The sequence below is a fragment of the Panthera pardus genome, unplaced genomic scaffold, assembly GCF_024362965.1.
Source record: "Panthera pardus isolate Hobbes unplaced genomic scaffold, ASM2436296v1 HiC_scaffold_6, whole genome shotgun sequence".
NCBI lineage: Eukaryota > Metazoa > Chordata > Mammalia > Carnivora > Felidae > Panthera > Panthera pardus.
Genome location: NW_026526991.1, coordinates 62,257,074 through 62,397,334, shown reverse-complemented (window position 1 = coordinate 62,397,334; position 140,261 = coordinate 62,257,074). Strand labels below are relative to the sequence as shown.

The following is a 140,261-nucleotide window of genomic DNA, read 5'->3' as shown; positions in this document are numbered from 1 at the left end:
GGAAGCAAGATGGTGGCTCAGATGCACTTCTGGTAGCTCCCCGCTCAACCCTAGCACCCACCTTCTGCTCCAGCCAGATTGGTACACGCATTTGCCAGAGCGGCTGCTGGACCCACCCCTGCCATCGCGTTTGTCCCACCGGCGCCAGACCAGAGCTCCTTGCAGACAGCTCGGGGTCCTCTAGTGTCCAAGTCTGGTTCCTATCTCTGTGCCGGCCTCTGCCTGGCAGGGCACTGGCCCGGAGTGGATGTTGCAGAGTGAGTGTGCAGACCCTCCCCTGAACAGTTTACACTTGCCTCCTTCCTTTTGTTCATCACACGTGCACGCGAGTGCATGCCTTCACTCCAGCAACAGCATGATGAGGCCACCATGGAACTTCTGTGGTCCTAGGGTGCCTGGGTGGCTCAGTCGGTTAAGCGTCCAATTTCGGCTCAGGTCATGATCTCACGATTCGTGAGTTCGAGCCCCGCGTCAGGCTCTGTGCTGACGGCTCAGAGCCTGGAGCCTGCTTCAGATTCTGTGTCTCCCTCTCACTCTGCCCCTCCCCTGCTCATGCTCTGTCTCTCTCTGTCTCAAAAATAAATAAAGCATTAAAAAAAATTTTTTTTAAAGAACTGGGATCTGAATCCCGTGGATTCCTCACTGCTGGGATTGTCCCCATGCACATGCTACTGCCCCACAGCCAGGTGTGACGGAAAGCCACAGGATGGTAAATGCAATCAAAAGAATTTTGGAGCCACTTCCTAAGTGTGCGGAGCTGGGCGAGTTACTTAATCTATGTCTCCGACGTTCCTTTTCATCGGCTGAAAATGCAGATACAGACAACTACCCAAGAGGGCTGATGTGAACATGAGATAAAGGAACGTTTCCCTAACAGTTGCAGGTTTCCAGTCAATGTCAGCCTGATTTCCACCGCCTCTCTTTTTCGCGTCCCCCTGCCTTTCCTAAAGCCTCCCTCCATGCAGCTTCCCCACCCCTTCTCCCCCTTCAGCACCACCCCCGTGGAACTTGAGCAGGCACCTGCTTGGACACATTGGCCTTGTAAGAATTAAAGTCCCAAAAATGAACAAATCAGGAAACTATAGATGCTGGTGAGGATGTGGAGAAACGGGAACCCTCTTGCACTGTTGGTGGGAATGCAAATTGGTGCAGCCACTCTGGAAAACAGTGTGGAGGTGCCTCAAAACATTAAAAATAGACCTACCCTATGACCCAGCAGTAACACTGCTAGGAATCTACCCAAGGGATACAGGAGTGCTGATGCATAGGGGCACTTGTACCCCAATGTTTATAGCAGCACTCTCAACAATAGCCAAATTGTGGAAAGAGCCTAAATGTCCATCAACTGATGAATGGATAAAGAAGATGTGGTTTATATACACAGTGGAATACTACTTGGCAATGAGAAAGAATGAAATATGGCCTTTTGCAGCAATGTGGATGGAACTGGAGGGTATTATGCTAAGTGAAATAAGTCAGTCAGAGAAAGACCTATCATATGTTTTCACTCATATGTGGATCTTGGGAAACTTAGCAGAAGACCATGGAGGAGGGGAAGGGGAGGAAAAAAGTTACAGAGAGGGAGGGAGGCAAACCATAAGAGACTCTTAAGGACTGAGAATAAACTGAGGGTAGATGGGGGGTGGGGGAGAGGGGAAAATGGGTGATGGGCAGGGAGGAGGGCACTTGTTGGGATGAGCACTGGGTGTTGTATGGAAACCGATTTGACAATAAATTATATTTTAAAAAAAAATTGAAGTCCCAGTATTCCCTCTTGCAGGGTGGAACAGTATCTCGTGCATCGTTGTGTCCTCCAAAGTGCTTGCCCAGCCCACGGTAAGTGCCCAGGTGGATTCGAGCTAGCTCGCAAGGGCTGAGGGAGGTGGCAATTGGGGCTGTAAGGAGGACTCTAGGGGAGAGTAATAAAGGGATAGCATGCAAAAATCTGCCACCATGCAAAACACAAGCTTGCAAATCCAATTCCTAGGGAGCTGGCCATGCAAACTGAGCCCTGCCACCCTCTTGTCATCCCCAGCTCTCAGCCCAGTGTCCCTTTCCCTGCCAGCAATGGTAGTGGTGGTGGTGGTTGTCGAAACAGTAGGGATAATGGTGGCAGCCCTCATTTATTGGGTTCCCACTAATATCAAAGTGTCAGATCTTGGGGCACCTGGGTGGCTCATCAGTTAAGCCTCTGACTTTGGCTTGGTTCATGATCTTGCAGTTTGTGAGTTCGAGCCTCGCATTGGGCTCTGTGCTGATGGCTTGAAGCCTGGAGCCTGCTTCGGATTCTGTGTCTCCCTCTCTCTCTGCTCCTCCCCTGCTCGTGCTCTCTCTCTCTCTCTCTCTCTCTCTCTCTCAAAGGTAGATAAACATAAAAAAAAATTTTTTTAAGTGTCAGATCTCTTGCATATATTATTTGTATGAGGAAGGTACCATTAACCATATTTTACAGATCAGGAAACTAAAAGCCCTTCAAGACTTGACCTCAAGTCTGGACTAAGTCCAAAGCCTGCACATGCTCTTTCCAGTGATGCTTTCTTACAAAGTCAGTATCCAGGTCTTTCCACCAAGGGAAGCGGTAATGTGGATAATCCAGAAGAAATTGTCCAAAGACGGTTTTCTTATTTTAGTTAGTAACTTGAAAATATATCTATTACATTTATTCAATTAGTATATGGCAAACATCTAAATTAGACCTCCTACTTTAGGGATTCTGACAGACTTAGGGGACCTCTCCCACCAAGAGGAAAAAGCTCCATACAGGCAGGGACCTTGACTGTCTCATTAATGACCATAATGGCAGCATTAGAAATGCCAGGGCACCTGGGTGGCTCAGTAGGTTAAGCATCCAAATCTTTTTAAAAATTTTTTAAAATGTTTTATTTATTCTTGAGAGAGAGAGAGAGAGAGAGAGCATGAATGGGGGAGGGGCAGAGTGAGAAAAGGACACAGAATCCGAAGCAGGCTCCAGGCTCCCAGCTGCCAGCACAGAGGCCGACGCGGGGCTCAAACTCACAAACCGCGAGATCATGACCTGTGCCGAAGTCGGACGCTCAACCGACTGAGCTACCCAGCGCCCCAAGCACCCAGCTTGATCTCAGCTCAGGTCATGATCTCACGGTTTGTGAGTTTGAGCCCATGGGAGCCTGCCCTGACAGCGAGGAACCTGCTTGGAATTCTCTCTCCCTCTCTCTCTGCCCCTACCCTACTCATTCATTCTCTCTCTCTCTCTCTCTCTTCTCTCGAAATAAATAAATAAACTTAAAAAATAATAATAAAATTTTGGGAAATGCCTTGCAGGCATGCCACCAATAATAGGATGAATGAATTTACAAATCAGTAGCTCGGGTCAAGGAAGGGCCTGCTATCTATCACTCAGAAACCAACCTACCTCCCAGATCCCCTGAGATCTAAGGGCTAACCCCAAAGCAGGACACAGTGACTCACTCGTAGGTCTTCTGGTAAGCCTGCTGACCTAAAAGGTAAGAATGGACTCAGAAGGAGGGCCATTGGTGTGGCCAGCCAGTTTAGCCTCAGGGAAGTGTTAGGCAGGCTCCCATGGCAACACAGTTTGGTGTGTGTTTATGTGTTCCCAACAGAATTCCAGGCTAAGGCCATCTATTCCCCAAGGCCAGGGGCTGCCTCATCTCCTTCCTTGACTCCTCAGGTTTCCCAGGTGATCATCTCTGGAAACCAAGAGAAGCCTGAGCAGCAGAAGCAGCCTTCAGAACATAGAAAGCAGAGGAGAGTCTCAAAAAATTAAAAATGGAACTACCCTATGACCCAGCAATTGCACTACTAAGTATTTATCCAAGGGATACAGGTGTGCTGTTTCGAAGGGACACATGCACCCCCATGTTTATAGCAGCACTATCGACAATAGCCAAAGTGTGGAAAGAGCCCAAATGTCCACTGATGGATGAATGGATAAAGAAGATGTGATACAAACACACACACACACACACACACACACACACACACACACACACAATGGAGTATTACTCGGCAATCAAAAAGAATGAAATCTTGCCATTTGCAACTACGTGGATGGAACTGGAGGGTATTATGCTAAGTGGAATTAGTCAGGCAGAGAAAGACAAAAATCAGATGACTTCACTCATATGAGGACTTTAAGAGACAAAACAGATGAACATAAGGGAAGGGAAACAAAAATAATATAAAAACATGGAGGGGGATAAAACATAAGAGATTCTTAAAAATGGAGAACAAACAGAGGGTTACCGGAAGGGTTGTGGGAGGGGGGATGGGCTAAACGTGTAAGGGGCACTAAGGAATCTACTCCTGAAATCACTGTTGCACCATATGCTAACTAATTTGGATGTAAATTAAAAAAGAAATAAATTATTAATAAGAAAAAATAGATAAAATATATACTGTTTGTGCAAGACTTAAAAAAAAAAAAAAGGCAGAGGAGAGAAAGGCCTACCCAAGGAGAGGGTCGTTTCCCCTCCCAGATTTGGGCTTCTGTCTCAGAAGTGTCCAGCTACAGGAGTCAAACTCATGGGTCCATGGCTCCCATGGCTCCCACATCCAGCCACACTGACCCTCCACCTCCAGCCACCCCTTCCCACCCATGACCTGACCCTATTCCACATGGCATCCAGCACCCACACAAACCCCCTCTCTACCTGCACAGGTCACCAGACCAGGGACCCTCCTTCTCTCTCTCTCTGTCCCTCCAGTCTGGTTCTACCCTAAGCACCTCCTTCAGGAAGCCCTCCCAGACATTCCTTTCCAGGCTTCTCCCCACCAGCCCTCCAAGCCTGGACTCTGATTAGACACCCTCAGCTCTGACCTGGTCTCCCAGACTCAGGCGCGGGTTCAGCCACTCCCAATGGCCTAGGAGTTCCCCTAAGACAGTAATGACTACATTTCATCCTTACAGAAACTACGAAACAAGTGCTATCTCCATTTCAGAGCTGAGGAAACAGCCTAGAGGTCAAGAAAAGCTTGTGTTGCACAGTAGCCAATTGGAAAGGCAGAACTGGACCCTCTCTGCCCCCAGAGCCTTGTCTCGCCTTCCTGCCTTACACCTCCCTCTCTCCCTGTCACTCCAAGATAGTGCCAGATGCCAGGGCACTCCCCATACCATAGACCTTTTATAACCCCATTCAAGCCTCACAATTAAGCCTATAGGAAAGTACAAAATAGCCTCATTTTACATCTGAAGATACGGAAGCTCAGAAACTTTCGAAATATTTCCTAAGGTCACAAAGCACTTAAGCGCCAGGCTCAGAATTCCACCCAACCCTTCTGGCTCTAAAACCCAAAGTTAGCTTTCCCAAGCTCTTAGGTCTAGCCAGAGACAGGCGGAGGGAGGCAGGAGATAGCAGCGTCGTCTGCAAGCCAGCAGAGAAAGCCAGCACCTCTGATAAAGGAAGATGCCTTCCAGAAGGCCTCCAGATGCTGCCTTGTTGATCTGGGGAGACCCAGGAATCCCAGAACAGCTGAGCGCCCGCTGGTGTAGCTGGCATAACTGACCTCTGGCTCTCCACCTTCCCTCCTTATCCTGCCAGCTGACATGCCCTCAGGCCCTTTCACATCTGCGAATTCCTACCACCACTAAGTGCTCTTGGATTTGGGATTAAGATGAAATGGAATGAAAATTAATTTCCATTTTGAGAATTGTTTTATTCTTTTAATATTCATGTGTTTTGAGAGAGAGAGAGAACAAGAGAGAACAAGCAGGGAGGGGCAGAGAGAGGGAGAAAGGGAGAGAGAGAATCCCAAGCAGGCTCCACGCCCAGAGCAGAGCCCAAGGCGGGGCTCGATCCCACAAACAGTGAGATCATGACCGGAGCCAAAGTCAAGAGTGGGACACTTAACCAGTTGAGCCACCCAGGCGCCCCTTGAGAATTGTCTTAAACCATTCCTAGAACAAGGTAAAGTAGCTGAAAAAGATAAACTTGGAAATCTAATAACATGTGTTCTGATCTCAACTCAGTCTCTAAATTGCTGTGTGACATTGGACAAGTCACTTCCCCTCTCTGAGTTACAGTGGCATCTGTGTAACGAAGGAGAAGCACCATTTATTTCTGGAATTCCTTCCAGTTCACGTACATCCATGTGGTTTTTAGAAGTTAGAATTTCCCGAAGTTATTGCAGCATAGTGGGGACAGCATTAAACTTGAAATCATACCTGATCTGGGCTCTCAGCTATAATTCTCTCGTATATCAAATGAATTCTATGGTGACAGTATTTGCAAGAGACTTTCTTTGCCCTGTAAAGTCCCTGTATAGGACTCCTACTGTGGTGGGAGAAAACTACAAACTCTTCTCCAAGAATTCACCCTTCCTCCTGTCCTTCATCTCCCACCTTTACTTAAAAGGCCCCTGTGATGAAGCATGCCTTCGACAATACTCTGGAGTCGACCATAGCTCCCTCCTACTGCAGTAATAGCCAGTGAACATGACAGCATCCTCACCTTCACGGAGCATTGAAAGGGGCCAAAGGATAGACTGGACGAAGGACTGGCTCATCCAAGGAGTAATAGGAGTAGCACTGAGTGACTAGGGTCACTAGAAGCTAGGTCCCCACTCGGACCTAGACTGGGTCAGGCCTGCTCAGAAGCCGAAGAACAGAGGACAGTGGGAGCAGCAGGAGCACAGCAAGGGCGGGACAGTGGGGAACTGCCCTCAGGGATGAAAATGATGCTCCCAGATGGTCTGCAATTCTAGAAAAGACTGAGTAAGGCAAAGTCAGGCCCCGGAAGGAATGCAGTTGAAGGTGTGTGTGTATATAACAGACTGCCTCACGGAGAATGGGCCCATCAGAGTCGTAAACCTTATCTCCCACCTTGGGAGAGCAAAAATAGTTATCTCTGAGTTCCCAGGGGCTCAGGCTGAGTCAGAGCTGGGGGCTGAGGGGGTGGTGGACCTGGGCAGCGTGCCTCCAGGGTGTGTGGTCCATGAGGAGATGGGACCAAAGGAGGTGGGAGCAAAGGGGGAGAAGAGTTGGATCAGGATGACTGATCCCAGCAAAAGCTAAGGTCTCAGATTCCTAGTGGCCAGCCCCGAGACGGAAAATTCCCTCCCAGGGAAGTTCAGTCCCAGGGCCGGTCAACACTGTCACCTCAACCTCTGGTTACTGAGCTCTGGGGTTCCCTCACAGCTCTTCCTGGAGCATAATGGAATCTCGCTCTCTCTGCCACCAGTAACTACCTCTCTAGCTTTAAAAACCACATTGAGGGGCGCCTGGGTGGCTCAGTCAGTTAAGCGTCCCACTTTGGCTCAGGTCATGATCTCACCAGTTTGTGAGGTCGAGCCCCGCGTCAGGCTCTTTGCTACTAGCTAGGAGGCTGGAGCCTGCTTCAGATTCTGTGTCTCCCTCTCCCTCTCTACCCCTCCCCCACTCACACTCGGTCTCACTCAAAAATAAATAAAACATCAAAAACTTAAACACACACACACACACACACACACACACACACACACATTGAATCACTCTTCCTCTTAGAGGACAGGAGCAGTACCCAGAAAACCAAAGGACCCGGGTCCCAGCTCCAATCCTGGTCTTCTCCCCCCACCCCCTTACTCTGAGCTGGGCTCTGAGTCCCTAGGAGGGGCGAGGAGAAAGGAGGCAGTGTTCTTTGGCTCTCTGGGTTCCTGAGAAATTCTCCACCTTCTTGTGATGTTCCCTCCTCCTTCTTGCAGGCAGCTGAGATGGGCCCTGGAGACGTGCTGAGGTGAAGGGCCCCCCTGCAGAGTGGAGGGGGAGATGACACTATTACCTGCCCTGAAGCTCTGACACGTACACATTCTCCCTCCACCCCTCTGTCCCTGTGCCCCTCCACCTCCCCAAGTGGCTTTGCTCTGAAACATCCTCTCACCATGCCCAGCCAGATTGATCCTCTATAAACACCACTTATAGTGCCGTCACTCCCCAGCTCAGGGCTTCCCATTGCCTTCGGGAAAGGCCAAACTCCTCCTCTGGTTGAGCTGAGCCTTCCCCGCCTGGCACTAGCTGCCTCCTTGCCCCAGCCCCAGGGCTGTGCCCTTCCCTCCCACAACACCTCCCTACCACTTGCACCTGCTGAAACCTTACCCTTCCTGCAGGCCCTGGCTCCCGCACACCCCATTCATTCTGCAAACATTTACTGAATGAAAACCACACATCAGGCACCTGCCCACACAGCCTGCCCCCGTCACACCACCTCTGGGAGTTGGCACTCCCAGAGAGACCCCCAAAACCAGCCTTTGTTACACCCCTGGGCTGGGTTACCCTTGCCCGAACACCTCCCTGGTTGTAAACCTGATCCGCAGGCATCTAACATGCCTTGAACATCAGCTAAGGAGGCAGTCTTGCATATTTGTCTCGTTTGGTCCTCCCAATGACCTTGGGGGATCAGTGTCATTATCCTTCCTCACAGATGAGGAACCCAAGGCTCAGAGAAGTTACTTGCCCAGCAGCTAGTAATCGGGGCATAAAACAGAATCCCCCAAATGCCAAGTAGAGGGCCCTCACGTCAGCACCGAGTCACTTACCTTAAAAGCAGGGTCGTGTCTTACACGTGTTTCTGTTTCCCTTGGTACTCAGCACAAAAAGCGGTTTGATTCACGACATGAATGAATGAATGAATGGTTCTATGATTCTACTCTACCTGGGTGAGTCTTCTTTACCACTCTGATCCCCATTTCCTCTCTCCCATGTTCCTTTTTTCTATCTTCTCCTCTCCTTCACTTTGGGCCCCAAGGATCCAGAAGATAAGGGAGAAGAGAAGCCATGATTATTCTCACTGATACCAGGGAGTGGATGGGCCTCAGAAAGGCCTCCGTAGCCTGGAAACAGCCTGAAGGAGGGAATCCAGGATAGAAAGGTTCCTCCCTACACCCACCGCCCAGTCCGATAGGCCAAATGAGTCTCAGTCCTTATCTCCATCCCTCCGCAATTCCAGCGGGACACAGGCTGGGCAGGAAGGGAGCAGCAGGGACGGTGAGATAACAGTGAGGGGGCAGAAAGAGGCCTAAATTCTGTGACTCATCACCTTGTGCCTTTCCCAAGTGGGGCGGGGGGGGTGCCTGCACACTTGAAATTCCAGCCCATCCCCGGAGAGACACTCGAGTGTCAGTGAACTGGACAAGAGGAGGAGGAAGAGCTCTGTTTACCCCCAAACCAAGGGGCCGCCATGGCAACGGAGGCCAGGGCCATCAGAGCAGGGAGCAAAGGTCCCAGGCAGAGTAGGGGCCTGGCTGCCAGCCTGCCAACGGGGCGGGCTGCCCAGACCATGCCAGCCCCCTTGTGGCCTGAGCTCATCCTGAGAACTGAGGAGAGGGCAGTCCTGAGAGAGAAGCCACCCATTTTACAGATACACATATGTCCTCATCCCACCCCTCCCCTTTCTGGGTGCTTTCTCTCCAGAGACCAGACACACACAGACAGGTACTGAAGCAGGGGGAGCTCTTTGCCTCTGTGCTGGAGCAAAGAAGGAATGAGGACCTGAGCCAGCCGCTGGGAGAGGCGGAGTGGGGGTGTCGGTCCGGGAAGACTTCCTGGAGGAAGACAAGGCAGAGCAGAAGGAGGAGAGTGTCCCAGACCAAGGAAAACGCCACGAAGTCTTCAGAGCAGAAGAGGGTGTCTCCTTATCTGGAGACATCACGCCTCGCCCTCTGCCAGGCACCAGACTCCTAAAGGGGCTCCCGAAAGGACTTCCATGGCTGGCACCACCTTAATGCCTCCCTTGCCTGTTATCTGTATTCACCCCCAGCCTTCACTCCTTCCTGCAGGTGGCACTTCCTGCACTCAGGGCCAGGCCTTCCACCAGTGGTCTCAACTCTGCCCCCTCTACTTGCTCTGTCAAGTGGCCTCTCTCTCGGTCCTGCTACCCCCACTGCCATGGATTTCTCCCCTCTTCCTGTATCCATGTGCAAGCCCTTTCCTCCTTAAAAAAAGAAAGGAAGGAAGGGGAGAGGGGAGGGAAATTATCCTTGACCCTTGACGCCTCTCTGTCTACACCTAAGTTTCCCAAACGAAGAGGCCATATTCATTCTCAATTCTCACTTTACCCTGCCCACTTCCCCCAGCCACCAGCCATGGAAATCATTAAAAACACTAACGATCAATTAATAGCTGAATTTGGTGGACTCTTTTCAAGTTTCCTCTTATCTGACCTCCCTAGAATTTTGTACTGGACACCACTGACCACTCCATGGTTCTTAAAGGACTACTTTACTTCCTTGGCCTCCTGACATCTCCTTCTAAATTTCTTACTATCTCTCAGGCCATTCCTTTCCAATCTTCATTCTTGAATCCTCTTTATCTGCCCACGACTTGTATCTGGGGTCCTTTATCTCTTTGATGGACCACGTACTCATTTGGCACGATTACAGATTGCCAGCATCTCCAATCTAACTCAAGAGGCCCATGTACTCAGGAAATCTACCCACAGAGGCCAGACCGCGAGCCTTGGCCTCAAGCTCTTTTCCTCTGGCCAATCCCATCCACTCCAGGATGTTGGCTCCCAGACTCCCAAGAGAGCTGCAGAACTGTGTTTCCTTCCAGTCACCATCTGGATGTCTCACCCAAGTCTCAAAATCAGGAGGTTCCAAGCTGAAGTCATTATATAACGCTACCCGCCTAGCCTCACTTCCTCTCATAATTCTCATCTGATGGACAGCATCACCCCTTCCCAAGCAAGAAATCTAGCAGTCACCTGAAGTCCCGGGGATGATACTATCATCTGCCTCATATGGTTGTTATAAAGCTAACTAATGCGATATGTGTAAAGCACATAGAATTGCACCTGGCACATCATAGGTTCTCAATAATTGTTAGTTATTATTGTTGGTATTTGTACTTCTTCCTTCCCCGTACATCCAATAGACACCAAGGCCTGCCAACTCTAACTTCTAAATTTTCCTTGAATCTATTTTCTTCCTTGTGTTTCCACTCATTTTCCCGTAGTTCAGGCATTCATTATCACTTGCCCAGATGACTGTCATAATCCCCAATCTTGACCCTTCATACGTTTCTAAGACATCCAGCTGGAATAGTCTTGCCAAAATGCAAAATGATCACAACACTTACCTGCCTCAAGCTTCAATGTCTTTCCAGATCCTGAAACAGTAGCCCACAGCCTTTGGTGCATCCCTGGGGAACTTGTTATAAATGGAGGCCCAGACCCCAATACCAAAGAGTATTATTCTGCAGGTGTGTGTGGGGGGGTGCAACTTGGACACCTGCATTCATAACATGTTCCCCAGGGACATGGAGGCCCTCTTTGACCTGGCACTCACCAACCATTCCCACTTCATCTTCTGCCTCTTACTTTTCTCTGCTACCTATTGGCTCCCCATATAGTTAACACATATCTATTGCTCACCTAATAAGTGCAGGGACTAAAAACACAATGATGAGCAAAACAGACATGTCCCTTGGAGCTTACTATCTAGTTAGAGAGAAAGATAATAACCGAGTAATCACATTAATGAGGATATAAAATAAACTGCTATAAATTATTTTAATGAAAGAAACATGATCCTATAAGAGTATATTACAAAAGAACATGGCCTAAATTTGAAGAAGTTAAGGAAACTTCCTTGAAGAAGTAATACTTGACCTGAAATATGAAGGATAAGTTAATAGAAAAGGCTGCAGTAAGGGAAGAGAATGATCTAGATATAGGGCATTGCGTGTGCAAAGGCTCTGGGTACGCAGGAGTACATGTTCCAGATATTATCTCTCACCACTTTTATTCAACATTGTACTGGAGATGGTAACAAGTGCAATGAGTCAAGAAAAATAAATAAAAGGCATACAGACCAGAAAAGAAGAAATGAAGGTTTCTTCATCTACAAATGAAATCATATTCTACGTAGTAAATCCCAAAGAATATACAAAAGGCCACCAGAACTAATAAAAGAACTTAGCAAGTTTGCAGGATAAATGACCAAAAGTTTAAAATCAGTTATATTTTTATATACTAGCAATCATCAATCGGAAATTGAAATTGAAAGCACAATGTCATTTATAATTAGATTTAAAACATAAAATGCCTTTCAATCAAAAAAAATGTACAAGATTTTTGTGCTGAAAGCCACAAAACATTAATGAGAGAAATTAAAGAAGACCTATATGAATGGAGAGATATACCAAGTTCATGGACTGAAAGACTCAATATTGTTACGATGCTAATTCTCTCTCTGAATTGATCTATAAGTTTAATGCAGTCCCAATCACAATATCAGTAAACCTTCAGTTAAAAAGTGACAAAACTATTCTAAAAATGTATACAAAAAGGCACAGGGCCTAGAATAGCTAAAACAATTTTGAAAAAGAAAAAGAAAATTGGACTCACACTTCCCAGTCTCAAGATTTGCCATGAAGTTACAGCAGTGACATATCAGCATAGGTATAGATGTATACATTAACAGAACATAAGACAGTCCAGAAAGAGACTCACATAATGGTGCCAAGGTAAGTTATTGGAGAAAGGATCGTCTTTTCAACAAATAGTGCTAGGACAATTGGACATCCTTGTGCAAAGAAAAAAATTAACTTCAACCCATACTTCACACCATAGACAAGAATCAACACAAAACATAAAACCCAAGGGCGCCTCGGTGGCCCAGTCAGTTAAGCGTCTGACTTTGGCTAAGGTCTTGATCTTGCAGTTCGTGAGTTTGAGCCCAGTGTCAGGCTCTGTGCTGACAGCTCAGAGCCTGGAGCCTGCTTCAGATTCTGTGTCTTCTCTCTCTGCCCCTCCCCTGCTCACGCTTTGTCTCTCTCTCTGTCTCAAAAATAAACATTTTTTTTTTAAAAAGAAAACATAAAACTATACAACTTCTAGAAGAAAAAATAAGAAAAAAAATCTTAGAGATCCTGGGTTAGGTAAAGATTTCTTAGATTGAACACAGAAAGCACATACCTTACAAGAAAAACTTGATAATGAAATTTTAGCAAAGTTAAAACTTCAACTGTTCTAATAACATTGTTAAGAAAATACAAAGATAAGCCACAGATTAGGAGAAAATATTTTGCCAAACACATTAACTCAAATGAATCACAGGCCAATATGTGAAACCTAAAACCATAGAACTCTTGGAAAAAAAAGATAAGAAAGATCTTTGTGACTTTCACATAGGCAAATACTTCTCAAATACAGCACCAAACCATGATTCATAAAATAAAAACCTGATAAATTGGACTTTTTCTTTTTTTTTTTTAATTTTTTTTTCAACGTTTTTTATTTTATTTTTGGGACAGAGAGAGACAGAGCGTGAACGGGGGAGGGTCAGAGAGAGAGGGAGACACAGAATCGGAAACAGGCTCCAGGCTCCGAGCCATCAGCCCAGAGCCTGACGCGGGGCTCGAACTCACGGACTGCGAGATCGTGACCTGGCTGAAGTCGGACGCTTAACCGACTGCTCCACCCAGGCACCCCAAATTGGACTTTTTCAAAGTTAACAATTTCTTTTCAAAAGACATGGCCAAGAGAATGGAACGGCAACTGTAGATTGAGAGAAAATCACTGTAAATCACGTAGATGATGAAGGTCGTAAATCCAGATCTATAGAAAAAAAGTCTCACATTTTAAAAATAAAAAAACCCCAGACAACCCAAAATTTTAATGGGGAAAAGACTTGAATAGACACTTAATCAAAGAAGAAATACAGATAGCAACAGAAACCCACAAAAATGCTCAACATCATTGGTCATTAGGAAATATAAATTAAAACCACAACGAAATACCACTATGCACCTAGGAGAAAAGCTATCATTATTAAAAAAAAAAAAAAAAAAAAAAAAGGACAGAAGATACGAAATGTATAAAGGATCCAAAGCAACTGAAACTCTCATGCATTACTGGAAGGAATGCAAAATGATAGAGCTATTTTAGAATACAATTTGGCATTTCCTTACAAAGTTAAACACACACTTATCATACAACCTACCATTCCATTCCTGGGTATTTTACCCAAGAGAAATGAAAACATATCCACACAAAGACCTCTACATCAATGTTTATAACAGCTTTATTCATAATTCACTTTAAAAACTGGAAACAGGTTAAATATCCAAGTGAGTGGTGAATGGATAACCAAATGATAAGATAAGATATCCATGTGGTGGAATACTATACAGCAGTAAAAAGGAGCAAATCAGTGATAGGTGCAATAACATGGATGAGTCACAAAAGCATTGTTTCAAGTGAAGGAAGCCAGAGACAAAAGGCTACATGCTGTATGATTCAATTTATAGGGCATTCTGAGAAAGGAAAAATTATAGGGACAGAGAACAGATCAGTGGTTGCCAGAGCTGCGGGTTGGGTCAGGGACATAAACTATAAATGAACACAGTGGGACATTTTGAAGTGATTAAAATGTTTTATGCCTTGATTTATGGTGGCAGTTTTACCACTGTATCCACTTGTCAAAACCTAAGGAATTCTAAGGGGCGCCTGGGTGGTTCACTTGGTTGAACGTCTGACTTCAGCTCAGGTCATGATCTCACAGTTTGTGGGTTCAAGCCCCGCATTGGGCTCTGTGCTGACAGCTCAGAGCCTGGATCCTCCTTCAGATTCTGTGTCTCCCTCTCTCTCTCTGCTCCTCCCCCACTTGTACTCTGTCTCTCTCTCAAAAATAAATAAAACATTAAAAAAAGAAACTGAGGAATTCTATACCTAAAAAAAGTGAAGGTTACCCTATGCAAATTACACCTAAAAAAAATCTGAATTGTTAAAAATCAGGAAAAAAAAAAAAACAGACGCAGAAAGACTATAGGTTCAGTCTTAGATCTGATAAGTTTGTGGTGTTTTTTGTTTTGTTTTGTTTTGTTTTTAAGCAATCTCCATGCCCACCGTGGGGCTTGAACTCGCAACCCCAAGATCAAGAGTCATATGCTCCACGGACTGAGCCAGCCAGGCACCCCAGATCTGATATGTTTAAGACTACTTTGAAAGCTCCAAAAGGGAGTAATATCCACTGACCAGCAGGAGACACAGACTTGGAACTCAGAAAGAGGGTACTGTGTTAGATGCCGTAACAGGTCACAGTGCCCATTCAATCTGGAAAGCCTTCTTCTTGATCCCCTGGTCTCTCTAGAAAGCTTTTTTTTTTTTTTTTTTTTTTTTTTTTGAGAGAGAGAGAGAGAGAGAGAGAAAGCTTTTTTTTTTTTTTTGAGAGAGAGAACAAGTTGGGGGGGGGGGGGGCAGAGAGAGAATCCCAATCAGGCTCTGCGCTGAGCCCAATGGGGGCTCACTCCCATGACTATATGATCATGACCTGAGCTGCAGTCAAGGGTTGGACGCTTAACCGACTGAGCCACCCAGGAGCTTCTTCCTAGCAAGTTTTTATTCATTTTCTGAAGCCTGTCCAAGCATTCCCTTCTCCATGAGGTTCTCCATGACCCCAATCCTTCAACACCAAGAATATACACTCATGAGAGCAGAAAACTTATCTATCTTTTCTTTACTGTGTCCTCAAAGCCTAGAACATGTCTGGCAGATAGTAGGTGCCTTACAAATAGTTGATGTATTGGGGTACCTGGGTGGTTCAGTCGGTTGTGTGTCTGGCTCTTGATTTTGGCTCAGGTCATGATCCCAGGGTCATGGGATCGAGCCCTGTGTTGGGCTCTGTGATGAGCCTGGAGCCTGTTTAAGATTCTCTCACTCTCCCTCTGCCTTTCTCCCACTCATTCTCTCTCTCTCTCTCTCTCTCTGTCTCTCTCTCTTAAAAAAAAATAGAGTTGATGCATGAGGTACTCTCTCCTCTGATAGTACTTTGGAACTTTTCATAGCACCCATCACACTGTATTTTGTTTCTTCAATGATCTGCTCCCTCTAATAATGGTCTCTCCCCTCTAATAATGATCTCCCTGATTATTATTAGAGGAACTGAATAATAATCAGCTCACTGTGGAAGTGAACCAAACTGGAGGCTTGAAGGTCCATGTTGATGGTTCTTCCAGGAGAAGGAGGCAAGGGAGCACTCTTTTTTCTTTTCTTAATTTTTTTAAGTTTATGTATTTATTTTGAGAGAGAGAGAGAGAGAGAGAATGTGTGCGGTAGGGACAGAGAGAGAAGGGAGAAAGAGAATCCCAAGCAAGTTCTGCACTGTAAGCACAGAGCCTGATGTGGGGCTCAAACTCACGAACTTCGAGATTGTGACCTGAGATAAAATCAAGAGTCAGAGGCTTAACCAACTGAGTCCCCCTGGTGCCCCCACGGGAGCACTCTTGAAAAACACCGGCTGTGCTCCAGACCCTACCAGGCACATTTGATTCCTGCAGCAACAGATGAGGAAACCGAAGCTCAGAGAAGCTTACTAACCCCACGTTATCCCAAGATCGTGATCCCGTGATCCCATGGGGTGATCAAGGTCACTCAGAGGCAAACTAGCAAAGCTAGGGCACAAACTCAGATCTGTCTGATTCCAAAACCTATGCTCTCTCTCCATCCTCTCTCTTCCTTGAGATTCTTGATTTTCAGCCACCCTCCAATGCCATCATCTGCTCTGACCCAAACTCTGAGAACACCTCTCTGACATTCCATGTCTCACGCTCCCTTGTTCCTACATAACTGCTGCCATCGGTCTTGTCAACTCCCAGTCCCTGGACTCCTCCTCCTCCATGGAGGTCTCCTGGATGCCTTTGCTTCCCCACTCAATCCAGCCCAAAGTCTGCCTAGACCCTCTGCCCCTGAGTACCCACCCTTCTTTCCCTCTCATCTCTCAGTGAGCGATCCCCCAGGAGAGAGATCATCACAGAGCTATGCTGTGTCACTTCCGCTGGGACCCCCAACTATTCACACCTGGTGGGGAGGCCTTGAATCCCACTGCATAGGGTGCAGTCTCCTCTCCCTGTGTCCCCACTACTCACTGGTAGAGAGGCAAGAGTATGTAGAGGCGACGCATGGCAAGTCCCAGCTCTGCCACCCACAAGCACTATTCCCTTTCAGCTTCCAGCCTAAATGTCACTTCCCACAGGATCTCAGGCTAGGTTAGCAGCTGCTCCTCCGTGCTTCCATCGTTCCTGGCCTTGCCCTCGCACGGCACCAGCCACACTTTATTGTTACTGCTTGTGTAACCGTTGACCAGCCTTGCTGAACTGCACCTTCCCAGGGAAGGCTTCCAGCAACCTCACTACCTACCATAGCGTGTCCCCCCATTTTCTCCTTTCCCTCCCCAACAAAGTCCTTGAGAGAGAAGTCTAACGCTCCGCCTCCACCATGTCACTAACCACTCACTCCTCAGCCTTTCGCCACCTGCCTTCGGTCTCCACCACTTTCTGGGCGTGCCCTTCTTGTCCTCAGCCTCTGTGATCACTTTTTGTATCTGCCGCGTGGACCGCTTCTCCCTGAAACTCCTCCTCCTTGGCTTTCCTGACCCCTCTCTCATGGTCTTTTCTTGGGAACTGGCAGGAGCCTGGGCCCCCTCCCCTCTCTCTTCTCCTTCCCTCTGTCTCTTCCCCATCTTCTTGCCTTAGGCCTCTGTCCACTTTGGTCCGATCTTTTTCCATAGGCCATCTCATCTGTGCCAGAGTTTTCCCCAAATCCTCCCAGGCGGGTGGCTCCAGACAGAGCCACCACATCTGTGGTGCAGGTCGGTCAGTGCACAGGTCAAGGAGGCAAGGACGAGGCTGCCTTTTTGCAGTTTGTGCAGTGGGGTTGTACCTGAAGAGAGACCAGGAGCAGCAGGGTCAGAAGAGAAAGAGGTCATAAGGTCACTGACTCTGCCAGAAAATGCCGCAGGAGGGCCCAGGGTCTAAGGGGACTCAGAGAAGAGCCAGCTTGCTGGGACTCTTTCCTGAGCTTCCGCACTGGAGGTTCCTGGGCCCACATGCCCCTCCGTGCTGCTCTTTCCTTCCTTTTCCATGGGGAATAACCCCTCGGGTACAAACCCAGCCAAAGCAATGATCTGAAAGTGCCAGGGCATCCTTTGACCCTCCCAGCCTTGGGAAAACGGGCCTGGCCTGAGCCTTCAGAAACCATCCCTGACTCCACACCAGACAGGCAGCGCCAGGGCCGCCAAATGGGACTAGGGACACCTCCAGAAAAGTCTCAAAGTCTCGAGAGAGTCAGATCCAGTCCTGCATCCACCCCGGCTGCAACCCCCCATCCTCCTCCCTGCTTCCGCAGCCTACCCAGACTCTCCCAGCCCCACCCCTGCCCTTTCATTAATTGTTTATATAAAAATCTTCTACAGAGCCCCCCTTACATGCCAGATGCAGGGCGAGGGGTGAGGGAGTCCCACTCTACCCCCACACTTCTTTCCCTGAGGCTCTGCCCTGAGCTCAGCAGCCCTGGGCCCTCGAGGCAGTGAGGAGAGCTGAGGGGAGCCTCCCAGGTCAGGCTGTCACCCACCTTACTGCCTCCAACCTCCCCCACCACAGAGGCCTCTCCTTTCCTCCAACATGCACTCACACCTATGGGAAGTCCTTTCTGAGGTCCTCCTTAATCCTTCCAGAAGATGATGGGCACCATTCCCTCCCTGTCTGGGCTACAGACCCCCACCCTTACACCTCAGTCGGTCTCCTAAACATCTCCCTCCTTGGGGCCCCAAGTAGGAAATTTCCAGCCTAAATGATGAAGCCAAGCCTGAAGGACTGCAGGCCCCCATGACCCTCCCTGCCCCCTACCCCCCACCATCTAGTCGTCCCCCCTCCCCCCACCCCGGGGCTGCCGGCTCCACCCTCCCTCGGACAGAATGTGGGAATGGGGAGGAAAGGGCTGACCTCCTTATCGAAGGTCATCGCTGAGTTTACTCAGGAGTTAAACCTGCTTCTCGGGAAAAGAAAAAAAAAAACACCTGCTTCTTAGGTTCCCCACTCCTCCTCAGCAGGACACCAGAATGTGGGGCCCGATGGAGGGGCAGGAAACCCTTTCTCCTCCCCCCAGGAGCCCCCTCTGCTGGGTCTCTGCACTCTGCAAGCCCTCTGTCTTTGTTCCAGAAACCTCTCACCAGGGCATCTCCTTCTCCTGCATCTCCCAGGACTGGCCTCAGAGACACCTACTCCCCTTTCCATCTTGCCGCTCATGCTACCCCAGACCCGCAGTGCTGGGAATCTGGAGACTGAAACTCTTCCCTCCTGCCCCTTTCCCCCAGCCCTCCCCCCAAGCTCTCTAACTGAGTGAAAAGGCCCTGAATCACAGAGCAAACTGGAAGTGGTGGAAAAGGGCAGGCCGGTGCTAGAAGGCTGAGTTTGGTATTTGCCCGATGCTGCAAGAGGTCAGGAATGTGGCCACTGACATCAGCTATGGGAGATAAGACCCAGCTGGCAGCTCTCCCCTCCTGCACTAGACTGAGCCTCCCCAGGCCCCAAAGGGTCCTGAGCAGTTGGAATGGGTCAGGGATCAGAGAAGCACCTGGGAAGGAGTTTGGATAAGAATCTGGGGATCTGGGCTTGATCCCTGATGGAATTCAAAGTCCCCCAGGGGTCTTAAGTGACTTAGACCTCATAGCATTGAACCATCTTTACATTTAAATTGACCCCCCCCTCCCTCCACCTCTGCCTTCCTGGATGTGTTAAAGACTTACTCTGCAGTAACTAGTATTTGTTCAATGAATGAGTGATAATTGACATTCACATCCACTGCCACCCAAGGGGATAGACTGGACAGACTTTATTATTCTCCATTTACAGGTGAAGAAACTGAAGTTCAGAGTTAACTGACTTCCCCAAGGTCACACAGCTAGCCAGGAGCCCAAATCGGCTGACTTAAAGCTTTGCAAAAACAGCAAAGGCAATACATCGCATGTATAACCTATGTATCTTATTGTGCAATCCTGTGCCACATGACAATTCTGGAACCTAGCGGGGAACACGAAGGTGAAAACAGGAGAAACCCCTTTGTCTGGCTGGCGCCTCTCATCTCCCAGAAACCTGCCATGCAAAAAAACGAGGAGGCACTCCTTTGTCTGCTTTTTGCATCCATTCGCCTTTTGGCCTTCAGCAGGCCCTTATCTGCCCCTGGCCGGCTCCCACCGAGCTCTGTGAGGCTTTCCCCACCAGAAGGCGGCAGGCCTGGGAGAATCCAGGGCCAAGTCCCCCATGTAAGCCGTGTCTCCCCTCTGGCAGGTCCACTGGGCCAGCTATACCTCTTTCTCTCCCAGGCCTACTCTCCGGTCTGCCCCCATCTCAGTTCAGCTGGCAGCTTGATTAAAATCAATAGGCCCACTCCAGACCAAAGAGCACAGACAAGTGTATAATGCCAGGCCCTGCCGGACAAACAAGCTGCTGATGGTGACAGACTCGAAGGCCCTGTACCTCAGGATTCCCCCAGTTCGTTCAGCAGGGGAGTGGCCATCTGCCCCATCCCCCTGGTGCAGGGAGCAGTGCCGACGGAGCAAAGATCCATCCTTTTGACCCAGGTCTTGAGGAGAGCTTCCTGGAGGAGGCAGCCCCCAGGGGACCAGCTTGGGATCCAGAGAGCCTTTTGAAGGGAGGAGGGTGGGAAGGAGGGTACCTGCAGAAAAATCCCAGTAAGGACGGGGAGGGGGCTGGCCAGAATGACCGAGTGTCACTCAGCTGGAATATTTCTAGGCGTGCACATCCGTCCTCTTAGACTCTGCACCATGTGGACACATTACAATCTTCAGGAGGGATTTCAAGTGTCTGTTACACTGCGGTCCTCTCGGCAGCGACTAGAGCAGGCTCTGACACACAATAGGGGCCCAACAAATATTTATTGAACTGTAAAGCGCTCAGGAAGTATTTGTTTACCCAAGGGTGTGGGGAAGGCTGATATACAGATGTTTAGAAGGGAAGAGTGTCCCTTGTTTAAATCACAACGTGTCCCACTGAGGGCAGGCTTCCAAGGCAGTGAGTGGAGGGGAGAGGTGCAAGAGGGAGGGGATTCAGAGAATCAGTTTGTTTCCAGGGGTCTGAATCCACGCAGTGAGTGAATGTGTTTGCGGGTGTTTGACGAGACACGTCTATGTGATGTGAGTGTGAGGGTGTGCTAGTGAACACGGGCAAGTGGGCGTGTTTGGGAACCAAGTGAGGTGGGGGTCGAGTGTGTACAACAGCAGATCTGGGGCTCAGGATTGAGCTTCTCCTCCTCTTCTCCAGCCCCAAACTTTTCTTCCCCAGCATTCCTGAGGCTCAGGGATCCCCCCTAGATCCCCTCTGCAGGTGGGACCTTGGGCTGCAGGCTGAAGGTAGTTACAGAGATTCACACCCGACTTCACTCACTCGTCCCCTAAAAACCTCCAAGTTTGCAACCGGCGAGGACCTCCTCTACCTGGGAAAGGGGGGTTGTGTAATAACGTCATTTCCTGCCCCGAAATTACACCGCCAAAGCCGACTCCACCTGCGGCCCTGGTCGGTCCAGGTTATTCCCCTCCCCCCGGCCCCCCCCCCCGTTCTGGGGGTGGGGGGTGGTCGAGGATGGCGTTGGCGGGAAGGTGCTGAGGAGGCTGGGGGAAGGGAGGCTGGGGTGGGGGGCGGGAACGGAGGGCGTGGAGTCCCGCCGCGATCCACCTGTGGCCCAAGCTTCCAGGCGACTTGGTGGCGGGGGCGGGGCCTGCCCGGGCCGGTCCCCACCCCCTCCCTCGGCGATATAACTTGAGTCGCGGACTTGACCCCCCTCGTGGCCCGAGCCTGAGTCCTGGCCTCTCCTCTTACTCCTAGAACAGCATGAGCTTCACCACCCACTCCATCTTCTCCTCCAACTACCGGTCCGTGGGCTCGGTGCAGGGGTCCAACCACCGGGTCCGGCCGGTCAGCAGTGCAGCCAGCGTCTATGCAGGCGCCGGGGGCTCAGGCTCCCGGATCTCCATATCCCGCTCCTCTAGCTTCCGGAGCGGCTGGGGGTCCGGGGGCATGGCCGCCGTGATGACCGGGGCTCTGGCGGGCATCGGGGGCATCCAGGGCGAGAAGGAGACCATGCAAGACCTGAATGACCGCCTGGCCTCCTACCTGGAGAGGGTGAGGAGCCTGGAGGCTGATAATCAGAGATTGGAGATCAAAATCCGGGAACACCTGGAGAAGAAGGGACCTCAGGTCAGAGACTGGGGGCACTACTTCAAGACCATCGAGGAGCTGAGGGCTCAGGTAAGGGGGCCTCCCCCGACCCCCAGCCATGTTTGACCCTCCAGTTATCCACTCCCTGCTTCTCCCTCGCCTCCCCCAAGGATAGGAATTTTAATAGGGGTGGGGGTGCCTTGACTCCTTCCCGCCTCCCCTCGCCACCCCGCCCATTACTCCGCCCCCTGCTCCCCAGGTAGGGTGTCAGCAAGCCTTGCATTTCCATACATCCCCCTGTCCCCTGGGACCCCAAGGGTGGTGACTGGGCATGGTTAGGCCCTTTCCCAGGAGGTGGTGGGAAGGGGAGAGGGGGGAAGCCTTGCAGAGGAAGTAGACACATGGAAGGAGGTGAGGCAAGGCCCCATAAAAAGGACCCTCTGGCTTCTGGCCAAATGGAGACAGTTGGAGGGTTAAGCGGATGTGGCTAAGGCTGAGTCATCTAGGAGTAAACAGGAGGCCTACCTGTGGGAGGGGCCAATGGGGGGAGCCGGGGAGAGGTGAGCAGGTGCACCTGGGAAAAAATGCCAGGAGAGGGCCAGAGAGAGGACTTGTTACTTTAGGGCGGGAAGGCCAGCAGAGGCCCCAAAAACGGGGCAGTGGGAGACCCGTGGGAGCTCTGGGATTTGGGACTCCATGAAAGGAGGGAACAGTGTGAGGGACACAGGTGGAAGGGGATAGGTGTTCAAGAAGAGCCTCTGGCTATTCCTTGGGACCAGGAAGTGTCACTCAGACACATAACACCTTCCCATACTCAGCCCATCATTGATTTCCCATTTATGGAGCAACCTCTCTACAATCCCCCAGATCTTTGCAAATTCTGTGGACAATGCCCGCATCGTTCTGCAGATTGACAATGCCCGTCTTGCTGCTGATGACTTCAGGGTCAAGTAAGCCTCAGGGTGCTAGGGAGCTGAGGGTGGGGCCAAGAACGGTCTGTTACAGGCTGGGTCAGGTAGGGGCTCACAGTGGGATCTTCAGCTGTGGTCGGAGCTGGGTGGATAAGAGAGAGTTAAGCTCCATCAGTTTATTCGTTCATGTAACGCAGTTAAAGAATACTGTCCCCCAGGTGCCAAGAACACTGCCCAGAGGATTAGCACCTGATCTTGACTCAGGTTGCTGAGTCAAAATCAGGTCACTGCAAACTCCATAGTTTGCAATGGCCATAGGGGCGCTATTAGGTGGCATGGTCCGAGAAGGTTCTGGAACAGAAAAGAGGCCCCTCTGATCGCCTCCACTCCCACAGGTATGAGACGGAGCTGGCCATGCGCCAGTCTGTGGAGAGTGACATCCATGGGCTCCGCAAGGTCATTGATGACACCAATGTCACTCGGCTGCAGCTGGAGACAGAGATCGAGGCTCTCAAGGAAGAGTTGCTCTTCATGAAGAAGAACCATGAGGAGGCAAGCAGGGGGCCAAACAAGTCTGGGTGGGGGAATAGATGGGCCGGGTCACCTGTAAGTAGCTTACAGGGAAGCCTAGAACTCCCAGCCTGGGCTCTCCTGAATCACACGGCTGCCATACTCAGTGGGTCACCTGAATGACAGCGTGAGGGGGTCAAGAGGACATGGGTGAGAGAGCGAGGTGAGGACAAAAGGTAGAAGCAGCTAGCACTAAGGGTGAGGGCTGAGGGGGGAGTGAGAGCAGGTGGAGCCAGCAGGGCTTCCTGGAAGAACGTTCGAGGAGCAGGTTTGTGGAAGGAGGGTGGATGCAGGGACAGAGCAAAGTGAGAAGAGAGAAACCACCTGTGGGTGATAGTGGTGCCGTTTTTTCCATCTGGAGTAGAAAGCCCAGACCTGGCATCGGGCAGAGCACAACACCGAGAGTCTTCTCTGTTCCTGTCTCCAACTGACCCCGCAGGCCTCCTGCAAGAGACAGTTGCAGAGGTGGAGTCTTCCTGGAGTTCTGGACCCGAGTCCCCTCTTTCCTCACTCTGGTCCTCTCTCCTTCAGGAAGTAAAGGGTCTACAAAACCAAATTGCCAACTCGGGGTTGACCGTGGAGTTGGATGCCCCCAAATCTCAGGACCTCAGCAAGATCATGGCGGACATCCGGGCCCAGTATGAAGAGCTGGCTAAGAAGAACCGAGAGGAGCTGGACAAGTACTGGTCCCAGCAGGTGCACAAAGGGAAGGGATGGGTGCCAGGCTAGGACCAGAGGCCTGAGGGTGTGGAAGGGAAGCAGACGGAGGAGGAGGGACCTGAGGACTATCCTGTCCCTGCAGATTGAGGAGAGCACCACAGTGATCACCTCCCAGACTGCTGAGATAGCAGAAGCTGAGAAGACCCTCAAGGAGCTGAGACGCACGGTCCAGTCCTTGGAGATCAACCTGGACTCGATGAGAAACCTGGTGAGAGTCCTCACATCACCTGCCCCAACTACTCTTGGTCCTGCCCTCTGTCAGCCTCAGACCCAGTCCTATCTCAGCCCAAATCCTACCCCCTTCCATTTTAAGTCCCTTATGCTCAGAAAGGGTGGTTTCTCTTTGCATTTTCCCACTGCTCCTACCCACGACCCTAGTATCTGGCACACCCTAAGTTCTCGAAGACGTTTCCGAGAGTGAAGGGATGAACGGTCATGGGATTTGGACTGTTCTCCTGAAAAATTTGCGGAGACACTCCCTCCACCCCATCTCGGGGCTCACCCGCCCCTCCTCTCTGCGCCCCTGCAGAAGGCCAGCTTCGAGAACAGCTTGAGGGAGGTGGAGGCCCGCTACACCTTGCAGATGGAGCAGCTCAACGGGGTCCTGCTGCACCTGGAGTCAGAGCTGTCCCAGACCCGGACAGAGGGGCAGCGGCAGGCCCAGGAGTACGAGGCCTTGCTCAATGTCAAGGTCAAGCTGGAGGCTGAGATCGCCACCTACCGTCGCCTGCTGGAAGACGGGGAGGACTTCAGGTAAATGGGGCTCTCCTCCCACCCTCACAAGCTGGGGTCAGGATACACTTCTCCCCAAAGCCTGAGCTTTTGTAACCCACCCCGCCCCCCTCATCCCTGCGCATCGGTGTCCACTGAGCGCTGGGCCGGTGCTCTGTGCGGGCTCCTGCGTCTCCAAGGGAGTAAGTAAGAGCTTCAGAGGCTCCCTCCCTGGAGAAGAGAACAGACTGAGTATTGCCCCAGCCGTACTTAGAGCACACGTGGAGTTTGGCTTTGGGTTTCCCTTTTCTGGAGGAAGCGGCCAAACGGAGTGTGGAGATAGAGGCAGGGATCAGGAGGCATTTTTCCTCCTCTTCCTTGACTCCCTTCTACTCTGCGAGCTGTTTGTAACTGGGGCTTGGTTTTCTGTGACAGTCTTAGTGACGCCCTGGATACCAGCAACTCCTTTCAAACCATCCAGAAGACCACCACCCGCAGGATCGTGGACGGCAAAGTGGTGTCTGAGACCAACGACACCAAAGTTCTGAGGCGTTGAAGCAGCAGAAGCAGGCTACCCTTTGGGGAACGGGAGGCCAATAAAAAAATTCAGAGGTCACTTTTGTGTCTTCCTTGCTTGTCTTCAGGACACGTGCCAACACCCTGACCCAGTAGTCCTATCTCTGACCAGGCAGAAGTCACTGCTGACCACAGGGGGTTCATATGGGGGGGGTGGGCTCTTCTGAGGACACACCTTCTCCGAATGAGGAGGGAATGGTCGATGAGAATTTGTCTTTTCAAACTGAAAAAGGTATACAAGCAACCTGCGCAGAATCCAAAAGGGAAGAAGGAAATCAAATGAAATACTTCCTACCCCACTCCAGAGGCAACCACTTGTAAAATAGTCCCTTAAACTGGACATATACGAATGTGTTTCCTTTTATTTTATGTATGTGGGACCGTACTATTCTGCAGCCTGGACTCCCAAACTCTGCCTTCTTCATCTCAGTGTGTCTTAGACACCTTTCTAAAGCAGTATGTGTAGACCTACCTTGCTTTTTATGCCCGGTTGAGGGAATTTGGAATCTCTTCTACCTTCATATGGAATCCACATGCATATTCCATTCTCCGAAAGGAAATTGATGATCCGCTATTGAGGGAAAAAGCATGGAATTGCAGTAACTTTGCACTCTATCACCTCTCCTGTTTTGATAACCATTTTGATGATTTTTTTCCTCCCCATCATGCATCTGAATGTCTATATCACATAAATCTTCTCTTAATCTGCAACAAAGAGTAATTACCATGCTCCAAATGCTTCCAAGAATCAGAAGCATGATCTGTATAATGTCCAGTCATGGTCAAGAAACCAATTTGATAGACGATATCTAGGTCTTTCTTGACCTGTTGCTTAGTAATTAGTCCTCCGTCTACTTTGAGCGACGTCGTACAAAATATGACATGTTACATAAAACTTATTGTATCTGTATAGGAATGCCATTGGGATAATTTTTTTTAGAAGGATCCCCAGAATGATTTTCTTTCAGGTCTCAGCAACAAAAAAACTTAGATTTGGTAGCAAAGGACTATTCTATTTAATCTGTACATTGTACACCCTATTCTTAAGAGCTGCCTGGTACTATGGTGTGTAGAGTACAAATGTACCTAACCCAGGTCTTTTCATGATGGACATCTTGATTGCCAGTAGTTCGGTTTTTACAAAAAGTTGCGATTAGGGGCACCTGGGTGGCTCAGTCTCTTAAGCACCTGACTTTGGCTGAGGTCATGATCTCACAGCTTGTGAGTTTGAGCCCCGCATTGGGCTCTGTGCTGACAACTCAGAGCCTGGAGCCTGATTCCGGTTCTGTGTCTCCCTCCCTCTCTGCCCTTCCCCCGCTCACACTCTGTCTCTGTCTGTCTCTCTCTCTCTCTCTCTCTCTCTCCCAAAAATAAACGTTAAAAAAAAAGGTTGCAATTAATGTTAGCTAATATGCTATTAATATCTGTAACTAATATGTACTAATGTGTGAGCAGATCTATAGGACAAATTTCTCGAAATGGTATGCTGGGCTCGAAATGGTATACATTAACGAATATTTAGGAAGTGCCTACTTTATGCCAGGCCCCATGCTAGAGCGCTAACAGCCTAATGGTCAAAAGTTATGTGCAGTTTTGGAGGGCCTGGCTGGCTCAGTCTGTAGAGTATGTAACTCTTGATCTAGGGGTTGTGAGTTCAAGCCCCATGTTGGGTGTAGGGATTACTTTAAAAAATAAAATCTAAGAAAAAAAACGTGCGTTTTTATCCATTCTTTCAAGAAATACTTGCTGAATATCTACTATATACCAGCTACTCCTCCAGGTACTAGAGATACATCAATGAGTGAAAAAGACAAAATTACTATCCTCATGGAACTCTATATCCTAGAGACAAAAGACCAATAATAAACCAGAAACATAACATAGCATGAACATATAGAAGGTAATAAGTGACCTGGGCCTGGGTTGAGCAGGCAAGGAAGATCACAGTGGGGAGAGTCAGGAAAGTGAAAGGGGTATGCCTGAAGATCTTCAATCAAAATGAAAAACGAATGGGGTGCCTGGGTGGCTCAGTCGGGTGAGCGTCTGACTCTTGGTTTTGGCTCAGGTCATGATCTCACAGTTTGTGGGTTCAAACATCGAGCTCTGCAGCTGGCAGCGTGGAGCCTGCTTGGGATTCTCTTTCTCTCTATCCTTCTCTCTCTCTATCCTTCCCCTGCTCAAGCTGTCTCTGTCTCTTTCGAAATAAACATTAAGAAAAAAAAAAAAAAGAAAGGCCGAGGGGGCACCAGGATGGCTCAGTTGGTTAAGCATCTGGCTTCAGCTCAGGTCATGAACTCACGTCTCCTGGGTTCACGCTCCGCACTAGGCTCTGGGTTCAAGGCCTGCATGGGGGCTCTGCTGAAAGTAATGAGCCTGCTTGGGATTTTCTCTCTCCCTCTGCCCTCCACCCCCCACTCTCTCCTCTCAAAATAAAGAAATAAACTTAAAATACAGCATGTACTCTACCTAAAATACAGCATGTTTACTCTGCAACCTCTAAAACTATGGGGTCCTTGGTGGAAAAAAGCTAAAGACAGCACTGTTCGAGACCCTTTGTCTGCGGGAGGCTCAGGGAGACAAAAGCCAGGACAGGCAGCCCTCCAGGCTAGCTGGCATGGGTGTGGGGGGGTGAGGTGTGTCGGGGGGGGGGGGGGGGGAGCTCCCCAGAGGGACAGGGCGGAAGTCTTTATCACTGCAGCGCCCTGAGAAGCTGCAAAGTGAACAGAGCAAGGGCCAGCTTCCTGAGTTACACAAGACGTTACCTGGAGCTTCTGTGAGCTGGGACACTTGCTTTCTCTGGGTTCCTTGGTGCTGCTACCTGGAGGAAAACATCCTAGCTGAAACCAAGGCACCCCGCTGAGGGGTTTCTCACCCTTCCTAAGCCTACCTCCCCAGAATAACCCTAAAAATCCCGTCCCACCTCTCCTCTCCCCATCTTCTCTCCAAGCCCTGCTTTGTCTATATCCTCCTCCCCAGCGTTTACAGGAGTCTACAAGAGACAAAGCCCTGGGGCAGGGAGTTTTACTTTCTGAGATCTGTTTTAGGAAAGCAATCAGAGTGGTTTTCTTGCCCCATCTGCCCTACCATTTTCTAGATATGTAAGTGTAATACTGAATGTGCTCTCTCAGGCCACACGGAAGCCCCAGATCTGATGATGAGCCCCCACCCCCCCCACACACACACACCCGCAAAGGGTTGCACAGCCCTGGCTGGCCCTCAGTGTAATTTAGACACGAGGAATCCGGCCTTCCTTGGGCCCCTAAAAGGGAGAGACTGATGGCCCCGGCCGCCAGATGTGGGACTGCAAGCAAACGTGGGATGCGGACGTGCCTGAAGGGGAAGCAGAAAGCCCCTGGCAGAGTCTGAGCAGTGCTTGCGGCAGAGTCAAGCTGACCCGGGTAACCCAAGACGATGCACCTGATATGACTATCCCTCCCCATCAGACAATGTCTCCCAGTTCCCAGGGCGCTAATGCATTTGATCCCTATTACAATCCTGTGAGCTATGCGAGGCAGAGGGTATTACTGGCTTTAGCTCAGAAAAGTAGGCACTGAGGTTCCCAGAGATCATGTGACTTGTCCGAGGCCACAGAGCTAGAGGCTTAAGGCAGGAAACCACCTATCCAGATCCCCAGTCCCACGCTCTCTCTTCCGTGTATTCTAACTTAGCCCAGGGTTTCTCCAGCCCTGGCTGCAATTCCAGTCACCAGAGGCATTTTACGAACAATACCAACGCCCAGGTCCCATCTGTAAAGATTGTGATTTGGTTGCTCTGGGGTGAGGACCCAGGCCTCCCGGCAAGTGTTAAAATATGAATTTGGTGATTCCAAGCGGCAGGCAAAGTGGAGACTCCCATTCAAGCTGTGCCTAGGGTCAACACCATGGCCTTCCCTCCTGACGCAGGTCGCGGATGTGTGTGTTTTACACTGCACACTCCTGGAAAAGCCCAAGGCCCCTGGGGCAATCCTCCTCATCTCCCACTGGGGAAGATGACCTCTTGAGGGGCAGCCCACTTTGTGGCCAAAAGGGGAATATTAGCAATTCCAAGGTTATATTATGCAGCCGTCTGTTTTCATTTCATCCTTCCTCTGTCTATGCATAATCCAGCCTGGATACTAAATTAATAAATGGTACTGGAAGGTGAAGAACTACGTGGATCACATATCCACTTTGTGGGGTTTTTCAAAGACAAAAACAACTATAGATAGATAAAATGTATATGTACTCATCGGTGTCTATCCTTGTATATGCAAAGATCTCTGGAAGGATACACAAGAAACTTAAATTAATGATTGCCTCTGAGGAGAGAAATTGAAATAGGAAGAAACAAGGGTGCCTGGGTGGCTCAGGTTGAGCGTCCGACTTCAGCTCAGGTCATGATCTCGCAGTTTGTGGGTTCAAGCCCACCTCAGACTCTGTGCTGTCGGTCGGAGCCTGGAGCCTGCTTCAGATTCTGTGTCTCCCTCTCTCTCTGCTCTTCCCCCGCTCATGCTCTGTCTCTCTCTCTCTCCTCCAGAAATAAATGAAAACATTAAAAAAAAAATTTTTTTTTAAGAAATAGGAAGAAACAAAGGTGGGAGGGAGGTTTACTTTCCATCGTGTACCTTTGTACCTTTTGAATCGTATATTACTAATACACACACCAAAAAACTTTTCTTTGTGATCTTTTATAATGATACAGGAACCCACAGCTTTCCGGGGAAGAAAACTGTACGCCCATTTTTGTTGTTTCTGACCCACCCCATCGATTCAATCAGTCATTCCACAAACATTGACTGAGCCCCTGGGGTGTGCCAAGAACTATTCTAGGAGCTGAGGGTTGAGTGTGAAGATACAGACTAATAATCCTTATTCTTGTGGAGCTTACATTTTATTTCATTACATTTTTATAGTTTATTTATTTACTTTGAGAGAGGAAGAGTACCAGTGGGGGAGGGGAGCAGAGAGAGAGAGAGAGAGAGAGAGAATCCCAAGCAGGCTCTGCACTGTCAGCCCAACTCGGGGGCCCAAACTCACAAACCGTGAGATCATGACCTGAGCTGATGTCAGACACTCAACCAACTGAGCCACCCAGGCGCCCCTGGAGCTTATATTTTAGCAAATGGAGACAGACAACAAAAGATAAATGTAATAAGTAAATTATATTGCATATTAGAAGAGGTAAACATTATGGGAAAAAAGTAGAGCATCAGGGAATCAGGAGTTAGAAGGTGTATTTGTTTCCTGTTATTGCTGTAACAAATAATCATAAACTTAGTAGCTTAACACACATTTGTTATCTTGCAGTTTGTCACCAAGAATGACAGTTTGCGAGGTCAGAATATTTACCTCTTCTAATATACAATATAATTTACTTATTACATTTATCCTTCGTTGTCCGTCTCCATTTGCTAAAATGTAAGCTCCAGGGGGCACCCGGGTGGCTCAGTTGGTTGAGCGTCTGACTTCAGCTCAGGTCATGATCTCGCAGTTTGTGAGTTTGAGCCCCGAGTCCTAAAACCAAGGTGTCAGCAGGGCTGTGTGCCTTCCAGAAGCTCTAGGGGAAATTGATTTCCTTGTCTTTTCCACCTTCTAGAGGCCACCTGCACTCCTTGGCTTGTAGCCCCTTCTGCTATCTTCAAAGTCAGCTGTGTATCTTCTTCTCTTTCTTTCTCTGACTTCAACCACAAGCCCGATCTCTTTTTCAATGAGCGTGGCTTTGGTTTTCAGTTTATAAATGGATCACAAAGTATTTGTCTCTCTCCATCTGACTTATTTCAATTAGCACAATGCCTTCAAGTTCCCTCCACGTGGTCGCACATGGTAGGATTTCCTCGATTTTTATGGCTGGGTTATATTCCACCGCATACGTGTGCCACAACTTCTTTAACTCTCCATCCACCGATGGACACAGGTTATTTCCACATCTTGGCTATTGGAAAGAATGCTGCTATGAACGTGGGGTTGCAGGTAGGTCTTTGAGTTAGTGTTTTCATTTCCTTTGGCTGTATTCCCAAAAGCAGAATTGCCAGGTCATACGGTGGTTTTATTTTTAATTTCTTGAGGCTCCTCCATACCGTTTTCCATAGTGGCTGTATTTGACTGGGTTTGAAGGCAGTGAGGTCTCAGTAACCACACGTCATGGAAAAACCGTACCTTACCACTTGGGGCTACCTGGAATGCCTTGGCCTTTTGGAGGTAGTGAGTCTTTGGCAGACTACACAGCTGTTAAGATAGACGAGGATGGTGGGAAAAGAGAAATCAAGGGCTCTCTGGGGTGGTCTGGCTGCTTTGGCCACACTGCTGGGATCAGAGAATGGAAATTGGAAGCGCCAAGTTTTACATTCTTGGCTCAAGAGGACCAGGCTGCTTCTAAGACTTCCTACACGAATCTTTCAACTCCTGCAGCCACAGGCCTGATGCGGCTGAAGCCTGACACTGCATCAGCGGTTGAAATCATAGGATGCCTGGATGGCTCAGTCAGTTGAGCGTCCAACTCTTGATTTCAGCTCAGGTCATGATCCCAGGGTCGTGGGGGTAGAGCCGTGCACTGAGTGTGGAGCCTGCTTAAGATTCTTTCTCTCCCTCTGTCTCTCGCCCCTGCTTGGGCTCTCTCTTTTACTAAAATAAAACAAAAATAAGAATAATTTTTAAAAAAAGAAGTTGAAATCACAGCCAGGTGTTCTATGAAAGCCAAGACATTGAGGAGGAATCCTAAGAATGGGAAAAGGAGCTTTGGGACATATTTGAAGATGCTGCATGCCCAGACCATGCTAAATCTCCCTGACTGGCAGAGATAGCCCCTCCTTCTTTGTCTAATGAGGCTGGCCCTGTCTTGCTTGGACATTCTGTAAGGGCTTCACCTGAGATAGTTAACGTATAAGAAATGACTCAGACACAAAACCAGGGGGAAAGAGTACAAAATCTGACCCTAGGGAAGACTCACAAGACAAAAGAATTGCAACGATTTTGCCAGTTTATATAGACACAAACTGGGGGCATTTGTATGTAGTTGGATTCTAAGGATGCTTAACCAGAAAGGAAGACACAATTTTAGACTGGGCTGAATTTATTTATGTGGGTTTATTTATATGGACTCAGGGAATCCAAACTCAGTGTGCTGGCTCCAGCACCCAGGAATGATTTTATTGCTTTCCTTAGTTGTTTGGCTAAAACCTATCTCAGAAGTAGCATATAATAAGTGAAGCTGAGCTATAAGAAATCCTATTGCATAATTCAGAGGAAGGAATCTAAAGATTTACTGCGAAAGGAATGTCGGAATGATTTATCGTGGACAATCTACACACTCAACAGCTGACCACCAGAAGGGAAGCAAAGTGGGTTTGGTTACCTTAAAAGGCCACAGGGTCAAAGCAATAATCAGAATGGTCTGACGCACAGGATTGTTTGGCAGTAATTACCTGATCATGGGGTTCTAGTTTTAAATTGAGTGGGCAGTCTGGTAAAGTCATCTCTTATTGTTTTATTATACACGGGACTACTGGTGGCTGGCTTAGTCGGTACAGGGTGCAACTCTTGATGTCAGGGTCATAAGTTCCAGACCCACATGGGGAGTACAGCTTACTAAATAAATAAATGTGACTACCAGAAAAACTTTTAACCATTTACAAATCTATACAAAAAGATACACTCAAAAAACACCATCACTAATCAAAATGGAATTCGAAAACGGTTTGAGCAATCCACAGGAAAGCAGGAAAAAAATGAAAAAGAGAGCAAATAGAGAAAAAAAATAAAACAGTAGACCTCAGTCCTAATATAACAATAATTACATGAACTGGTATAAATACCACACACAATGGAGTATTACTCGGCAATCAAAAAGAATGAAATCTTGCCATTTGCAACAACGTGCATAGAACTAGAGGGTATTATGCTAAGCAATATTAGTCAGAGAAAGACAAATATCATATGACTTCACTCATATAAGGAATTTAAGATACAAAACAGATGAACATAAGGGAAGGGAAGCATAAATAATATAAAAACAAGGAGGGGGACAGAGAACAAACTGAGGGTTCTGGAGGGGTTTGTGGGTGGGGGGATGGGCTAAATGGGCAAGGGGCATTAAGGAATCTACTCCTGAATTCATTGTTGCTCTGTATGCTAACTTGGATGCAAATTTAAATAAATAAGTAAATAAATAAATAGGAAAAAAGCAAATCAGCAAAGATATAGAGGAAGTCAAAAACACCATCAATCAGTAGGATCTGATTGACATTTATAAAACATTCCACCAGCAGAGCAGAATACACATTTGTTTTCAAGTGCCCACTGAGCTTACACCAAGATCGACCATATCCTGAAGCACAAAAGCAATTCAATGGAGAAAACAGCCTTTTCTGACACAAGAGTGGTGTCAGAACAACTGGACATCCCGAGACAAAAATAAATAAACAAACAAACAAACAAACAAATACCACAGCAACGATCTTGACCCAAGTCTCACACCTTATATAAAAATTAACTCAATGCTGATGACAAACTTAAGAGTAAACCATAAGACTCTAAAACTTTAAGAGAAAACACTTAAGAAAAAACAAAGAATAAAAACAGAGAAATCTGGAATCTAGGGCTAGGCAGAGTTCTTAGACTTGGGGACATCAACCACAAATCCATAAAGACGGAAAAGCTGTACTTAATCAAAATTAAAAATATTTGTTCTGTGAAAGAAGGTGTTCATAGGATGAAAAGGTAAGCAACAGACTAGGAGAAAATATTTGAATACCACACATCTATGATGACTAATATCTAGAACATATAAAGGATTCTCAAAGCTCAATGGTAAAAAAAAAAAAAAAGAAAGAAAATGGGCAAAAGATATGAGAAGACTTTTCCTGAAGAGGATACACAGGTGGAAAATAAGCTCATGAAAAAATCCTCCACATCATTAGCTGTGAGGGAAATGCAAATTGGAATCACAGTCAGATATCACTATACACCTATCAAAATGACCAAAGTAAACAATAGACAACACCAAATGTTGGAGCGGACCTGGAAAAACTGGATCACTCATACATCGTTGATGGGAATGCAAAATGGCCCAGTCACTCTGAAAACAGTTTAGCTGTTTCTTAAAAATCGAAACATATAACCCAGCAATTGCACTCTGGGGCATTTGTCCTAGAGAAATAAAAACTTATGCTCACACAAGAACCTGTGCAGGAAAAGCAACTCTATTCTTAATAGCTAAAAACTAGAAACAATCCAGATGTCCTTCAACAAGCAAATGAATGGTTAAACAGGGGGCACATCCATGCGGTAGAATACTTCTCAACAATAAAAAGGAATGAACTCTTGATACAGGCCATAGCCAGGATGACTCTCCAGGGAATTATGCTAATTGAGAAAAGCCAGTCCCAAAAGATTGCATACTGTGTGATTCCATGTATAGAACATTCTTGGAATGACAATATTCTAGAAATGGAGAACAGCTTAGTGGTTGGGGTGGGGGGTGCTGATTAAGGAGGAGATGGGGCCATAGGGAAGTGAGTGTGGCCATACAAGGAAAACACCAGGGATCCTGTGGTGATGGACCTGTTTTGTATCTTTCTTCTTATCAATGTCATTATCTTGTCTGTGATGTAATACTGTAGTTTTGCAAGATGATATAAATGGGGAAAACTGGGCAAAGGGTATATGGGATCTCTCTGGAGTATTTCTTACAACTCCATGTGCATCTACAATTATCTCAAAAGTCTTAATTTTTTAAAACCTGGCACATAAAATGTTACGCATTTATTTTCTCAAAAAATAAAAAAAGTTAATGTGCAATTCTTAACCCTAAACATGTGCGCGCGTGTGCACGCCCACACCGAGATTTTTCCTTCTGAAGGTTATGATAGGAAAGAGCTCCCTCTTATTTTAGGAGAATGGAGAGAGGTCTCAGGTGCCCCGGGACTCGCCCGGGGTTTTACCAGGAGTCTCAGGACAAACGGAAACCAGGAGACCCCTCCAGCTAGAGGCGGTGGGAGGCACGGCAGCCCTGCCCTGGGTACCAGACCCAGCCCGAGCGGGGGCCACGCGAAGCGCGGCCAGAGCTGCCCCCTCGCAGCTGGGGACACCCAGGTGCCACCCGCCGGCACCCTGGGGGCGCGCGGAGGGCGGGGGACAGGGGACGGGGTCCGCAGCGCCCTCCTGGGTCCACCGTCGGCCGCTTCCCGAGGGTGTGGGGACGCAGCGAAAAGCAACAAGAGCGCGGGCAGGATCGCGGCTTCCCCACGCCGCTTGCTGGGAAATGAGGCGAGACGGCTGGCGGCTCAGAGCCCGGGACAACACCCCCCAGCTCCAGAGCCAGTTCTAAAGCAGAATTTTTGAGATCCAGGGTTCTGCTTTCCGCCTGTCCCGGCTCTAGCGGAGCCCACCTCGCCGCGCGCTCCCCACTGTCCCGGGCTCTGGCGCCTTCCCTCGGTTCCTCTCCGCACCCCACCCTTCCAACCTTGGCTGTGGCTTTAAGGGGAATCCCACCCCAACACAAAGCCTCTTCGTGTTCTTCCAGTTCGTTTCCGCCCCTCGGACCTGCCCACCGAGGAATGCGGCCGTGGAGGAGGCCTCGGAAATGGCCAGAGGAGAAGGGCGCGGCAGGTGCCAAGAGCGAGGGGGTGACCAGAAGCCCGCTGTGGGAATGGGAAGGAAAATAGGCTCCCCATCTGAGAGTGGCCGAGGCCTGAGCTCGTGAGAGGCAGACCTTGGGCTAGACTGCCTGGGTTCAAATCTCTGGTGAACCACTCACTAGCCGAGTGACTGTGGGCAGGTTCCTTACCTGTCCAGGCTTAGTTTCCTTTGTCCTAAAATAAGGCTAAAATAGTGCAATGCTCCTTGGAGTTGCTGAGAGGATTAAATGAATGAAAATATACAAGGTTTTAGGGCCCTGTCAAACCCACAACAAGTGCTATATGAGGCTTGATGTTATTATAAGTAGTTGAGCACCAGAATTCAGGGGTCCTCTTCCCAGGTTCCATAACTGCCGTTGCCCCTTTCCTCTCTGGAAGGCCTGCCACATAACCTCTGGAGGGTACTATGCATTGGTCACCAAGAATGGTAAGGGTGCTGGGCAGCCCCAGCCACCCACCCAGCCAGTCCCCTCACCCTGGCCCAGGTGCCTTTCCCCTCTCCCAACCCTGGGGAAAGCCTCAGCTCTCCTTGATGAAGGGAAGTAGGGAGAGGGATGTTCTGACCTCACCTGGTCTGGATCACCCATCTGAGTGAGGAAAGCTGGGAAGGTCTAAAATCTGAATCCAGTCCCAGGCCTGTCACTACTTCTGTGACCTCAAGTCAGCCACTCTCTGGGCCTCAGTTTCTTCACGAGTGAAATAAAGACATTCGTGTGTGTGTGTGTGTGTGTGTGTGTGTGTGAGTTCTCTGCCCAATGTGGGGCTTGAACTCGCCACCCTGAGATCAAGAGTCGTATGCTCTACCGACTGAGGCAGCCAGGCACCCCAAGACATGCCTTTCTCGAGCCCACATTTATTAGATGTGAGACACTGGCCTGGCCTGCCCTATCTGAAGAATGGCTATGAAGATCACCCGGAATAATGCAGGTAGAGGTGAGTCATAAAGTTCTATACAGTTCCATACATACTACAATCCTCACATTATAATAGGCCTTCCAGGTCACCCTCTGCTTGTCTTCCCACTCCCCCCACCTTCCACCCATAATTCCCTCCAGGAGATTAGGGATTTCTGTCTGCTTCATCTTCAGTTGTAACCCCAGCACCTAGCACCATGCACATAATAGGTGGTCAATAAATATGTGCTGAATAAATCAATGAATGGTTCAAATTTGGCCTCTCCAAGTAGAAATCCTCTTTCTGGCCTTCCCAAATTTTTCTGTACAGAGATTTTAAACCAGCACAGCCCCCTTGGGTACTCTAGTTGTTAGAACATTATCACTCCTTCTACTAGGCTGAAATCTGCCCCCTAACCTTCCAGACTCAGCCTTGCCGGCTAGAGCTACCCAGAGCTCCCTCTTCCATAAGGGTTCATGTGTGAGTGATTACTATTATCCTAACCTGGGTAGGGGGAGTCCAGAGCACTGTGTAAGGATGAGCCCCGCTGCTGGCCTCGGCCCCACCTGCCCCAGGCATGAGCTGAGGAAGCAATCCTCGGCTTAGGAACATCTCCAGGAGGTTTTTCAGCGATCCTTGGGTCTTGGGAGTCTGTCGCTACCAAAGGCCCTGATCAGAACACGATGAAGTGTCTGGTGCTGCAGCAAGAGGGATTTAGGGTAAACTGGGGATTCGAAGGCATTATCCTGCCCTGGGCCCAAAGCCCACAGAGTTGTCCCCCACCCCTTCCTCAGGCAGCAGGGTTGAGCGGGCCTCTGCCACATTGGCTGAACTTTCTCCATCACGCACCCACTCAGGAGATCTGAAGCCATGCATTTACGCTACTGAGCTTCCCCCCAGGCCCTTCCCACACACGCCTGTGTTTGAGTCCTGCTTTGTGTCCACTGCTAGAGCTGATGATTTACACTCAAGGCCCGATGAAAAGGCTGGGGAGCCAAGGCCAAAAGGGGACAGGAAGGCAGAAGCTTTGAAGCCACCCAAGTTTGAGGAGTGCATTCTAGCCCCTTGGGGCTCATGGCCCCCCACCCAAGGTAGTCACCTTTGCCAGACATACGCTGTCCCTTTCCCTCTACTTCCCTACACCGCAGGGGCCTCTTCCAGGATGCCTTCTCCACCTGCATCAACTCTGCACTGCTCTGCCCCCATCACCCTGCCCCACCCCCACTGACATCAAAGCAGTGTTTTTCAAACTGCAGGGTCTGAGCACAAGAGTTGACTAAGCAGCACAAATTTTTTTTTAATTTTTTAATGTTTGTTTATTTTTGAGAGAGAGAGGCAGAGCACGACCAGGGGAGGGGCAGAGAGAGAGGGAGACACAGAATCTGAAGCAGGCTCCGGGGTCTGAGCTGTCAGCATAGAGCCGGACGTGGGGCTTGAACTTACGGACAGTGAGATCACGACCTGAGCCAAAGTTGGACACTTAACTGACTGAGCCACCCAGGTACCCCGCATAAATGTAGTTTTAATAAAATGAACAGAATAAACTAGATCAGAGCATACTGTGTGGTAAGGTAAGAATGAATACTGTTATACTGTTTCTTGAAACATGTCACACACACACACACACACACACACACACACACACACACACTCCATCTAGAGGACTTAGTTCTGTCATTTTGAAGGTCTAGCCTGGGTCTGGGTATATGACCCATTGACCTCACCCATTCCTCTTCCTCCTTCTGCTTCTAGACAACATCCAATAGAACTTTCTGCAGTAATGGAAATATCTGTGTTGTCTAACATGGTAGCCACTAAGTACATTTGGCTATTGAGCCCCTGAAATATGGCCAGTGTGACCAAAGAAATGATTTTTTTATTATATTCAATTTCAATTAATTTCAATTTAACTCACCACAGTAGAGTCTAGTGGCTAATGGCTGCCATATTGCACCAGTGCCATTCTAGACTGTAAGCTCCCCATGGGCAAAGACAAGGCTGTTTTGTTCACTGTTATACTCCTAGGACTTAGCATGGTTCTAACATAGGCTAAGTCACCAATAAATGGGGGGGGGGGGGGGGAGGAAGAGGAGACACCAAAGAAAAATGTAGCCCAGCCCAGACCTATAGAATTTTCCAATCTCCATAGTGTAAATACTCCGGTGGTGGTCAATTTCATGCTACTAGGAGATTCATTCTGGCAAGCAAAATTTCTGAACTTAGTGATCAGCTCTCGTTAGCCTTGGAATGAATGAACAACAGCAACAACAACAACAACAACAACAACAAAAATGAACAAACAAGCTACCAGGATGGAACTCTGCAAGCAGGACACCCCAGGGAAGGAGACATCAGGAGAGTGTACGGAAGGGATATTTTAAGTGGTCAATAATCATCTTTCTCCCTTTGTGGTTCCTCTCTGTACCAAGAGATAGAACGTGGTGGGGGGATGGCTGACCTTCCTTATTCTGTGGCCCCACTCCACAAACCCCACAACTTTAAGAAACCCCAAGGACTCTCCAGCAGGCCTGTCATTGTCACCAGAGGAAAATCCTATATGCCACAAAAGCTATTGAATGGATATCAAAGCACGTGGAATGAACCCTACGCTTAGTGTGAGGTAGTCGCTACCATTTTTTTAAACATGCCCCAGGTCCAGAAGTTACACAGTCTCCCTTGGTCACTTGGACAGCCTCTGTAATGGGGGGGGGGGGGTGCTAAAACTATAAATCTTGCTGTCATTTAGGAATGCTTAGTGCAAATGTTTATGGGCCCAAGTCACCTTTTTCCACCTCTCTTTTGAAGGGCGTTACAGTCCCCCCCTGGGGTCACGCCTGCATTCCACACATGTTTAAGGAAGGAGGGGCAGGTTGCCTACTTTGGGGATAGCCAGGACCCAGGTGGAGACCCTTGGTCTTAGCGCTAAATGATTCAGAACACAGAGCGTTCAAATAAAAATTCAAGTAACCAAACCAAAGACGAGGATGCAGGAAAGCTCGGGAGATGAATTCAGAGCAAAGGAACGGTGGGGCAGTAAACGCTACAGGCGTTCAGAGGAAGGATGGTGATCATGAGTCACGGCGGAGGCGGAATTCGAGGGAGGCTAGGGTTTGTGCAGTGGGAGAGGTGTGCATTCCAGATGAGAGAATGAGAACATAGCCCCCGAGGCCCAACTATCAGCCTCGCACATAATAGCGACTCCATAAACACGTGTTCATAGGGTCCCAGAAAATCTGAGTCTGCTCTTGGCCGTAGCCGTAGCAAGGGAGCACAGGTGGGCAAGTGCCAGGCCTCAGGCACTACATTACCAGGGAGATAACCTTGAGATGGCAGGAGCAGCAGAGGCACACAGGGAACGGAGCTGAGCCAAAAGCTCGGAACAAAAGGGTCTTGTCCCTGCAGCCACTCTCCAGGATTGCAACCCTCCGGCTGCCCCAAGGCTCCAGGCCTGAATAAGGAAGTAACACCCTGCCTGCAGAACGTTGCTCTGCCCAGCTGGGGTCTCAAAGGCCTGCTGCCCATCTTGGCACTGCCTTGAGCCCTGACTGGCACCAGGCCCAGCCACACTTCGCTCCTCAAAGCTATCAGATTCCTCTGTTGGCAGGGCTGAGGCGGGCTGGACGGTCGCAGCCCCGGTCTAATCAGAGCCTTCCCAGGGTTCCCTGGAGCTCTCTCATGTGCCACCACTTCCAGGCCTCGGTCACCCCACCCAGCCCTTCTCAGCAAGGTCTCTGGCTTATCCAAGCTCCCACCATATAACACAATCATCCTTAAAAGACAGAATCTGGCTATTCAACTCCTATCCCAACAATTCCAAATTCTAGAAGATCTGAAGACCAAAAGTTCTCTGTAATTCACTTACATGTTAAACCTGACATGGAGCTATTTAGTTTAGTTTTTTTTTTTTTTTTTTAATGCTTATTTATTTTTTGAGAAAGAGAGAGACAGAGCATGAGCAGGGGAGGGGCAGAAAGAGAGGGAAACACAGAATCCGACGCAGGCTCCAGGCTCAGAGCCATCAGCACAGAGCCTGATGTGGGGCTCAAACCCACAAACCATAGATCATGACCTGAGCCAAAGCCAGATACTTAACCGTCTGAGCCACCCAGGCACCCCGAGTTTTTATATATCCAATTTAGTGTGACTATTCCTGGATTTCACTGCAGAAATAAATGTTCAGTGTCTGATTCCATAATTCCAGGGGCCACCTCAAAGCCCACTGTGGTTTTCGTTATACATTATACATTTCATTATACATTATACGCACTACATTTCCTTTCTAAACTCTGAAAGTCAGAAAAAGAGTCATCTGGACCCAGGGCTTAGGTTAAGGGATTGTGTACTTGCAGCCTAAGCCCAGGCTTAAGCTCCTACTGAAACGATTTTGAGCCTGGGTGCCTGCTCCTTAGAGCTGATGGTGGGGAGGAATCCCAGGAAGACAAGCCAGGGCAGGGGGCACTTCAACAGCTCAGGCAGTGACAATTTACCAGCAGGGACACCAGTGCAGTGTTTTGATGCTTTAACAACACGCAGCAGCCCAGAGGCGTACTGGGAGCCATGAGACCCGGAGCCATGGCTTCCCCCTTCCGGCCACCAGAGTTTGAGACAAACTCCTATCCTCACCTGGGTTTCTTCCTCATTTGAATGAACCCACCTCGGTGCCCTGGGTGGGGGTGAAAGGAACAGAAGCATGCAGCACACTTAAGGAACTCAGTGGGTATCAGCTACTTTGATTGTTCTTTCATCCAGTATTTCTTGACCTGCTAGGCCCCTCTGGGCAAGACAATGTGTAATTTACAGGGTGAACTCAAGGAGAGAAAGAATGTGCACGTACAAGTAAAAGCAAGATTGGACTGAGCAGATTAAAATCGGATTTCGGACGAGAGTAGAGTCCGAAAAGGAAGTGGGAAAGGTAAGAAACATGTCCTGGGCAGTGGCAGGAGACCCGATCAGGTCAGGCTGATACACTGGACAACTTTCCCATAGTTCTTTCCTTCCTGGGCCCAGTTTCCCCCTACATTTAGCCTTCTATCTCCTCTGAGTTCCTTTTCACTTTCTGTGATGCCAAATACCTGAAGTAAAATTGGACCAAGTCTTTACAACCCCCAGGGGTACAACCAGACCCAAATGTGGAAGCCACGGGAGGCCAATTTCCACTCAAATGAGGTACTTTCCCCAGGCTGTCTCCTGCAGAAAGGAGGTCTGGAAGGCTGGTCACCTCATCCTCATCCCAGCCAGAGGGCCTGGGTTTGGGCCTTGGGCAGAGTCAGAGCAGATGGCCATGCCCACCCAGAGGGGCTGGGGTGCTGTAAGCTGAACCTCAAAAGAGGCCCCATGTTGGGGCCCCTGGGTGGCTCAGTCGGTTAAACGTCCGACTTCAGCTCAGGTCATCAGTTCATAGTTCGTGAGTTCAAGCTCCGTGTCGTGCTCTGTGCTGACAGCTCAGAGCCCGGAGCCTTCTTTGGATTCTGTGTCTCCCTCTCTCTCTCTCTGCCCCTCTTCTGCTCCTGCTCTATCTCTCAAAAAAAAAAAAATAAATAAATGTTAAATTTTTTTTTTTTTTTTTAAAGAGGCCCCATGTTGGCAGAGCCTTGGCCAGCTTACCAAACAGGTCCGTCTAATTCCATGGCTGCGGCAGGTCTGAAGATAGTGGGGGAGGAACTCAAGTCCCAGTCCTTGTGACTGGGGGTCTAGGACCCTGGGTGGAGAGAAGCAACATCCCCTGGGGTGCCCGGATATGATGCACATTGCACTTTAAGGGAGGGGAATCTATCTATGCACATAATATACAAAATGTAAATTATACATCAAAGAGCAGAATATAACTGGTAGGGGCTTAGCTGTGGCAAGGGCTGGCAAGGGTTCAGGGGACAGTCTGTGTCCTCACAGCCTCTCCATTTGGGCATTCCTGCCCCTGCTCTCTTTGTCTTTCTCTGCCTCTCTGTCTCTGTCTCTGTCTCTCTCTCTCTGTCACACACACACACACACACACACACACACACACACACCATACTTCTTTCCTCCCTCTGACCCCTCACCCCATCCTCTCTCCTACCCCATCCCCACCCACCCACCCAGGAGGGGATGAAGCCATTGCTCTTGATGAATGTAAAGTGTGGCCAGACAAAGCAGACAAAGCCATGCTCAGGAAACCACAGGGGACCAAGGTCCAGCAGAGTCTGCCCTGCTTCGTTACTGGAGAGTAGAGGCACACCCAGGACTACAGAAAAGGAGGCAGCCAGGGGGAGGAACTGGGGGAGAGGGGTTTCCTGGAGGTGGTGGGCATCTTGCTGATAGCTAAGGATGAGTGCAATGTAGGTGGAAAGAGGAAGGGGGGCAGGGAGTGGTGATGGGAACACCATAAGTCAGGGCTTGGAGAGTCATTTGCCTTGATCCATGGAAAACTCCCCTTCCGGAAGTAAAGGGGCCATTTTTGGAGAGGACCTAGGGATTGTGGAAGGGGGGACATTGACCTAATAATATGAAAATACCTCTTCCTCCTTGACATTAGGAAGCATGCAAGAGAGAGAGAGAGAGAGAGCTGGAGGCATCTCTGGTTCCAGAGCCATCCCGGGGCCAAATTACACCCCCACCCCAAGACTGAAGCACCTGCAGACAACACCCCGGCACCGAGCTCAGAGCTGAGCTGGTATCCCCCACCCTTCCAGCCCTGACCTGAAGGAGAAACAGATGGGTGGGGGAACCAGGACATGAAGAAAGGCAAGTGGCCTACGTTGGGACAAAGAGAGCCCTTCCTGTGAAAGCAGCCCCAAACAGCACGGTCCCAGATTCCCAGACAGGGAAGCCCAGGCTTCCCAGGCTATTAGCCCAGCCAATGCCCCTACAAGAACAATCCTAGGGAGGTCACTGCCCCCCTCCCCCTGTCTCTGGGACATTCTCCCAGACCCAAGGCTCAGAGTGGCTCTCCATTCCAGTGGATTCTTCCCTAGACCTGACCCCTGAGAGAGGAGGGAAAGCAGTGGGGGGGAGCAAAACTTGGGTCTGGGGATCACAAGGAGAGAGAGGGGACACTCTGGCCCACCTCTGTAGGGGTCCCCAGAGACCCAGCAAGCTTGTTCCAAACCATCCCCCTTTGCTCTTGAGGCCTCGGTGAGAGAGCCCAGTGGCACACGGTCAACTGAACCCTTCCCTGGACAATGCCACGCCCTCAGGCCCAGAACAGTTCATCCTGTCCCATGCTACCCAAGACGCAGGGAAGGCTTTGAGGCCCCGGCTTTATTGTGGACAGAACCCCTGGCCAAGTGTGGACCCCATGTCCGAGAGTCCCCAGACTGAGGCTTCTTCAGTTCCACTGATTCTAGATCTTCGCTCCAGGGAATTCTGGGCTGGCTGAGACAAGGGTCCCAGCTGAGGGGAAGAAGTGGGGGAGATAAGAAAGCATGGGGCCCTTGCCTCTCTTCCCTGAACAACAGTTTGAACTTTGTTTCCAGAATTATCTTTAAATCTGCATCTGTCCCCCTATCACCAATCCCTCCCCCAATAGTAAACACCTTTAATGGCCTCCCATTGTTGAAGGTCTAAAATCCAGTCTCCTTAAGCCTGCATTCCCTCTCTCCCACCACCGCCTCACTCCTTAACTCTTTCTCCAAGCTCCTCCTTCTCTAAACCATCCCCTCCACCTGAGCTGATCCCAAACAATGTCTCCTACGCTGCCTGCTGCCTCCGGCCCAAGCCTTGTCTCCTACATCCCAAGCTTCCCTCCAGGAGGCAAACCACACCTCGTCCCTGAGGCCTTCCTTGTAACTATGGCACCGACTGGCTGCTGAGGCTCTCCTCCTCCTTAGCACCACCTGCCGAGATCATTCTTCCGGTACTTGGGGTGCCTGGCCCCATACGTGGGCTGGCATTGGTTATTTGCATGGACATTGTATCGGTCCAGTGACAGCACCTGCTCCACCATCCCGGAAGAGACAGGGCAGAGAAGCCCACAGCAGGGGTCAAAACCCCACAGCACGAACCCAAGAGATATCCACATACTGATTAAAATCAGAGGGCTCCCAGGGCATCTGGGTGGCTCAGCTGATTGAGCATCTGACTTCGGCTCAGGTCATGATCTCGCCGTTCATGAGGCCGAGCCCCACACGGGGCTCGCTGCTGCCAGCACGGAGCCTGCTTCGGATCCTCTGTCCCCCTCTCTCTGCCCCTCCCATCCCCTCTCTCTCTCAAAAATAAATAAACATTAAAAAAAAAAAATCAGAGGTCTCCCTCCAGTTTCAGAAGGCAGAACCCGGCCTGAGACTGCTAAGCCATTGGGGTTACAAAAAGACCCAAATATGGAGACCAAGCCTAAGGTAGGGGGCATGGAAAGCACTTGGGAGGTAGACTCCTTACCCCCAAGGAAGAAAATGAACAGCAGGAACTAGAGGGGGCAGAAACTAGCTCTTGGGAAAGAATGTTCTTGGGAAAGAACTAGCTCTTGGGAAAGAAGCTAAAAGAAAGAAAATGGAAGCTTTCCAGAGAGGAGGGGGGCCTGGTCTTATCTGATGTTTACATTCCAGAGGGCCCCTGTTGCTTTTCCTCATGTTAATTAGAAAATACCTGAGGATCCATGTGTGCTGGGAGACAGGAATTCAGGCCCCTCCCCTGACCCCCACCCCATCCTGCTCCCCTCACCTCTCACCTCCCAGCTTGCTGTGTGGATGGACTGATGGGGGGGGGGGGCCTTCTCCACTTCTGTTTCTTCTTCTACATTGGGCAGATCCTCTAAGCTAGATTCCTTGGGTCAATTAATGTGAGAGAGTCTGGGAACCATCAGGGCTCCGCTCCTGCAGGGGAAAAAAATTAGAAATAGCTGCTGAAATAGCCAGTTCTCTCAGTCAGCCTACCGTGACCCCCAGCACCCTTACCCACCATCAGGATGTCCCGGGGGGCTGACACTTCATCCATTCATCCATCCAACTGTTCATTCAAGATCACATATAAGGGCCTGCTATATATGTGTCAGATGCTGTGCTTGGGTACAGACACTTCTGTGGGAATCTCTGTGCTCAATAATATATGATAAAAGCTATAATCCAGGGGCGTCTGGGTGGCTTAGTGGGTTAAGCACCCAAATCTTGATTTCGGTTCAGGTCATGACCCCAGGGTTGTGAGATCAAGCCCCCACATCCAGCTCTGCACAGAGCTTAATATTCTCTCTCTCTCTCTCTCTCTCTCTCTCTGTCCCTCTCCCCTGCTCCTGCTCTCTGTCTCTCTCTCTCTCTTAAAGAAAAAAAGCTAGGGGCGCCTGGGTGGCTCAGTCGGTTAAGCGTCCGACTTCGGCTCAGGTCACGATCTCGCAGTCTGTGAGTTCGAGCCCCGCGTCGGGCTCTGGGCTGATGGCTCGGAGCCTGGAGCCTGCTTCTGATTCTGTGTCTCCCTCTCTCTCTGCCAGCCCTCCCCCATTCATGCTTTAAAAAAATTTAAAAAAAAAGAAAAAAAGAAAAAAAGCTATACTCCAGCTATAAACATGCTGTGCAGGGTTGGAGACAAAGTTGTCTGGTAGGACTAGAGAAAGGTCCCAGAAGCAGTGACATCTAAGCTGGTTCTTGAAGGAACATACAAGGTGAGCCTGTGGTAAGGCAGGGAAGGCATCACAGGCAGAGGGAACAGCATGAGCAAAGTCTGGATCCCATCCTCCCTCTCTCCCCCTGACTCGCACCCCTCGGCTGACCTTCTCTCTGCTACATCAGCTTTCTCTCTCACTCTGCTAGATCCTTCCCGTTAACATTCGAACATGTTCTAGTGTTGCCCACTTTAAAACAGGCTCCCCAGATCGCCTTCCCCTGCAGCTCCTCCCCTGGCTCTCCATTCCTCTCTATAGGCTCTCCTCCTCCTCCCCCTCCTTCTCTCCTCAGGCCACACCAGGCTGGCCTGGGCTCCACTGCCCCACGGAAGCACTAGGCAAGGTTCCCAGAGACTCCACATTGTTAAAATCAGTGGACATTTGACATTCCCTATGTTCCTTGACCACTGAGCTCTCAGCAGCTGAATGCTCCTTACTCTTTTTTTTTTTTAAGTTTCTTTATTTTGGGAGAGAGAGAGAGAGAGAGAGAGAGAGAGAGAGGGCTGGGGAGGGGCAGAGAGAGGAGAGAGAATCCCAAGCAGGCCCTGCACTGTCGGCGCAGAACCCGACGCAGGGCTGGAACTCACAAACCATGAGGTCATAACCTGAACCGAAGTCGGACGCTTAAATGACTGAGCCCCCTAGGCGCCCCTACCTCCTTCTTGAAACACTCTCCTTCCCTCCTCTCCTTGACACCTCACTTCAGGCTTTCCTCCGGGTGTAGCTCCTCAGTCGCTGTCTCCGGTGCACCCTCCTTTATCTGATCCATCAATATTAACATTCCCCAGGGCTGGGCCCTGAACGCTCTTCAACTACTACCATGCACTGTCTCTTTGAGTAATCCCATCCATTCCCAGGGCTTCAATAGCACCTTCTGTATGGCAAAGGCTTCCACATTTAGGTGTCCAACCCAGATCTTTCTTCTCAGCTCCTAAACAGCCTACGGAGCTTTTTACCTGCTGCCCGCTTTGGGATGTATCTTTTTTGGCATCTCGGATTTAAACCTGTTCAAAATAGGGGTACCTGGGTGGCTCAATCAGTTCAAGCATCCCACTTTCACTCAGGTCATGATCTCATGGTTCATGAGTTCGAGCCCCGCATCCGGCTCTGTGCTGACAGCGCGAAGCCTGCTTGGGATTCCCTGTCCCTCTCTTTCTGCCCCTCCCCCACTCGGGCTCTCTTGCTCTCTCTCTCTCTCTCTTTCTCAAAGATACATAAACATTTTTGGGCGCCTGGGTGGCTCAGTCGGTTAAGCGGCCGACTTCGGCTCAGGTCATGATCTTATGGTCAGTGAGTTCGAGCCCCGCGTCAGGCTCTGTGCTGACCGCTCAGAGCCTGGAGCCTGTTTCAGATTCTGTGTCTCCCTCTCTCTGACCCTCCCCCGTTCATACTCTGTCTCTCTCTGTCTCAAAAAAATAAATAAATAAATAAATAAATAAATAAATAAATAAATAAATAGTTTAAAAAAAGACAAATAAACATTTTTTAAAAAGATTAAACTGTTCAAAACAGAAAACAAACTTTTGACCTTAGCCCCCCACCAACTCCTTAATCATTGCTCATCTTAGTAAATGACACACCATCTATCTGCTTGCTCATGTCAGAAACCAGGGACTCATATTTGACCCCTTGTTCTCTCTTACCCCACCCCTTCTGCATCTAAGGAATTACTAGGTCTACTTCCAAAATATAGCCAAACCTATCCTCCTCCCCTCGTCTACATGCCGTGCACAGGCTGTGGTCATCCCTCCTCTGTACTCTTAACCCCTCCCCAGCAGAAAGTCCTTCTCTTGGCCACCTTAGCCTTTCTCCACACACCATCCAATGAGGGCTTCTTTAAAAATCAATCTCATCAGTCCGTCACCTACTTAGAATCCTTCCGTGGTCTCGCAAAATGTCCAGGGGCGCCTGGGTGGCGCAGTCGGTTAAGCGTCCGACTTCAGCCAGGTCACGATCTCACGGTCCGTGAGTTCGAGCCCCGCGTCAGGCTCTGGGCTGATGGCTCGGAGCCTGGAGCCTGTTTCCGATTCTGTGTCTCCCTCTCTCTCTGTCCCTCCCCCGTTCATGCTCTGTCTCTCTCTGTCCCACAAATAAATAAAAAAACGTTGAAAAAAAAAAAAATTAAAAAAAAAAAAAAAATGTCCAAACTGCACAGTCAGTCCCCCGACTCTCTCCAGACCTATCTTTGTCAGTCTTCTCCTTGTTGACCAGCCTTCGGCCACACTAGGCTTCACTTGGTTCTTCTAACCAGTCCCATCTCTCCAGCGCAAGGACGTGGAAGCATGGTCCTCTCTGCCAGTCACACATGACGTGTCTACTCCATCCACATACATGGCCCTTTATGTAGCTCCCTCCCACCTCATTCTCACGGGTCTTTCCCTTACCTTCCCAGGATCTGGTTAACTGCTCTGATGTCCAGAAGGTGCTCAGTGAATATGGGAAAGGAAGGGAGGACACAGGGAGGGAAGGAAAAAAGCCTGGTAGGAGGGTGAGGCTCAGAGCAAGGAGGTGTTGGATGAGAGCCGGGGAGGGCTAAGGGAGGAACTTGGAGAGGCGCCCTGAGCTGATCCTTGGAGCGTTTGGTTCCAAGGTCCGTGCCTGTTTGAGTGATTCTGTTTTGTTCCTGGCACTTCATTGTTATAATGATCCATTTTACTGAATGGCAGCTGAGGGCATTGTAGACTGGTGACTCCAGCTGGCCCTGCAGAAGCCGCCCTAACCTTCCTCTGCCCCCTGGTGGCCTCATACAAGCAGATGACTGACTGTTCCAGCCTAACCCAGGACGGCCAAGCTGTGCTCTGATCTCCTGCCTTTTAGCACCACCATTTGGCCAAAACTGCTAATAGCTTCTCCACTGGCACTCCCTAGTTTCTTATCAAACTTCCTGCAGTTAGTTCAGAGTTCATATGGACAAAGTCCATCCAGAAGTTCATCCCGGCTTGCCATTTATTCTGGAGGGCCATCTAGAGGTGAGGGTAGAGTGGCAAATGACCAGCAGTCAAGGAGCCAGCAAGATGAATGTCAGGTGTGGGGCCCCGACACCTGCCATCTCCCCTGTGCCCAAGCTATCCCAGGTTTCCTGCCCTGCCCCTACCTGCCCATCGTCCCCCGACTTACCTCTCTTTCTCCTTCCCCTTGCCAGGAAAGTCTCCGACCTCCTACCAGATGCTTTTCCAGATTAGCTAAGTCCTATTTACACAGTCTTTGATCTCTGCCCATCTAACTGTCACCATGCTTTAAAACTAAATGCCAGTTTTCGGGGTACCTGGGTTGCTCAGTCAGTTAGGCGTCTGACTATGTCTCAGGTCATGATCTCCGGGTTCATGGGTTTGAGCCCCGCGTGGGGCTCGGTGCTGACAGCTCAGAGCCTGGAGCCTGCTTCGGATTCTGTGTCTCCCTCTCTCTCTGCTCCTTCCCCGCTCGGCTCTGTCACTCTCTTGGAAATAAACATTAAAAAAATTTGTTTAATTAAAAAAATAAATGCCATTTTTCCTCATTACAAAAGTGGAACATGTTCACTGTGGACAATCAGAAAACACAGATGAGCAAAAAAGAAAATTTTAAAGCCTCCCAAACACCACCACCTAGAGATAACCATTCCCAATACCTTGAGGTGTACCCTTCAGGATTTTTTTTCTTTTACATTTACTTATTTTTGAGAAACAGAGTGAGACAAAGCGTGGGTGGGGGAGGGGCAGAGAGAGAGGGAGACACAGAATCCGAAGTAGGCTCCAGGTTCTGAGCAAGCGGTCAGCACAGAGCCTGATGAGGGGCTCGAAACCACAAACTGTGAGATCTTGACCTGAGCCGAAGTCGGACACTCAACCGACTGAGCCACCCAGGCGCCCCTTCGGGATCTTTCAACATGTACTTGTTTTCATTTCACAAAAGTGAGATTGCATTGTACCCACTGTTTTGCAGTCTCCTCTTAACACATAACGGGCATTTCTGTCCTTGACAATTAATATCCATCTACATAGATTCTCATAATATTAGTTTTCAGGAGTGAATCGTATTCTTTCAAGGAATGGGTATAGCATGATTTGTTTAACCAGTCCCCTTCTAGTTTTTTTTTTAAGACATTTTTTTTACTTCTTTTTTGTTTATTTATTTATTTTGAGAGAGAGAGAGAGAGAGAGCAGGAGACGGGCAGAGAGAGAGAGGGAGAGAGGGAGAATCTCAAGCAGTCTCCATCCTCAGCATGGAGCCTGACGCAGGGCTTGGTCCCACAGCCCTGGGATCATGACCTGAACCGAAATCAAAAGTTGGATACTGAAAGAAATGAGCCACCCAGGTGCCCCCCTCTGGCTATTTTTAAATTATTATTATTTTTTTAATGTTTATTTATTTTTGAGACAGAGACAGAGCGTGAGTGGGGGAGGGACAGAGAGAGAGGGAGACACAGAAACCGAAGGAAGCTCTAGTCTTTGAGCCGTCAGCAGAGAGCCCGACGTGGGGCTCGAACCCACAAACCGTGAGATCATGACCTGAGCCGAAGTTGGTCACTCAACCGAGTCCCCCAGGCGCCCCAATTATTATTATTTCTTAATGTTTATTTATTTTTTGAGACAGAGAGAGACAGAGCATGAACGGGGGAGGGTCAGAGAGAGAGGGAGACACAGAATCTGAAGCAGGCTCCAGGATATGAGCTGTCAGCACAGAGCCCGACACGGGGCTCGAACCCTCAAACCACAAGACTGTGACCTGAGCCGAAGTCAGATGCTTAACTGACTCAGCCACCCAGGTTCCCCTAAATTATTTTTTTAATTTTTGATTTTTTTTTTAGAGAGAGAGAGCATGAGCAGGGGAGAGGGGCAGAGGGAGAGAGAGAGAGAATCCCAAGCAGGCTCTACACTCAGCTCAGAGCCCAACACGGGACTCAGTCCCCAGACACTGGGATCATGACCAGAGCCAAAATCAAAAGTCGGATGCCCAACACACTGAACCACCTAGGCGCCCCTATTTTTAAAGTAATCTTGCATTGCAAGTGCTCCCGCAGGCAGCACACTTACCCTGTTAAAATGTGAGGACCCTGCCCACCTCTTTCCCTCAAGCAGAGCCACATTGCCAACTCCACAGACTTTCCGTCCCCTTCTCTCCCCCTGCACACAGGGCTACCAGACTCATTTCTTATCTGAACCCACCCGCCTCAGCTCTCAACTTCTCCAGGGCGCCCAGGTACCTTACTCTCTTCTTACCTCGGACATAAATCTGTACCCATCTATGAATGCGTCTAAAAGGTGGTATTTTCACCCTGCTGTTTATGTCCCTTATAATAATACCTACTATTTGTATAATGTTTTGAAGCTTATCAACTATTTTATTCAGAGCTACCACTCCTTGAGTGCTCACTGTGTGCCAGGTCCTGGGCGTGGAATTTGACCTAAACGCTCCCCGAGCTTCTCATGATAGGCAAGTATGAGTGGCCCTTTGTAACCGGAGAGGAGACGGGCTTAGGGCAAAGCCAAATGACATGGTGGAAAGGGGTTTGAAGTCAGCCCTGACCTACGTTTGGATCGTTTGGATTGTTTGTTAGCTGTGAGTGTCACAGGCTGTCAGGAAAATTGCCTGTGAACACCTCTAGGCAGGACATGCACTCTGTAACTTACACCACTTCGCAGGGTTCCTCTCGGAACCCTGACGGCTTTTGAATTTGAGACCCCTGAACATATAATCCCAGGTGATCTTTAACAAGGACCTTGTGAGGGACGCCTGGGTGGCTCAGTCGGGTAAGCGTCTGACTTCGGCTCAGGGCATGATCTCACGGTTTGTGAGATATATATAGTTTTAATCCCATTTTACAAATGAGGAAACTGAGACTCGGCGAGGTTGCATGACTGCCTGAGATCATACAGCTCATGGAGCTGTTACTAGATTTTTTCCCTGATGCCACGCTGCTACCCAGGCATCATCCTGTGCTCGTAGATATGTCCTTAGTGTGTATCCTGGATTGAGGACCCTTGAAGAGAAAGGGCTGCACACGGATGCTGCTCAGGGAAGTACCCAGCCCTGTACCAGTGGGCACTGCAGCAGGAGGCCTGGATTTGGCCCACAATTAGACGGCTGTGTGGTGCCGGGCAAATCTCTTGATTTCCTCACCTGGCCTCCTTACTCACTGCGATATGTTGGGACTGAAACAAGCTAGGTGAAAAGAGGTTTGGGAAGTAAAAGTGTCATAGAGATTCAAGGAAAGGAGGGGCGGATGTTGATGATAGGGTTAACTTTGTACTTTAATTTGGATGTACCTGTCCTTGTTCAGATGTCAAGTCTGTAGAAGAGTGTTCTTTGCTGCCTCTCTTCTTTTGAAGAGTGTTCTTTGCTGCCTCTCTTCTTTGAGTCCCCAGCCCAGTGCAGATAATGAGCCGGTCAAGGGCCCTGCATGGGCACCTAGAAGGTTTGGGGCCACACCACATACCCAGGTAGTGACACTTCCTTCAAGGAGCAGCACAAGCGTCCCAACCAGCTGGGGTGCAGGACAGCTGAGCCAGGAGATTCAACCATGGTGAGCAACCCATATCCCCAAAGAAGAATCATTTGTCCTCTGCCCCTGGCTGACATTCTATGAACACACAGACAGGACTCTGCTAGTTGAGCCATTGCTGCATAACAAAACACACCAAGACTTAGAGGCTTAAGACAGTAACCATTTATACGGGTGTCTGGGTGGCTCAGTCGGCTAAGCATCCAGCTTCGGCTCAGGTCATGATCTCATGGTTCGTGAGTTTGAGCTCTGCATCGGGCTCTGTGCTGACAGCTCAGAGTCTGGAGCCTGCTTTGGATTCTGTGTGTGTGTCTCTCTCTGCCCCGCCCCCGGATGTGTGCCCTCTCTTTCTCTCTGTCTCTCAAAAATAAAACACATTAAACATTAAAACACATGCACACACACACACACACACACACACACACACACGATAACCATTTATTAGCTCACAACTTTCCAATTTTAGCTGGGCTCAGCTGGACAGTCCTTCTGCTGGTCTCACCCGGAGTTGCTCGTTTGTCTGCAGTCACTGGGACCAGGATAGTCCAAGTTGGCCTCATTCACAAATGAGGTGGTTAGCCGGGGTGGTCAGTCAGGTGCCTTGGTTTTCCTCCATGTGGTTCTCCAGTCAAGATAACCTGGGTTTCTTACATGGTAACAGCAAGTCCCAAAAGGGTGAAAGTGGAAGTTTATGGAGGTCTCTGGAAGTCTGGGCTCCAGAAGTCATACGTTGTCATTTCTGACATACTTATCAGCCAAGGCAAGTCACTAGGCAGTTCCAGATTCGAGGAGTAGGAAAGTAGACTCCACCTTTGATGAAAGAGCTAATATTTTGGTCATGCTTTCCCATCTACCACAAGCTTTATATTTCATCATTCAGTAATTCTCATCAGTTCAACCAGCCTGCACTGATCGAACACCTGATATGCACTAGATATGCAGCTAGATGCTGAGGTATAAAAGAACTCTAAGACCAGGCTACGCAGGAAAAGTCGTGAAAGAATTTGAAATGAGCAAAAGTTTACTGGGTGCCTTTCAGTGGAATCCTGGGCTTTGTCTAGGAATCCTTCGGTGTTGTTTGATTCTGTAGGGGTCTGCGCCTTTGTTTATTTTTAATTATAGAATAGTTTATTTTCAAGATTTTTAGAACTTCCACTTCTTTTTTTGATTTTTATATTTTAGAGAGAGAGAGAGCGAGAGCATGTGAGTGGGGGAGAGGGGCAGAGAGAGAGGGAGAGAGAATCTTAAGCAGGCTCCACACTCAGCATGGAGCCCCATGCAGGGCTTAATCCCATGACCCTGGGATCATGACCTGAGCCAAAATCAAGAGTTGGACACTCAACTGACTGAGCCACCTAGACTCCCCTAAAACAGGTCATTGGAGTCTGGAATAATCCAGGAAGGCTTCCCAGAGGAAGAGTGGTTTTAGCTGGCCCTTGAAGGCCAGGATTTGCAGAAGGAAAAAGAAGGGGGAAGAGACCAACCCAGGCAAGGCAAGGTCATGGTGGGAAGAAGATAACTTAGCCAGGCTCTGTGGTGAGGTAATCCCTAGCTCCTTCCCTTCCTTATTGCATTTAGCTTTACCTTTGATTTGTCTATTAGAGAGTACTTCACTATTCATTTCTCATTTATCCACCGACATACAATAAAAACATTAAACGGGGCGCCTGGGTGGCTCAGTCAGTTAAGCGTCCAACTTCAGCTCAGGTCATGATCTCACGGTCTGTGAGCTCGAGCCCCGTGTGGGGCTCTGTGCTGACAGCTCAGAGCCTGGAGCCTGCTTCGGATTCTGTGTCTCCCTCCCTCTCTGCCCTTCCCCCACTTGTGCTCTGTCTCTCTCTTCTCAAAAATAAATAAACGCTGGAAAAAAATTAAAAAAAAAAAAACATTAAACAGGTGAATTATTTCTTCGCTAATACTTGCCAAGAGCACACAATTAACCATAGATTTGTAAACTGCTGAGAGGCAGGGTTCTGGCTTTTAGTTGTTTCTTAAACATACCTCAGCATTAAAAAGTTTGACCTGCTAAGTGAGAAGGAAAGAGGGAGAACCTGAGCCTGCCAATGTCAAGCCAGGCTGTCCTAGCAAACAACCCCAGACTGCCCTCCTGCCCAGCTCCACAGTTGGGTTCAGGTTTGAAACAGTACATGGCAAATTTTTAGCCAAAGTCTTCACCCGTCCCTCTTCTGACTAATAATCACCAGCCCAGGAAGTGGTAACTATGGCATCTTTCATAGCGCAGGTTGGATTTGAGGAATAAAAATAAATAAATAAAATATTTTTTTTTTAAAAAAGACCACCTATACTCCTCAAGCAGAAATTCTCATCAAAAAGAATATTACAGGATACATGGCCTTGGAAGAGAGGAAAAACAAACATGTATAAAATACCTCCTGGAGTTTATAATCTAATTAGGAGTATAAAATAAACCAATTACAAAACTAAATAGGAGACCAAGCCAAGAGGATGTCTTAGGACACTGATTGGAATAGGTAGGCTTCTCCTGCAAAGGAGCTGGCAAGACTGAGAAGGTACAGGCTATTCAAGGTGAGGAGAATAGTAATACGGGGAAAACTCAGGGCAAGACAGAAGTTGGGAGTGACAGATAAGGTTAGAGAAGCAAGATGAAGGCAGATTACTAAGTGCTTTCAATGCTAGGGAGCAGTGCCTTGGAAAGAGATGGGATGTGTGTTAGAGTTCTCCAGAGAAAACAGAACCAACAGAAGAGAGAGAGAGAGAGATTCTTTTAGAAATTGGCTCCCATGATGACGGACACTGAGAAGTCCCATGATTTGCCATGTGCATGCTAGAGAACCAGGAAAGCTAGTGGTATAATTCAGTTGAGCCCAAAGGCTGAGAAGCACAGATGTCTGAATTCAGGAGTAGATGGTAACTTAGTATAAGCAGAGAGAGCAAATCTGTCCTTCCAGCTGCATTTGTGGTCTATCCAAGCCCTCAGTGGATTGAAGGATGCCCACCAGCATCAGTGAAGGTGATCTCTATTCACCCTATCAATCTAAATGCTAATCTCTTCCAGAGATACCCTCACACAAGCACCCAGAAGTAGTACTTTATCAGCTCTCTGGGCATCCCTTATCCCAGTCAAGTGGACAGAATTAACCACCACAGAGCCCAGGAAGGTGTAGGCGTGTAGGAAGATTGCTTCAGACACCATGTGCTGGGTGGACAGGGGTAAACTGGGCGGAGATGAAGTGGAGATAGTCCAGAATGGAAAGGAGAATCATAACTAGAGCAGAGGTAGTGAGAATAGATTGGAAGGGAAGGATGAGCTAGGTGGGCAACGACCCCTACCACCCTCTCCCTTGCTCACCCAGTTCCAGCCACAGTGGTTTCCTTTTTGGACCCCAAACATTGCCATGCATGCCTTCACCAGAGGGTCTTGGGCTTTGCAGTGCTCTTCCTGGATATCTGTCATCTCAGTTCCTCGTTTCCTTCATCTCTATTCCAGTCCCCACCACTGCCAAACACAAAATAACACCCTTCCCCTCCATGGAGCCCCCTAGCTCTTTTACCTGGCTTTGTTTTCCTCCATGGTACATATCACTACCTGAACTAACATATATTTATTCGCTGTCCGTCCATTCCCAATAGGATGTAAACTCCGTGAGGGCACAGATTTTCTTTAAGTTCACCATTGTATCCCCATTGCCCAGAACAAGGCACACAGTGTAAATACTAAATGAATATTTGGGTTGGTTCTGGGTGAGGAGGTTAATATGATACCAAGGGTTTAGACTGCGACTTGGAAGACAGTAGCACCGCTAACAGAGATAGGGAAGCTGGGATAGAAACATGAGTATGTTCAACTTGGAACAGTTTGAACTTAAGCTAAGAGATAACTGAAAACTCAGGACTAGTCAGAGCAAACCCACAGGACCAAGGAAGGCAGAATCCAAATTTCCAAAGAGGAGGTGGAGGAGGAGGAGGAGGAGGAGGAGGAGGAGGAGGAGGAGGAGAAGAAGAAGAAGAAGAAGAAGAAGAAGAAGAAGAAGAAGAAGAAGAAGAAGAAGAAAAGAAAAAACTGAGAAAAAAAAAAAAGTTTAATGGCAAAGAAGTGTCCAGTACAAGGGGAACAATGTGAGGCCACAAAATAGGAAAGTAAATCACTAGGTTAGAAATAATAAACGATTAGGTCGAATATGAAATATGTCAGAAAAAGGAGATGGGGTCAAGACCACGAGAAAGAACCATTAGGCCTTTTTACAAGGCTGCATTTGGGGGGTGCTGGCTATAGAGGGCCAGATGGGACAGATCATTTAAAGTACACATAGGAGCTGCCTTCCAGAATTTAGGCCAAGGTGAGAAACCCAAAATTGGAGGCATCTATTGAGCCCATTGGGAACTGTGATACAAAGATATGGACTTTGCCCCATCTGAACAGGAGTGACAACAGAAGCTTTGGGAACTGATGAGTCACTAGAAAGAAAACATAGAGCACAAGTTGCAATGTGCCCTGGGGGCTACATTGGCCCCCAGATGGGTTTTATGTGGGCTTCACAGGGTTTTAATTTTCCAAATTAAGTCCACTTTTAAATGTTGAAATTTCTTTTTTTTAATATAATTTATTGTCAAATTGGCTTACATACAATGCCCAGTGCTCATTTAAACGTTGGAAATTTCACCCAAAAATCCTTACTTCTGGTATATCTCGTAAAAACTGCAAGATCTAGGGGTGCCTGGGTGGCTCAGTCGGTTGGGCATCTGACTTCGGCTCAGGTCAGGATCTCACGGTTTGTGAGTTCGGGCCCCACGTCGGGCTCTGTGCTGACGACTCAGAGCCTGGAGCCTGCTTCGGATTCTGTGTCTCCCCCTCTCTCTGCCCCTCCCCTGCTCATGCTCAGTTTCTCTCTATCTCTCAATAATGAATAAACGTTAAAAAAAATTTTTTTTTAAACAAAAAACTGGAAGATCTAGCTGACGTCAGGCCCCCATTTCACTTGTTAGTAGATGCCTGAGCTGAAGTGTGATTGCTGCCTATAAAGGCAGTATGTAGGGTAGCCTAGGCTACAGTACCAAAATAGAAGGGCCTCAACAGAATGAAGATTTGTTTCTTGTTCAAGCGAAGTCCAGGGTGAATTGGGCAACTCTCCAAGGCAGCTTTCCTCCTAGCAATGACTCAGGGTCCAGGCTGCAGACACCTGATGGCTCTATTTTACCTTGCATTCTTCACGATCAGCAGGGAACAAGAGCTGTTGAGATCAGGCTACTCAGTAGCTTTTATGTGCTTCCCACCTGATGTGACATATATTACTTCCACTGACAGTCCATCTGCCTGATCTAGTCACATGCACCCCGGCAGGGGGCTGAGAAATGGGGAGCTCACGGGTATTGGGTAAGCAGTAAATGTCTCTGCCACAGGGATCATGTGCTTTGCGTGTAATGCCTACATGCAAACGTAGTGCCTTTTCTTTATTTTTTTCTTTATTTCTTTATTATTTAAGGCAGGCTGCCTTAAATCATTCACTTCATCTTCCTGATTCCTGGAGGCATTTGCATTTGTAGCTTTTGCTGCAAAAAAGAGAGGAGGGCTTAGGAGAGAACCTTGTGGAATGCAATGAGGGAGTAGCTTCCCACAAAACCTGACATTGGCAGGTGTCTTCCTGCCTTTCCTCTCCTCCCCAAGGTAGCTGCTATAGACAGAAACTGGAGAGTGACCCGGCCATATTTTCCCCACTCTCCTGGGCACACCACTCTGGGATTGCCTGCTTCTTCCCCAAAGGTGAAGATTCTAAATGTTCTTGTGCTACAACCTTTTGCAGACATCAGATTCCTCATGGTGGAGAAGACTCTTCTATATTCGGTCCACTTCTCCCCGCATTGTGTTTCTTCTATCTACCCTTGTTCTGCAGAGCTGACGAGGAACAGAGCTGCAATGAGAATCTGCCTTACTATGCTCCGGACAGTACCAATCCCAGTGCAAAATGTTTTTCAGGAAGACTCAGTTTATGTGTTGTCCCTTGAAAGTGCTTGTTTTATACATCTTATTTTTCCCCTGTGGTTTTCAAAATTATTACCATCATCTGTTCCTCCTTTTCTGCCTTCTTTTGGATTAAATATTTTTTTTAGAATTTCACATTGACTCATTTATTGTATTTTTAGCTATACTTCTTCGCATTATTTTTAATTCTTGCTCTAAGGCTTAGAATATATACCCTTAACCTTTCATAGCCTACTTAGAGTTAATATTGTATCTCCCCAGTTGGAAGAACCATCATCTTTTATGCTATAGTTGTAATACACACATTACATCTAAAGACATAAATCCCACAAGGTTCTAATATTTGCTTTCAATGGTCAAAAGTATTGTAAAGAAATTAAGAGGGGAAAACAGCCTTTTGCAGTCACAGAGCAAGTTCCTATTTTTGATACCCTCTATTCTTTCCTGAAGATGTGAATTTCCCTCTGGTATCATTTCCCCTCAGCTTGAAGAACTTCCCTTGGCTTTCATTGTAATGTAGGTCTACCCACAATGAACTCTTAGTTTTCTCACATCTGAAAATGTATGCATTTGGCCTTCATTTTTTAATTTTTTTTTTTAATTTTAGAGAGAAAGAGTGCACAAGCAGGTGAAAGGAGCAGAGAGAGAGAGAGAGAGAGAGAGAGAGAAACCCAAGCAGGCTCCACGCTCAGTATGGAGCCCAACGTGGGGCTCAATCTCATGACCCTGGAATCATGAGTCAGATGCTCAACCCACTAAGCCACCCAGGCGCCTCTGGTCTTCGTTTTTTAAACAGCTTTGAGACATTACATACCGAACAATTCACCCATTTGAAGAATTCAATTCAGGAAACGCAGTGGAGTTTAAAGTTCATAGTGGACCAAGCATCATACAATCACTTTTAGAACATTTCTGTCCCGCCCAGAGAAACGCCATACCTTTCAGCAGGCGTCCTCCCATCCCTCTCATTCCCCACCCTGCCCCGCCCCCACTAACCAATCACTTTCTGTCCGTGTAGATTTACCTACTCTGATCGCTGCACAGAAAGGAAAGCACGCAATATGTTGTGTTTTGTGACTGGCTTCTTTCACTTAGAATAATGCTTCATCCGTGTTGGGTAGCGCGTATCAGCACAGTCTTTTTTAGTGTCAGATGATATTTTCTCTGGATACAGAATTTGAGAGTGACCCATTTTCTTCATTTGGCACTTTAAAAATCTTGTTTATCTTCTGGCCTCCATCGTTTATAAGGAGCCCATGCCCATTCAAATTGTACTCCTGTAGGGGCACCTGGGTGGCTCAGTCAGTTGAGCGTTCGGCTCGGGTCATGATCTCATGGCTTGTGAGTTTGAGCCCCGCGTCGGTCTCTGTGCTGACAGCTCAGAGCTTGGTGCCTGCTTTGGATTCTGCATCCCTCCCTCACTCTACCCCTCTCTCACTCGCTCACTCTCAAGGATAAATAAAACATTAAAAAAAATTTTTTTCAATTGTTCCCCTGTATATGGTGGGTTACTTTATTCCGAATGTTTTCAAGACTTTCTTGTTATCATTGGCTTTCATCATTTCAACTATGTAATAAGCCAATGCAGTTTTCTTCGTATTTATGCTGTTCAGGGTTTGCCGAGCTTCTTGAATCTTAACCAAATGTGGAAAGTTTCTTCAAGTATTCCTCTGCCCCATCTTTCTCTCCTCTTCTGTTGAGATTTCAGTAGTATATCTTTTTATATTGTCTGCAGGTTCCCTGAGGATCCGTTCACTTTTTTCCCCATCTTTTTTCCTTTCCCTTCCCTTCCCTTCCCTTTCCCCATCTTTTTTCCCTTCACAGATGTAATCATTTCTATTGATCTACCTTCAAGTATAGAGACTCTTTCCTATTATCTGTATTCTGCTCTTAATCCCTTCTCATGAAATTTATTTCAGATACTGTATTTTTCAATTCTAACATTTCCATTTGGTTATTTTTTTTAATGTTTATTTATTTATTTACAGAGAGAGAGAGAGAGAGCAGCAAAGGGGCAGAGAAAATCCCAAGCAGGCTCTGCACCCTCAGCACGGAGCCCAACACGGGGCTTGATCCCACAAACTGTGAGATCATGACCTGAGGTCAAAATCAAGAGCCAGATGCTTAACCAACTGAGTCACCCAGGTGCCCCTCCATTTGATTCTTTTTTTATTTTATATTTCTCTGCTGAAATTTCCTACCTTTTCATTCATTACAAGCATATCTTATTTTATCTCAATGAGCACGGTTATAACAGCTGCATTAAAGTCCCCCTCTGATCATTTCAACATCTGGGTCATTTTCAGATTGGCCCTTGTAATCTTACCCCTTGGGAATGGGTCACACTTTCCATGTCCTTTATGTGCTGAATAATTTTGATTGTATCCTGTACATTGTAAATGACATGTTATAGGACTCTAGATTCTGTTTTACCTCTCTGTGGTAGGCAGAATAACGGCCCCTCAAAGACATCCACATCTGAACCCCCAGAACCTGTGAATGTGCTGTCACGTGGCAAAGGAGAAGTAAAGCTGCAGATGAAATTAAGGTTGCTAATTGGATGACCTTAAAATAGGAGGATTATAGTGGATTATCCAAGCGGACCCAATGTATCACAGGGGTCCTTAAAACGGAAAGAAGGAGGCAGTGCCTGGCTGGCTCAGTTGGTAAAGCATGCAACTCTTGATTTTGGGGTTGTGAGTGCAAGCTCCACGTTGGGTATAGAGAATTACTCTTTTTTAAAAAGTGAAAGAGGGAGGCATAAGGTAAGTCATAATAGAGTGATCAATATAAGAAGGATTCAACCTGGTGTTTCTGGCTTTGAAAATGGAAGAAGGGGACCAGGAGTCAAGGCATTATACAGATTCTCCTGGAGAGCTTCCAGAAGGAAGGCAGTCCTGCCAACAGTGTGATTTTAGCCCAATGAAGCCCATTTCAGACTTCTGACCCAGAGCCACAACAGAATAAATCCGTGTTGTCTGAAGCCACTAAGTTAGCGGTAATTTCTTATAGCAGGAACGAGAAACAGATGTATCTTCCAAAGATGTTAATGTTTTATTTAAGCAAGCAATGAAATTGGTTAGACCCAAACTGCAAACTCTCTCTCACTTGACATAGATAAGCAGCTTAGATCTTAGTTCAGTTCTCTTTTTTTTCCTTTCCTCAGCTGAACTGTTTACAGCCTGCTTTATGTATTCATGGTACAAGGACCAGCCAGAGACTTGGACAGAATCAACACCAGAACTCTGCTCTCTTCTTTATAAGATTCCTCCTCACTTTGTGACAGCAGAGACTGTCCTGGGCAATGCCTTCCTCATGGCAGAAATGTGGCAGGTTTCTTCAGTACCCTGGTCCACACCAGGCTGTAATATCCCATGTTGGTACCTTTTTCCAAGTTTCAGCTCTCCTCCAAAATGTTTGCCTTTATTCCACAGCTTTCAGATAGTTGTGGGTTTTCTAAATTTTTGTCCAGAATTTACTTTTATCTATGAGAGAGTTGATCGTCTGCCATTTACCATGCCAGAAACAGAACCCCTGTATAATGTTGATATATATTTAAAGCTAACCTGGGGCGCCTGGGTGGCTCAGTCGGTTAAGCATCCGACTTCGGCTCAGGTCGTGATCTCGCAGTTCGTGGGTTTGAGCCCCGCATCAGGCTCTGTGCTGACAGCCTGGAGCCTGCTTCGGATTCTGTGTCTCCTTCTCTCTCTGTTCCTCCCCTGCTCACACTCTGTCTCTCTCTCTCTCAAAAATAAATAAAGATTTAAAAAATAACTTAAAGCGAACCTGACACAGTCAACACTCAGTGATAAAAACTTTTATTTTGGAGAAATATGTATCTTTAAAGCACTGATATATTTTGCTTAGATTGTGAGGACATAAAGCAGCAAACAACGATAATTTGATTATTTCAGCTACCCAAGCTTAACAAAACAGAAGTAACTGGTATATGAACCATATTCCATTATTAATGGATTGGCTTAGTCCTGGTTATCTGAGGAATGTTTTTGCCAGCTTCCCTAGGAGGAAGATCATAATATCCACAATCAGCATCACAGATTCATAAAATGACAAAATTAAAAAAAGAAATCTTTGAAACCATCTAATTTAATGCCTTTGTTTTACAGATTAAAAAACTAAAGTTTGGAGAAGACAAAGGGAATGCTTTAACTAAAGCTTATTAGTGTAATTGAGATTTTAAAAAGGTCAAGCTTCTATATATAATTATTTATAAATATATATATTAGAAAAAGGGTAGTTTTCAAAAAAAAAAAAATGTAGACAATTTCAATGACAATTGTAAGGACAATCGTAAGAACCTCAAATACTAAATTAAGCCAATTAGTTTAGTGAATTCAGACTCCAGAAAACAAATATAAACTTACATGCATTTGCTTGTTTTATTTTTAACTTAGTTTCCAAACATTTTTCAGTTTTGACTAGTCAGTCTAAAGGGAGAAATCTTTTTTGCTTTTTTCCTGTGGAAGAAGCCACTGCTTTTAAGGGCTAGGTTTTCCAGTTCAATGAACAATAAATATATCCAGGCATATAAGTGCATAATATGCATTATGAGAACTTCTTGAAATCTCCTGAATGAATGTAAATTTCTTGAAAATCTGACTTTAGCACCAGCAAATACACAGTGAGCACCAAGAGTGTTCCAGAGGGGCGCCTGGGTGGCTCAGTCGGTTAAGCGTCTGATTTCAGCTCAGGTCATGATCTGTCTGTGAGTTCAAGCCCCGCGTCGGGCTCTGTGCTGACAGCTCAGAGCCTGGAGCCTGTTTCAGATTCTGTGTCTCCCTCTCTCTCTGACCCTCCCCCGTTCATGCTCTGTCTCTGTCTCAAAAATAAATGTTAAAAAAAATTTTTTTTTAATTAAAAAAAATTGTTAAGGTGTGTTAAAAAAAAAAAAAAAGTGTTCCAGATGCTAATGCATGAAAATCGCAAAGATAATCAAAATGGATGCAACCTGGAGGAGTTGATAGACCAGGAGAGAAGGCAGTTCAAGAAGGAAGGTGACAAGTGTCAAAAGGAAGGTGCAGACAGTCCTGGTGGCGTTCTGAGAAAGGCTCAGGAAAGGCTTCCTAGAAAAGGTGACATTTGAAGAGCCCTTAAAGGATAGATTTTATTGGTGACCCATTTGGTAGTGAAAGAGGGAAGAGTATTCCAGGCAGAGAGAAGAGCAAAAAGACTCAACATTAGGAAAGCACTGGGTATCCACGACTGGAACATGACCTTAGACAAAGAAGGATAATAGGAAGTATGAACCAGGAATTTGTGACTGGAGTATACACAACCTTGCATGTCTGCCTCGGCTATAGAGTCATGGAAGGTAGTCAGCAGGGGAATGTTTTCAGACCAATGCTTTAGGAAAATAAATCTGGTACCTACTTATCACATGGACTGAGGCAGGAATGTCTATAGTCAAGAAGACTCATTAAGAACTAATGTAGTGGTCAGGGTGAGAAATGACAAGGGAAACAACAGGAATGTGGAAAAGAGGATATGCACATGAGACGCTGCAAATGTCAGGACTTGGCATTTTTTATATCAAAAAAAGTGATTTTTGGTAACGAATTTCTGACCCACAGAAACTGAGACAATAAATGTTCATCATTTTATGCCAGTAAGTTTCAGAGTAATTCATTATAGAGCAATGGATAATTAACAGTTTATTCCTTCTGGATTTCTTCAGAACAAATGATACCAAGTGGTTGCCATACACTTATTTTTTTTAACAGTTTTATTTTTTAAGAAGTCCTTGGGAAACTGGAAAGAACGTGGACCTGAGAGACAGCTCTGGGTTTGCAGCTCTGCCACTTGTTGGCTGTGTGTACTTGGGTTAGGTACACATTGTTTCTGAGCTTCAGAGTCATTATCTAAAAACAGGATTAAGGGGCACCCAGGTGGCTCAATCAGTTAAGTATCTGACTCTTGGTTTCGGCTCAGGTCATGATCTCCCGTTTGTGGGTTCGAGCCCCATGTCGGGCTCTGTGCTGATGGTGTGGAGCCTGCTTGGGATTCTCTCTGCTACTTCCCCAGCCAAAATAAATAAGTAAACTTAAAAAAATTAAAACAGGGTTAATATTTACCTTAAAGGGCCACCGTGAGGACTAAATAAGCTAGCCTGTTAAGTGCTTGATATAACCCTAGGATATATTAGGTGCTTGGTAACAAAAAGTCTCTCCCTACCCCCCATGTCCCAACCTCATCTAGCTTTTCTGTGAACTTTCCGAAATCTACAATCCCCAATAGCCAAAGAATTTTTCCATGATTCCTGAATATCATTCCCTTTTAGTGATCCGAACCAGAAGAAATACAAAATCTCAGGCTTACCCCAGTCCTACTGAACTGGAATCCGACTTTTAACAAATTCCCCAGATGATATGTGTAAATTCGTCAAAACATGAGAAGTACTGGACTAGTACATATCTCAAACTTAATATGGGCAAAACAGAGCCCACGCACCTCTCCAAACCTGCTCCACCACAGGCTTTGCCACCTAAGTAAATGGTATCATCCGGGTGTTCATGCCAAAAACATGAAGTCAGATTTGATAGTTCCTTCTCCTGTGCTCTTCACATCTAATCAATCCTCAAATCTAATTCCAAAATATATCTGCATCTGTCTCTTTCCATCCCCACACTCACATCTAAGGCACCAACTTCTGTCACTAGGATTACAGCAACCAGGTCAACTTATCCAGTAGGTACAGCAGGCACAGTGCCTGGGCTCTACTGTACTTTTAGGGGCCCTCAAACACATTTTATTGTAAAATTATAATAAAAAATAAATGTTTAGCTCAAAAAATGTTTCAACGTATAATATTAGTATACTGGTCATTACCCCAACAGTCATAAAATGTAATTTTATCAATAATTCTGATAAGTTCTTACATATACACTCATGTAACTACCACCTACAGCAAGACACTAAGTAATCCTTTTCAAAATTTCAAGTCATGACATTCCTTTGCATACAGTCTTTCCATGCTTTCCCAACCCACCTGGAATAACATCCAAACTCCTAAACCTCGTTTACAAAGGCTCACATGATTCAACCCCTAACACTGTCTCAACCTTCACCTTGTACCACTCTTCTCCTGCCCCTCTCATACCCCAGCCTTTAAATTCCTCAGCTTGCCAAGATGGTCCTGCCCTGAAGCTTATGACCTAGCTGTGCATCCTCTACCTTCTCCTAAAGCTCTTCCTAAAGACATTCACAGGGCTGGCTATTTGTAATCCAGATGTTTAAATGTCAATTCCCCAGAGGCCTTTCCTGACCAGGCAATATAAAGGTGTACCCAGGAGTGCCTGAACGGCTCAGTTGGTTGAGCATCTGACTCCCACTCAGGTCATGATCTCACAGGTTGAGTTCAAGCCCCACATTGGGCTCATTGCTGTCGGCACAGAGCCTGCTTCAGATCCTCTGTCCGCCTCTCTGCTCCTCTCGTGCTCATGCTCTATCAAAAATAAACATTAAAAAATAACAATAAAATTTTAAAAACTCAGTTGCACCCAATCATCTTTTAATAAAACCACCTTAATTATCTGCAGGGTGCTTATAATTTATAACATTTATTCACTGCTTATTGTCTGTCTTTCCCTCAGTGGACCATTCATTATTACATCCTTTGGAGCTGTGCTTTCTGTTGTATCAAAAAATGCCAATAAACAGTGCCTGACAGAAGGTAGTCGCTCAATGATAATTCCCGTTGAATAAAATACTAATACAGCATATAAATAATATGTAATAAAACGTAGCATTAACTAGAGAAAGCACGGATAGCACTTGGCTGTGAAATCATAGCGCCTGGATTTGACTACACCTAGCCCATAAAATGAAAGACTAAATGAGGTAAAAGTTCGTGGTAATTAAATGTTCGATATTTGTTATTCTTATTTCTTCTAAACATGCCCAATTAAAACCATCCTTATGCAAGATATTGGACTTGTTTTGCTTTACCAGAAAGTTACTTTTTTTAAAGCTCAGTAAACTAACCACATATGTCTTCACACGTGGAAAATAAAAAGAAAACAAACTTAGAATCTTCCCTTTCATAAAGTCAATTGTAGCACTCCCATTCCGGGTTCCAGCCCGCCTCCATTCGGTCCCAGACAACTGGGGCCCGGGGGCCCCGCCCCTTCCGCTTACCCGCCTGGCAGGAAGTCGGCCGATAGGGAAACCCGCCCCTTCGTCCGCGCGCAGTCCTACGTAAAGCGAGAGGGGTTTCGCGACAGCCCAGGCCCCCCCCCCCCCCCCCCGCTTTGGCCACATGTCGCGAAGGTCTTCCCGTCGGACGTCGCACCACCTCCTCGCGCTGCTTTACGAACCTAGAGCAGCACCGCCCCGCCTCCTGTCTCCCTCCTCACTTCCCCGCCCCCTCCCAGTTTCGCGTCTCCCAGCCCGACGCTCCCGCTATAATCACGTGATTGCCTCATCCGGGTCCTTTGCGTTCTCTCTCCCTCTCCCAACATGGCGGCCTCAGGTGAGTGAGCGGCCGAGCGCGGCCAAGGACCAGGCTCATTAGCTACTCTCTGAGCCTGATCCACTGATTCCCTGGAGTCGGGGAGCGGGCGGCACCGCTTTCCTTCGGACTCTGGGGCTGCGGCAGGCTGGCGGCTTGGCCATGTTAGGTTATCGTCTCGGGATGTTTGGGGGGAGGGGAACGTGTCCTTCCCCTCCCCCCTCACACTCTTTTCACCCCGTCAGCGCGAGGTTGGAGCGAGGAGTAATGGCTTGAGTTGGAGTGATGAGGCGCAGAAAGATCTGTGGGAGCCGTGAGGCCTTCTCATAGACGTGAAGCACTGTGTCCGCGTGGAGGAAGGAAGGAGGCGGTTGGCGCGCGGACGGGTGCACACTAGACTACGTCTCCGAGGCGCGAGGCCGTTGCGGACGGGAGTGGGGGCAGGGGAATAAAGAGGGGGGGCAGTTAGAACACGAGCGCGAGTCGGTGGAGGGGCGGGGGAAGGCGACGACGCGCGTGCGCGGTGAGAGAGAGAGGAGGGTAGCGGCGACCGGCGCGCCTTAAAAGCACGCGCGAGAGTCCAGATGGGAAGGTTTTACGTGCATGTGTTGCTTTCCCTTATGTCCTTCCACTCTCTGCTGTTCCCTTTTTAGAGTGTGGCCCGGCCCATGCATTCTTCTAAGGGTAAATCTGTAAGGCTTGGAGGTTGAAGCCGCTGGAGTTAGGTGGGGGTGGGGAACCCAGTGTGGCGCGCCCACGTGTTGGAGGAGAAAAAGCAAGGATGGAGACCTATATTTCCTCTAGGGCTTTTTTCTTAGTACGTATTTACTGACCGCAAACTATAAGCTAGGCATAGTTCTAGCTTGGGGATGGATAAAATGGTGAACAAGGTTAGATCCTTTGACAGCTTCCATTTTGGTTTATTTGGATAGCTCCGACGGTAGAGTTCAGCTTTATTTATTTGTTTTAAAGATAACTGCACAACTCCTGGGGAGTAGTTTTAAAATAATAACTAGTGGATAGAGTAGGTTTCCTTTTTGGACGAGTTTGGAGTAAGGAATACCAGTGTCCTTCAAGTCCGCTTGCTTTTCTCATTGGCAGTGGGGGGTGTGGAGCATTTTCAGCATTCATTTTAGTTTGGGGGATAATATGGTTTCTTTCCCCCGCATGATCATATATTGTATGAAACATTGCTCGAACCCCTGCTATCTCTGGACACTCCTTTCTCACCAAGAATTTCTTCTCTATTAACCTAGGCTAAGAATTATGTGTGTTTTTGGAATATGTTGAGGGAATTGAAGTGCATTTGAACATAATGCCTTTTATTGATGTAGCACTTGACAGTTGACCAGGCATTTTTGTGTTGTGTTGTCTCATTTGATCCTCTGAGATAATGTAGGCAGATGGTGGTGTCTCCCAGCTGAGAAAAATGAAATTATTTGTTCAAGGTCACATGGCTGCAGGTAGCAGAGCAAGGTTGAAATCTTTGAGGCTCCTGACTCTTATCTGCTGTCAACTTGGAAGTAACAAGGTTGGCTTCTATGTCATCACATTTTGGGGATCTACCCAAAAACTTCATCTAAATTAGAGTACTTGGCCTGAATTTGCCATCTTGGCAGCTGTCATAATTTGGTGAAAAGCTTGTATTCCCTTTCACCATAACTTGTAGCACTTTTAGAGTTGGAAGACATATTAGCAATCTGTGCCCTTCATTTTACAGAACTGAGTGAAATCTGGACTGGTTAAAGGAATTTGCTTAGTGATGTCCCCTTCTCCTGTTCTTCCACATTTACTCTATCCCCTTTGAAGCCCTTATCTCCTGTCTTTAATTTGGTTCCGTAAATCTTTTTAGCTTTGTAGTATGCGTAAAGGGACACTATACTAGTATCTGAGAGAACAAGGTTACATCTGACAGTCTGCCCTTGAGGAATTTGGGATTTGTCAAATTTCTTTTCCAACTTTGAAACTTTCCCTGTCATTGATTTTGTTGAGTGGCCAATGTTCCCAGATATGGCCGTGTTAATGAGACTATTCTTGGGGCACCTGGGTGTCTCATTTGGTTGAAGCATCCAACTTCGCTTTAGGTCATGATCTCACAGCTCCTGGGTTCCAGCCCCACATCAGACTCTGCCGACAGCTCAGAGCCTAGAGCCTGCTTCAGGTTCTGTGTCTCCCTCTCTTTCTGCCCTTCCCCAGCTCACGCTTTGTCTCTCTCAAAAGTAAATAAAAGTTCACAGTCCTTTTGTAAATGAGACGGAAAAATTCTTCACAGCAATACCAGTGTCCACTTGAACCATTATTGATTTTCAAGAACTGAAAGTGCCCAGGAGCAGGTTACTGAAATGCTGTCTTTACTGACAGGGAATCAAATGTGTTTGATATAGGTTAACATTTTTTGAGACAAATGCTTTCAAATTGGAAATTGTGCTTGTATGCACAGAACACCTTTAATTTACCTAACTTAAAAATTCCATGTGTGTCATCTTGTTTATTTTCACGGGGAGAGGATGGTGTCCCAATAGTTTTTTTCATACAGTGCTGGTCCTTATAGTTCAAAATAGTTTCATTATATGCTGTTCACATACAGGTTTCCCTTGCTACCCAAAAGTAAAGTAGAGCATTTTGTGTTTTGTTTTAGTTTTAGTTTTATTTGAGAGAGGGTTGGGAGGGAAAGGGGCAGAGGGAAGAGAATCCCAAGGAGACTCCATGCTCAGTGCAGAGCCCAACACGGGGCTCGATCCTATGACTCTGGGATCTTGACCTGAGCTGAAATCAAGAGCCAGATACCCCAAAAGTAGAGAATTTTGTAAGCTGAAGTAAAATAAAGCAAAGAAGCAATTACCATTAGTTTTTAATGATTTTTTTTTTTTTTTTTTTTTTTTAGCATTCCCGAACCCAAAAAATAATCTCAAGGTTTACTGATACCTTAGGACATGTCTTGCTAACAAAATAAAGCACAGATGATCACAGACACAGTTCAAAGCTATGGTGGCTTGATGCTGAGTATAGTTCTGAGGGAAAAAGCTTGGATGTGCCACTCTCAGTTGGAAGTGTGCTCTGCCTCTATAATGGCTCACTGGAAAACAAATCCTGAAAGCTATTTTCGCTTTTTTTTTTTTTTTTTTGTAAACAGGTTTAGGTTTTTGTTTTTTAAGGGTTTTTTTTTGTTTGTTTTTTTTTTAATGTTGAGAGAGTGTGCATGCACAAGAGGGGGAGGGGCAGAGAGGGCGGGGCCACAGAATCTAAAGCAGGTTCCAGGCTCTGAGTTGTCAGCACAGAGCCCAATGCAAGCCCAATGCACGTTTGGCTCAAACTCACAAAACGTGAGATCATATCCCAAGCACTCAACCAACTGAGCCACCCAGGTGCCCCTTTGCTTTTGGGGTTTGTTTGTTTTGTTTTTGTAAGAGCAAAAACCCTTTTTGGATTTCTTTTGGTTAGGGAAAACAGGTAACAGTCTAAATCATAAAGGCAAAGTGACATAATGCAAACTTTTGAAAAGTGAGGGCTACCTGTATTACCTATCTTCAGATCCCATCCTCTACCATATATTTGTTATTCTGGGAGTAGGATACCCAGATTCAGAAGGCCAAGATTAAAACTCATAAAAATTCAAGGACAAAAACAGGAAGTAGTGTCAAAGTAATACATAGTGTTTCTTTCTAACTAATGTCATTTTTAAAAAATATATATATACATATAAATACAGGTATATGTATGTATACATATATATACATATATAAAGCTTGAAACAGCTTTAAGGTATAATTCACATACCATATGTGTAGCTTGATAGAATATTCTGCCACTTTGTATTAGTCTCAGAACATCCTAGAATGCATTCACTTTTCATGATGGAGAAAGAATTGATGAGTATTATTTTTAAAAAACAAGTGCATATTTCTAATTATGTGTAAGTACACTTAAAAGTGCACACACCAAAGTCAATTTGAATTTTTATAGCTCTTCACTTACAGAAAGGTTCTAAGTTCTTTGTGTAGTGGTTAGCATGATGCGTATTGGGTGCTTGCTTTATTTTATGTAAATGACCAAATTGAGTGTGGAAAAGTAAGGGGAAGATGATAGGGCATTTTGCTAGGATTGTGTCCGTGTGAAGCAAGTTGAGTCATGTAACAACTGGTGGTTGAGGTGGTGAAGCTTATGAGTTCTGACTTGGTTTTTATTCTCTACTATGCTCAGCTATAGTGCAGTAAAGGTGAGGCTGCTTAACATCATGATATTGCATTGTATGAAACCTCTTGTCATGGGTGGGCTCTAAACAGCAGTGGAATTAGTCTAGTTCTAGGCACTCTGGTATAGGTGTTCTGATTGCATTTGTACAGTATTGTTTCTTTAAGGAAACATTTGTTAGTCACCAATTCATTTTTAATTTTGGTGGGTTTGGCAAGACTCACTACCCAGAAAGAAATGCCTTGCCTATTAGAAGTCATTTCTCCCACCATCTGTTTCTTGGTATTTACAACTATTCTGAACATTTCATATAAATTAAGTCATATAATACAGGGACTTTTGTTACTAACTTCTTTCATTTAGCATATTTCCAGCATCCATCCATATTGGTGGATGTATGGGTACTCATTCCTTTCTATTGCAAAATCTATTGTATGGACATCTACATTTTATTTATGCATTCATTGTTTGATACGAGTTTGGGTTATTTACAGGTTTTGCCTATTATGAATAATGCTGCTGTGATCTTGTACAGGTTTTTATGACCCTTTCTGATTTCTTAGTCTGTAGCTACTAACATTCAGAATTGATAACCCTATAAAATAAGTGGGACTTAGTCTGGCAAGATCTAAAATTAAGAAACTTAAGGTTTGACAGAGCCTTATCTGAACATTAAGAGCTTTCTGAATTCTCCTTCCTAAATAAGAAATAAGAGTTAAAGATGGAGAAGTAAGACTGCATTGTGTAACAAATAAGCTTTATTGCTTATAGTGCTTTAAGGTGTCCTCTTTTGAAATAAAGATGTAGCAGCTAGTTAGTAATTTTGTCACTTCAGTATCTGTGAGTTGGTATTTTTAGTAAAAGAATGGAGTGATAGCAGGAAGACATTCTGAGAAAACTAAAGGAATCCTGTTTGGGGTTTTTTTAATGTTTTTATTTATTTTTGAGACAGAGACAGCATGAGCAGGGGAGGAGCAGAGAGAGAGGGAGACACAGAATCCGAAGCAGACTCCAGGCTCTGAGCTGTCAGTACAGAGCGTGACGCAGGACTCGAACTCAAGGATCATGAGATCATGACCTGAGCCGAAGTCAGACGCCCAACTGACTGAGCCACCCAGGCGCCCCAAGGGATCCTGTTTTTTATATGGGGCTAACATTCCCTTTTGTTTGTCCTTTTATTTATTGATGTACAACCCACTTAAACCAGTGGTTCTCAATCAGGAGATAATTTTGTCTCACCCACGCAGGGGTAATTTGATAGTGTCTGAAGGCATTTTTGGTTGTCACAGCAGGGTGGGGGTTTTGGTGCTGGCATCTGATGAGTAGAGGCTGGAGATGCTGTTAAACATCCTATAGTACACAGAACAGCCCCACCCCAAAGAATCACCTAGCCTAGAATGTCAATGGTGTAGAACTTGAGAAACTCTAAGAGTTAAGTTGATCAGTTGTATTACTTTTTTTATTAAGCAGGCTCCCCATCTAGTGCGGTGCTTGAACTCACAACCCTGAGATCAAGACCTGATCCAAAATCAGAAGTCGGATGCTTGACCGACTAAGGCACCCAGGCATCCCTAGTTGTATTCATTTATTATAAGAAACCCTGTTTATCAAGGAAACAAATGTTTGATTTCTTGTTTAAGGACTTGTAGACTTAAATGTTTTTGAAAATGCTTTCTTCTAAGCTCTTTTATTTAATCTATATGAGTATATAAAGTACCTAGTGCTTGTTCGGTAAATTGTAGTAGTAATTAAGTCAGCAGGCAGAGGATTTAATAACATTTTTGAGATGTGTGTTTTTCTCCCTTAATCCATGTAGTTTGGCCTTAAATAATTGGGACACTTAATTGTCTATTACTTGAGGTGGTTGGTTTAACTTTTTAACCCAATTCACATCAGATTTAAAGGAAATTAAGAGTTGGACCAGTTCAATCATGTGGCAAGGGATTGATAAGCCTGGAACATTAAACAATGCTTTACTTACACAGAGAATGCTGTTGAAATCCTAAACATGTCATGGGCCCAGGTATTGGATGAGCAAAGGGCATGGAGGATTTAGATAACCTCGTTTCTCAGTTATTGGAGTAAAATAGTGGAACAAACATTGGCACCCACTTTAGTTGACTGATTTTACTTCTTAAGGGCCAGTTAATTCCTTTAAATCTGTTTATATTTTGACTAAGTCAGTGCTGCTACTAGATTTAAAGAAAGATGAGTTACAGATCTTGTGAAAGAATTTTAGCCTGTCTTTAAATGAAGACCATCCATAATCTGGTGATTTCTCAACCGGAATTTTTTGGAGGGGACAGCAAAAGAACCCAAGGGAAAGAGAGATATGTGATTTAAAAAGACATTCTGCACTTGATCTTAGCCAAAAGGCCGAGAAGCGATAAAAAAGACATTCTGAAATAAACAGTGTTTTAATTATTTTTAGTTGTGATGTTTATTTTGAAATTTCCAGTAACATTAAAGCAGAGTATGAGATGTGTTGGTCAAGAGTCACGGGTTTAAAAAAAAAAAAAAAAAAAGGGGTAAAGTTGAGAAACTACGATCTAGAAAGTTGGTATAAGCCAAAATCAGACCAAAGAACAGGCTAATTCCAGATTTCTGCTGTTTTTGGTATTAGATATACATACAGAACAAAGGGGACAGAGATGCTTTAACCAAATTATTTTTATGTTGAACTTTACTTCATTGTATGGACTGATGACCATCAGTTCTATTTTTATTTCCCCAGTGACCAGTCAGATTAATAATTTGGTACTAGCTGATGATACTAGGTTAAACCCCATGAGGGTAACAAGGATCTCTAGCTAGCATTATATTAGTCCCCAACACTGTTTTGAATTACAGGGTATGGAAAAGACAAAAATAAGCATTCCACCTCAGAGGTATGCTTTATGTCTTGTCCAAATTTGCTTGTTAAAATTTTTCCTAGGCCTTTTGCATAAAGCTAGGGGCAATATCAATGCTATAGGACCCTTCTTAGTGCGTCCAGAGGCTGTTCGTAACATAGCAAACAGGTCATCTTTATTTCCTTAAAGCTGGATTTTAAAGAAAGGTGCTGGGTGAGAGCAACCTTCAGTTAAACAAATGGTTGCATCATGTTACAAATTTTTAGTCTTCTTGGACTGAAAATTAGATGAGAATTGGAACATGGAGGAGGAACTCATGATTATAAAAACCATGAAACTGATCTTTGTTACAACAAAAGCTGCGTGCTTTTTTCGTATGTAGGGGCTACTCTCAGGAGCCAGTCTTAGAACTTTATTTAGTCCTTTTGGCTCTTCTGCATTAGCTGTTGATAGATGCCATCTCAGAAGAGGTTCTGAGAACTAGATAGAGAGCCAAGGTTAGTCCACTAAATAGAACCATTTGGAAATTCCTAAAGATTTCATAAACACAGAACATTCAAATGTGTTGGGTCTTAGGGGCTTCTTATTTTTTACCTTTAGTGCCCTATCTCATCTTCATATGTGGTGTTAGGGTAAAGAAGGAGAGAATTTTTTTTCCTAGAGGGCAGGGAGATCCAGTTTTGTGTAGTCTTAATCATACCCCCCTCCCCCCCCATTACACACACGCACACACAATAGAACTACTAACAGCCTTCTTAGAGGCTGGGGCTCCTGTGGGAAGAGCCCTAGATTTGGTATCCAAAACCCTGGGTTTAATTCTAGCTCTGCTATCTAATATCTCTGTAACTGTAGGATAGTCATGTAACCTCTCTGAGACTTAGTTTTCTTTTTTGTAAATTGATAGCAATGATTCCTACTTTGTGTGGTTATTTTACAAGTATCAAACAATCCTCATAAATACCATTCAGAATATGTTATTAGGGGTAGGAGTTTTGTTTTAGTTCTTTGTATACCAGAAGCTACAAATGTATTCACCTGTCTTAAACCCAAGTAGTTACTAACTAAAATTTTCAAATGATACACGAGTGAATATAGTAGAAAATAAAAGGTTGCCCCCATCCCAGTCTTAATGTTGAAAATCTTTTGTTGTTGTTGTTTTGTTTATTTTTGAGAGAGACAGTGCAAGCAGGGGAGGGGCAGAGAGAGAGAGGAAGACCCAGAACCCAAAGCAGGCTCCAGGCTCTGAGCTGTCAACACAGAGCTCTATGTAGGGCTCGAACTCACGAACTGCAAGATCATGACCTGAACCAAAGTACGATGTCTAACCGACTGAGCCACCCAAGGCGCCCCTATGTTGCTTTCTTTTCACAGCGCATTGTACAACTCTTTTAAATACCCAAGTAATGGTAAATAATCTTTTGCTTTTTTAAAACAGCAAAAAAGAAGAATAAGAAGGGGAAAACTATCTCCCTAACAGACTTTCTGGCTGAGGATGGAGGGACTGGGGGAGGAAGTACTTATGTCCCCAAACCAGTCAGCTGGGCTGATGAAACAGACGACCTGGAAGGAGATGGTAATTTTTTTAGTTTCCATCATGCTTGAAATTTTCATTCTCTTCATTCTCTTCTGAGACAAAACTCATTCCATAATAATGGTTCACACATGTAATCTGAAAGGAATTTAATCGTTTTGTAGAACCTTAGGTCTAAGTTTGTGTATTTCATGGAATTTTAGGTTTAGGCGATAAGAGTTCATGATAAGGGACTGAAATTGTGATTCAGGAGAACTTAGTACTAGTTCTCCCTCTTGTTAACATACTTTTCTCAAGGCTTTTAATCCTCATTTTCATTGGAAAAGTTAAGGACTAGATTACTAAAATTCTATGATATCCTGTTATTACAGCATAATCTATAAGCTGTTTATACCCAGAGTTAAGGAATAATTTGCTCTAGGAACTATTTTTATGAAGGCATGGGTAAACAAAAATGGTCTGAGGAATAGGATGGAATTGAGTTGTTTTTTGTAAAGAGGGGGATCAACCATAAGGAAAACACTTTGTCCACCCAAAAAGTTAGGAATATGAGAGTTGTCAATAATGTTTAAATACATTTGGAATGAGAGGGACCTTGGTTTGAGTCCTACCTATACTAGGATTACCATCTACTATGCCATTTTTGTAATCTTGGGCACGTTACTAAATCTGAAATCTGAGTTTCCTTTTCTGTAGAATGGGAACAACCTCACAGGGTTGTTATAAAGATAAGATGGGATATAATGAATATAAAATACCTGCACACAGTAACATTCCATAAATAGTTGATACTTTTCTTTGCTGTATAAGGAATAAGAGTTACTATGATTCTGTTCATAAAAAGCCTGGGTCTTTAAAGGTCTCTAGAAACCAAGAGACAGTGAATACTGAGTTTTTTGCATTGCTAATCTGATACTGACATTTCAGAAGCATTTTCTCTGTGTAAAATGCATTTATTTAAGTGCCTTTTTATCTGTTTTTTTTCTGGTGTGGCTTATTTAATACTGGGTACTTAGCATGGATCTTTTTATTCTCCAGCAACAGTGAGGGGAGTTTGCTCTGATTTCTTAAACATCCACTTTTCTATCCTAGTTTCAACCACTTGGCACAGTAATGATGATGACGTGTATAGGGCACCTCCAATTGACCGTTCCATCCTGCCCACTGCTCCACGGGCTGCTCGGGAACCCAATATCGACCGGAGCCGTCTTCCAAAATCGCCACCCTATACTGCTTTTCTAGGGAACCTGCCCTATGATGTGACAGAAGATTCCATTAAGGAATTTTTTAGAGGATTAAATGTAAGTGTAAAGGTTTACAGCAATTAACTCAATATGGAGAGTAGCAAATTGGCAGTGACCGAGTCTGAATTTCTAAGCTGAGAAAGATTCTGAGGTTGTGTCTAGACTTGGAAGAAATAGGTATATAATTGACTAAGTGGTGTTTAGACCCTTTGGCTGAAAATATTCTCATCCCACACCAATCATAATCTCAGTCTTATACCTTATTGATACAGAAAGAATCTCTCAGGAACTATACCTCTTCTCATTAAGAATCTTAAAAGTGATGGGGGGGGGGTGGGTATTGAGGAGGGCACCTTTTGGGATGAGCACTGGGTGTTGTATGGAAACCAATTTGGCAATAAACTTCATATATTGGGGGGGAAAAAAATCTTAAAAGTGATATATCCAGAGGCACCTGGCTGGCTTAGGAGCCTGGGACTCTTCATCTTCAGGTCGTGAGTTCAAGCTCCACATTGGGCACATACATTACTTTTTTAAAAAATGATATACTCAGTTGTTTTGAAAGATGGAAAGCTCCTCTGAACTCAGTCATTCTTCAGGCTTCTATCAAAATCCTTTAAGATTTTATTTTTAAGTAATTTTTCCACCCAACATGGGGTTCAAACTCACAACCCCAGGATCAAGAGTCACGTGCTTTACTGACTGAGCTAGCCAGGTACCCCTCAAAATCACTTTTCAATGTTTGATATGAATACTTGCAGCTGAGAAGGTGTGTAATTTTTATTTTTTTAATTTTTAGTGTTTTTTAACGTTTTTTAACTATTTTTGAGAGAGACAGAGACAGCGTGAGCGGGGAAGGGGCAGAGAGAGAGGAAGACCCAGTCCTAAGCAGGCTCCAGACTCTGTGCTGTCAGCACAGAGCCTGATGTGGGGCTCGAACCCACAAACCACGAGATCATGACCTGAGCCGAAGTTGGAGATGTGTAATTTATATTAGTGATAGTGTGCTAAAATTATTAAGGGTTCTGTGAGCTTGGTGACACATATAGTGGAATTCACGGTGATTGTAGGCCATCTTAAAAAGCTTAAGAGAGGATGTTTGGAATGCTGATCTAGATTTCAAAAAGATGGAAAAGTGAGTATAGAGGTGCTCAGGAGAAGTCCTTTTTCCAAACTTGGATTTAAAAATACTTAAGACTGGGGCATCTGGATGGCTTAGTCAGTTAAGTGTCCAACTTGGATTTTGGCTCAGGTCATGATCTCGCGGTTCATGAGTTCCAGCCCCACATCAGGCTCCATGCTAACAGTGCACAGCCTGCTTGTGATTCTCTCCCTCTGTCCCTCTCTGCACCTCCCCCACTCGCTCGCTCTCAAAGTAAACTTTAAAAAAATAAAATACTTAGGACTTGGGGTACTTAGCTGGCTCAGTCAGAGCATGCGACTCTTGATCTCAGGATTGTGAGTTTGACACCCCACGTGGAGGGTAGGTTTTACCTTTGTTTGTTTGTTTGTTTGTTTGTTTGTTTGTTTTAAGGTGCATTTCCTTTAAAGATCTACTCTCTGCATGGGGCATCTGTGTGGCTCAGTCTGTTAAGCATCCAATTCTTGATTTTGGCTCAGGTCATGATCTCATAGTTTGTGGGTTCAGGCCCCACATTGGGCTCTGTGCTGGGAGCGTGAAGCCTGCTTGGGATTCTGTCTCTGCCTCTCTCTCTCTGCCCCTCCCCTGCTTGTACAAGCTCACTTGCTTGCTCTTTCTCTCAAAATAAATAAACTTTAAAAAAAAAAAAAAAGATCTATTCTCTTCTTACTTTGTTTTTTGACTCCCTTCCTAGATCCTCTTCTCTGCAGTGGGCCACCAACTTCAATGGGTACTTTTTCTGATGTGATTTTTTTTTTTTTTTTAAGAGTTTATTTTTAAGTAATCTCTACATCCAGTGTGGGGCTTGAACTCACAACCCTGAGATCAAGAGTTGTACACTCTACGAATTGAACCATCCAGGCACCCCACAATGTGATTATTTTTTGATTGCCACCTATAAATCATCTTCTCTGTACAAATACGTAGTACAGCTAGAAGGCTGACCTGTTTTTGATTTTACTTTCTTGGCCTCTTCTGTAGAATGCTGAATAATAACCTCTGACCCATTCAAGCTTTTCACTGAATGCTTTAGAACTGGTCTGGAGTTACTTCTCCCTTTCATATTTTGTTCTGCTGTATTCAGGAGTTGAGTTAAACTAGAATTTAAAGAGACTATAACAAAATGTGTATCTCAGGAGCCAGAGTAAAGTATCAGATCAGTGATGCAGAAGAATAACTTGAATACATGCAAAATACTAAAGAAAAAAGTTAAAGGGTGAGAAAATATGTGGAAGCCATCAAAAAGATGGTCAGAAGATAGAGGTGTTTCAAAATGGTTCTAAAATTGGAAATGAAGAGTACGTACCCTGTTGTAAATAATAAAAAATTTTGTGCCGGGTAAAGTTTTATGAAACTTTAAAACGAGGAATTCTGCAAACCTACAATTAGAAAACACAAGGTAACCTCAAAATAAAACCAGGTCACTGTAAATTCTTCTTGTATTTCAAGAGTAAAAATTCAGTAGTTTGCCATCTCAGAATTCAATAGAGGGAGTAAGGCTGGTGGGAGTTTATAATCCAATGTTTGATTCAGCCAAGGATGGTTAGTATACGAAGACAGTAACGTTTCTCAGATAATTAAGTCTTTAAAAAATAGACCACCTAGAAAACAACTAAAAATTAGACCTGTAGAATGAGACAGAAGTCAGGGATACAGGGACTACTCTGAATTCGTGTTAATTTTTTTTTTTTTTTTTTTTTTTAAGGGTTAATTTAGTACTGTTCTAATTGAAAAGGTCTGATGGCATATAGTGAAGTCTCTCTCCTATCCCTTTGCACCAGTTTTCCTCCTGGAAACCACCAGGTTCTTCTTTGTGAATTCTTCAGAGAAATTCATTGCATATGCAGTGATTGGGAGGGTGGGGGGAACAAATGAACGAGAACACTTAATTGGGAAATCTGTTTCTTTACTCCTTCAGATCAGTGCAGTGCGTTTACCACGTGAACCCAGCAATCCAGAGAGGTTGAAAGGTTTTGGTTACGCTGAGTTTGAGGACCTGGATTCTTTGCTCAGTGCCCTGAGCCTCAACGAAGAGGTAAAATAAATAAGGTGGGGAGTTTGAGGGTGGGAGCTAACCAGTCTTACACTTATCAATATATTTTTGGTTGGGTCACTGGCTGTTTCAAAGATTGTCATAGTATCTACAAAGAAAAGCACCGTGTGACACTTAACATTCAACATCTAGCAAGTCGTACTTCACTTGAGCAAACTCCGTAGGCCCCAATCATTCAGGGAGGTACTTAGGTGGAAAATTACAGAAGAAACCCACCACACCAACTCTTTTGTTGTTGTTGTTATTGTTGTTTTAATGTTTATTTATTTTTTGAGAGAGAGACAAAGCACCAGCAGGGGAGGGGCAGAGAGAGAGGGAGACACAGAATCCAAAGCAGGCTCCAGGCTCCGAGCTGTCAGCACAGAGCCGGACTCCATGCAGGGGTGGAACTAAAGAGCAGTGAGATCATGCATGACCTGAGGGAAAGTCAGACACTCAACCAGCTGAGCCACCCAGGCATCTCCACCACACCAGGTCTAATAGAAGCTCTCATTTGTTGATTCAGAGCTTTGTCTCCGCTCTCATGGCTTTGCTTTTTCAATATAATCTGACCAGATCAAGGCAGATAGAAAAAATCATGTATATAAGTTTAGTGTTAAAAGGCATTATCTGGTTTTCAGGGAAGTTAATGTTTTTTTTATGGTTGTAAAGAGTTTGGAAACATTTCTCAGTGGAATGTCGTTTGTAATACATGTTCCTAGGAGTCTCTTAAAGGAAAATGACAGTGAACACTCAGTTCTGCTTTTTAACATTGCCCTTGGATGTTTTTCTATCCAGATATGCCAGCAGTGTAGTAGAGGAGATTTAGCTGTTAATACATGAGGGGGGTATGGGGATTAAATCTAATTATAATTACAGTCATTTGAGTGATTGGTGCCATGTAGTGATTCTTAAGCTAGCACAAGCAGGATATTAAAGCATTCGGTTACCTGTTAGTAACAGAAGTTTCTAGTCTAGGACCTGCTTTTTTTTTTTTTTTTTTCCTCCTCTTTTTTACTTCTAGTGACTAGAAATCAAATTATATCTGGGAAGGAAAGGGGCTCTTTTTTCCATTTTTAATGCCAGAAACCCCTCACTTCTTGAGAAGGTAGTTTGTCAAAGTGCAGATTTGGGCCATTTGTGCCATAATTCTATGGTCCAAACCTGCCACTTGACACAGTTGAAATCAACACCTCTCAAAATATTTTACCTGTGTCATAATTGAGTTACAGCCATGAAAATCTGAAGTAAATGTCAAATAGGAATAATAATCTAGGTATATAAGTTAAATATATATAAAGCTTAGTTCCAAAGTTTTTCTTTTCAGATCATTTTTAGGTTTTATTAACATTACTCCTTTTTAACTGTTCTATCTGGATAAGGGAAAGAATACCATACAGTTATCTGAAGTTTGTTGAATTATCTATTATGTAAAATGCTGTCATGGTCCAGACTTAGGGGTTTCTTTGTTTCTAGAGATTTCGTCATAGTAGTGTTTAATATAATTCTGGGTGTTTGTAACTAAAATTCACTGTTATCCTTCTTCAACTGTAGATTCTACTGGGAAATGAGGAAAAATCAGCAGTAGAATTTATTGGGTTCAAAGTGTATAAATAAATAATGATGTGGGAAAGGGAAGTCAGAGGGTATCCTGGAGGAACTGATTTATCCAAAGGTAATATTGAGTGAAAGAACTTGAGATAATAGAGACAATGCTTTATGTACTGTTGCTGGTGCATATTAGGGGCTCTATAAATGTCTGAGTGAATAATTGCTCTGGACCCAAATATGCCTTTTATTTAGCTAGTTGCCTGGGAATTATTTCTTGATAAATTGCCTTTGATAGTTAAAAGGCTCATTTTATAAAGTATATATATCTTTATAAAAATGGCTAATTGATGTGGCATTGATACAAGCCCAATTTAAATCTGTTAATTCTAAGGGATTATTTCAGTTTTCAAGTCTTTGTAAAGGATTCTTTAGCCAACAAATTGGAATGTTGGCTAGATTACAGTGTTTTTCCTTTATCTTCCTTCCCCCAGTGCTTCTGCTATGCCCAGACGTTCAAGGTCACTCATGGGATTTGTGCATAATGGGGCAAAAGGTTGGTTAATGTGGTCCTATCCTCTCAGTCTCTAGGTAACAGGAGAATTCGAGTGGACGTTGCTGATCAAGCACAAGATAAAGGTAAGAAATCTGATAGAAATCTTCCTGTTTTGTTTTGGTCCTAGGATGACAAAGCAGAGGTGCCTGTTCCCAGAAAATTTTAATAGAGATGCAGAGCAGTAGGCCTGCCTGAATCTGGAGCACTAGTTGCCAGTTAAGGATGATTTTGCTCAAGGGGACATTTGTCAATGTGTGAAGACCTCTAGAGTTGTCAGAACTGGGAAGTGCTACTGACTCCTAACGGGTAGAATCCAGGGATTGCCGCATAAGACACAGCAAAGAATTACCCACCCCAAAATGATGGAAAGACCCTGATTGATCTAGAGGAACATTAAATATGTAATAAATAGATTAGGTGTACCTAGCAGCACAAGAGGGGCCTCATTCATATGTATTTCAGAGGTTCCTGGCCTGTACACAGAATGAGACCTATAGGCATTAAACTTCATGGTTAATTAAATAAACCATGAGGTTTAATACTTACCATGAGGAAGTGAATCACTCAGTTAAGTTGAAGAGTGCGCTTTACGATAATGGGGCATCAAAGTTGGGACAACTTTGTGATGATATGAGGAAGAAATACAGTATGTTGGGGTAAGGCTCTGTGCATGTGACAAATAATCAGGCAAAAGTTTTTGTGGGCTAACTTGTTTTTATTTTATCTCTATAGACCGGGATGATCGTTCTTTTGGCCGAGATAGAAATCGGGATTCTGACAAAACAGATACAGACTGGAGGGCACGTCCTGCCACAGACAGCTTCGATGACTACCCGCCTAGGAGAGGCGATGATAGCTTTGGAGACAGTAAGTTCATTTTTATCGAGTGAGTTTCTTCTGTGTTCTGAGAACTGTTTTGTAATAGGACAGATATGTCAATGTAAATGATCACATTAGCAGAAAGGGAGTAGGAGATACAGAAAAAATTTTTATGATCTTCAAAAGAATTGATAGATGCAGAAAAAGAATTTGATAAATTTATAATTAAGAAAAAACACAAAATTTTGGGGTGCCTGGGTGACTCAGTGGGTTGAGCGTCTGACTTCGGCTCAGCTCGTGATCTCACAGTTCATGAGTTCGAGCCCCATGTCAGGCTCTGTGCTGACAGCTTGGAGCCTGGAGCCTGCTTCAGATTCCCTGTGTGTGTGAGACACACACACACACACTGACCTTCCCCCGCTCACACTCAGTCTCCCTCAAAAATATACTAACATTAAAAAAAATTTTTTTTAAACCTTGCCAAAGATTAGGCGGGAGATTTCTCTCTCTTTAGGAAATAGTTGTTTATAAAGAAACCCAACAGATCTTACAAAGTAAGGAACTATAAAAAAGTTTGGCAAGATTGCTGGGGTAAGAACATTACACAAAAATTGGCTGCATTACTAGCAGCCAGCAGTCAAAATGGTATTTTTTAAGACACCTTTCAAAATAACAGAAAATTCGTTCTCTTCAAAGATACTAAATGTTTACCCTGTACCTGATAGTGTTCAAAGCTCAGGATATAGCAGTGAACAAAACAGACGAGGGGTGCCTGTGGGTGGCTCAGTCTGTTAAGCATCCAGCTCTTAATCTTAGCTATAGTCATGATCTCACGGTTCATGAGTTTGAGCCCCACATCAGGCTCTGCACAGATGGCAAAGAGACTGCTTTGGATTCTGTCTCTCCTACTCTCTGCCCCTCACCTGTTTGTGCTCTCTTTTTCAAAATAAATACATAGACTTAAAATTCTATCCTCATTGGACATTGCTTATACTAGGGGAGAGAAACTGTGTGCAAATAAATAATTCAAAGAAAGGAAATAGAGAATGTCATGGGGTAAGAGTTGGGGTGAATTACAACGTTTACACAAAGTACCTAAATCTAACAAAAAATATGCAAACCTTTATGGAGAAAGTGAGGCAACTTTATTGAAATATGTGAGGAAATAATACTAAGTCAATGAAGAAATGACGAGATAGCGGTTTGTCCATATAATAAAATATATGTGTAATGATAGAGATAAAGTTTAAAACCTATAATGTTGAGTGGGGGGTATAAACATTTGAACAACACTATCATATAGTAGTGTTCATGCATAAATCATAAAAATGTGTGCAGGGTAACATAACTACCTTCGTGACTGGGTGAAGGTAGAAGGAATCCTTTAGCTATATTTGTGACATACTACTTTGAATCTAGTTTATATCTGACTTTTCTATCAAGTCTTTGTGACCAGACAAAGCCTTGGGGAGAACTACCTGAGGTATTGCACGTCAACATTTATGCAAGAGGTTCTGTTGTTAACAGAAAGAAATGGCTCTTGAAAGAAAAAGCAGTCAGACCAAGGGTCCTGTTTTGAATCCAGGGACATGACTATTTCCTCCCTTGAAACCTTGAGTTTGGAACAAGCAGGATGGATAACAAGAATGAATGTGCTGTTGTTATCCAAAGCTGCCAAGTTGTTAGAGATTCCTATTCCAAGCTTTGGGCCCATAAAAGACACGGGGAAAGGTATAGTTGTACTAAATATTATTGTAAAATCTTAGCAAACATTTGTATATTTCTCGGCCAGCTGTTTTAGTGAGTACAAGCTTATTATCATTTTAATATTACCTAAATAAAATTAAGTATACAGTTCATATGTCTCTCTAGAAATCAAATACATATTTCAGAATAAACACGTGGCTGATTTTTTGTGTTTTGAATTCTTCAGATTCTCTCCCGTGTGTAATTGTTTTACCAACATTAGCATGTCCTTTAACTTACCAATTTAAACTACCAGGGAATGTGGACAAAATGATGTTGTTTCCAAAATTAAATCATGGTTTAAAAGGAAGAAGTCATAAAAATAAAATCCTTGTTTGACCTGTGTGCATGAATTATTAAATTCAAAATGTTTTTAAGTTTGTTTGTTGTAATTGTTTCGTTCATCTCTGGAAAATGAAGTTTTCATATAAACGTTGGGGCTCCCGGGTTTCTTAGAAAATTGGAAGATCTCGCAAGTTAGCCAAAGCTAAATAGCTGCTACCTCCTTTTATAAATGCCTCACACCATTGTAGCTTGCCGCCTGAGCTCTGCAACATTCTTAGATACAAATTTCTGGAATTTAGGCACCTCTGATACTGATATTCATGCATGTGTGTAAAATACAGTTTTCAAGTGTCATAGTAAATACATCTCTTAACTCCGTTTTTAGTGGTTGCTTTTTATAGATGCCCCCTGACTTAACCCATAGCTTGTGCACTCGACAATTTTTTAATATTATACACAACATTCCTGTGAATCTCCTTGTACATGTCTTTATTAAATGTCCTGTTATTTTCTCAGGATAAATTCCTAGAAGTTGAACTGTTGCCCCAGAGGGTGCAAGTGATTTTAAAGTTTTTAATGCATAGTTCTGAATCCAGTTTCAGAGTGGTTGTGCTGTTTTAGACTCCTCAGCAGTGTGGGAATTCACTTACTCCCCCAAACTTGGCCAACACCAGAGGTAGCTCTTACTTACATCTTCACCATTTTGGTGGTAGAAAATGTTCTGTTAATTTTAGTTTCTGTTATTTAATAGCCAATCACTGTCCTATGTCACATATATTTTTCTCTTTTTGTTTGCCTTCCCAGACTTAGGGCTTGTGTATTTTCCCATGCGAAAGTTTTTAAGTGGTCTTTGATTGGTTCTTTGGAACCAATCAAAACTATAGATTTCAATTATATTTCCTACTATATTTGTCTTTAATGCTGAAAATTCATTATGGGCTGTATAGAGATTTTACTCTTCCTTAACTCCCTCATAAATTGTTGACTTAGCATTTATTGAATCAAAAATGTTTAAATCAAATAACCAATAAAAGTTATTTCAGTACACGTTTCCACTTTGCATTTAAAGTGATTTGTTTTTATAAAAACAGACCTAGCAGTGACTGTGAACTCATGAAACCAAGTTGACCTCGTGGTCTTTCATGCTTCTTCCTATTAATGGTGTCAAAGAAAAGGGAATGACATTGCTTTGTCTGTTTTCTCTCTAGAGTATCGAGATCGTTATGATTCAGACCGATACCGTGATGGGTATCGGGATGGATATCGGGATGGCCCACGCCGAGATATGGATCGATACGGGGGCCGGGATCGCTATGATGACCGAGGCAGCAGAGACTATGATAGAGGTCATTAAAAAACAGCTGCGTTAAATTTCTTTCTTTCAAGAACGTCTTGCTTGCCTTTATTTCCTCTGGTGTGATGATCATAATTTGGGATATATTTACAGGTTACGATTCCAGGATAGGCAGTGGCAGAAGAGCATTTGGTAGCGGGTACCGTAGGGATGATGACTACAGAGGAGGCGGGGACCGCTACGAAGACAGATACGACAGACGAGATGATCGATCATGGAGTTCCAGAGATGATTACTCTCGGGATGATTATAGGCGTGATGATAGAGGTAATCGTTTTCTTTTATTTACTTAATAGGGCAGACCACTGGAGAAACTGATTGAAAAATTATCAGTTATGTCTCAGACCCCTGAAGTGGGTTTTGAAACAGGATAGCACTTACACATTGTAAGAGATAAAGCAGAGCCTAGTAGAAAGAGCATCGGACGAGGATGACAGAATGGAGATAAAGCAAAGGCTAATTCTTTTTAGTTGCCTTAGCATATAGATTTTTCAGTTAAAACTTACTGAAAATACAAAGGAGAAAAGGGAAACATTTGCCACGCAGTCTCCTAGCCAGTGATTGGCACTGTGGGTTAAAAACCAAGTGTTGGTGATTTCAGTGCCATTGTGCCACAGTAATTGACACTCAATTAATGGTAAGATGTAAGTGCACCTATTCTAAAATTATGCCCCTAATGTTAATAACACTTAAGTAAAAACATACTGTGTTACAAATCTGACCTCTCACAACCTATTAATAAATGGCCAGCATCTGTGTTCTGACTTCATTGATATCAAAAAAAAAACTGGTCTAGAATTTCTCTCCAATTATTTTTAGACAGCTTGTCTACTACTCTTTTTAACATCCCCGTGTTAGCCCTGACTTTATGCCAAGTGCTTTTTTTAAAACATTGTGCGTTTTTAAAAACATTGCTATTAACCATTTCCTCTATTTCCATGCATGAAACCTAGAAATAACAACTAACATTTATTGAGCATTTACTCTGCACCAACGGTGAGCGGAGTACACTTACAGGTAGTATATGATCTTAAGCATTCTACCTAGTATAGGTACAATTATCATCTCCACTTCACTAGTGAGAAAAGTAGAGGCTTGATATGCGCTTTGAATCTCAACTCCTGACCTTTTTCCTCTCATGCCATTGTTGCCTCCCTCAGTAACTGCACACCTGATCTTTTTTTCTGGTGATCTTGTCTACAGCTCCCTCTAAGATCTGCCCCCTTATCTCCAGAGTAGCTGCCACTGGCTTTGTTCATACTTCATTGCTGTGCTCACATTACTAACAAATTTCCCTGCCTCGTTCCATTCTTTACACTGGCCCAAATTGTCTTTCTGGAACAAGAGCTAATTAGATTATTCTTTCATGGCTTTTTTTTTTTTTTTTTTTTTTTTTTTTTTATATATATAGCACAAGTTGGGGAGGGGCAGAAGAGTGACTGGGACAGAGGATCTGAGGTGGGCTCTGCAGCAATGGCAGGGAGCCCAATGCGGGGCTCGAACTCAGAAACTGCGAGCTCATGACCTGAGCCAAAATCAGATGCTTAACTAACTGAGCCACTCAGGCCCCCCATTAGATTCTTTTAAAAGCCTTCCTAGTCTCTCCATGGCCTGAAAGATAGCCTTTCTTCTGTTCCTCTGACACAAGGATCTTCATTTTTAGTGCTGTCTCCCATCCCTTGGACATCTACCATTAAGCTGCTCGCTCAGTTTTCTAGACTTTCAGGAGTCACCACTTGGAAGCCTTCACAGGTTTCCCCAAACATAGCCCCAGTCTAAGAACTTCCATATGGATAAATCTGTTTTGTCCAGTTTAGCATACTGTATTCTTCTTTATTTTGATTCTCTGCTGAATTGCGCCCCTTGCAGGCAGGAACTAAATACTACCCCCAACTGTCATATTCGTGGCCTTAGAATGATATCTAAAATATAGGTGCTCAGATTATATGTTGAGTTGGTAAAATAAATGGAAATTAGCAGACGGAGAAGAAAAGGATGTTATTGTGTACTATAGTGAAAGGAGCATAAAGTTGCTTTGATTTCATCCTTTGATCCACAAAGTACTAACTGTAGGGCTTAAATGAGTTAACTCTTTCTGACCCCCAGTATTACCCTATAAAAGGGAAGTTAATGAGCCCTTCACAAAGTTATACGTATTAAAACTGTATCAGTTAGAGGTACCTGGCTGGCTTAGTCAGAGGGTATGACTGGACCTTGGGGTCATGAGTTCAGGCCCCATGTTGGGTACAGAGATTACTTAAAGATCAGATCTTTTTGAAAAACTGTATCTTGGAAGTTTATATAAATTGGCAGTTAAAAACCCGTCTAGAAAATTTAAATCTCGGGGTGCGTGGGTGACTCAGGTAAGCCTCTGACTCTTGGTCTCAGGGCCATGAGTTCAAGCCCTACATTGGGCTCTGCTCTGAGCATGAAGCCTGCTTAAAAGGAAAAAAAAAAATAACATTGCCAAATGATACCCTTTTTTTGTAGATACATACATATGTTCTGTAGTGAGAGTATAAAGACCTGCATGGGGATGATAAAACCCGAATTCAGTGTAATGGTTGTGAGAAGACCGAACACAGTTAGGCGTGTCATCAGAGGAATGCTACTCAGGAACCTTCAGTGGGTATTATAGTGTTTTATTACTGAAGCCAGGTGGCTGACACATAGGCCTTATACTTTCTTTATCTTTGATATGTCGGAAATACTTAAGATAAATACTAATTTTGAGAAATAGGATTTCCTTGAAACTTTCTGACAACTTGGATCCAAAACGAAATCAAATTCCTTTAGACTTTGTAATCAGCTATTCAGTGTTCTATACTGTACTCTGTGAATCGCTCTAAGTTTATACTACACAGAGAGACAAGAGTATAGGCAGTAGAGTCTTACTGTTACAAGCTCTTACTTAATGAAGTAATCTATCGTCCAGACCACATTTTTGACCAAGATACTCTTCCATCCAATAGTTTATCATAGACCGTTCTTCCCAGGTAATCAGTAATCGTGATGACTTACCATTTAAATTTTTACCCTTTTTTAGTCTTTCCCTCAGTCTGGCACTGCATCATCGGCATGGTAGTGGAAAGATTGATTGGACTTGGTTATTTAAGCCACACATTTTCTAATGATCTCCCTTCCCTGCTGGATTGGTTAGGCCACTACTCTGAATCCCATAGAGGGTTTTAGAAGAGCTGCATCTGAGAATCTGGCTTTCAGCCATCAGCTTCTGGTGATTTTGAAGAACTATTACTTAGAGTTTTATTTAACTTAGGTCCCCCCCAAAGACCCAAACTGAATCTAAAGCCTCGGAGTACTCCTAAGGAAGATGATTCCTCTGCTAGCACCTCCCAGTCCAGTCGAGCAGCCTCTATCTTTGGAGGGGCGAAGCCCGTTGACACAGCTGCTAGAGAGCGAGAAGTAGAGGAGCGGCTACAGAAGGAGCAGGAGAAACTGCAGCGCCAGCTGGATGAGCCCAAGCTAGAGCGACGGCCTCGGGAGCGGTGAGCTTCCCCTTGACTGTGGGCTTCCTGTCCACAAGTCTAGTGGCTCCTGGAGGGGGGGGGGGGGGGGCGTGCATCCCTAGGGCACACTTGGGAAATTCATGGAGACCTTGTTGGTTGTCACTGGCATTTAGTGGACGTGGGCTGGGACCGCTAGGCATGCTGGAGCATATGGGACACTTTTCATCCAGTGAAGAGTTGCCTGTTGCTCACAATTTGTAAAAGGGCTTAACCGGGCTTAAACTGTAACAAATATAAATTGGTGGTAATTGGTGCTAATTTAATATAGGAATTGTCAAATTATGGCCTGTTCCTTTTTTTATAAATAAAATTGATCAGGGGCGCCCTGGTGGCTCAGTCGGTTAAGCATCTGACTCTCTGTTTCAGATCAGGTCATGATCTCACAGTTCATGAGTTTGGGCCCCCATGTCGGGCCTCTGTGCTGACAGCCCAGAACCTGCTTGGGATTCTCTCTCTCTCTCTCCCTCCCTCCCTCCCTCTCCCTCTCCCTCTCCCTCTCCCTCTCCCTCTCCCTCTCTCCCTCTCTCCCTCTCTCCCCCTCTCCCCCTCTCCCCCTCTCCCCCTCTCCCCCTCTCCCCCTCTCCCTCCTTCCCTCCCTCCCCCTCCCTCCCCCAAAATAAACATTTTTAAAAAAATAAATAAAAATAAAGTTTATTTGACCCAGTAAAGAAAATTGCCAAACTTTGCTTTAGTATATGAAGTAAAGCCCCACCTTGGTGAGGCAAGTGATTGAACCTCTTTCCAAGTTACTGGGGATAAAGTAGAGAGAAAATGTTTTTGCCTATATTAGACGTAAGTTGTAAGTTATTTTCCATTTATTTTTACTTGTGTGTGTGTTACTTACTTTATCCAAGGGTATTTCAGGATCATAAAGGAGTCGTTGCTTAAAGTGTTTATTATTGAAAGGTGGCACTGGATCTAATAGGGTAGAAACGTTCTGAAAAATGGCCTAGTTTTGAATGACTTGTTGAATTGTGTTACCAGTAAGGGAGGAGGGCTGGAGATTATGTAGGAGAATGTTCTTAACCCTAGTTGGTGCTTGCTGAAGTATTTAGAGCCAGAGTATCTTCATGTCTGCAGCTTTCAGATGGTTTGAGAGACAAGATGCACACACACACCCACAAGTAAAGCAAGCATGATAAAATATCAATAAGTGATGGTTCTTGAAGGGGCAGCATGGGTCCATAATGGCCTTCATTTAGCTGGACATATGTTTTGTTTTGTTTTTTTAATCTCTTTATACAGACACCCAAGCTGGCGAAGTGAAGAAACTCAGGAACGGGAACGGTCCAGGACAGGAAGTGAGTCATCACAGACTGGGACCTCAGCCACATCTGGCAGAAGTAAGTCAGACCAGGGTGGGTATCATGTTATCGCCCTTTTCCATAAAGTAGCCATAACCAAACTATGCAGAGCCTTTGGGGTGTTAAATTCAGTCATGGACATTTTATTTGGGTTAGCATAGATTGGAGTGTCACATCTCATGGTTTGAAAAATCTGAGAAATAGGTACCAGAAGTGATGTAGGCGACCTGTTTAATAAGCTTCCACTAAAGAGTATACTTGACTGCTGGATTTTCTCTTCCTTTTACGGACATTCCAGAGTTTTCCTTTACATAGAGCAGTCACAGTCCTACAGCTCTCTCTGAGCTGCTCCCAGGGCCAGCCTTTTTGGATGTCCTGTGCGACCGGAGCAGTGTCTCAAGCAATGATCTTCTGCTCTTCATCCATCCTTCCTTCCTGCCTTGAATTCATTGATTCGTCACACATATGTTTAGTGTTTTGGAAACAGTTCAATTATAACACCTCCCTTACCTTATTATTGTGAGCCAGTGTTTTTTTGTTTTCTCCTCTCACCTCCGAACTGATTTGTGCTTGAGCACTTCAAAGTATGGCTCAAGGATGAATTTCCAAATCACCTCAGCCAAGTGTTGCAGAAGTTTTCTGTCAGACATTCATACTGGAGTAGCCTTTTAGTGACAGGACAATAATGCCTCTCTTTGTAGCGAGGTGGGAGTATGATGGTTGGGTTGATTATATACCTCCTGAGGAGATTGCACTTAATGTAGGAAGAATCTAACAAAATAAACTTTCAGTTTTGAGGAGATATTTAGTGCCTTTAAGAAAAAAAAAACATAATGTAGGTTTTGTTTTTCATAAATGTATATCCCATTTTGTTCTATGTATGTGGATTTGAGGCTGCATCAGGGTCCTCTTCACACATGTATGTGTATCCTTCTCCAAGTACAAACATTTTAACACAAAATGTAGCAAGGCTATAATCCCGAAGTAAAGAGTACTAGTTCCTAGGAAAGGAGGTGGCTGTCCTTGGAAAGCTCTTGTATTTCCTATTTTTCTTGCATCCTTAAAACATTTTCTCAGAGTAACATGTGGTAACCACTAGTTTGGGGATAACTTATCTGTTGGGAGTCAGATGGGGTCTATATTTAAGAATAATGATGAAAAGCGGTAAACTTGGGTGTGGACCATTTTCTATTCTGTCTGATTGTAATAGATGGTTGTATAATAATTTCTCTCGATGATTTAACCTTCCTACTCTGACTTAACAGATGCACGAAGGAGAGAGAGTGAGAAGTCTCTAGAAAATGAAACACTCAATAAGGAGGAAGACTGTCACTCTCCAACTTCTAAGCCTCCCAAACCTGAACAACCTCTAAAGGTAATGCCAGCCCCTCCACCAAAGGAGAATGCTTGGGTGAAGCGAAGTTCTAACCCTCCTGCTCGATCTCAGAGCTCAGACACAGAGCAGCAGTCCCCTACAAGGTGAGTCCACTTAGAAGCATAGCAGCTGCTTAGCTGTAGAATCTTAAACATTGTGATACCATGGTAGAAAGTGCCCTGGATGGGGTATCTGGGCAGCCCAGTCAGTTGAGCCACTGACACTTGGATTCATTTCAGGGATTTTAAAAAATTATAAAGAAAAAGAAAGTACCTTACATAGCAGCTTTTAAGTTACGCTCTTTGCTCTCAATTCAAATTCAGTGGTGTGCTGGAGCTGGCTCATTAAAGCTAATTGTTCAGCTTTCTAGAGTTTTGATAACTGGTTGGCATCACTTTGGCTGCTTGAAACCTGCAACCTGGTCATCAGAACCTGCTGCAACCACATTTGACAGCGTGGCTTTGGGGGGTCGATTCACTTCCCTAAGTCTTAGGATCCTCATGTGTAAAATAGAGAATTGTATTCACCTTGTGTGATCGTGATGATTCTACAGGACATGGTACTTAGTGAGTGTTCATACAATTGCTTTCATTGTTGTCTTTTCTATACTTTAATGTTCCACAATGTTAAGTCTGTATTTTTGGTTCTCTGTAAAGCTTACTACTTTATAAGTTTCTTACCGGTTCTTTCCCTAAGACTGATAAACTTGATTACATGTTTTCCTTCTAGTGGTGGGGGGAAAGTAGTTCCGGCTCAACCATCTGAGGAAGGACCAGCAAGGAAAGGTAAGACCAAAAGGAAGTTGGTTTTTCACATAGATAAGAGGCCTAAATAAAAAGCCTATAAAGATAAAGGAGTCCCTAAATAATTGAACTTAAGTGTAATTTTGCACCTGTTTTTGTATTAAAGGTTCTTAGATTATCTGCCTTTTCTTGCCAGTAGAGGGCAAAAGTGGTCTCTTTGGAAAAAGCATGGAGTCCTGCCCTTTCCTGGTAGAACATTTCTTTGAAAGGGGAAAAAAAGAATCGGAAGGAAATTAACATGCTCAGTCCAGATTAGAAATGTCACCATCTGCAAGGCCAAGGTCACTACAACAGCGTCATAGTCCTTATTTCCAGTTTTCTCTTCGTGATGGCATAACCCTGAAGTGGAATTTTTTAGTGGGTCTTATTTGGGGGCGAAAGGAATGTGGAAAGAAGGGTTTAGGAGAGAAATCTGGGTTGGGGTGAGGTTGAGTTTCCCTCAGTGCACATGAGCACACTTTTCTGCAGCTGAAGGGATACTTAGGAGAGGGACAGTACTTAATATTTTACTTGCCTTCAATTTATTTTTGCATCTTCACACAAACAGATGAAAGCAAAGTAGATGGGGTGAGTGTCCCAAAAGGCCAAAGTGGGAACTCCAGCCGTGGTCCAGGAGACGGAGGGAACAAAGACCACTGGAAGGAGTCAGATAGGTATGGGTGTTCTCTCTTGTCATTTGTAATCTTTCATCTGATGCTGGATACATGTGTCCCTGTAGTTAAGAAGTTCTTGGTTCTCCAAGTGTTGCCATATCTCCTATGGTAAACAAAGGAAAGTCAACCAGTGTGGACAGTTAACAGTTCCAAGAATCTGGAAGCAAAATGTCCAGATAGCAAGCACTGTTGGCTGGAGGGGCCTGTTCAGTGCCTCCCACCTGCTTGTGGGTGTTGTGAGAGTCCTCTCCTAAAGACATGGTTTTACACTTACATCTCTGCAGGAAAGATGGCAAAAAGGATCAAGACTCCCGATCTGCACCTGAGCCAAAGAAACCTGAAGAAAATCCAGCTTCCGTAAGTGTTAGATGCTAATAGATTTCCCTCAGCTCACGTTTGCCATTGAACTCCTTTATGCTTGGGGCTGGAATCCGAGTGGTTGGAAATTGTCAATCAGGCATCGTTGCTTGTTTGAAATTGTAAAAGAAACTTAGTTTTTTCCAGTTTTCTGCCTTGTAGTCTCACTACTCTTACTCCCTCTCCAAGATAAAAGGAGGTGGAGGTCTCCTGTTAGAACACCTGGGCCTCTGGCCTAGCCTCCCTAGCTACTCCTGGCCAGCGTAAAATGCTAATGAACAAGGAGGTGGGCCTGACCTGGCCCCTCCCTTTTGCCCAAGTATCATTGTCCTGTTTCTTGGGTTTTGTTGTGCGAGTTCAAGGCTTTGGTGATTTTCTCACTCGTCTATTCCAGAAGTTCAGTTCTGCAAGCAAGTATGCTGCTCTCTCCGTTGATGGCGAAGATGAGAACGAGGGAGAAGATTACACCGAATAGACCTCTGCATCCTGTGCTTTCTCCTAGTCTCTCCACCCTGGAACATTCGAGAGCAAATCAAACCTCTATCCAGACAATAAAACTCACCATCTCCTGGAGACCTTTCTTAACTTTTTTTTAAAAAAACAAAAAACAAAAAAACAAAATGAAATGAAATCCTTTTGCATGCTGCTGCAGCCTTTAAAGTATTGAACTAACTGGAGAATCGCCAATGTAGCCAGAGAGAAAGAGACGTACAGCTTTTAATGGAAAAGTTGTGCATTTTTACGACACATGCAGTTGCCTGTGTGATTGGTGCCTGGGGGCCTCCATTTAGCAAAACGGCAGTGACAGTGATGCAGTGTCTGGATCTGGTTGGGCAGTAGGACAGGTTTAAGGAAGAGTGAGAGTTCTACCTTTTCATTCTTAATATCCTATTGTGGCACATATGAATTCTCAAACATTACCTGAATAAATTTTCCATCCTCGGAAAGGTAGGCTTAGTCTCTCAAGTTGTTTTTTAGTCTCCAGGAGGCTGCCAGCCCCTCTTAATTCTGAGTTACTGGGGCCAGCCTAGGGGGAATTCCTTCATTTTTACCCCCCAGGGGGGTAGTGGAGAGTGAGTCTATAGGCCACAAAAGAATAGGGACTGCTCGGTGACCAAAATAAGTGGGAAAAGTTGTGGTTTGAAAAGAAGCTGTGGGGAGGTGATGGATTATTTTGCACCAGTAATAAGGGGAAATGGTATGACCTCCAGTAAACACCAAGTGGTTACTTCCTGGAGCAGGAAGCACTTACGGGTCATGGGAATTCCCAAGTCTTGTATGTCCTGGTTCTGCCCTTCCTTAAACGCCATCCTTCCTGAAAGTTCACATCCATCTACATTCTGCTGAAATCTTGAAGCTTTAAAAATGTAGACTCTTGTCCTGGGCTTCTGATCTTAATGCTACTTTTTGCTGTCACCTCCCAGAAAGCAGCTTCTATTTAAATCACATACGTGATCTAGGCATTCTAGACCCGCCCCAGGGAGCAGAAGCTAATGAGGAATCACTGCTTTTCTCAAGCAAATCTTGGCTCCTTCATGTCTTTTGACTCTCACTCCTTCCCTCCATTCCTGCTCCTACTTCTTTGACTCCTTTTACACCTCAGAAGATTATAGAATTAATGGTCTTAGGTGGTGAGTGAGGGTGGATAAGTAGGGTCAAATTGTGAGCCGTTCTTATGACCTTGATTGGGGCTTTTTTTTGTTTTTACAAGTTTCCTTCTCTCCATTGAAATCCCACACCAATGTTTGGATTGATGATGTGGCCTCAACCAATGTGTGGTTTTTTGGTGGGTTTGTGTTTCTTTGTTGTTTTGTTTTTGTTTTTTTAGCTTCCCTTGAGAGAATAAATGATAATGGAGAGAACTGTGTGACAAGGTCCTGGTTTCTCTTGCAACACAATAGCTTACCTTGCCTGCTTTTATGTGCACCTTTGTACCGTCAGCCCGGTAGACGGCATCCTTCGGGGTGATCTCAGTCTCTCGTTCACAAGCCCTTCACCCATCGGTCCTAGATTAGACCCTGTCTGGCCACGCAGACCTGTTGGTTTAGGAGTGCTGCAGCAGTGGGCATAATGAATGAATCGTTTAGCCAGTGGACATAAAGAGGCTTACCAAGTGAAGTAACTAAATAATTGGCTTGGATTGGCCAGTAGCCAGGAAGTGGCTTTTAGAGATACCCAAGGCTGAAAGGGGTTTGTTTTTGGGGTTTTTTTGTTTTTTGGTTTTTTTTGGTTGAAAAAAATCATTTGCTGTAGATGAAAAGGTAGGGTTTGCCCTCTACAGGTCTACTTCCAAATAGTTGTCTCCAAAAAAGCTGTTTTTGTTGTTTTTTTTTTTTTCCCCATTTCCCTCTCCTGCCCCCGTTATAACAGAAACGGGTTATGTCCCGCTCCTTAATACGTGTAAAATTTGTACAAAATATCTTCTATGAAAATGATTTGTAATCTGTAGACTTAATACCTGGGAGATGTCTTGAGATGTAAAATCCCATCCTTTGGGTTGTGGGGTGTTTTTTTTTTGTTTGTTTTCTCCAAATAAATCTGATCTTTAAAGTTCACTTCAATGCTGAAATTCTTTTGACCATATACTCCACTCCTGTGCCTTTACAGGCTCCCCACCCCTGTCTCTGAAGTCCTCTGGGCATTAGATACTGTCCTGGGCTAGGGGTGGGGTTACCAGGGGAATCTTTACTGAGGCCCAAGAACTGGGAATTAGCATCCACTCCCCTCCAGCATTTTTGCCTGGTGGTAACTAATATTTGAAAGTACCTGCAGTCCATTCCCTACTTCATGGCCTGGAGGCCGTGCCTCCACCCTCCACTCAGCAGTCTGCAGAGGCACTGCCTCCACATTCCGTGCTACATGGCACAGGCAGGCTGGGTTCTTGTTGATGAGCTGGTCTGGGTTACAACGGAGGCCCCAGATGCAGTGGGAAATTTCCAAATGGCTAGAGATGGGCTATTCCGTGTTGCAAGGCAGGAAAGAGGTTAGGACCGTGGCAGAGAATCCTTAAGGTCACGATGGGGTGAAGCAGAGAAAGCTCAGGAAAGCTCAGTCAACAATTTGGGGGAAGATTGGGCGGGGGGGGGGTTGCCGGCACGGGAGTCCAGCTACACAAGTGGCTTTCCTAGGCCCATCGCAGCAACTGCAGTTGTGGTTCTTGCCGGTGCACTGATCTCTTCAGATGTGGAGGGGTAAGAGGCTCAGCATGCTGTGCTGACTCAGCTTTCCGTGTGGGAAAGGAAGCTTTTAGGTGGGAAGGAAACAGGCCGCTGCCCAGGCTGCCTGTGGAACCCACCTCCACTGCCCGCATCGGTCTGCCACTTTCTCCAAGCCCTCATTTCCAGCCACTCGCCAGAGGCTGGGTAAATGACGATGGAAAGGAGACTAGGAGCGCCTGGGTGGCCCAGTCCGGCTTTCGGCTCAGGTCATGATCTCATGGTTTGTGGGGTGGAGCACAGAGCCTGCTTGGGATTCTCTCCTCTCTCTGCCCCTCCCCAGCTGGCACGCTCTCTCCCTCCTCTCCCCACCTCAAAAAATAAAAGAATACGAGTGGGAAAGGCTAACTTCAGAGAGATTCATGTTGGTTGGGCACAGGAAGGGTAAAGAAGGAGCTCCCTGTACTGTGTCCCAAGAGGGTACTCGAAATCCAAGGGAAAGGTAGGCGCTGGTACAACCCCCATCTTCAGAAGTAGATCCCAGGACCGGTGCGCCCTGTCAACCTACCGTAAATCAGAAGGGTACAGGTATAGCATCCGACTTTACAAGGGTCACTTCTAGGCTGCTCGGATCCTGAGTTAAGTCCACGTAGCTTAGCTTCTCCTAAACAGAATCAAGCACCAGGCTCTGGATCCCAAGGCAATGAGGGTCCCAGTTAGTGCCAAAGGCGTCCCCTAAAGTGCTAAGCAAGCTCACAGCATCTGGTTTCTCAGGAAGTGGGAGAGCTACACATCTGCTCCTGGGAAGCATTATTTCTCAAATAAAACCTTGTCTCCTGGCAACCGTCATAGCCCCCAGGGCCACAAGTGAAGGGGGGACTCGACTTCCCTCACCCTCCCGCCTCCCCAGAAAGGAGTTTGGAAGAGGCGAGCTGTGCTGCTCCACACCCAGCTGCAGCAACCTCCCGGTTGGACAATACACCCTCTGTCCTCTGTCCTGGCCAGCAGATCCGCCTCTGGAGTGAGCTCTGCCCCTTCCCCCGCTCTTCCTGGTTCCCAGGGCCCAAACCCTCCACTCAAATCCTCCTGACCCAGTGCTCTCCCCGCCAGGATAGCCCATGCCCCTCAAAGCCCTCCCACCCCAAGGATCTGAGCACACTCAGTCGCAGGCATGGGATCACCCCAGACCTTGGAAGAGGGGGTCCAGCCTTCGGTCCCAAGATGGGCTGCCCTCTGCATAGTCAAGGTAAGAAAACCTGCATGGAGGGAGGAGTCAGAAGGGGTCATGATACTGTTCCTGAAATGCTGTTTCACCTTTGCTAACATCATCCTGTCTTCCTTCTCCCTTTCCCCTCCCTTCTGAAGCTTCTGTTGCTCTGAACTGGTAGTCAGGATGTCTGGCTGGCTCCATATGCCACCCGTGTTCACAGCACTCCCAGCAAGCCACCTCCTGTGGATAATTTTTCACTCTCAACCTTCCTCATCAGCTTCCCTCCTCCAGCCCCCTCAGCCCCCTGGTCCCCAGGTTGACAGCAGGAATCAAGTCTGAGCTGAAAGTTCAGCTGCCCATCTTATGACTCTCCCAATTCCTTGAAACCTCAAAAGTTCCGTAGGGACAACCACACCAGCATGAGTGTGAGGCTGAAGCCCTGCCTACCTCTCTGGGATCCAATCAGGTGCCTCTTCTCTGAGCACCAGTCTCTCCTTGGTACCTTTAAACATTAGAACTTGGGGTATCTGGCTAGCTCAGTAGGAACAGCATGCAACTCTTGATCTCAAGGTAGTGAGTTCAAGCCCTACACGGGGTGTAGAGATTACTTAAAAAAAAAAAAAAAATAGAACCTACTAACCCCCTTCGGCAGGCATCCCAGGCACCCAGCCAAAGACCCTAATGAACTCTGGAAAGGACACGATTTTTAAAAAACTAGCTAAGACTCCGAAGAAACGAGCAAATTTTCATGCCTCATGTGTCTCGGTTACATAATCAAATCTTACCAAAATACACACAATGACCTTCAACCCTGCCCCCTTCCCGCTAGCCTCTGATCCCGGTCACTCTCCTTGGGGCTTACCCAAAACTCCTGCCTCTCCCCTCCTCCCAGTGCCTCCCCACCTCTTCCCTCCTGCACCCCATTCCAACCCCCCAGCCCTCCCTCCAGCTCCCAGCAGTTCCCACTGCTCTAACCTCTGAGATTGAGACGACCTACTGGACACCAACTCAGCCAAGAGCAGTAAGCTCTAGGCTCCCCAGTCCCAGCCACACCCACCCCTTCCAAATGCCAGTCTCTGAGGGATCGCATTGTCACCGTGCCTCTCCCCCCAGCTGCCAGATTGGAATCAGAACCAGACTTCCCAGCCTTTGCCAAAGGCAAGATGAGCAGAGACGACCCAGTTGGGAGCTGAGACAGGGAGGGACAGAGGGCTTTGCAGCTGGTTGTACTGGCTGCCTTGAGCAGGCACTGGACATTGAGCCCTGGGCACTGGCTTCTCAGAATCCACACCCCCAACACACACCAGTTTTCATCATGGAAAATTCAGTGGGGAGGGTGAGGGGGGGCAGGAGGGAGTTCCAGGAAGTACTCAATACTAGAGAACACTGGTGAATCTGAGAATGGGAGTAGATTCAGTTTCTGAAAAGACATCCCTTCCCTCTATCTTCCCCTCCAGGGTGACCCAACTCAAATCACCCCCAGGGCCCATTAGTTTCTAACCAGTATCAGATCCTGACCCTGGAAAAGAAGGGAATGAGATTAGACCACAGACTGAATGAACTTCCATCTCCACTGGGAAACCTGTGACTTGAGTTATATAGGAGGAGGGAGGACTTTCTTTATAAGCAGAGTCAGGGAGTGGGAATGACCGTCCAGGTCCAGTTCCAAAGCAGAGCGATGGATGATGGGCTGACTGGAGCTGCTTAGGGGGTGGGAGCTTGCACTTGATGTGGAGCTCCTCAGCTTCGAGTCCTTTGGAGACAATAGGTGGCCTAGACGTCTCCCCTGTGGCAGAGGACTAGGGAAGGGTGTCCAGCGACTGGGGACACAGGGGGCAGCAGGTATCTTTGTCTGAATCTGGCGCCCCTTGAGTAGGTGGGTCCTGACTTTGGGGTCAGGCTCAATCCCAAATACTCCCCGCGGAGGGGGCGGATGAGAGGCTGTTTCTAACGCCTTCTGGACCCATGGCCGCTTTTCTTCTACGTCTGTCTGGTTCCTGTGTTTTGTTTTGCTTCTTGCTGTGTCCTGCCGGCTAGTCTCCCCGGGGCTCGGAGAGTTTCTCGGCTCTGCGTCCTGCGCGTCCGCCTCCTCACACTCTCCCCATCCCGGTCTCTTCCTGTCCCCGAGCGCCCCTCCGCCAGTCTCCGCGTCCCTCCTCGCCCCGGGGAGCGTGGGCCCGCAGGAGAAGGTGGGGACGACGAGAGGGAGAAGGAGGAGGCCGAGGGGCGGGGAGCGGGGGAACGTGGGGATTGGAGCCGGGAAGGAGGGAGGAGAGCAGCGCGGGAGGGAGCGAGGGCGGGCGCGGGGCGCGGGGCGCGGCGGGCGCAGGAGGGAGCCCGGGCGAGCGCGGCGCCCGCTCCCGCCTCCTCCGCCTCCTCCGCGGCCGCTCGGCGCGGGCCCGGCAGGATGGGCCGGTCCGGGGGCTCCCCCTGCTGCTGCCCCGCCCCGGCGCGCCCCCGCCCCGCCGGGCGCCCCCCGCAGGTGAGTGGCCGCGCGGCGCGGGGCGGGAGGGCGGCGGCCTGTGCGTCACGGCGGCCGGGCGGGGCCGGGGCCGGTCGCCAGGGGGCGCGGGGCCGCCCGGAGGCTCTGGGGCGCGGGGCGGCCGCCGGGGTGGGGGGCGGTGGGGGGCTGGGGCCGGGGCCGGGGGCCGCGGGAAGCCGGGAAAGGGAGCAGGGGGCGGGGCGGGGCCCGCGGTCACACGGCCGTCCCGCCCTCGCGCGTCTCCGGCGCACTCGCCGCCACGGGGCGCACGTTGCCCCCACACGCGGGGCCCCGGACCCGGGTGGGAACTGCCGGCCCGGCCCCGGGAACGTGCGTCGCGAGGGTTTTCTTTTTCTACTTCACTTCTGGGACACTGAGGCCCATTTCAATTTTCCAGCCCCACTCGTCCGCCCCCCTTCTGCTTCTCCCCTCAATTCTCTAGATCCCTCAGGGCACACTCATATATCCCGCCTCTCCCTCTCTCCTTCTCCGGGCCTCACCCCTCCTCCGCGGCTGGGCTCCCAGCCTCTCATCCAACCACAGCTATTTTCCAGGAAGGGGGAGTGTGGGTGGAGGGGTTTCTCCAAACAAACCCAAGGCTTCGGAGTGAGAGGGGGCCAGGCTGGGGGAGAGACTGACAGGCTCTGGAATGTTCCAGGCAGGAGTAGGGTGAGGGTCCTACCGGGGTCTGGCCATGCCTTCCCAGCCCTGCCCTGGTGAGTGCCTTTTCCTCTCAACCCTGTTTCCCCCCTCTCCATCTCACTACAGAGGTGCCCCCCACAGAGTGGGGAGAGACTCAAAGGCATTCTTTCCTGGCCACCCAACACGGGTTAATGAGTCCCCCACGAAGGAACTACCAGGTGAGGGGACTTTTCAGCCCCTGTGGAGGCAGCAGGTGTAGAAAGAAGCATGCTGAAGGGGCATGAAGAGGCACAGAAAAGGCACCCCAACCCACACACCCACCATAGTGCTTCTCCTACAGCAAGGCTCTGAACTGGACCAGGCCAGGCCCAGTTGCCCACACTGGCCAGGGGCCTGGAATGTCCTGGGACCCAGCCAGGGTTGGTGGGATAGGAGTGGGTTGCAGAGCCAGTGCCCCCTCTCCAGTTACACGCTAGGGGCCCAAGCCTGGCCACGGAGATACCTCCCTCTGGCCAAGGTACCCCGGGGACAGACTTCCTGACTTGGAAGGAGAATTAAATCTTCAAGGGCAAAGCCTCAGGCCAGGCCCATGCCAGGCAAGTCCAAAGAAGTGTCCTGAGTGGGCTCTCCTAAGGGGGCTCATCCCAGAGAAGGCAGGATTAGACCAGTCCCTTGGGCCTGAAGGAGGGAGAGGGAGGTCTAAGGACCAAGTGGGAGAAGGCTGAGCACCGGTACATTCAGTAAATACCATGCAAATGAGGGGAGGCATATTTGCGCGTTCTTTCAAGTGACAGCTCCAGCCGGTCAAAGGGCTGCTGTCCAAGGCTTGGGGCTGAGGACCCCTGGCCCTTAACCCCATTTATTTTTGGAAGATTACTGCCCCCCCCCCACCCCCCACTTCCAAGGCTCCAGTCCACCTCCTTCCCTTGACTCTTGGGACAGGAAGTTGGCCATGTTCCCAGGAGGGAGGTAGGAGGCCCACAGAGGGGGGTGGAGTATGTGTTGGGAGGTGGGGCGGGGGGGGGGGGGGGGGGGTCTGTCCAGTCCTTAGGACCTGGGACAGCTGCTGAGGAAGGAGAGCAGAGCTAGGAGAGCCATGAAGGTAGTACTCAGGCTTTGGGGGGCAGGGGGCATAGGGCCCAGCCCTAGGGTCTGGGTGAAGGGCCTACACAGCAGGGCTGGAAAGAGGGGCTAGGGACTGGGAGGTCTAGCACGAACAAGCCATGGAATGGGGGAACAGAGGGGATAACTGTCAGGAGCAGAGCGGGTGGGGTGCTCTCAGGAGAAGAGCCTCAAATGCCTTGGGCTGGAGCAGGAGAATGGCTCACTCCTGTGGGCAGAACAATCTTGTGGCTGGAAGCAGGCCTTCCAGTGCGTATGGGGGCGGCAGGAGAGAACCAGTGAATGCTTTCCTTTTCCTATACTTCACAACCAGTGAAACTGAGGCAGGAAGCTGGCTCTCAGTCCTATTTTCCCCGGCCCCTCAGGATGCACCCCGATTCTGAGCTGGCTGGGGTAGTGATTCCCAGCTCCCCCTTCCTCCCCACCAGAAGTCCCCTGAGAACCTGAGAGTTCAGGCTGGGAGACTGGCCTGGCCTGGCCTGGGACACAGTGTTCCCCACTGGCCCTTGAGCCCTGCAGGAGACCTAAATTCCCACCCTACCCCCACCCCACTCCACTGGGGGCTGGATCTCAGGATCCTTGCTCATCCCTGGATAGGGTGGATCCCCCGGGCAAGGGGCAGCTCCACAGCAAGGGGCTGGGGGGCAAAAGATCCTGGGCTGACACTCCCAGCAGGGTAGATCCTGGGAATCTGATCTCCTGGCCTCCCCCACATCCTCCCTCCCCCCCCCCCCCCACTTCCTGGAGCAGCGACCTGCCCCTTTCCCGCCTGCACTCCCCTCCACTTCCAGGGCCGGGCTTCTCCTCACACCAGCCAGACAGCCTACCCTCCACCCAGGGGAAGCGGCTGCCTCCGCCAGGCCGCTTCCAGGAAGCCCCGGGCCGGGCCCCAGCATTGTTCAGGCCCGCAGTCGGCACCCCAGCCAGCCGCCCGGACATCATGAAGTCCAGCGGCCCCGTGGAGAGGCTGCTCAGAGCCCTGGGGAGGAGGGACAGCAGCCGGGCCACCAGCAGGGTAGGAGTGCCCGCTGGCTGGGCAGAGGAGGGGCAGGGGTGGAGGGGTGGGCAGTGGGGGAGGGGACCAGGACTCAGGCCAGAACCTTTTCCCCTTCCCCCAAATCCCCTCACTACTGTGCCCCTTTGGAATAGCCAGAGCTGTGGTGTGAGCAGCAGAAGTTTGGATTAAAGCAGAACCTGGTGTTCACTTTCCCTCCTCCAACTTCCCTGCTCTAATTCAGGCCAACCCTGGGGATCCTGGCCCCCTAAACCTGCATTCAGGTATACTTCATTGTAGGACTTTTCCAGGTACTACCGGGGAGCCCCAGGGCAGGGCCGAGATCAGGCCCCTTCCCTGAGCTCAGAAGTTTGGGAGAAATGGGGTGGAGGTGGCGAAGGGAGAGGGGTGGCCAGGTCTCAGAAGTGCTTTAGACACTGGGACTTTCCCCTGACATCATCAGTGCATGCCGTTAATGTCAGAATGCACCCGAGTTTCCTAACGGGTCCAGCAAGGCTGGCCCATAAGAGTTCAGGTTGGGTTTAATCCAGGTTCTTGGGGGACAGCCAAGAGACCAAAAGTGCTGCCTGGGTCCCCAGGATGGGGGGCCTGGATGCCTATGACTCCATTTCCCCATATTTTATCAGCCATACCCCAAAAGAAGCAGCTCAGGGCAACATGAGATAATATTATGGAGGGGGGGGGGAGCTTGAACACTTGAGGGAAGAGAAAAATGGGTAGAAGGGAGAGGAGGCATATGGACAGAAGATGAGTGGAGTGAACCCACAGTGGAGGGAGGGGGATGAGGGCCATAACGGGGCATCCCTGCCTCACTGCACTCTGGGTGGGGAGAGGCCCAAGAGGGCATCTAGCCCACCCCTTCCCCCATTCCATGCTGGAATCCCACTTGAACCTCAAGTGACAGGGTGCTCACTACATCCAGAAGTAGCAAGGCAGCTGAACATTTTCCCCAATGTCGTGCCTCTGTCTGCCTGTCTCTCCAGCATTACCACCCCCTCCTTACACAATTGCTGCCTGCCGCCTCAATGCACAATGAGTAAACATGTTGTTCTGACAGTAGGGGGAGGAGGGCATGTCAGCTGTCTGGAGCACGGGGACAGCGGGAGCCAGGGGAGTAGGACTGGCTCAGGCCACTCCCCGCCAGGTCAGTCTGGGTGCTGCGTGACTGACATTCTACGTTCATTTCTGGACCCCCTCCTGCTCACTCTCCACAGGGACCTCCATCTGGGGAAGGCAAAATGGGAGGAGAAATGGAGAACCCTCATAGAAGAAAGTCAGAGAGCACCCCCCCACCTCCCAGATCAGGAGGAAAGCTCTAGCACCTGGTGTGGCAGTGACCGCGAGGGTTTCACACACCATACGAGGGTCCCGAGTGACCCTCAGAGAGGAGGTGACCCATCTGGGGTGATGCAAGGGGGCAGATTCCACATACCATCAAGGACAGGCCCCATAAAAGCCAAGAAACAGCTGTGACCAAGTGTGTCTTAGGAGTTTAGGGGCTTTATCAGGATGGAGGAGAAAGAAACCAGGGTAGTGCTAAGACCCCAGCTAGTCCCAGAGATGGGTCCACTGAGAACTGACACCTCTGCCTGTGTGTCCTTCCGTCCCTAGCCTAGGAAAGCCGAGCCACACAGCTTCCGGGAGAAGGTCTTCCGGAAGAAACCACCAGTCTGTGCAGTGTGTAAGGTGACCATCGATGGAACTGGCGTCTCATGCAGAGGTGAGGTGCCTGTCCTGTGACCCTGAGAGCCTCTAACCCAGCACCATTGTGTGCACAACTCCAGCGGGTAGACTCACAAAGAGTTCAAACCGTAATGTGCATGCTGCCCCCTGGACAGCATGGGAACCAAGAGGGTGTCCGTCACGGGGAGCTGCCTCCCCTCCAAACTGCCCTTGTCCCCATGACGGACACTCCCGCCCCAACCCAGGAGACCCAGTCCTCTCCATTGCCTCCCCAGTGGACCTGTGATGGGGACTTCCCTCCCTCCCCCCTCACCCCCAGTCACCCTGGAACATTAGCCCTTGCCCCCTCCCTCCCTGGCCTGAGCGTACTACCCTGCTGCCTGACACTTCCCTTGAACTCTGCCCCTGCTCCCCCATTCCATCTCAACAGTCTTGGAAATCCCAGGATCTGGTTCCAGGGCCTGGGGAGAGGGGGAGGGCTACCCCAGTATGTGCCTGCTAACCCCTCTCTTCTCCCCACCATCCCTCTCTAGTTTGCAAGGTGGCAACACACAGAAAATGTGAAGCAAAGGTGGGTACTTGACTGGGGGAGGAGGACTAGAGTCTCTTCCTCTGAAACAGGCTTCTCCAGCCACATCAGCATCAACCGCAGCCCCTCTCATCATGGGGGAACCCCTGCCGGAGTGGGAGAGGGTGCTGTACTGGGCCCTTTAAGAACCACCCTACTCCACCCCCTGGAGGGCTGGCCCAGGCGGGTGGACAGGAGACAGGGTTTGTCTTGGTGCTGTGCCCAGGCTGCAGCTGGCGAGAGGATGGGGGTGGGGAAGAGGAGGAGAATGAGGACGAGGAAGGGTGGGGTGGGTGGGTGGGGGAGCAGGATTTCAAAGACTGGGTAGCCGGATGGGCTGTGCCTTCCCTCTGGGGAAGGGTCCTCAGGATGCCTGGGTGGGTCTCGTCCTGGGCCCTGGAAAGGCCGGGCGGAAGGTACAAGCTGTAGATAGCACCACTGTCCACTGGGGACCTGAGGCAGCCCCATCTCTGAGGAGGTTCCCTCGTCCTCCTCCTGCAGTGCGGGGGGTCCCAGGGCCTTGGAGTTGGCCTGGGGGAGCTGTGTGCCCAGGGGCGGGGTCTCCCGGTGAAAGAGGCCAGTGTCCGTCCCTGGCCATGGCCTGCCTACATGGCTCTATATATAACTCCTGCCCCGCAGCTGGATGAATGGGGGTCTGTGTGGGCAGGGGGCTGGGAGCCAAGAGCAACAAGTGGGGGGCCTAGGGGTGGGGGACCAGAGAGGCCAGAGGGGAGGCTCCCTTAAATAGAGGAACCTCAGCTGGAGTGTGTGCCCATCTGCTGACAGCCCCTCCACCTTCTTGCTGAAGCTGAGGGGTAGCCCCATCGTCAAGCCCAGGAGACCCCATTTCAGCAGGAGCTCAGCCCCTCACTCGGGTCTCCTTCCAGGTGACTTCGTCCTGTCAGGCTTTGCCTCCAGCGGAGCTGGTGAGTGTGCTCTGAGATGGGGTGGGAGTGGCAAGGAACCTGGCTGAGGTGTCCAAAGGTCTGGTGGCCACAGAGAGGGCCCCCAGGAGGTTAGCTTGAATGGACTGCTGTGGGTGCCGGTCATCCTGAGGGACAGGAAAAAAATGAGCCCTCTGATCTTCTTGCCCTTGGCCCTGCTGGGGGTTAGGACTCCTCTCCCTTGGCCCGGTGCAGCCCCCACAGGAAGCCCGGCGTGCCCTTTCCACCATCCCCAGGCGCAGACTGGTCCCTACCCCCGCCCTAACCGCCCCCTTTTCCTCCTCCGTCTCCCTCTAGCGGAGAAACACGGCCCCCGTGAGGCGCATAGAGCACCTGGTAAGTGATGCTGGCGGAGGGGGCGGAAGCAGGTAGCTCTGGGAGTACGGACCCAGGTATCTTACGAAAGTTCACGGGACTCTGGAGCGGGGAGCCTAGAGTGGGGGGCACCCAAAGAGATGTGCACCGTCTCATCTCGTCCACCAGGGATCCACCAAGTCTCTAAACCACTCAAAGCAGCGCAACACTCTGCCCAGGTAAGTGAGGGCGCCGGGGTGGTCCCATACCTCAACCCGGCGCAGCGCCGCACCGCACCCCCCCCAGCAAAGCTCTCCTAGGCAGCCCCCCCACCCCGCCCCCGAGCGGCCCCACCTACCCTCGGGACCCCGAGGCCTCGCCCTCCCCTCCCATCTGCCCCCGGAGCCTCGCCCTCGTGCCTGACGCAGGCTTTGCCCCCTCCCCAGGAGCTTCAGCCTGGACCCGCTTATGGAGCGCCGCTGGGACTTGGACCTCACTTACGTGACGGAGCGGATCCTGGCTGCCGCCTTCCCCGCGCGGCCCGACGAGCAGCGACACCGGGGACACCTGCGCGAGCTGGCTCACGTGCTGCAATCCAAGCACCGCGACAAGTACCTGGTGAGGGCGGGGCCTTCCGCAGTCAGCCAATGAGAGGACTGGGAGGCCCAGATGGGCGGAGCTGCTGCCTGACGACAAACTCACGGAGGCGCGGGCCTAGGGGGCGGGGCCTCGGGGCCGCCGGAGCCGATAGGGAACGCCCCCGCTGGGCGGTCGTAGCTAGGCCGGGCCTTAGCGCCGTCCTCGTTTGGGAGAAAGACTGCTTAGGGTCGCAGCAGGGGACCGCGCCTCGCCACCCGCTGCCCAAGGTCACTTCCGTCTAAAGTGCCCTCTTTACTTGCAGCTCTTCAACCTTTCAGAGAAAAGACATGACCTGACCCGCCTAAACCCCAAGGTAGGAGGGGATTAAAGCCATTAAACTCAACTCCCACCCCAACAAGCCCCCAGCTCCTCCTTATTAATAGTAGCAGTTGGCACCTTCCCAGGTGACTTCTTACTTGAGACACTCCAAAGCATGGTGCAGCGGGTATCAACCCCATTGTACCCATGAGGAAAGTGTTGAGCCTGTCGTGGACAACCAACAGTCTCTTGACTTTGGTTGGCCCCCACCGACCCCTACACCTGGTCCCTTTTCCATCCCCACCCATGTCTCTTTGCTTGTGGCCCCCACCCTCAGTTGTACCCCTGCGCCCCCCCCAGGTCCAGGACTTCGGTTGGCCTGAGCTGCATGCGCCCCCCCTAGACAAGCTGTGTTCCATCTGCAAAGCCATGGAGACGTGGCTCAGTGCTGACCCACAGCACGTGGTTGTACTGTACTGCAAGGTGAGCTGGGACCTGGGGTTCACAGGGCCGGGGTGACCTCAGCTTGAGGCCTCAGCAGGCCCTGCATCCCTATCTTTCTACCCTCAGGGGAGCAAGGGCAAGCTCGGGGTCATCGTCTCTGCCTACATGCACTACAGCAAGATCTCTGCAGGGTGAGACTCCCTGACCCCTGACTGGCCCCTCCCCAGTGTCCTGCCTCCCCCAGTTGGCCGAGATGATCCCTTCTCCCTGGAGCCCGCCTCTGTGTTGGGAGAGCCATTTACCATAAACTTGGCCTTTCCACCTCCTTTTTCTCGCTTGTACCTCCTCCACCATTCCCAGCAGAGGATTTTTGTCAGTTTCCTAGGGCTGCTGTAACAAAGTATCACAAACTAAGTGGCTAGAGACAACATAAATGTGTTGTCTCCGCTCTGGAGGCTGGGAGTCTAAAATCGAAGTGTCAGCAGCTCTGCACTCCCGTGGAGACTCTGGGTAGAGCCCTGCCTTGCCTCTTTCTAGCTTCTGGTGGTGACCAGCAGTCCCTGGTGTTCCTTAGCCTGCAGCTGCGTCACTCCACTCTCTGCCTTGGTCGTCACATGGCTTTCTTCCTGTGTGTGTGTCTGTCTGTCTGTCTCTTCTCTCCTTCTAAGGACACCAATCATATTGGATTAAGGGCTCATTCCTCCTCCAGTATAACATCTTAACTAATTCCATCTGCAGCGACCCTATTTCCAAATAAGATCACATTCAGAGGTACATATCTTTTGGGGAGCCAAAAACCCAACCTATAGCATGGTCTTATTTCCCCATTTTACAGAGGAGGAAACTAAAACTCAGGGAGCACTTGCCTGAGGCCCAACAACTAGTAAAGTGACTGTCTGTGGGGTTTCTAGTCCTCTTCACCACCACTCTGGGCTTCCTCTAGCCTTGGGGGGGATCACACATCTCCTCCCTATCCTGGGGCTTAGGGTTGAGAGGCCAGCTTGGATACCAGCCCCTAATCCCCCACGCTGGTCCTGCTGTCCCCAGGGCGGACCAGGCATTGGCTACGCTTACCATGAGGAAGTTCTGTGAGGACAAGGTGGCCGCGGAGCTGCAGCCCTCCCAGCGCCGGTGAGCAGCCTGGGTAGGGATGGGTTGGAGGAGCAGGCTCCCTCCGTGGCTGCCAAGGCCGAGATTCTCTCGCTCATACAGCATACCTTAATGGAGCGCCTTCTGTGTACCAGGCACTGTCAGGTGCTGAGAATTCAGAACAAACACGGTCCTTGCTCTCATGGAGCTTGTGGTAAAGAGAGACTTGCAGGACAGTCAGAACCCATCTCTGTGACGGGAAGGAGAGATCTGGGGGAAGAGCATTCTAGCCAGAGGGGCCAGCAAGTACAAACCTTTGGGACAGCAAGAAGGATTGAGGTTAGATGCAAGGAAGAACTTTCTCGTGAGCTGGAAGATGTGAGGAAAGTGCTAAGAAGGGCAGGCTTTCCAAGTGGGGGGGAGGCGGGTGGTGGTGAGCATAGCTGAAATGATACAAAGGGGCCTCCAGAGGAAGGGGCTTATGTTCTGACACACCCCCTGCCAGATATATCAGCTACTTCAGCGGCCTCCTGTCCGGCTCCATCAGAATGAACAGCAGCCCTCTCTTCCTGCACTATGTGCTTGTGCCCGTGCTGCCAGCCTTTGAACCTGGCACAGGTGAGTCTGCCTGGGGTGTGCTCCACAAGGAGGGCCGTCCCCACCCCCTCCATTCAGCAAGCCCCACATGCCTTCTCCTTCCTGTCCCTCCAGGCTTCCAGCCCTTCCTCAAGATCTACCAGTCCATGCAGCTTGTCTACACATCTGGAATCTAGTGAGTGCTCTCTTCCCAGGCCCCTGCTCCCCGCATTCCTGTTCCTCCAGCCTCCCCAGACACAGGGTCCTCCGGTTCCTGCCACTGCACCTAAAAACGTTGGCCATCATGGAATCCATTTTACAGATGGAGAGGCTGATGTTCAGGCTAAAGGTCTCTGGCTCAGGGCTCGGACTCCAATCTCCCAAGTCCCTCCTGACTCTTCATAGCTCCCCACCCCAGCCCGAGTGCCTCTGACTCAGCCTGTGCCTCTTCCTTCCTTCCTCAGTCACATTGCAGGCCCTGGGCCGCAACAGCTCTGCATCAGCCTGGAGCCAGCCCTCCTCCTCAAAGGCGATGTCATGGTGAGGGGACCATCCTGGGAAGGGGCAGGGGTGCAAGGGGTGGTGGTGTATCCTGCCTGCTGCACAGTCTCTGGGGACTCATCAATTCAAGGCAGATTGGAGGGTGGAAAGCTAGTCCCCTAGATGGGGGAGGGGCCACCTTGAGGTTGAGGCCCCAGGCAGCGCTGCGGCCAGACAGTCCCCAGGGTGGAAGCACAGAGGAGACGCAAGTGGACAGGAGGGCCTGACCCCTAGTCTCCTTTCCCTCATCCAGGTGACCTGCTATCACAAGGGTGGCCGGGGGACAGACCGGACCCTCGTGTTCCGAGTCCAGTTCCACACATGCACCATCCACGGACCACGGCTCACCTTCCCCAAGGACCAGCTGGACGAGGCCTGGGCTGGTGAGTTGGAGACGGATGTGGGGGCTGGAGCCCAGGTGAGGGTGGGCAGGGGCCCGGCTCCTCACGGCCACTCCCCGCAGATGAGAGGTTCCCCTTCCAAGCCTCGGTGGAGTTCGTCTTCTCCTCCAGCCCTGAAAAGATCAAAGGTAAGAGCCAAGCCTTGGGTCAGGGCTAAAGGCTGTCTGTCCGTTTTCTCAACACCTGGGCGGCCCGTTCCACAGGCAACACCCCACGGAACGACCCCTCGGTCTCTGTTGACTACAACACGGCAGAGCCTGCCGTGCGCTGGGACTCCTACGAGAACTTCAATCAGCACCACGAGGACAGCGTGGACGGTGTGTGGGGCAGGCCCAGGGGCGGTGGGAGGTGGAGGTTTGAGGGGCACACTCCTTCCTCCCAGGCAGATCCCCCTCCCGAGGGACACCCCTGAAGTGGAGTCCCCTGCACTGTTCCCTCTCTTTGACTCCCTCTCTCTCCTTTCTTCCTGCTTGCCCTCCCTCCCTGGTCCTGTCCCCACTCAGGCTCCCCGACACACACCCGGGGACCCCTGGATGGCAGTCCTTACGCCCAGGTGCAGCGGGCCCCCCGCCAGAGCCCACCGGCGCCCTCTCCAGAGCCACCTCCACCCCCCATGCTCTCTGTCAGCAGCGACTCCGGCCATTCGTCCACACTGACCACGGAGCCGGCTGCCGAGTCCCCTGGCCGGCCACCCCCAACGGCTGCGGAACGACAGGAGCTAGACCGCCTCCTGGGAGGCTGTGGAGTGGCCGGTGGGGGCCGGGGAGCCGGGCGCGAGACGGCCATCCTGGATGACGAAGAGCAGCCGCCCGTGGGCGGAGGCCCCCACCTCGGAGTGTATTCAGGCCACAGACCCAGCCTCAGCCGCCACTGCTCCTGCCGCCAGGGCTACCGGGAGCCCTGCGGGGTCCCCAATGGGGGCTACTACCGGCCAGAGGGAACCCTGGACAGGCGGCGGCTGGCCTATGGGGGCTACGAGGGGCACCCCCAGGGCTACGCCGAGGCCTCTGTGGAGAAGAGGCGCCTCTGCCGATCCCTGTCTGAGGGGCCGTATCCCTACCCCCCTGAGCTGGGGAAACCAGCCAACGGGGACTTCGGCTACCGTTCCCCAGGCTACCGGGAGGTGGTGATCGTGGAGGACCCTGGGATGCCTGCCCTGTGCTCCTGCCCCGCCTGTGAGGAGAAGCTGGCGCTGCCCACTGCAGCCCTATATGGGCTGAGGCTGGAGAGGGAGGCTGGAGAGGGGTGGGCGGGCGAGGCTGGCAAGGCTCTCCTGCACCCGGTGCGGTCCGGGCACCCACTGCCCCTGCTGGTGCCTGCCTGCGGGCATCACCACACCCCGATGCCCGACTACAGCTGCCTGAAGCCACCCAAGGCAGGCGAGGAAGGGCATGAGGGCTGCTCCTACGCCCTGTGCCCTGAAGGCAGGTATGGGCATCCAGGGTATCCTGCCCTGGTGACATATGGCTATGGAGGAGCCGTTCCCAGTTACTGCCCAGCATATGGCCGGGTGCCTCATAGCTGTGGCTCTTCAGGTGAGGGCAGAGGGTATTCCAGTTCCGGTGCCCACTCCCCACGGGCTGGCTCCATTTCCCCGGGCAGCCCGCCCTACCCACAATCCAGGAAGCTGAGCTACGAGATCCCTGCAGAGGAGGGAGGGGACAGGTACCCCATGCCTGGGCACCTGGCCCCCGCAGGAGCCTTGGCATCTGCAGGTGAGGGCATTGGGGTGGGGAGTGCCCGGGGAAGAGGAGGGTTCTGGAAGATGGAAGGTGGGGGAAGGTGCAGAATGAGAGAGCTAAGCCAGACAAAAGGGACTTTTCCGGCTCACGGCCCCTTCTCCCACCTTCCCTACAGAATCACCTGAGCCAGCATCCTGGAGGGAGGGCCCCAGCGGGCACAGCACCCTGCCTCGGTCTCCCTGTGATGCTCAGTGCAGTGCCTCTTCTGAGCTGTCTGGTCCCTCCACGCCCCTGCACACCAGCAGCCCAGTCCAGGGCAAGGAAAGGTATACAGAGGGGCCGGGGCTGTTCAGGCACTGAAGCTGGGGGTGGGGGCAGCTCACATGGGGGCTCCGCAGCCCTACCAATGTACTGACCACCTGCCCGCCCTCCCAAACTGCAGCACCCGACGGCAGGACACCACGTCCCCCACCTTGGTGCCCACTCAGAGACTAAGTCCTGGCGAGGCTTTGCCGTCCGTTCCCCAGGGAACCGCTGAAAAGGCTCCCGAGCTGCCAGCGAGAAGCGGGCTTGAGCTTCCAGCCCCTGGCCCCTTCTCCCCCACCTCCCCGCCCAGCTCACCCAAGGACTGGCCTCAGGAGAAGAGCCCGGGGAGCCGCTCAGACAGCGCCAGTCCGAGGGGCCCTGTGCCCACCACACTGCCTGGCCTCCGCCATGCCCCCTGGCAGGGACTTCGAGACCCTCCAGATAGCCCGGATGGGTCCCCCCTCACCCCTGTGCCTACCCAGATGCCCTGGCTTGTGGCCAGCCCAGAGCCGCCTCAGAGCTCACCCACGCCTGCCTTCCCCCTGGCTGCATCCTATGATGTCAACGGCCCCACCCAGCCCCCACTTCCCGAGAAACGCCATTTGCTGGGACCTGGGCAACAGCCAGGACCCTGGGGCCCAGAGCAGGCATCACCACCAGCCAGAGGCACCAGTCACCATGTCACCTTTGCACCTCTGCTCCCGGATAATGTCCCCCAACCCCCAGGTATAAAGGCCTTGGGGAGGGTGGGGCCCCCTTGGGAGAACCCTGTCTGCCAAGGAGGGGCATGGCACGGGCACTGGGAAGCACTGGGCCAAGCTCGGTCCCTCCCTGTCCTAGAGCCCCCTATGCAAGAGAGCCAGAGCAATGTCAAGTTCGTCCAGGATACATCCAAGTTCTGGTACAAACCACACCTGTCCCGTGACCAAGGTGAGAAGGCAGCCTGCCCCACCCCTCCCGTTTTATAGCCCCTCTGGGGCTCTGTCTTGGCTTAAGAACCCATCCTTCCAGTTAACACCCTTAGTGCCTCCTCCCTGTCTCAGCAGGTTTACCCCAGGCAGTCTCTCACTAGCAGGTGGTTCTGGGCTCTGGGCCCACGGAGGTTTCAACTCAACACTGTCAATACCCTTTTAACTCTGAAGTTCCATCCCCAGGTGCCCCAAAACACCACGGCTGTTAGGGTGAAAGGCCTAGGGAGCTTGGGTAGCAGAGGTAGAGAGGGGCTACTTGGGGCTCAATCCACCACTGTGAAAACTTCTCCCACCTCCCCCCAGCCATTGCTCTGCTGAAGGACAAGGACCCTGGGGCCTTCCTGATCAGGGACAGTCATTCATTCCAAGGAGCCTACGGGCTGGCCCTCAAAGTGGCCACACCTCCACCCAGCGCCCAACCCTGGAAAGGTAAAGAATGCCCACACGGGGGAGAAGGGGAGTGGAGTGGGGGGGGAGGCACCAGAGACAAGACAAGGCAGGGTAGGCCATGCCACTTCTTGGTGGGGAGAGGCAGGAAGTGACCTCTCCGGCGCTGGAAAGAATCCCAGCACAGGAGAAAACTGGAATCTGGAATCTGATAAAGTCTATTTCTTCTCTCCTCTCCACCCGGCCTCCTCCCCTCCCCTCAGGGGACCCCTTGGAACAGCTGGTCCGTCATTTTCTCATTGAGACTGGGCCCAAAGGGGTGAAGATCAAAGGCTGTCCCAGTGAGCCCTACTTTGGTGAGGCACAGGGGCCAAGGGGGTCTCAGGAGGGTGGAGGGAGAGCTGGGGAGGGGGGGATACCTGTGGGCACCTCAGGGCTTCTGTCACCTCCCCCTGCAGGCAGCCTGTCGGCCCTGGTGTCCCAGCACTCCATCTCCCCACTGTCCCTGCCCTGCTGCCTGCGCATCCCCAGCAAAGGTGGGTGCTTGTGATCTGCCCTCCCGCCTCTCCTCACCCGCTGCAGCCCAAGGCAGCATCCCCAGGTCCTGGCTCCCAGCCTGCCTTCCCTTGGGACAACAGAGTTCTCCAGCTCCTAGGGAACGTGACTCCCTGCTGACCTTCCCTGTTGGCCCTCATTGCCCCCAGATCCTCTAGAGGAGACTCCAGAGACCCCAGTGCCGGCCAACATGAGCACAGCAGCCGACCTCCTACGTCAGGGTGCCGGTAGGACCTCTCCCTCCCTTCTCTCCCTGGGTGCAAAGTGGGGTCCTACGTGTGCAGGCACGGGGCACTGAAAGGCCCTGAGGTGGGTGGGCCCCTATATTTGCAGTGGGGGTGGGAAAGGGGGTCCTCAGTCTAGGACCTCAAATTCATGAACATGAAAATCTTTGGAGGGAGGCTTGTTAGAATGCAGATTGTCAGGCCTCTTTCGAGCATTTCCGACTGTAGATCTGGCAGAGTCGCAGGATCTGCCTTTTTAACAAGTGACCTGGATTCTAACGAATTTTGAGCAGCACTAGCTGGGGAAGGCGCAAGAAAGAGCTGGCGGTGGGGGGCGATAGGGGAAGACAGACCTGGGTGCTGGCAGAGCCGGCGCTCCCCTCCAGCCCTCTCTTGCCCTCATAGCCTGCAGCGTGCTCTACCTGACCTCAGTGGAGACAGAGTCACTGACGGGCCCCCAAGCGGTGGCCCGGGCCAGCTCTGCAGCTCTGAGCTGCAGCCCCCGGCCAACCCCAGCCATCGTGCACTTCAAGGTCTCAGCCCAGGGCATTACGCTGACGGACAACCAAAGGAAGTGAGTGTGTGCGCCCAGCCCCTGGGGGACCCTAGGGACCCCCGGTTCCGGTTGTGACTTTCCCCACGATCCTCCTTGCAGGCTCTTCTTTCGCCGCCATTATCCAGTGAACAGCATCACCTTCTGCAGCACTGATCCTCAGGACCGGAGGTGAGCCTCCCTCTCGACCCTTTCTTTGCTCCCATAACTCCACGCTCCCGTCAGGTTCCCCCAGACCAGAAAGTCCCCTGCCCCAGCCCTCCTCCTCCGGTAGCCAGACCCTGGGTGCATTCCGTCACGGTTCTTCTTTTTCTGCAGATGGACCAACCCCGACGGGACCACCTCCAAGTAAGCCTCCCCACGGGTGCATCTCTTCCCTCCCTGGGACAGAGGCGCTGCCTTCCTCCCCACCCCTGGCTTTGCAGTCCTTTGTGGAAGGCATGCTGAGCCCCCTCCCCACACTGCCTCTGTGCCCCTAGGATCTTTGGTTTCGTGGCCAAGAAGCCGGGAAGTCCCTGGGAGAACGTGTGTCACCTCTTTGCAGAGCTTGACCCAGATCAGCCTGCTGGTGCCATTGTCACCTTCATCACCAAAGTCCTACTGGGTCAGAGAAAGTGAAGGAAGGCCACAAGCTCAGAGCCCACTTCAACACCGCGCACCTCTCAGCACCCCACAGTCCTCACTTCCCCTGGCCTGGGCCGGGGAGACCCAGGAGCCAGCCCCTCCCTTAGGAATGGGGAGTGGGCATCAGCCTGGGACACTGCTCTCCTTCCCTGCCCCCAGCCTGCTAAGCCAAGTGGATGGGCCTGTGAGATGACCTTGCACGTGAGCAGATGGCAGAGATGGGTGTGTGAAGGGTGAGGAGGCATGAGCGGTTGAGCCCTGGAGGGGATCTGGACAGCCCCACCTGCACGAGAAGAGAACATCAGCCCAGAGGGGAAAGCGGGCCTGCCAGCTCCACCCAGCTGCAGGTCCCAGCCTGGCAGGGAGAGGGGGAAGAGGTGTGGGGAGCAAGGCACGCCCTCCTCCGCCTCCCCCTCTGAGCAGAGAGATCAGAGTGGGATCACATGAAAAGGGGGGGGAAAGAGTCTATTTTTGTCTAATAAAGAAATTCTATAACATTTACTCAGAATTGGAGTTGTACCTTGTTCATGGGAAGGTCAAAGCATCTCCTCGGGGCACTTGGGGGCTTCTTGGGGGCATCCCAGGTCCACGAAATGTACACAATCCCCACCCTTGGCCTCACATGGGTCCAAGTCCCCCTCAGCAGTCCCCAACTCTAGCCCTGGCCCCGGCCCTACGGACTGGAAAGGATTCCCTTGTCCAGGCCATCCTGATAAATACAGAAACTCCATCTTTATTGGCCGTATAAACATCTCTGGGCTGTACATACATTTCATACATCGTAGTGGAGGGCCAAAGGGGGGACACCAGCAACACAGCAGCTCACCCCCTTTCCCCAAGGCCCACCCACTCTGTGCAAACCAAGGCTAACAGCTCCCGCTCCCTCTTCCTCCCAGGAGAAGTCACTGTATGGGAAGGGGGTCAGGGGTCGTGGCGGCAGGAGACAGGAGGGCTTGGTAGGGGAGGACGTATGTAAGTGCTAGAATCAAACACTGAAGCAAAACAGGCAACTGGCACGGGCAGCAAGCTGGGACACGGGTGCAGCAGGGAAGGGGAGTGAGGGGCCGAGCCACCTTCTGCGCCTGCGACCACGGCTCCGGGTCTTGCCTTCACCGTGCATCCCAGGGAAGTAGGGACAAGGGTACCACAGGTGTCCCAAGGATGGCAAGGAGGGGATGGGAGCAGAGGCCCCAGGCCCCCTCACTTGGCAGCCCCTCTCTCACTCCATTCAACACGTAACAGGCACCCGACTGTGTGTACAGTTGCGGGGAGCCAGAGACTCAGATTCTCTGCGGGACTACGGTGCCTAAGCAGGCAATGAAGGAGAAAGCGGGCTCTCAAGGGAAAGAACAGAGACCCTAGAGTAGTCTTCCTGGGACAGCAGTCAGTGGAAGGAGAGAGAGGCCCAACAGAGCCCCCCGAGCCCAGCCAGGGGGATAACAGCAGCAACTGGTTCACAATGAGGACAGGGAACAAAAAAGGGAGATGCAACGGGAAATACTGTGATAAATAGAGGAGGGGGATGTCTCTACTCCACCCCCTGCAAAGCCTCATGCCCAAATAGCAGCTGAGACAGAGTGCTCACTCCTCTCCACTCCTATGGCCGGTGGGGAAAGAAAAGGTGCGGGAGTCCACCAGCCAAAGCAAGCGGGACCCACCAATATACCAATTCCATTCTTAGGGCCTGTTTCTGTCCAACCAGGGACTCGGGCCCAGGACTGACTGATGATCGAGGTAGCACCAGGTCAGAAACATGGGCACACAGGAGCTTGGCAGGGGCCTGATCTGGGGGGAACCGGAGGGACTATGAACTCCCTGGGGGCCTGCTGGGTAAGCAAATCCTTGGGGAAGGCAGGAACTGGGCACCCGGTTCTGCAAAGGGCGAGGAAAAGGAGATGGGGCAGGTCTAGGGAAGAAGCCCCTAGCCACTCAAGGGATGCAGATCCACTTTGACTTTCTCCCCACAGCTCAGCATTCCAATGGTGGGGAAGAAGCCACCAGAAGGTACAACAGCATCCTTCTTCCCGATGATCTTGCCGTTCCGAGTGAAGAAAACCTGGGGGTGGAGGCATGTAGAGGAGTGGAGCAGGTGGGCTCTAGCCTCTTCTGATGATGCTACTAGAGCCACACAGGCCTGAACCCCAAGCACTGCCAACTCTCAGAAGCCCTCGGGGGGAGAGACTTAGGGTGATGTGGGAAGTGACCACAAGGGGGCGTCTGGAAACCAGCTCCCCACCAGAGTCTGGGCAACGTCCAGCACCTCAGAACAGAACACGCCCAGGGCCAGGCCTTCCCCTCTTCCCTGCGTTGGCTGGGGGTCCTATTCCCCAATGATGCCAGCCCCTGCCCAGGCCCAAGAACCCTAGTCCAACGCCACCCTGTCCCCACTCACCACCACCTTCTTGCCCTCATGCTCCTGCTCAATCTCTTCCCCATCTTCTTCTTCTTCCTCTTCCTCTTCTTCCTCTTCTCCCTCCTGGTGCAGGTACATGACATTCCGGACATTCCGGACGCCTCGGGCAGTTGGGGACAGGATCACTGTGTCACAACTGTCATCACTGTCACCTAGAAGGCCAGGAAACTGAGCTCCCGTGGTACTGCCCCCACCATCTGCCTGACCAGCCTGGTCAGCCACCCCCACCTACTCACCCTCACTGTCCAGAATGTAGTCCCGGGGGAACATGATTCCACAGCCCATAATGTCCCCTTTGTAACAGCGTGGCCCGAAGGGGTCCCCCACACCACTGCCGTGGAAGATCTTCCCATCATCTATGGGGGGGGGGGGGGGGGAGAGGGGGAGGAGGGGAGGGAGAAGACACACACTTGAAGGAAGGGCTGATCCTCTACCCTCCACCGGGCGAGAGAAAGGTCCCTGCTTGAAGTTGAATGCTTGCTCCTCTCCCTCTCTGGCACTGAGGAAGGGAAGGGGTCAAGGTGAAACAAAGATGGAAAGACAGGAGTAGAAAGAGGGCACCATATTAAAAAAGAGAGACACAATATTCGCTCAAGATGCTAAGGGGCAGCAGACTCCCTCAGATGCTGGCAGGAGAAGGGAGAGGGGACAGGGGCTGAGGAGGGGATGGGGATGGCACTGGGAGCTCATGGCAACTCCTTTCTAAAGAAAGCCTTAAAGGAAATGAAGCAGACCAAAAAAAGAAACTGCAGAATCTGCAAGAAGGGCGCAGAGGGAGCCAACTCAGAGGCCTGGAATGTCCAGTTTGGGCCCAGATCTCCCGCCCCTGTTTCGGCTCCCCTCGCTTTTCAGGCCGGGAGGAAAAACACAGACGAAGAGAAAGCACTAGCAGCTTGGGAAGGGGAGATGAGACAGCAGCAGGGGAAAGTCTCACCAGCCAGACACTGGAGGGGAGGCCTTTCGCTGGGGGTCAGGAAAATGGATGTCCCTGTGCCTCTACAGCCCCCACGGCCTGAGCTGCCCCGGGGCAGCCCCTACCCACCTGCATGGTAAGCCACAGAGCCTCTGCTCCAGCCAGGGTGCCTGTTCTTGGGATAATCCTGCACCAAGAAGGAAAGAGAAAACCTATGGTCCCATGCACAGAAAGAGAACAGGAGAGAGGGCATCTGCACGTTCAACCTTCTGAAACAGGCTACAACCCCAGAGGGCTGCTCACTCCCCTGCAGCCTCCCACCTCCTTCAGGCACTTGAGGTTGCAGGGGACGCAGGGAAGGTGACAAAGGTGTTTGGCTTTCGCAGCCAGGGCTGCAGGCTGCCCCACCCCACCTGCAGGCCCATTTGAGTGCTGCAGTCAGGACCCTCTATCTGGTTGTGGGTCATGGGGGGTGCGTACCCTCCCACAGCGAACACACACAACCATGCTCGGGTAAAGACCCTTCTCCCTCCACAGCCTGCCCCCCTGCTCCCCGATTTCCCCAAGAGCTTCTGGGCCCCATTCCAACAGCCCCAGAGCTGAGCAGCTCTCCAGGGCACGAGTCCCCACCTTCCGGGCCAGCCCCAAGGCGATGTAGCATTTCTCTCCAGGGTCCACGATCTCCACCTCAAAGTAGTGGCTCCGGGTGCTCAGCGGGTGCCGGGCCTGGGCCAGCCCCACGTCAACGATACTCTTGCCCTTGCCCAAGTACTCCAGCAGCTGTGGGGGAAGAGCCAGGGGCAGCAGGTGGTGCAGAGGGTAGACTGACACCTGCCCTTAGAAACCTGGTCCAGAGGCACTCAGGACCAGTTTCCTGAGCGTGACAAACCCTTGGCTGGAAGGGAAAGGATCCTAGAAGAAACTGGGCCCCAACGTTCTGGGCAGGCATGGGAGAATGGGGCGGAGGGGGGGAAGCAAAGGAGGCAGCACAGGCAGGAGGGCTGAGCCCCGCACCCATCTACCTACTGAGCCAAAGCCCCTCTCCTTGCTTTGGGGGAGAGGCGGGCAGCAGCACAGCACCCCAGCTGGCTGAGCACCCAGGACCACACTAGGGGTCTCCAGGCTGTCACCTCCCTGCCCTGAACGACCCTGCTAGAAGAGGTCTACCCAGGGGCCCTGGATAGGAGAAAAAGAGATGTGAGGACGTGAAGCCTGCGCTGAGAGGAGACATGAGGGGGCCTAATGGGGACAGGGAGGATGCAGAGGTTAGGTGCCAACTCCAGATGTCTGAGGGAGGGGAGACAGCTCAGAAACCACTTCTGCCTAGGATGGGACGGACGTGATTTCTCAAGGGCTGTTTGACTTGGCTGTGGACAGAGCTGGGTCAGGGAGGCCGCAGGGAATCAGGGAACCCAGAATGACCAGCTCCACTCTTTACTTAATGTGAAGGAGGGGAGCAGGCAGGCCGGAGACATAAAGGCAGGCTTTCCTGTTCACAGCCCCTCTCGGCCCTTTCACAGCAGGGGTGTGGAGGTGGAGGGAGAGGGGAGGCGACTGACGGACTCTTGGGGCTCTTCAATTCCACAATGGTCCTGCCTGGGCATGATGGGGCGGCCACCCCCAAGCTGGGAGGATTTATTTATCAGTTGTCATGGTAATGGTGGGGTTATGACTCAACCCCATCCCCTCTTTCCTCACCCTCAGCATCACCTGGGAGTCCTTAATCCCTTTTTAATTAGCCAAACTGCCCCTCAAGACTTTAGTCTACCCTCCCACCCCTCCAACCCAGAAGAAAACACTGCCTGGGGACCTCCTCCACTCATCCCTGGCAAGCCTTGGGATGCTGGCCTCTCACCCCCAAAGAACTCCTGCCTGAACAGGAAAGGAATTATGCTGGCCTGCACCAGTGCAAAAGCCTAGGTGTCTGTGGCAGAGGCAGGGCCTGCACCCTCACCACCCCTTCAGACAGAACACTTGAGGGACGGGGTCCCCTTCTCAGCCCTCGATCCCCAAAGCCCTGCCACCTCAAGTCCGTCCTCCCCTCCTCTCCAAAAGAGAACTGAGGTGGGGAGAGGCAACCAGAGGAAAAGCCAGAGCTGCATGGGAAGCCTCCTACATCCACACCCAGGCTTTTTTTCAAATTTCTCCAGCCATGACCTTCTGTGTTTCAGGTTATGCTGACCCTATTTTATTTACACCCCTAGCCCAGGTCTTCTCGGTTAGCTCACACTGCTTTCTTTCACCACAAGGGGGTTCCCCCACAGGCCATGTTCTGATTTACCGGGTACTAATTAAAGGCCCACACTGCTGGACTTCCCCTCAAGGTCCTGTATCCTCTGCTGGGCCTGGGTTCCTCCTCGGCATCTCCCCACAAGCCGGGAGGGGTAGAGCCTGGTGTGCATTAACTGGCTTAACGCTCCACCCAGTGCGAGGAGCCCCCCAGCCCACCCTCTCCGGCCAGCATTGCAGAACTGGGTGGGGGATCCCACAGCTGCCCTCGACCCACTCCATCCAACTGGCCTCGGCGTAGGAAACACAGTGTTCTCCACTTCCAGAGCCAAGAGGCAGCGGCTCCAGATCCTGATCCTTGGGAAAAACCCGCCCAACCATTCCCTCTGCCTCAGCCCTGAGGACTGCGGCCACTGCAGTCTTGTCTGTGGACAGGGTGGGGACGCTTCCTCCAGCTAAAAGGTCAGGAGGACGAAACCCACTAATGTGGGACTCTGAAACCCACTCCCCACCTGGCACAGCATTTCAGACAGACTGCCGACAGCTGGAAGACTAGGTCCCAGCAAATGCTGCCCTCTGCAAGAGAAGAACCACCCTCCCCTTAGGGTGTAAACTGCCCCAATTCATCTGATCCTCTCTCAGCATTTACAGGGGCAGGTGGGGAGTGTGGCCTCCCTGACAGATCCTAGCTTGAGTTCACTCCTCCCCTCCTGAGACTAGGGCTTTAGCAACCTAGTGGAGATGGGAGGTTTAGCCCCTAGGGTCTGAGTTGCTAGAATCTCAATGCTGGTCCCTCATCTGTGCCTCAAATGCCTTTCAGTTTGGAAAGAGAATCACACAGACCTGGGTTCAAATCCTAACTCCTCTTAGTCACTAGAAGCTAACTTCGAGAAAGCGACTTTTGCTCCTTTAAGCCACAGTTTCTTCCTCAGTAAAAGGAATTTTCCTAAAATGGGCGAGAGAAGACTAAATGAAGTGTGTCAAGTGCTCAGCATGGAGCCTGCCCCCAGGTGATCAACACATGTTCCGCCTTTCCCTAAATCAGGAAACGGGGGGGTGTACCAGAACATACCCACGTATCAATGCTCCGTGAACATGAACCGTCACCCCAAAGCTACAACAGACTATAACTTCGCATCACAGACAGAAATGACCCTTCATCTCAGCCCTTACCTCCAACTCCAGCAGCCCCATAGGCCCCAGAACTGGTCACCGTTCCCCTAGGACAGATGAGCACGCCCCAGATTACTCTGTCCCCATTGACCAGCTGCCCTCCTCTTAGTACTTCTCAAATAATGCCCAAGCAGCAGGAATATTCCCCCACATCTTTGGTGGGGTAAGGGCATCCTTTCCTCAGTGCTTTCAAGCCCCCCGACTCCTGAGCCTCCCTCCCCATAGCACCAAAGCCCTGAGAGGCCAAACAGGTGGACTCGAAGCCACAGAATGGAAGCTGCGGGCCAGAGTGCAGAGAGCCTCCTGCACTCCAACCCCCCACCTCCCAGTAGCGCCTCCTCAGCCACTTCTCTCTGGCTGGTATCCGCCCTCCTCCTCTTGCCAGCAGAGACCCTAATCCCTCTTGACAGGAGCAAGGGAGGGCTCAGTGCCCTGAGGGCCTAGAAGCAGCTGAAACAGGCACCAAGAACGTGCTCCACACTCCCCACCGGCCAGCTCAGGCCTCAACATGGTCTCCTCCTGGGTTGGGTTGGGTTGGGTCCGGGAGGACCCCTGGAGGGTGAGGCCTTATTCACCCCTCTCTGTGTACCAAAGCCGTTGCTCCATCACTAAGGAGTTGTCAGAGGAGCTATGAGCAGGAAACAAAGACAGAATCAGTCTAATCCCCCAGCTTTACCTACTGCCCCCCACCCTCCACACATTACCTCACTTTGCAAAGCCTGGGGGCAGGGATGAGGTGAGGGGTAACACCCCCATCCCTGAGCAAACACAGCAGCGGTTCCTCAACACCCTCGGAGCTCTGCAAAGGAGGGACTCTTCAGGAGGGGAAACTGAGGCCACAGGATGCAGGGGGAAGGATTCCACTCAAGAAAGAGCCAGGTCTGTCTATATACAGGTGCTCAGATCAAACAGACACAACTAAATATCAACTGTTGAAGCTAGGTAGCAGGTAAATGGGTGCACACTGAACCATTTTTTCAACTTTTCCATATGTTTGAAATTGTTCATAATTTAATGTTGGAGGGAAAAAAGAGGGTCAGGAATTCGTTCTTCTCTGTAGGAAGAACCAGTGAGAAGGGAAGAGAGAAGATAACAGAGACTCCAAACTGAGAGAAAGGCCCAGGAGGCAAAGGGTCCCAGGCAGCAAGGTAAGCTCACCCAAAAGGGCCATGGGCTAAGAGAGCTAGTCAGGAGACTGACAGGGGAGCTGGGGACTTAAAGCCCAGGAACCCCGATTCACCTTACAAGAAGGGCCAGGAGGAGAGATGACGGGCTACAGAAGAGGAGTTGGGGAGAAGGGCACAGTATGTGTCTGGCAGTGGACAGAGTGGTGGCAAGGGATCAAAGAATAAATATCTGGACTTAGTTTCACTACTAATTCACTGTTTGACATTTGAACAAGTCTCTTCACTTCTGTCTGGTGCTGTTTTTTCATCAATTGCACAAGAGATCTGGGAGCATGAGGGCTGTCACAAAGACTAGGGGAGGGAGCTCCCAGCACCCTGGGTCTGGGTGCCAAGGATGCTAAACGTCCTGCATGTCAAGGTGAATGGTCTTCGGCTCCACACTGGGAAGCCCTGGACTGGATGGCATCAGAGCCTCCCCCAGACCTTTATGGTTCTAAAAGGCGCTCTACCGGGAATGTCACCCAAGGCGGGAGAAACAGGGCCCATCCAACAGCGGAGGTCTTGAGGCTCCAGGGAAAGGCTCCCCACAGAGGGGACAGGAAAACAGGAAGGGCAAAATGGAGAAACAGCTGAGCTATACATCTTTAGAAGTGGGAGGCACAGGCCTCCAATAGCCCAAATGACCTCTCCCAGGCTCCTCCAGGAGATACAACTCCGATCCCCAGATCACAAACACAATGGATGGTCAGAAGGGACAAGAAGGAGCAGGGCAAGAGACAAGCAGGGATAGGGTCCGAGGGGATGGAAGGAAGAAACCGGGTATGTCACCCTCATTTGAAAGATGGAGTCGCTGGCAAGAGAAGAAGAAAGGCATGTATCTCTCAAGAGGCTCATGCTCCACTCTGCCCCAGAGGAGCAGGTGCTCAGGGAACAGTGTGCCCACCCTGCCAGCTGTCCCCAGCTGGGGTGAGGGTCTGAGAGAAGAGCCAAACAGCTTATGTCTAAGAAAGAAAAAATTCTCAAATGTGTGACCTGAGGGCATTGGGGGAGGGCGGAGAGGAAGGAAGGCTATTTATAAATGTCTACAGGATTCTACATCAATTAAAAAAGATTGCCTGGGAGGAGCTGGGGCCAGAGTGGGGACAGGTCCAGGCAGGGAAAAGATGCCAGGAAAACAGTCTTGAGGAGAGGTCAGGGATGAGAGCTGGAACATCGCCCTGGCTCAGTCCCAAGTTCAACTCTGTAGATGTTGTCAAAATGATGGCGGAAGGGGGAAAGAAAGAGATGAGGATCAAAGAGTGGGCATCTGAAGCCTCCCGGCTTGCCGCCATTGCGGTCCTCAGACCCCACTGCCAGAGGGGGTGCAGAGTGTCAGGAGCAGCAGGAGGGCACACGTTCTGCCATTTTCCTTGAGTCTGACTCACCTTGAACTCCAGAAATGGGGGGAGCCTTGCTCATAACCCACTCCCACCCCCCACTGCTTCTGTTTTGCTATCAAAGGCTAAGCTGAAAACAGCCTGGGTTGGGGTGAGAAGGCCAGAGGGTGGAGAAAAAGGTTGAGCCGGGAGCAAGAGGGCGGCAGAGGGACAATTCGAAGTGGGAGGCCGGAGCAGCCCACTGGAGGCCAGGGCCAGACCCCTGACTCAGCATCCATTCACTCCCAGCCCAGCATGAGGCATCGAGGGTAGATGTGAAGAATTTCCCTCTCCTAAGGTCCATACACTCCCCAAGAAAGTTTCAAATCCAGGGAGAGACCAAAGCAGGTATGAGGAGACGGTGTATTAAAAAAGCAGACTCTGGAGGGTCAAGGATTGTCAATGAACCTTCATTTGCCTTCATTCGCATTCCTCTATCAAAATGTAGGGGGAAGACAGAAGACATTGACATTGATACTTACTCAAGACAGATCTCAGAACCTTCCCCCACAGGAGCAGGGCTTGTGACCACACATAACCTGCAGCACAGTGAGTGGAGAGCTTGGGCCAGCTGAGCTAAGACTGGGCTTTTGAAAGGAGGATCCAGGCATCCCGCCTCCAAATGAGCCCGGATGTGTAGGGCAGCGGAAGCCACCAGATGCAAAAAGAACCAAAGAAGGCAAAGGAGAACTACTGCTGTTCTCAGAGTAAAGCAACTAACCTGAGCTCTCAGTGACACAAAAGGAAGACAGCCAATCAGCACTAAGGAGAACACAGATCTGGATTCAAGAAGTTGCGTCAAGGCCCCAAGTTCCCGTTTCCCAAAACCCTATAAAAGACACTGTCCTCACTCCCCATTCTAAGCAATTCAGACATGCATACGTGGCCCGCAGAGTTCAGCCCAGGCCTCCCGGTCCAACCCCCACCACTCCACCCTCTCCTCCACTTACAGTTCCGCACACTCGGACATCATGCAGCCGACCCCACTCGTCCTCGTAACTGTCCACCATCATGACGCTGTCGTCCTCGCGGCCCAGCTCAGCGTTGAGGTGCAGCCTCACCTCTTCACCCAGAGAGTGCATGCCCACTGCTGGGAACAGTCCATCTGGGGACATGGGCATGATGGTGGAGCCCACCTGCAGCAGAGGGAGGGAGGAAGGGAGCTGCCACCTGGCTCACTTTTCCACAGCTCACCTAATTCTCACAAGGGTACTTTTGAGATGATGCAACAAATAACTACCACACACGCTGACGGCAAAACAGAGGTACGGAAAAGTTTAAAAAGTTGCTAAGCACGCCTGGCCAAGCAAGGTATCCACAAAGCTAGAGGGCAGACATAAATCTCTTGACTTGCTGTCAAATGCTTTCGGCACGTGTGTGTTCTAGAGGCACAGAAGCTAAGGAGGGCCCCCCGCCCCCCACCAAGGCCTGAGAGAGCAATCTTCCCAGGGTGGGAGACGGAGCAGGAAAGGAGACGAAAGACAGCTGAGGGTCTCTCTTCCATCGCTCTTACCCATCTCTTCACCGCTACTAGCCTGTCTCCAAAGAGGGAAGGAAAGGAGAAGCGAAACAAGAAAAATAAACACAGAACGGACATATCCCTCAAAAGCATTCAAGTCAAATCTCCGAAGAGAACCTCCAGCTTATGCAGCCAGGCTGTAACCTCTTCCTCTCCTTTTCTGCTCAAAACTTTCCCCCAAATAACCCAATTCGGTCCCCTACAATCTCTGCCCATCCTCCACTGCACTAACCCACCCCTGTGCACATATCATCTAGCCAATGTCCTGGCTTCCCCTGGGCAGGGAAAGTGTCTTGTCCCGTACACAGACTTCAGGAGAACCTGAGGCTGGCCTGAAGGAGGTGGAACTAAAGCCTATGGGTCCCTGAGCAAGCCCAGCCAGGAGATGATTTCCACTCCCACAGATCCTCGGATGGCTTCAACGCGCTTAAATCCCACCTGGGATTTCCCACTCACCCGCTTCCCATTTTTGGTGAAGAAGATCTGGGCAGTCTGTACATCAAAGGACACGGGCTCAATGCCGCAGCCAATCCGGTCCCCGGAGTTGCACTTTGACCCAAACTGGCGGCCCTTGGCTCGGCCATTGTACAGCCTGCAAACAGAGCAGCACAGACACAGGACCTGAGCCTGGCCTCCCAACTTCTCCACGGCACTGACCCCTGGGGCCTACCTTGCTGCTCCCAGTCACCCTGCGATGGCATCTGTGTCCACGCATGAGCTCCACCCTCCCCTCCAAGTCTGCAAACCTCCAAGGGTAGCTATCAGGCCACCTTCCCATCCTGATCAGAAAAGTCTATGAAAATACCCCAAGACAGGTGAAGGAATGGCAAAAACCACGTCCAGGTAGTCCTTTATATCTAAGGTTCCCGAATCCACAGGAAAGGGACAAGGTTCCACAGGAGGCAACTCACTTGCCATCATCAGCGTGGTAGGCTACAGAGTCAGGCAACCAGCCAGGCTGGTGATCCAAGCTGTAGTACTGAGGGACCAGCCCCACAGCAATGGTGCCCCGCACCCCGCTGTCCACAATCGACACCTACAAGGAAGAGCGCAGGGGGAAGGAAGTTAGCAGGCATCGAGATGAATTTCTGCCAGGGTGGGGAAGGGGAGTCAGACATCAAAGGCTCAAAGAGCCTCAAAGAGACAGAAAACATGGTAATCAAAGAAAAAGAAAGGACACTGAGGGGAGAACTGGGGAGACCAGGGGCCTACTTTGTCATGATTACTCAGAAAATCATTTGCAAGCTATGGAAAATGATAGGAAAATGAGCAGATGCTGGGCTCGGGTTAGGAAGTGGGAAAGGACATGGGTCCGAGTCTGGGGTGTGGGTCATAACTCCTCCCCTAGCTGAAGGGCAGGAGAACAGAAGAGACAGGGTGACAGCACTGGGGCATCTATCTCTCAGCTGAGGCACCATGGTATTCTGTGCCCTTTTCTCAGCCAAGAAGACAGCCCTGATGGCAAATTAAAAGGAAGAGAGCAAGAATCTCCTTGGAGCTTAACAATCTCACCCCCTGCTCTCCCCCCCCCCCCCCCCCCCCACTGCCTTGATCACCTCAAAATAATTGCTGTCCTTGGTCAGGGGTCGAGAAGCCACGTAGCAGCCAACTTCACCGGAGTTTCCATGGTAACTAACAGAAGAATGGGGGGGGGGGGGGTTCATTAGCAGCCTAGCCCAGGAGTGGGGGTAGGGCCTCAGCATCCTCACCGCTGCCCCATCCCCCGGTAAGGGCCAACACAGAGGAGAATCTATCAGGCCACACTTCGGGACATCTGCACAGATACCGTAACAAGATACTTGAGGTCACCCACCCCTCCTGCTGCCTCCAGCCAGGGTCCAACCCACATCAGACCAACATGAGCGTGGCTCCTTCATTTCTAGGAGGAAAAGAATGCGGAACCTCCCTTAATTGCCTAGCCGGGGTCTCACAACCCTGTCTAACCTCAATCCCTCATGCTGCAGCTTTGGCCTTTTTCTCTGGCTCTGTCTTCAGTGGAGCTGAAGCACAGCTGGTCTCTATCCTCTGCACCAAAGCCCTTCGTAGACTGGAAGACGGTTATTCAGTCCCCACTCCTCAACTTTTTTGCCTTCAGGCTAAACAGCACTACTTCCTTCCCCCCCCACTTCAGGGACAACTTTGTGACAGAATTAGGCTCAGAAGGAGTCAGGGAAGGGGTTCAAGCCAGGAGAGAGAGAAAACAAACACAAACACACAAGCCAAAGGGCTGGAAACTGGTGGGCAGGACGCACTGTGGGACTGTCCTCCCAAAACAGGAAATCCACTGCCTCTGAAACGGCTACTCTCCACCAAACCCCACCCCCTGAGATGCAGGCAGAAGGAGACCCAGACAAGCCACACACCCACTGGAGTCCCCTCAACGAGGCACTTGGGCGACTCGACACACCAGCAGCTTCCTCTCTCTTACATGACTGCTTCTAATGTGGACCAGGACAGAGTGACCCAGAGACACAGCTCCACACCGCTCCACTCAGAAAGGCCTCCAGGGTCAAAGGCCCTCGCAGGGCAGGTGCCAACAGTCGTCTGCCTCTGAAAAGACCCCTTTTCATCTCTAAGACCTGGCAGAGGAAGGAAAATGTGGAAGCACTCCCCCTAAACTCACCTCAAAGTGTCTCCGTCTACAAGAATGTGCTTGAACCTCTCCTGGTATCGGAAAGCCCGGACCTCCCGAATTTCCCGGATCCTCCGGCGCCAATTCAGAAACCGGTAGTGCAGGTTGAGGTCATCCATCTTGTTCATGAGAACAAACCTGCCATGGGGAGAAGGAGACTGAGAAGGAGACTGAAAAGGAGGCAGGGCCCAGAGCACACCAGAACGTGGAGAGGGCACTGGACTCAAAGTCAGTCAACAATCCCCAACCTCGTCCCTACATCCAGCATTTCCTGAGCTCCTACTATGTGCACTGTTCTTGGTGTTAGGAGTACAGCTGTGAACAAGATGGGTGGGATTCCTGTTCTCACAGCACTTCCGTTCCAGTGCGGGAGGCGTGACAGGGAAGACACGGACCTGACGACGTCGGAACAGTAGAGGAAAAAAGTAGAATGGGGTGACGCAGAATAAAGGCGTAAAGTCTAAAGACTACTTTGGATACAGCGGACAGAGGAAGTCTCTCTAAGGTGACACTTGAGTTAAGAAGAAGCCAGGCGTGGGACAAGCTCAAGAAAGAGTATTTCAGGCAGAGGGGCCAGCCAGGACACAGGTCGTGGGGTGGAAAGGCAGGCACGGTAGAGGAATACAAAGGCCAGGGTGGCTGGTGCGTAGGGAATGCGTGTGGGAGAGTGTTCAAGAAGAAGATGGGAAGAAGCCAGGAGCCAGAGCAGACCACAGGTTAAGGAGTCTGGATTTTATCCCAAGCGGGACAGGAAACCTCTGGAGGGTTTTAAGCAAGGAAATGACGGGATTTTTAAGGTTTATCAGATGTTAAAGATCATTCAGGCTGTTGGCTGGAGAACTGATCACAGATATGTGAGAGCAGAAGGGGCGAACAAGTAAGAGGCTGTTGGAGCAGCTCCAATGAGAGATGGCATCCACTAGGAGGGTAGCAGTGAAGATGGAGAGGAGTAGGATGACCTGGATATTTAAATCACCAACGGTGCTAATATATGAATGAATGAATGAATGAATGAACGAATGAATTTTTCCTGGAAGCCAAAAGTGACGAAAATGGGAGGTACTTTTCTCTTCCCATCGCCCAAACATTGGGACAGAGGTTCCATCAAGGCCTGACAGTACCCTGCATACAGTAGGTGCTTAAATGAGCCTTAGCTGGGCTGAATTCGACCCCAATGCGCTTGTTACACCCTTCTGCGGTAGCCACAGGCACCACGTGGCCCAGAAGGGTTGGCACCGGCGGGGCTGCCCTGCTCACTCGCCGCCTGGGCTCCACCCCAGATAGATAGTGGCCCCCAGACCTAAGGACGTCCGCTCGCCCAGAACCGCACAGCCTTGGCACCCGCGAGCGGTGGCCGCACCGGGTCCCGCCTCCAGCCCGGACACCGCCTGGCCCTCAGACGAGACCCTGGGGCAGGAGGGCCGGGCTCGTCAGCGCGACTACACCCAGTCTCCCCAGGCCCGGCACGGGGCCGAGGAGGGTCCCGAGGCAGGAAGCCCAGGCACCGGGGCGCAGGCCCCGCCTCTGACCCCGAAGCCTCCGCCCAGGACCCCCGCCTCCCGCCTCAGGCTCCGAGGGGGGGGGGACCCGAAGCCTCCGGGACCCCGCCCCCCCCCCGATCCCCGCCTACCGGGGCCGCCGCGTTCTCCTCATCCATAGGCCTCTCAGCTCCTCACACTAGCTCTTCGGCCGCCGCCACCACACACATCCGGGTCCCCGCCCTTCCTACGCTCTCCGAGGCCCGCCCACCCCCACCCTCCCCGGCCAATCTGCAGCGGCCCTGGACGACAGGCATCTGCAAGAACCAATGGGAGAACTCAGGCAGGCTCGGGCGCGGCCCGGTGAACTGGCTACCTAGCTCAGGGTAGGGGCTGGTAAACCCGAGGGTGGGAGGGTGGAGGCAGCGACGTGGCGGCGCGGACGCCGCGCCGGGCGCCGTGCCGGCCGCCGTGGGCGCGGACTGGGCGGTCAAGGGGCGGCTCCCGCGCCGGGCGGGGCGAGCGGGGAAGGTCCCTGCGCACCTACAGCTGCTGCCAGTCTTGCCTGCGCGCTCGTTCTGTGGCACAGACGACGCTGAAAGCAAGCTTCGTAGGAATGTCCTCTTAAGCCACCCAGCAGCCTTATGAAATGACCTTATGAAATGAATCTTATCATTATCTCCTTTTTGCAGATGCAGATCTTGAGGCTGGCCTCCATAGCTCGTGCGCCTGTTACCATGTGCTTTATATTTATTCTCCAGAGCTATGCTATTACCATGTGCTCTTTATTCCCCGCGAGCTCCACGTCTTGTCACCTTCCGCTCATTCTGGGAAGGACAGTTCACTCCAGGAAAAGAGAACTTCGGATGCAAAACCACGATGGCATGAAACCTCTGGCTGTTACGGAAGGGAAGCTTTGGGTGTGACCTAAGGAAAGTTAGGCCCAAGTCATTATATGAAGGAAAGGATACTCATATTTATTGAGCACCTACTAAAGGGTGTTTATTACCACTCTCGGGAGGGCTGCCCAGGTCGCCTCCATCACCAGATGTCCCTTCCAGATCAGAGGGTTTTCCCTCCTCTGCGTTCTCATACCATTTCATTTGCACCTCATCTAAGCACTTTTTACAATCTTTCATTACCTAAAAGTCACTTCTGTATATAGGTCTGTCTCTGCTAGATATACAGTGGCCACTTGGCATGATGGAAATAGGTGATGGAAGAAAATGTAGATGGGAAATTAGGAAATCTGGATTAGAGCCCCAGTTCTATGCCTGAGGTCAAGGTCTTGGTGTTCTTACCCATAAACAAAAATTTTGAAGCATGTGGTCTCTTAGCGCCATTCCAGCCCCTGGATTCCATGAATCTGGAATTACCCTCCCCAACTCATCTCCAGCTCCTGTTTCCTTTATTGCTTTCTTCAACCTCCCCTTCCTAAACTATAAAAAATACCCCAAGCCTCAACTCAGCTGTTCCCAAAGGCAACCAGAAAGCAACAGCCCAGGGGGCTCTCAGAGTCACAGGGTCTCCTGGCTCCTTCCAGAAACTAGTTAGCTAGTTAGGGCCTCAAATGGTGAAAGGGCAGAAGAAGGTGTTTCCAAAGTGTTACTAATGGTTGGTGATTCCACTCGAGAATTCCTCATCTTTGGGTTCCAGGTGTGGGGCTGGCCCTTTTGGTGAATCATCAATCTGTTAACATTCTCAGGATTTGATTGACAATTTGTGTTTGATATCTAACTGTATTTGATTAAACAACTTTATTGAGATATAATTGACATAGGATAAGCCCTACATATTTAAGGTGCACAATTTAATAGATTATGTATACACCCATGAAAATTTCACCACAGTCAAAGCAATGAACATACATAATATCACTTCCAAAAGTTTCTTTGGCGATGGCTGGGTGGCTCAGTCGGTTGAGCATTGGACTTCGGCTCAGGTCATGATCTCACGGGTCGTGAGTTCAAGCTCCCCATTGGGCCGATTGCTGTCAGCGAGTAGCCCATATCCAGTCCCCTGTCTCCCTCTCTCTCTGCCCCTCCCCCGCGCATGCTCGCTTGCTCGCTTGCACTCTCTCTCTCAAAAATAAGTAAAACATTTTTTAAAAAGTTTCTTTGTGCTCTTTTTGTAATCCCTCCCTCCCACCCTCTCATCCCCAGGAAACTAATCTGCTTTTTGTCACTAGTTTAGTTTGCATATTCTAAAACTTTACTTAAGTGAAATCACAGATTTCATACACACACACACACACACACACACACACACACACACACGTTCTTGTGGGGAAGGGATGTCTGGCTTCTTTTATTCAGAATAAATATTTTGAGATCCGTCTGTGTTGCTGCTGCATGTGTCACTAGTTCATTCTGTTTTATTGCTGAGTAGTATGCTACTGTGTGGATATACCACAATTTGTTAATGATTCATCTGTTGATGGATGGACATTTAGTTGTTTCTGATTTTTGACTTTTACAAATAAAGCTGCTATGAATGTTCACGCACCAATCTTTGTATGGACATACATTTCATTTTCTCTTAGGTAAGCCCCTCGCAGTGACTGGCTGGGTCACATAGTGGACGTATGCTTAACTTTTTGAGGAATTGCCAAACTGTTTTCCAAAATAGTTGTATCAGGGCACCTGGGTAGCTCACTCGGTTAAGCATCCAACTCTTGATTTCGGCTCAGGTCATAATCTCATGGTTCATGAAGCCATGAAGGTTCATCAAGGGATTCATCAAGCCCCAAGTCCGGCTCTGTGCTGACAGTGCCGAACCTGCTTGGGATTCTCTCTCTCCTTCTCTGTCTCTCAATAAATAAATAAACATTAAAAAAAAATAGTTGTGTCAGTTAAAAAAATTTTTTTAATGTTTATTTATTTTTGAGAGAGACACACAGAGCGTGATCAGAGTAGGAGCAGAGAAAGAGAGAGAGACACAGAATCTGAAGCGGGCTCCTGGCTCTGAGCTGTCAGCACAGAACCACAAGCTGTGAGATCATGACCTGAGCGGAAGTCGAACGCTTAACCTTAACCGACTGAGCCACCCAGGCGCCCCAGTTGTATCCTTTTAAATTCCTGTCAGCAGTGGATGAATGTTCCAGTTGTTTCACATCCTCTCCAATACTGGCATTGTCATTCTTTTTAATTGTAGCTATTCTAATAGATATGTAGTGGTATTTCATTGTGATTTTAATTTGCATTTCCATAATGACTAACGATATCGAATATCTTTTCACATGCTTATTTGCTATCCGTCTATCTTCTTTGGTGACTCTTATTATTATCTCCTTTTTGCAGATGAAGATCCTGAGGCTGGCCTCCATAGCTAATCCTAATAGGTCCACAATAAAGATAGTGACCATGTCTGTTCAAGTCATTTGCCCAGTCTTAAAACTTGAGTTGCTTTACTTAATATTGCATTTTGAAAGTTCTTTATATATTCTGAATTCAAATCCTTTATCAGATATGTGATTTACAAATATTTTCTTCCAGTCTGTGTCTTGTCTTCTCAGGTTTGAACTGTGCGAGTTCACTTGTACGTGGGCTTTTTTTCCCGATAAATACAGCATATCTGCATGTGTAACTTTTGACTCCCCCAAAACTTAACTGCTAATAGCCCATTGTTGACCAGAAGACTTACGAATGACGTAAACAGTCAGTTAACACATATTTCGTATGTTATGTATATTATATACTGTATTCTTACAACAAAGTAAGCTAGAGAAAAGAAAATATTCCTAAGAAAATAACAAAGAAAAGAAAATACAGTGCTATATCGTGTTGATCGGGAAAAAAATCCACCTATAAGTGGACCAGGTCAAACCCATGTTGTTCAAGGGTCAGCTGTATTTGAGTGTGATGTATGAGATTTAATTGCTATATCCCTAAACTTACTCTGGTTGTTTAATACTAAATTCTAGGCCCTCAAGCCAAAATTTTAGGGAGGAAAAAAAGAAATAGTTACTATGACCAATGTTTTGTTACAGCCTAGGATACTTTCTTCAACAGCTCTGCCAGAGACAGGTAATAAAGAGGGCACAGCTGGCCTGCCCAGAAGGGTAGGAACCCAGACCTCAAACAACTCCAGGTTGCCTTTGGAAAGAGGCCAGATTTAGGCTGAGGGTGTTCTCATAGCTCAAGAAGAAGTAAAAGAGGAGGTCTAGTCTTTTCATGACTTGCCAGGGATCTTATACCTATGATTTTATTAATTCTTTTCTAATTTCTTTCTTTTCCAGTTTGTCCTGCTTATCATAATAATACATTTCTTGTGTTTCTTCCTACCCTACCCTGAACACAAGTCTGCCCTTCCTTTTATTTGCCTTAAAACAACTTCTCTCTAGCTCTAGAAATTACATGTGGTTTGAGTATTTAGACAGTTTAGCAAACAAGTCTGTATTTAGCTTATCCAAAGCCTTAATGTTTTTCTACATCATGAAAGTTTTTATGTTGAAGTGTAAAAAGCATTGAACTTGGAATCCAGTGGATCCCACCGTCCAGCTGTGTGGCCTTCAGCCAGGTATTTCGTGTCTCTAAATATGCCTTCTTATTTGCAAAGTGGAGATGGTAATAGAACATTGTGAAATTATGCAAAATATAAATAAGCATTCAGTGAACTTCAGTTGAATCTCAACATCTTTGTCTCCTCTTCAGACTGGACAGCCCTCATCTGGTTAGCTCTCACGGGCAGGTATCCTCACCCTGCTGAAATATTGCATCTCTCTGGATCTTTTCCCATCCAATGAGGCCTTCCAAAGCAGAGTTCAGATGTGAACACAACGATTTTGAACCAGGGTAGGATCATTCATTCATTAAGTGCTGAGTATATTATGTGGGCCAGGAACTGAGTTAGACACTTCATTCCATTCATTATAGGAAAACAAAAACAAAAACACTGGATGCCTACCATGTACATCACATGAATTTCCCCTAACATAACAATTCTACAAAGTGGATATTGCAACAAGCATTTTATGGATGGGGGAATAGAGGATATGGCCCCTAATCTAAGGGCATTTATAAGCCAGTTATAAGAAGAAAAGATCTGGTATATGAAAGTGTGCTAGAAATACAAGACAAACTATCAGAAATGTTAACAGAAGACACATGATGGACAGCCACATGATTGGTAAAGACAGGTGTTGCTCCCTCTGCCTAGAAGCCTTCCCCTTACTCCCTCCCTAATAAGTTTCTACTCCAACAATCAGCCAAAGCATCATCTCCCCTGTGAAGCCTTCTCTGATTCTCCCAGGCAAGCTTAAGTTTTTCTTCCTCTGTGTCACTTAGTCTTTGATCCCTCCTATCCTTACATAGTGTCATTGTTGATTTCCTTGTCTATTTTCCCCAGAGACTGTGAGTTTCTTGGGATCAGGGTGAAAAGACTTATTCAATTTCACCCAGAACTTGATCATAAAAACTAGAGAATACAAGGCTAGAGAAGAAGGGCAAGGTTAGGAGTGTAATTACAAATAAAAGCTCCAAAGTATGAATTCAAAGAGCATATTTGGTCAGGGTGGGTGGTTCTTGAAAGGTAATAATAGGGGTTATAGAACAAGAGGATTGAAAACCAAGGATTTGGACTTGATCCTGGAGTTAATAGGGAGTCATTGAAGGTTTCTGAGCAGAGGAATTATATGCTCTATTTTCATTTCAGAAAGAATAGTCTGGGTACAGAGTAGATAATGTCTGAAAACTGGACAGTCCATAGGAAACTGTTGTCATGGTCCAGGTGAAAGACAATGAGACCCCAAATAATCAAGGTGGCCACAGAAATGGAAACACTTTAAGACCAGATGGGGGAAAGCAACAGGAATAGGTAATTTCAGGAGAAAAGAGAAAAGCATGGAAGATGATTGGGAAATTGGGAGAGTGCTGAGACCAAGCCCAAAATAGGAAAGTTGAGGAATGGTTCGTGGGAGGAGAAAATAAGTGTGATTTTAGACGTGTTGGGTTTGAAATAGGGACAGGTGGAAAATTCCATTAGAATCCTAGGTAATCCCTCCGATGCCTAATGTTCTGATAGCCATGTTGGCCATGGCTCAGAATTAAAGGCTCAGAATTTAACCACAGACGCTCTGTGGAATGGCCCTTTTCCCAGTCCAAGTGATCATGTTTAAAGAGGTCTTTTGGAGATGTATTTGCCCAGCAGATGGTTCTGAACAAAACCCTCCAGCAACACCGTCAAAGATGACTAGGAGGTTGACAACACTGAAGCAGCTCACAGAGGGCTCAAGTGAAATCTGAGTTCAAACCCCTGCTCTGTCACTTCTCTATTTGAAGACTTACTGTTCCCCTATAGGAAGAACAATGCAAATAATAACATCACCCATCTTAATAACTTACAGTGAGAATTATATGTAAAGTGCTTGGTGTAGTTCTCAGCATATAGAAAGTATTAGATAATGTAAGCTATTATTTTTATTGACCATTATCATTATTATTATTATCATTGTCAGTAATTCACATGGCCATCCTCTATAGACTGTGATCTCCTCGGAAGCAGGGGGCCATCTTACTTATTTCTCTATCTTCAGCTCAGGGCATGGGACATACAAAATTTTTGTTTGTTTAGAAACTGAGGTGAAACCATTACTGTGATATATATATTTTAATAAGCTCTTTATTTGGCAATAATTTTAGATTTATAGCAAAGTTGCAAAGATAGTGTGGAGAGTTGCCCAATATCTCTTACCCAGTTCCTCCCACTGATAATATTTTACATGGCCATGGTATATTTGCCAAAACTAAGAAGACAACATTGGTATGTTGCTATTAACTACACTCCAAACTTTATTTGTATTTTTTAAAGAATTTTTTAAAGTTTACTAATTTTTGAGAAAGAGAGAGAGACAGAGCATGAGCAGAGAGAGAGGGAGATACAGAACTCAAAGCAGGCTCCAGGCTCCGTGCTGTCAGCACAGAGCCCAATGCGGGGTTTGAACTCATAAACCGAACCATGAGATCATGACCTGAGCCAAAGTCAGATGCTTAACCAGCTGAGCCACCCAGGCATCCCTTAAGATTGTATTTTTATGTAATCTCTACATCCAATGTGGAGCTGGAACTTACAACCCTGAGATCAAGAGTCACATGATCTTCCAACTGAGACAGCCAGGTGCCCCTCCCCCCCCTTTAATTAATATATATTAATTAAATATTTTAATGTTTATTTATTTTTGAGAGTAGGGGGACAGTGGATCCAAACCAGGCTCCATGCTGTCAGCACAGAGCCTGATGCGGGGCTCAAACTCACAAACGGTGAGATCATGACCTGAGCCGAAGTCAGATGCTCAACCAACTGAGCCACCCAGGTGTGCCCCTCCCCCCTTTAAAAGATTATTTGGATTTGATCAAAATCTGGGATTCAATCCACAGTACCACACTGCCTTCATTGTCATCTCTCCCCAGTCTCCCCTGGTTGGAGGCAGTTTCTCAGTCCTTCTTTGGTTTTCATAACCTTGACAGTCTTGAGGAAAATGGGCCAGGTATCCTGTAAAATGTCCCCCAACCTGGATTTGTCTGATGTTTTTCTTGCAGTTGGATTGGGTTATGGATATGTGGAAAGAAATTCATGGAGGTGAAGTACTTCCCATGTCATATATGGGGGAGGGGGGATACATGAATACCCATTTGACAATCACTGGTGAGGTTAACCTTGATCACAAGGTTAAGGTAGTGTTTGCCACGTGTCTCCCCTATGAAGTTACTATTTTTCCTTCCCCTTTAGAAGCATGATCACCAAGTCTAGCCCAAGGTGGGAGAGTTGTTAAGCTCTACCTTCTGGAGGTCAGAGTATCTACACACATTGGAAGTCTTCTGGAAGGAAGATCTGTCTCCTCTTCCCCACTTATTTGTTAATTTATTTATTTAATCACTTATTTGTATCGGTGTTATAGATTGAATCGTGTCCCTCGAAACAAGAAATGTTGAAATCTTAGCCCCAACACTTCAGAGTGTGACCTTATTTGAAAATAGGGTCTTTGTGGGGCGCCTGGGTGGCTCAGTCGGTTGAGCGACCGACTCCAGCTCAAGTCATGATCTCACAGTTTGTGGGTTTGAGCCCCGCGTCGAGCTCTGTGCTGACAGCTCAGAGCCTGGAGCCTGCTTTGGATTCTGTGTCTCCCTCTCTCTGCCCCTCCCCCACTCATGCGCTGTCTCTCTCTCTCTCTGTCTCAGATATAAATAAACATTAAAAAAAATTTAAAAAAAAAAGAAAATAGGGTCTTTGCAGATTTAACTAAGTCAAGATCACTAGGGTGGGCCCCAATTCAATATGACTGGTGTTTATATAAAAAGG

General features: G+C 48.6%; 4 protein-coding genes and 2 long non-coding RNA genes across 11 annotated transcripts; 3 read left to right on the top strand and 3 right to left on the bottom strand.

The window, feature by feature from the left end:
- The first annotated feature begins 21,505 nt into the window (after positions 1 to 21,505).
- KRT18 (keratin 18) lies at positions 21,506 to 25,447 on the top strand. The gene is made up of 7 exons (XM_019419475.2): positions 21,506 to 22,009; positions 22,787 to 22,869; positions 23,226 to 23,382; positions 23,932 to 24,096; positions 24,203 to 24,328; positions 24,650 to 24,873; positions 25,267 to 25,447. Exons 1-7 carry the CDS (start codon positions 21,593 to 21,595, stop codon positions 25,385 to 25,387), a joined length of 1,293 nt encoding a protein of 430 aa, XP_019275020.1. The 5' UTR covers positions 21,506 to 21,592; the 3' UTR covers positions 25,388 to 25,447.
- Positions 25,448 to 25,511: 64 nt separating this feature from the next.
- LOC109249181 (uncharacterized) lies at positions 25,512 to 49,094 on the bottom strand. The gene is made up of 5 exons (XR_002072470.2): positions 48,863 to 49,094; positions 45,548 to 45,699; positions 28,170 to 28,225; positions 25,880 to 25,978; positions 25,512 to 25,652 (listed from the first exon to the last, which is right to left on the bottom strand). It is a non-coding gene; the product is annotated as an uncharacterized LOC109249181 (long non-coding RNA).
- An 18,179-nt stretch (positions 49,095 to 67,273) lies between these two features.
- Positions 67,274 to 97,258, top strand: EIF4B (eukaryotic translation initiation factor 4B). Of its 2 annotated transcripts, none has more exons than XM_019419483.2 (15): positions 67,274 to 67,406; positions 75,864 to 76,001; positions 77,052 to 77,260; positions 80,263 to 80,379; positions 82,509 to 82,563; positions 83,213 to 83,347; positions 86,539 to 86,676; positions 86,778 to 86,951; positions 89,962 to 90,190; positions 91,457 to 91,554; positions 92,781 to 92,994; positions 93,620 to 93,675; positions 94,241 to 94,346; positions 94,631 to 94,703; positions 95,098 to 97,258. In XM_019419483.2, exons 1-15 carry the CDS (start codon positions 67,394 to 67,396, stop codon positions 95,176 to 95,178), a joined length of 1,836 nt encoding a protein of 611 aa, XP_019275028.1. In that variant the 5' UTR covers positions 67,274 to 67,393; the 3' UTR covers positions 95,179 to 97,258. The 2 variants fall into 2 exon arrangements, with proteins under 2 accessions (XP_019275028.1, XP_019275027.1); XM_019419482.2 differs by having other exon boundaries at positions 91,457 to 91,569.
- On the bottom strand, positions 94,192 to 108,433 carry LOC128775037 (uncharacterized). The gene is made up of 2 exons (XR_008419622.1): positions 108,320 to 108,433; positions 94,192 to 94,449 (listed from the first exon to the last, which is right to left on the bottom strand). It is a non-coding gene; the product is annotated as an uncharacterized LOC128775037 (long non-coding RNA).
- TNS2 (tensin 2) lies at positions 98,856 to 117,568 on the top strand. Of its 4 annotated transcripts, none has more exons than XM_019419480.2 (29): positions 98,856 to 99,104; positions 105,941 to 106,049; positions 106,546 to 106,583; positions 107,468 to 107,506; positions 107,822 to 107,860; positions 108,008 to 108,057; positions 108,265 to 108,436; positions 108,720 to 108,770; positions 109,076 to 109,198; positions 109,286 to 109,350; positions 110,207 to 110,290; positions 110,754 to 110,866; positions 110,960 to 111,020; positions 111,289 to 111,364; positions 111,618 to 111,747; positions 111,828 to 111,893; positions 111,969 to 112,082; positions 112,269 to 113,480; positions 113,623 to 113,773; positions 113,890 to 114,479; positions 114,594 to 114,683; positions 115,028 to 115,153; positions 115,375 to 115,467; positions 115,570 to 115,647; positions 115,816 to 115,893; positions 116,296 to 116,464; positions 116,546 to 116,614; positions 116,762 to 116,791; positions 116,923 to 117,568. In XM_019419480.2, the coding sequence occupies exons 1-29, from the start codon at positions 99,030 to 99,032 to the stop codon at positions 117,059 to 117,061; spliced, it is 4,230 nt and encodes a 1,409-aa protein (XP_019275025.2). In that variant the 5' UTR covers positions 98,856 to 99,029; the 3' UTR covers positions 117,062 to 117,568. The 4 variants fall into 4 exon arrangements, with proteins under 4 accessions (XP_019275025.2, XP_019275024.2, XP_019275026.2 ...); XM_019419479.2 differs by lacking the exon at positions 98,856 to 99,104 and adding an exon at positions 101,391 to 101,550; XM_019419481.2 differs by lacking the exon at positions 98,856 to 99,104 and adding an exon at positions 104,106 to 104,329.
- A 209-nt stretch (positions 117,569 to 117,777) lies between these two features.
- On the bottom strand, positions 117,778 to 132,243 carry SPRYD3 (SPRY domain containing 3). 2 transcript variants are annotated; one of them, XM_019419485.2, is made up of 12 exons: positions 132,119 to 132,232; positions 130,748 to 130,883; positions 130,480 to 130,626; positions 129,413 to 129,488; positions 128,768 to 128,892; positions 128,313 to 128,448; positions 127,288 to 127,473; positions 121,024 to 121,173; positions 120,523 to 120,580; positions 119,717 to 119,836; positions 119,460 to 119,632; positions 117,778 to 119,123 (listed from the first exon to the last, which is right to left on the bottom strand). In XM_019419485.2, coding segments are annotated over exons 2-12 (1,308 nt in total). In that variant the 5' UTR covers positions 130,750 to 130,883; positions 132,119 to 132,232; the 3' UTR covers positions 117,778 to 118,988. The 2 variants fall into 2 exon arrangements, with proteins under 2 accessions (XP_019275030.1, XP_019275029.1); XM_019419484.2 differs by lacking the exon at positions 130,748 to 130,883 and having other exon boundaries at positions 132,119 to 132,243.
- Between the last annotated feature and the right edge of the window lie 8,018 nt (positions 132,244 to 140,261).

Excerpts from the sequence above, each read along its gene's own strand:
- KRT18 (XM_019419475.2), top strand. The coding sequence starts at position 21,593 with ATGAGCTTCACCACCCACTCCATCTTCTCCTCCAACTACCGGTCCGTG. Across the intron at positions 22,010-22,786 it reads TCGAGGAGCTGAGGGCTCAG|ATCTTTGCAAATTCTGTGGA; the intron begins GTAAGGGGGCCT and ends ACAATCCCCCAG. Across the intron at positions 24,329-24,649 it reads TGGACTCGATGAGAAACCTG|AAGGCCAGCTTCGAGAACAG; the intron begins GTGAGAGTCCTC and ends GCGCCCCTGCAG.
- EIF4B (XM_019419482.2), top strand. Across the intron at positions 76,002-77,051 it reads AGACGACCTGGAAGGAGATG|TTTCAACCACTTGGCACAGT; the intron begins GTAATTTTTTTA and ends TTTCTATCCTAG. Across the intron at positions 90,191-91,456 it reads GAGCGACGGCCTCGGGAGCG|ACACCCAAGCTGGCGAAGTG; the intron begins GTGAGCTTCCCC and ends CTCTTTATACAG.
- TNS2 (XM_019419480.2), top strand. The coding sequence starts at position 99,030 with ATGGGATCACCCCAGACCTTGGAAGAGGGGGTCCAGCCTTCGGTCCCA. Across the intron at positions 114,480-114,593 it reads TAATGTCCCCCAACCCCCAG|AGCCCCCTATGCAAGAGAGC; the intron begins GTATAAAGGCCT and ends TCCCTGTCCTAG. Across the intron at positions 115,648-115,815 it reads CCTGCGCATCCCCAGCAAAG|ATCCTCTAGAGGAGACTCCA; the intron begins GTGGGTGCTTGT and ends CATTGCCCCCAG.
- SPRYD3 (XM_019419484.2), bottom strand. The coding sequence starts at position 132,141 with ATGAGGAGAACGCGGCGGCCCCG. Across the intron at positions 121,174-127,287 it reads ATGTCCGAGTGTGCGGAACT|CTGCTGGAGTACTTGGGCAA; the intron begins GTAAGTGGAGGA and ends CTTCCCCCACAG. Across the intron at positions 119,633-119,716 it reads CTACATTCTGGACAGTGAGG|GTGACAGTGATGACAGTTGT; the intron begins GTGAGTAGGTGG and ends CTGGCCTTCTAG.